Genomic DNA, 142,470 nt, shown 5'->3' with positions numbered 1-142,470 from the left:
TTTGTGATTTCTGTTTTTCAGTCAAAGAGATATTTGGACATTTTCTATGTACTAAATGCTATGCTCTGTGCTGGGTAAAAAGGTAGGAAAATAGATACAGTCTTTGGTTGGAAGCTTGTCTGTGCTGCCTTTATGTGAATTTTCTGATTCCCCTTTAATATCACCAGACCTGGCACTTCACACAACACAGATTCCTGTTCGATTTTAGTTCAAGTGTCTACTACCCTGAGACCTAAAGAGTGGGCTGGTGACATTCACTTTGTGGGAGATAGTGAAACTTCCAGTTTTGTGGGCTGCTTCAGTTCAGGTGTGTAGTCTAGATGAGGGCTGTAGGTGGGTTTTGTTCAGAATTTCTCTTTGATGCTTAAGGATAAACCTCTTGGAGGATCACGATAGGGTCTTGCTCTCTCTTTCTTTCCCTAACTCAGTGTTGGGTTGTAAGTATTTTGCAGAGACTTGATTAATACAGCTAAGGTGGTACTGTTCTCATTTGACTCTGCCTTTTTGAAGTAAAGATTAGGTAAGTGTATGTTGTGGCTATGTCTTTTTTAAATATATTTTTATTGATTTCAGAGAAGAAGGTAGGAGAGAGGTAGAAACATCAATGATGAAAAACAATCATTGATTGGCCGCTTCCTGCATGCCCCCCACTGGGGATCCAGCCCACAACCCAGGCATATACCCTTGACCAGAATGGAACCCTGGACCCTTTGGTCTGCAGGCCGATGTTCTATCCACTGAGCCAAACCAGCTAGGGCTGTGGCTATGTCTTTTTCACAGGAGCTGGGGAGATCCCAGCAAACTTTTTCTTTATCCCTTTTTGTAAGTACTGTGTCTCAACCTGTTGAGATACTTTTTAGTCATCCATGTGATTGAACCTGATATAAAGCTTTTATTTTTATTCTTTATTGATTTCAGAGAGGAAAGGAGAGGGTGAGAGAGAGATAGAAACATCAAAGATGAGAGAGAATCATTGATCAGCTACCTTCTACATCAGCCATGGGCAAACTACGGCCCGTGGGCCGGATTCGGCCCGTTTGAAATGAATAAAACTAAAAAAAAAAAAAGACCGTACCCTTTTATGTAATGATGTTTACTTTGAATTTATATTAGTTCACACAAACACTCCGTCCATGCTTTTGTTCCGGCCCTCCAGTCCAGTTTAAGAACCCATTGTGGCCCTCGAGTCAAAAAGTTTGCCCACCCCTGATCTACATGGTCCCTATTGGGGATTGAGTCCACAACCCTGGGCATGTGCCCTGACTGGGAATGGAACCGTGACCTCCTGATTCATAGGTCGAAGCTCAACCATTGAGCCACACCAGCTGGGCTAAAGCTTTTTACTTGGGATGCTCTTAGCTGTAGTACCTTGAGAATAGTACCAGCTTATCAAACTAAAAAGGGATATAGAATATGTAGTCCAGAATCAAGCTGGATTTGATTGTAGGAGTTTGGCTGTTAGTTCCTGCTACAGAAATACCAAATGATATTTCCGACTACTAGGAAACAAATACAGGAATTCTGGGCATACTATGGGAATGCCTACTGGCAGAAACTCTGGCTGGCTGAAATACAGGACTCTTGGCCTGTCTCAAGGCGGACGGACCAGGATAACCACACTGAGATGGCACTTAGTTATGGAGGCTTCATGTTTCTGTACTGTCCATGAGAGAACTGGGGGTGGTGGAGGTTGGAATGGTAGTGAGAGAAAAGAGAAAGCAGCTAGGACCAAGGTTGGTGGCTTTGTATTGGGCCCTGCAAGGACTTTTCTTAGGTTCCTTCATGTATGACACAGAGTAACCATAATAAGTGACACCTACTGTAACAAGATGTCTTGGATTGCATTAAATATTCATATGTTGGATTGACTCCTGTAAGGTGTGATGCCTACAGTAGGGCTTTAGCAAAGAGGTTAATGAAATTTTTTTAAAATATGAAAATAGGAACAAACAATGTTCAGGGCCCCTTCTCATTCCCACCTCCCAAAAGGTTATATTGGTTGGCTTCACATCCCCAATTCTAGAAGCAACTGAAACATGCAGATATGGTTAAAATATGGTATTCAAAATAAACTGGCAGCAAATACTTTTTTCCTGCCAGTGAGCTGAGATACCTTAGTCTTTGCTATGGAATCCTGATTTCCATGGCTTTATCTCGGGGTTTTACCTTGTTTAGATTGGTTATTATCATTGCTGATACACATTGAGTTGTGTGGCACAGCAGTAAGGGATAAAGAGCACAGGACTCAGGAGGAAGAGGAGGCTTTGGTTCCACATACCGTTCTGGCTTAAGCTGTGTGACTTTGGGCAAGTCATTTGCCTTTTCTATTTCATTTTTTCTTTATCAGTAAGGTGAAGCTGGAGAACTGCATGACCTTCTCTCTATACATCTGTCTGTGCCTCTGTATTTGACTTGTTATAAGGTTGTGGCATCTTCTTGTACATTTAGAAGTAGGGCGTCTTGAGACCATCATTTTTACTCTGGGCTTAAGGAACTCATGGCTGTTTTCTCCTGAGAATTTATAGAAACAAGCTCTGAACAGCTAGCTTGGTGCAATCAATGGTGGTCTGGGGTCCTTTATAGAAAAAACCCTACCAGACTTTGCCTTGACACTTAACCTAATTGTCATTAGTACCTGACTGTTGGTTTTTAAATAGTAATTGAAAAATTAGGCAGACTTCATTAAAGGAAGACTTGAAAAATAGTTGCTTCAAAATCTCCCAAGAGGGGATTTTGGGGGTATGTTAGGGGTGGGGAATGGATATTCATAAATTCAACATTAACACTGCTTACTTTAGGGGGATAGGAAGGTGGGGATAGGTGGTAATTAAGCTCCAGACTTTCTGGTGTTTGGGCAGGTCTAGGTCTGGTTTGGGCAGTTGGTTGTAATCTGAGTGCCTGAACTTGCCCTGTAAATTTTGCTGAGAGAGGAGCAAAAGTTCCTTAAATTGGAACAGGAAAAGCTAAGAGTCTCAGGGTCAATTTCATAGGTGTATTGCCTTTTTTCATGCCCCTGGTTTTTGAAATTATGTTGGTAATTTTTGCAAGTGGTCCTGGAAATGCTGTTCTTTCTCTTATTTAGCACATCTAAGCACATCTGAATTTCCTTTCTTTTTTCTTCTCCTCCTCCTGGCTTAGAAGTTTTGAAGTGTAATTTAGGCATATTAGAAGTGTGCTAGAAGGAAGTTTCCCTTTATAAAAGAGGGGAAAAAGTAGCAGGAAAGGTGTTTGATAATTCTCTGCTTGATGCAGCAGCTTCTTCCCCTCTGGAGGAGCCAAATGTTTCAGAGCTTTGTGTAAATACTTGCTGAGCTGTCAATATGTACCCAGGAGGTTTCTATAGTAAGGTGTAAACGACTCTATAGAATGTTTGACAGGCAAATTAATAAACAGTTTTCAAGCAAAGATAATGCTAGTCTCTTCTCATGTGGTGGAATAAAATAACATTGGAGAGAAAGACGAGAATAGGAAAGAGGGTAGGTGGTGCTGGGGGTTGAGGAGAGCATGGAGATGAGGAGAGATGATCTAAAAGAGATCTGAAATTAAGCCTAGCTGGCATGGCTCAATGGTTGAGTGTTGACTTAAGAACCAGGAGGTCACCCAGAAGGTCACCGTTCAATTCCCGATCAGGATCAGGGTACACACCCGGGTTGCTGATTTGATCCCTTCAGCATGCAGGAGGCAGCTGATCAATGACTCTCTTGTCATTGATGTTTCTATCCACCTTTCCATTCCTCTCTGAAATCAATTAAAAATCTATTTTAAAAAATAAAAGAGATTTGAAATTAAAAAGATGCAGCCCTGGAAGAGAAGCCTCCATAACCCTGGCTCCATGCCCAGTTTCATGGCATGTGGAGCTCTGCTCAAAAACAATTGCAATTTCAGAGTGAAAACAAATAGAGTTTGGAAGGAAGGTCCTAAGTTTCAATAGTGAAGTAAGTGTGTTCCAAAACCTTGGTTTATGAGACTTTGAGTTTTAAAGTTTTGTTCTTTCAGAAAGGTTTTGTAGTTTGGTGAGATGTTTTTAGGGTTGGGTTTGCATTTTTGAAATACCAGAAAATAGAAAAAAGATATTGTAACTTCAGCGTTATCTTCAGCCTCTGTTCTGCTGTGGCTGTCAGGATTATAAGCCCATTCCAAGGGCTGGGTTTATTTATATAGTTTTTACTGGACTCCTGTGTATCACTTATATGTATATTAAAATTAATGCCCCCGGGTTTCTGGGTCAGTGCAAAGTCCAAATGTTTGAGGACTCACTAAGTCCTTCCAGAAGGGTTATGTGGGTAGATTGAGTTTGTTTTTTTGTTTTTGTTTTCAAATTGCCATTTCAGGATTAAAAACATTTCTGGGCCCTAGCCTGTTTGGCTCGCTGGATGGAGCATCAACCTGCGGACTAAAGGGTCCCAGGTTCGATTCTGGTCAAGGGCAGGTTGTGGGCTCGATCCCCATTGGGGAGAGTGCAGGAGGCAGCCAATCAATGACTCTCTCATCATTGAGGTTTCTATCTCTCTCCCCCTCTTCCTTCCTCTCTGAAATTAATAAAATATATTTTTTTAAAAATTTCTGGGTTCCTTCAGTCAAACACTTTTTATGGAGGTATTTTAAAAGTATAGTATCTAAGTTGCCTGCCTGTGGTATACTCAGCTTTGGTAGTCTTTTTTTTTTTTTTTTTTTAAATATATTTTTATGGAGAAGGAGAGAAAGATAGAAACATCAGTGATGAGAGAGAATCATTGATTGGCTGCCTCCTGCACGCCCCCTAGTGAGCCTACAACCAGGGCATGTGCCCTTCCTTGATCAGAATCGAACTCGGCACCCTTCAGTCCACAGTCTGACGCTCTATCCACTGAACCAAAGTGGCTAGGGCTGGTAGTGTTTTTTAAATATATTTTTATTGATTTCAAGAGAGGAAAGGAGAGGGAGAGAGAGATGAAAACATTGATGATGAGAGAGAATCATTGATTGGCTGCCTCCTGCATGCCCCCTACTGGGGATCAAGCCTGCAACCTCGGCATGTGCCCTGACCTGAAATGGGAAATCAAACCATGACCTCCCGATTCATAGGTCTACGCTCAACCACTGAGCCATGCCAGCCAGACAGCTTTGGTAGTCTTGTGAGATGACCAGATATACCTCTCAAAGTTTCTTTTTAAACTAATCCCCTGACTCTTGACACCAGTTTTCTTCACATGAAGTGTTTTCTAACCACGGTCCTGGAAGTACCTTTTTTACCTACTGTAGTAGTAGGGAATACTAGTATGAACGCAATTATGGCCCTGTTAATAATTTTTAGGTTCTGCTAATTTACTAAAAGCTATCAGCTTGTTTAAAAACAGCGGTTCTCAACCTGCGGGTCGTGACCCCTTTGGGGGTCGAATGACCCTTTCACAGGGGTCACCTAAGACCATCAGAAAACATATATAATTACATATTGTTTTTGTGATTAATCACTATGCTTTAATTATGTTCAATTTGTAACAATGAAATTGGGGGTCACCACAACATGAGGAACTGTATTAAAGGGTCATGGCATTAGGAAGGTTGAGAACCACTGTTTAAAAACAAAATGCAAAAACTTGGGTTGAGACTGACATTCGTTACCCTGGCCTTTCCCAGTGTGTTGGTGGTGAGGATATTAGAATGTCAGACTTATTGTTAAGAGCGTGATTTCTAACTCAGGGAGATAAGGAGATTTAAATGGGAAATTGCTCTATGAGAACAATGCAATTAGATGCTAAGGAAGAACTTAAAAGATAGAAGCAATCTCTGCTTTGGAGGAGTTTAGTTTTCTTGGGGAAGCATGCTTATGTGCACACACCTGGAAAACTTGCAAAGTAAGGCTCTATAAATGGATATACCTGGTAGAACAAACTAAGTCTGTTGGCTGAAGGAATTCAAAAATAAGGAGCAATCAGAGTTAGACATATTACCTTGGGACAGTTTTTCAGAGACAATGATTTGCAAAGCTAAATGTTTAAGATGGGGGAAGTTACATTAATTTGCTTTTTCATAACACTACTCTGAGTTCCAAGGGCTCTATAAAATCCAAATTTCACATCCACCCACAGATGGTAGTTGTCTTATTCCAGTGACTTTTGAGAATTTGGACTCTATAAAATTCCATGAAAGAGTGTGGTTCCAGGGTCTTAGTGGTTCCTGTGGTTATGTGCAGCCTTTAGTACAAACTGCCAAGTTCTTGGCCAGTTCAGTAATTTGGCCAGTTCAGTTGTAGTAATTTTGGCTTTGGAAGGTCATGTCACCTTCAGAGTTGTGTGCCCTGGACAAGTCTGCATTGACTAGTTCAATTTTTGTTGGAGAGCCAGGGTTTTTTTATTTTTTTGGCAGAGTTAATTGACCTTTCTTAAAATGATCCTTGAAGTACCTGTTCAGACTGCTACTAATTTTGAAGGGCTGGGAGCTGAGTTTGAACTGAGTTGCTTAGGTTAAGCCTTACATTGAGAGTTGATGGGTAGGTAAGCCTGCACAAATGCAGTTTGCCCATCTGTTCACAGAAGTGGCCTTTTAAATGTTTTTTTATTAAGTTGGCTATGGCCAAGAAGCTCATAAATGCTGCAAATACATGCTTATTCCTTATAGGAGCCTCTGAAATGTAGTGGTTTTGGTTTCTCCTTACTTGCTAATCCATGTATGATTGGACCATACATGGCTTCTGGCACTTCTCAAGGGTTGTAAGTGGATGCTTAACAGCTGAGGATGAATGGAGTGTCCCGTGCCAGCTACAGTGCTTCCACCTGGATGAGAAGGATGGGTTACTCTGTTCCAGAAAAGAAATAGGAGGACGTGAATACAGATTTTAGTTTAGAAATATTTCTTCTAACTTCTGCCTTATCATTCAGGCATTTTGCAGAAACGAGTTTCCAGTAACTCAGAATTGGGCACTATGATTCATCTGCCATAGACAGGGTGTGTAGGGGCTTGAGATAAATTTTTTTTTTTTAATGTATCTTTATTGATTTCAGAGAGGAATGGAGAGGGAAAGAGAGATGGAAACATCAATGATGAGAGAGAATCACCGATGGCTGCCTCCTGCATGTCCCCTAATGGGGAACAAGCCCACAACCCAGGCATGTGCCCTTGACCGGAATCGAACCGCAGGCTGACGCTCTATCCAGCCAGGGCGAGATAAACTTCTTCGTCAATCCCAGGTTTTAGAGGAATCCAGGTTAGAGTGAATGTTGACTTAGTGGCCTTGACTATTCTCTGCAGTTGTTCCCCAACCCCCCATTTAAATGGATAGAATTAGTTTTTATTTAATGTGAAGGGACATCTGAGTGAACTTTTATTTGTTTTTGTTAGTCGTTTGTGCATACTAGAAGATGGTCTTGGGACAGATTGAGTCTTTATTTCCCAGTGGCTTCTGCCTTTTCTAAGGGTGTACTGCACTGGGAAGAAGTCTGATGCCAAGAATTCATTCCAACATGCTGCAGAGTAGGAAATTTGATCCCTAAAATGTTGACTTAGTGTTGGTTATGGTACATATTAGAAATCACTCAGTAATCCAGGACAGATTTTTGTCGCCCTCCAGGAAGTTAATGTTGATATGAAATATTAAAGGGCTTTGGGCACTGGGGCTATGTGCTCTGCAGGCCAAGAGTGCTGCTTGAATTGCCACCCATATGAAGAGGAAATGTGCCATGTGCTTTTTTCCCCTCTTGCATTTGGGCTTCCTTATAGCTTCATTCCTTCTGGGTCCCCGAGGCTTCAGTGTTAGATACTAGACTTCCTCCTCCCTTGGCACTGGTACATTCATGATTTTCTGTGGCTCATCACCAGCAGCCAAAATTTTTGTATGCTTTTCCCTCTTAAACTTGTTAGCTTTCAGCTTGCTTATTTATAGACAGCTCTGTTAGAAGGAACTCCCCCCTCAAGATCTGGCCACCAGCATAATGGTGGCAGCAGAGTTTAGGGATTGATGTGATACCCGTTATTTAAAAACCCATTTACTCTGTGCTTGGTGTTTTTTATTTTGCCTCTTGTTTTCCTTGAGGTCTTAACTTGCTTGCCAGGCCTGAGTGCATCTGGGTCCAGCTGTTTACTCTGAACTGACTTGTGCCTGGTGTACTTTGACTTTTAAGAAAAGTGAATTCAGGTGGAGAATTAAAGGCTATGTCATGCTGGGTGTTTCCTTTTAGAGTAAGCAGATATGTCTTTGGGCTCTTCTTGCCCAGTGATTTCCCCTCTCGGGTAGACCTTAGTATGGCTTGCTGTTGTCAATAGAGAGCAAGTCATTTGAGCAGAAATACTGGGATTGTTACTGTTTGTCTTCTCTGGCAAATACGGTAGATGGCTTTCTCTCTTCCCCTTTGGACAATACCAGTTCTGCTCCTAAGGTGGTAGAGTTCATGAGTTGGTCCAATATTAGCTTAGGAGTGTGAATCTCTCTCTCTCTCTCTTTTAAACACACACACACACACACACACACACACACAGACACACACTCTATCTATCTATCTATATTATTATTTATTTCAGAGAGGAAGGGAGAAGGAGGGATAGAAACATCAGTGATGAGAGAGAATCATTGATTGGCTGCCTCCTGCAGGCAGGCCCCATTCTGGGGTTCTGGCCTGTAACCTGGGCACTCTGACTGGGAATTGAATTGTGAACTCCTGGTTCATAGGTCAATGTTCAACCATTGAGCCACACCAGCCAGACTCTCTATCTTTTTTAAAATATTTTTTTTAAAAATTGATTTTGATGCCCTAGCCGGCTTGGCTCAGTGGATAAAGCATCAGCCTGCGGACGGAAGGGTCCTGGGTTCGATTCCGGCCATGGGCACATGTCCGGGTTGCGGGCTCAATCCCCAGTGGGAGGCAAGCAGGAGGCAGCCAATCAATGATTCTCTCTCATCATTGATGTTTCTATCTCTCTTTCTCCCCTTCTCTCTGAAATCAATAAAGAAATATATTTTTAAAAAAATTGATTTTGAGAGAGAGAAAGGGAGAGTAACATCGATGTGAGAGGGAAATATCAATCTTCTGCCCCCTGCATGTCCCCTACTGGGGATTGAGCCCACAACCCAGGCATGTGCCCTGGCCAGGAATCAAACCAGCAGCCTTTCAGTGCACAGGATGACACTCAAACTACTGAACCACTCGGCCAGGGCAGGAGTGTGAAACTCTTGATAATTCAGATTTGGATAAACCCGTCTTTCACTTTCAGACTTGTAACTTTTTATCTTTTAGGAGTCTGGGCTGCCAAAGATAACTATACTGTAAAGGACTTTGTGAACAATTCTTATTGTAGTTCATCCACAACTTTGTCCTAGGTCAGGGATAGATCAAGAAATTTGCCCTTGCCGAAACCGGTTTGGCTCAGTGGATGGAGCGTCGGCCTGCAGACTGAGGGGTCCCGGGTTCGATTCTGGTCAAGGGCATGTACCTTGGTTGTGGGCACATCCCCAGTGGGAGATGTGCAGGAGGCGGCTGATCGATGTCTCTCTCTCATTGATGTTTCTAAGTATCTCTCTCGCTTCCTCTCTGTAAAAAATCAATAAAATATATTTTTAAAAAAAAAGAAAAAGAAATTTGCCCTGGGGCAAGTAGCTAGCTAGTAAAAGGTAGAGTTTGGATTCGAATCAGGTTGGTCTGATTTTTTTCAGAACTGTACACTATAGACTACTAAAATTGTTTCTCCAAAATGAAATATTTGAGCACTAAGGCATATTGGCACATTAGTTTTGCAATACCCTGGAATTCTTAAATGTGGTGAAAGACTGAAAAGCCTTTAGTTTTACAACTTGACATTAAGCCTAGATTTCTGTCCTGCATGCCCCTTTCATTTAGGATTTTATTTAGGTTTCTGATGAATGGCCATGTGATTCCAATGGTAAGAATTGGGAGGGATGTTGGAGAGTGTGGTTAGGGATGAGATTCAGGTTCAAAATAGAGTCCTTCACTTTGCTCTAAGTGAGAGTAACTTGCATTATGAAAACATTTGCAGGATGATTTTACTTTCTGTAACTTGGAGCACTCACTGGGGAGGCAGAGATTATTGTCTTAATTTTTCACTTGGGGAAAGTGAATACATAAAGGTTAAGTGCCTGTACATACAAAGTTTCATAGCACAGTCAGCTCTAAAACCAAGGTTTAAAGTTCCCTTAGGTTGTGTGACTTTAGGCAAGTCACTTTTCTGAATCTGTATCCTCAGTTAAATAGTGAGAAACAATTATCTACCTTGTAGGCTGTAGTAAATATCAAACGAGATATGTGAAAGTACTATTATCAGATAAAATTAAAACGGCCCAGCTGGTATGGCTTAATCATTGAGCATCAATCTGTGAACCAGGAGGTCACAGTTCGGTTCCGGGTTGCAGGCTCAATCCATAATAGGGAGCATGCAGGAGGCAGTGGATCAAGGATTCTCTGTAATCATTGGTGTTTCTATTTCTCTCTCCCTCTTCCCTTCCTCTCTGACATCAATAAAAATATATATTTTCAAATATAGTGTAAAAAAAATAACTTTCTAAAAAAAAAAAAAAAATCAAACATGACTCATGTTTGGTAGAGGCCCCTGCTTGAGAGTGGGATAGAATTGAGCAGTTAAAGACATTGTTGGTCTTCACTAAATTAAAAGCTCTCCTGTAGTTCATTATATTAATGCTTAAAAAAAACTTTTATTAAGCACCTGTTATAGTTTGAGAGCTAGCCTAGTATAGGGGTTCTCAGTGTAGTCCCTAATCATCAGCATCACCTGGGCCCTGTTTAGAAATGCAAATACTCAGTCAGACTTACCAAATCCAGAACTGTTGAAAACTCTGGCCAGTGTTTTATCTATCTATCTAAAGGAACATTTATTTTTATTTTTTAAAACCTCATCCAAGGACATGCTTAGAGAGAGTAAGGGGGAAAGAGAAACATCGATGTGAGAGAGAAACATCAACTGGTCAGGCAATGTGTATCCTAACCGGGGACTGAATGGGCAACCTTTCAGTGCACAGGATAACACTCAAACAACTGAGCCACTCTGGCTGGGCACTAGTGTGTTTTAACAAGCCACCTAAACAATTGTGATGCATGCTCAAGTTTGTGACTACTAGGTTTATACATTTGTGTTAATAACTAGGCTACACAGAGTATATCCAAATTACCTCAGGGGCTTCTTTGAAATTATATCATAGGCTAATGTTTCATATGTACCTTCCCCTTCCATGATGTCAAAGTATTATTGAATGGAGGAAAGGTTAAAAGTGCTTGAAGTTGGAAGAGAAAGAAAATACTTTTTTTTTTAAAGTGTATTTTTATTGATTTCAGAGAAGAAGGGAGAGAGAGAGAGAGAGAGAGAGAGAAACATCAATGATGAGTCATTGATCAGCTGCCTCATGCATGCTCCACATTGGGGATCGAGCCTGTAACCTGGGCATGTGCCCTTGACTGGAATTGAGCCTGGGACCCTTCAGTCCATAGGCTGACATTCTATCCACTGAGCCAAACCAGTTAGGGCAAGAAAATACTTTTGAGATGGATCTTCTACTATGCAATAATGACCAACTAATGACAAAACGTGTCTGTTTATTGGACTTGGGGACTCCCTGCCTTCCATTTTATCTTTTTCTCTTAGCTCTTTGGTGATAGCATGAAGATAATCTGGATCTGTGTTCCTGGTTGTTTGATGAAGATGGAGATCATTTTAGGGTGATTACTTAGGGTATTCTCCATGTATGATCAGTTGCCTAAGAAAGTGATTCTTGAAAAATGCTATTCAAAGGCCAGTATTGTAGCATTAATTAGATGCTACAATAACCCTTCTGCTTGTGATAATGGCTAACTGATCTGAGAACAGGGCCTTTGGGGATTTGGGAATCTCTCAGTAGGCCTCTCTCACCCCTCAATCTCTAGTGGTCACCCTGAGTTTTGCTGTGATTCCTTTCTTTGAGTCCATTGTGAAAGCCTAGCAAATAAATCCTCTAAGTTAGCGGTTCTCAACCTGTGGGTTGTGACCCCTTTGGCGGTTGACGACCCTTTCACAGGGGTCGCCTAAGACCATCCTGCATATCAGATATTTACATTACAATTCATAACAGTAGCAACATTACAGTTATGAAGTAGCAATGAAAATAATTTTATGGTTGGGTCACAACATGAGGAACTGTATTTAAAGGGCCAGAAGGTTGAGAACCATTGCTCTAAGTAGATTCCTGATAAGTCATCCCATCTCTGAAGTGGATGAGGTGTCTCTGAGGAGTGAACATTTGAGCCATGACCTGTCTCCAGTTTGTGACTTAAATAAGGATTGTGCTTGGCACAGAAATGGAAGTTACAGAAATGGTGAGACAATAAGCATTAACAATATAAAGATCAAGAGGAGAACCAGTGTTCCAGTTCACCTGAGTTTTCTGAAAACCCGATGTGGTTTCTGTATCCTTCCCATTAAAAACATATTTCCTTGTACCAGACCTCTTTTCCCTCCTGCCTGAGAAGTGAAGCTGTGATCACTCTGTCCTAGCTATGAGGAAGATAGAGGCTTCTAGGAGACAGTATGCTGACAGTTTGATTGTGATTTGGTACTTGTATGTACAGGCAATTTATACCACTATAGATCAGCATCATTCAGTGAAGATTCCTGGTTCTGCTGACCTCTGTTGGACTGGCCTGGCTAACCAGAGGCAGAAAGAAGTGCCTTTGTCTAATTCAGTATTAAACAGAAGTTTCCTAATGATCTCTACTTTTCTCTTTTCCCACTTTATTGTCTTTGGTCTGAAGACCGTTTCTTAGTCCCCCCTTAATTTGTTTTGAGGGTTCTGTTGGCTCAGGACAGATTTGTAACATTCTTGTTTTTCTAATCTGTGATTTGAATCCTTTGCTTTCCTAGTGTAGCTTTGAATTGACATCTTTAAAACCCCTACATAAAACTTCAAGTGACCAATATGTGGTCTCATTATGGTATTTTGGGTTAAAATAAAATGAGATTGAGATAGCTGGGTTCACCCACCCAGACACATTCACCAAAGAGAACTTCTGTGTGTCTTGCATAGGACAAGCTCAAACGAGTATATGAGCCAAAACAGCCGTGGGGGTGGAGTGGGTGGGGGTAGGAGTACATTTTAGCTAGATTTCCATAGGTTAGCATGCCAAGTATCCATCCCAATTTGATTATATTGGCCAGAGATAGCAAATAAAGAGGAGAGACAAAAAAGCTTCAGAAAAGACAGCTGGTAACTTTGGTCTGGTCCCATGTGTTTCTGGTATAATGATGAAGCCAGGGTCTCCTATACACACTTGTGTGGACAGTGGTACAGAGAAGGTTGGTACCAATGTAGTTTGGGAGCTTTAAAAAGAACTGGAAAATTTTATAGGACTCTAGCTTTTCAGGGTATTGTTAACCTTAAAAAAGCCTGAGGATATAAGGGTACCTATAATCTTAATAAGGTTGGCTGTGCCCTGGGCCATTCTTTAACTTATGTAATAGTGCCTGTTATAGTTCAGAGTCAACATTGGGGGATCAGGTGAAAGATTGGCATTTTTGGAAAGTGGTCCAAGGCAGCCCTAGGAATTAATGAAATAAACACAGTGGCAGCATTGCTGCTTCTCAGTGTTTTTATCAAAAGATAGGACGAATGATTGGATTGATGCAATCAATCAAAGCATGATAAATGGAATACCTAACTGCATATAAATCAAGTTCCTACAGCTCAATGATGTGTCATAGATACTTTTTAATATAGAAGAAAAACTCTGTTATATGTAGAACTGCACTTAAGAGAAATTTAGGACCTTTTATATAACCACTGCAAGACCAGTCCAAGTTTGGAGTTATAGATAAAATAAAAGGAATGGGGAAATGAGAGCTTTTTAAAGAGAAAGCAAATGAGGCTTAAAAGTTTTGTGGCTTTATGAGCAGTGTTTGCCTAGCCTTTTTTTGTTTTTGTGCTGTGTCTACAAAGCAGTTTAATAGGGAAGAGAGAGAAGAATATTTTAGAAACTAGATTAGAAGAATTAGGTATGATTTAGAAGTATTGTCTTTATTGAAAAGTTGGTATTGCACTCTGCTGGGTGAAACTCTGTAAGGTTACATGGACCCTTGCCTCTACATGTATTCCTTAAGGCAGAAAATGTCTTTAAAAATTGTCCTCCTCATTTGGGCTTGTGGTCTATTTGCAGTAAGGTCCTCTCCCTAGTTGAAGCACCCAAGGATGGTTTGTAGGAGGAAGTAGCTTTTTCTGATGTCAACTCATACCACTTCATGTAGTAACAAGGTCTATACATTATTTTTTTAATGAGCATGTACTACTAGATGCAGTATACAAACCTTTCTTTCTTGCATACCATCAAGATTTCCTAGACTTAGGTCAATTCTCAATTGCCTAATCCTGTTGCTCAAATGTCTGATTTAAAGTATACCATACTTGGAACTTGTTAATGTCAGAAGTCTTACAGCAGAACTTTTTAAAAATATATATATTTTATTGATTTTTTTACAGAGAGGAAGGGAGAGGGATAGAGAGTTAAAAACATCGATGAGAGAGAAACATCGATCAGCTGCCTCCTGCATACCCCCTACTGGGGATGTGCCTGCAACCAAGGTACATGCCCTTGACCTGAATCGAACCTGGGACCCTTTAGTCCCCAGGCCGACACTCTATCCAGTGAGCCAAACTGGCTAGGGCTACAGCAGAACTCTTTAAAAAAAACCTGTGGGTACCTATCAACTATATGCCAGTTGCTGGTAGTAATGCAACAAATACGTATTGAATTTCTATAATAAATCAGGCAGGCACTGTGTTGTGAACACTGTAGGCTTCATAATTCCTGTCTCCAATAGAGTACTTTCTAGTGGAGAGAAATGTAAGCAAATAAACACAAATAACTATAATTGTAATAAATGCACTGGAGAAGTATCACCTTCAATAAATTATCTTCCACCCTGGACGGGTAGCTCACTCCTGTGCGCCAAGGTTGTGGGTTTGATCCCTGGTCAGGGCACATACATGTAAGAAGCAGCCAATGAATACATCAATAAGTGGAACAACAAATCAATGTTTTTTTCTCTCTCTCTCTGAAAAAATTCTATAAAAAATAAATTATCTTCTAATTTTTTTAAGTAAATTTTTATTTATGATTACTTTGGTTAGTGGGTGGCTTTGTACTGCTAGACTCTTAGGATGGGTACTGGTCATTTATTTCCTTTAACTGCTCCAAGGTAGACTCTTAGGATGGGTACTGGTCATTTATTTCCTTTAACTGCTCCAAGGTAAAATGTTATGGGAAATTCTCCATCTGAGACTGGTCTTGAGTCCATTAAGTTGGGGGAGAGATAAGCTAGATAGCATCCATTGTTTCTTAGCAAGGTTCTTCTTTGTGTGGCAGTGCATTGCAGGACATTTGACATCCTGCTCCCCAGGTAATAAATGCTAGTAACACCACAATGTGTGTATGATAACCAAAAGAGGCACCTTTCTTATTTCTGAACACTTCCTGAGGGGTTAGTATTGCCTTGGTTGAAAACTATTGGGATTTACTGCCAGAATTCTTAGAAGGAACTATCGAACAAATTCCTTTGGGAGAACAGACTGAAAAGTAGGTAGAGCTTGAGAATTGGGTTGGTCAACCCTTTTGGTATCTAACTTGTGTGTTCTTGTTTTTTAAGTAGGCGTTTTGAAACTGCTTTCAATCCCATTCTGCTTTTTCTCCTATTGAGGGTGGAGAGAGGGAAGTAATGTCTATTATAAATTGATACTGTAAAAAGCATTTTGCATACTTATCATTTGAACTGACTCATATCTTACTTAGACTATTTTTAAATTCCCATTTTACAGATGTTCTGGTGCCAAGGGATGAAGTGACTTGCTCAGAGTTGCCGAAGCTTGTGCTTTCTCTCTTAAAGAGCATAACTTTAACTTACTTGATTGGTAATCAACCTCTTATTGACCCCTCTTGAGTTTCTGATTTTGAGTATATGGGACTGGACTTTAACTGTTATGGTTTCTGAGTTTTATTGCTAGAAATTTGGGACTTGTGTAGGATAATAATAGCTAACATTTGGGGTGCTGGAAGATAAAGTAGTCAAACACACACTGACACATACCTACCTCTTGAGGCTTATATATTCTAGACTAGGATATTGACATTAAACAAGATAAATGAGTAAACCATATAGTATGCTAGTGATAGATGCTCAGGGACCAGGCATAAGAAGTGTGCAGGACCGAAATTTTAAATGGGTTCACCAGGGAAGGCCAAATTGAAGTGCTTGATACGAAAGGGTGAGCTGTATTAAAAACTGGGAAAAGAAAGTATTCCAGGTGGGAGGATCAGTGAATACAAAAGTTCTGAAGCCAGAGCATGTCCAGCTGGATTGAGGAAACAGTGTTTTGTTTTGTTTTACTGTATGAAAACATTTCATTCAACCCTGACGGTACTACAGCTATTATCTTTTCTATTGATGTGGAAACCGAGGGACAGAGAAGTTGAAGGCATTGCTAGGGCAGAGCTCTTAACCACTGCCTAGGGACTGGGCATGTAGTCCTGGCCATTTTTTCAGGACTTGTAAGGTCTCTAGAATTACACCATCTCTTCCATAGTCCCTTTTCCTTTTCTACTTTTAAGGTAGGAAAGTTTGTTGTACACACAATTTTCTACTTTCCTGGAGCTTATATTCTAGTCTAGAAGACAGATAGTGAACAAGGTAAGTAAATACTGCATATAATATGTCAGTGATATGTTCTCAGGTGAACAAGATTGTCAGGTACTAGGTATAGGAATTTGGGAAAGCTTGGCTTTGACTGAGAATGCTGTTTATTTGGGAATCTGAGGTGCATTCCTGGTTTTTCTCTTGGCCATGCACTACCCTCTTCAGACATATCATTGTTTGGCTAAGGAAACTGAATGTTCATCTGTGTTCTAGAATCACTCTGTGCTGGAGATGTGAGGAGCTTTGGAGGGAAGGCCATGTAGCCCAAATGTTCTCAGACTGAACATGAGAATTGCCTGAGTAAATTCCTTGCCCCATTCTAGAGTTGTTGATTCAGAATTGGTAGGGCAGGGTTCAATTATATAGCTGGGAAAGTTAAGGTAAAACCTGGTTAGTTCCTCCTGTGGAGGTGGGGGTGGGGGGTGGTCAGAGAACTGGGATTGGAATTCAGATGTTCTCTCAGTCTAGTACTCTTTCCACCATGATGTACTTCTGCCTATTGTTGAGATTAAAAAGTTGTACAGAAGAAGACGTTTAATTATATCAAATGGTATTTCAGTTCCTGTTTGATTATCTTTCTTGGGGCCTTACTATTTTTATAACCCTGGATTTAAGAAGTACCTAAAGGAATTTTTTTCTCTAGTTGTGTGATTTCCTTAGAGGCTGTTGTAATTTGTTGGAAATTGGGAGATATTTGTTAGCTAAGTTTGGTCTTTAAAAAAGTTATCTTTATTTTTGAAAGAGCATTTTCACTGTTGAAAGGTGGCTAATGAAAGTGTTCTGGTTGAGGAGAAGGACTCTATCATTTGTTGGGGAATGCATTAGTTTGGTACTCTAACTGTTTTATTTGAAGGGTTCTCTTTGGAAGGGGGGGGCGGGGCAACTAGCCACCTGGTTGTGGTTTTTCTCACATGCCTCTTTTGGGTGGACAGCTGTGAGGTAGTTATTACAGTTGGCTCTCATAATCTGAGTTTTGCTAGGTGATTCAATTACTCTTCCCCCTTTGGTTTCTCTTTTCTACCCTTGGTGAGTTTTCTCAGATCTTCTGATCTGTAAGGATGGAGCACAGTGACTTAAATATCTCTGAGCCTGGGAGAGAGCCAGGCTTCTTGTCTTGTTCTCTATTACTTTAGAGGCAGAGTCGGGGTTGAAAGGTCCTGAGTCTGATGTCTGGTTACATACAGCCCCTCCTAAGGTGTTTGGTCAGTTTGGCTGGTGCTTTGGGTGATGTCTTTGAAATTGGCTCTTACTTAGTCTATAAAGGGAAGAATGTGCTCTAACCTTGTAGAATCATTTTTGTAAGCAGAATGGGATAGCTAGAACTTTTCATTAACTTTGAAGTTTTTAATTATAGTCAACTTGGACACTTATGAAGCTTTATTATTTTTATTTATTTATAAAAAATATTTTTTAAAAAAAATATATTTTATTGATTTTTCACAGAGAGGAAGGGAGAGAGACAGAGTTAGAAACATCGATGAGAGAGAAACATCGATCAGCTGCCTCTTGCACATCCCCCACCGGGAATGTGCCCGCAACCCTGGCACATGCCCTTGACCGGAATCGAACCCGGGACCTCTCAGTCCGCAGGCTGATGCTCTATCCACTGAGCCAAACCGGTTTCGGCTATAAAAAATATTTTTATTGATTTCAGAGAGGAAGGGAGAGGGAGAGAGAGATGGAAACATCAATGATGAGAGAGAATCGTGGATCGGCTGCCTCCTACACGTCCCCTACTGGGGATCAAGCCTGCAACCCAGGCATGTGCCCTTGACCGGAATCAAACCTGGGACCCCTCAGTCCACAGGCCGACGCTCCATCCACGGAGCCAAACTGGCTAGGGCAGAAGCTTTTTTATTTTTAAAAATATTTTAGAGAGAGAGGAAGGGAGGGAGAGGGAGGGAGGGAGAGAGAGAGAGAGAGAGAGAGAGAGAGAGAGAGAGAGAGAGAGAGAAAGAGAGAAAGAGAGAGAGAGAGAAACATCGATGTGGTTGATTGGCTGCCTCCTGCAGGACCCCAACTAGGGATCAAGCCTACAACCTGGGCATATGCCAGAATCAAACAGCAACCTTTTGGTGCGTGGGACATCACCTAACCATCTGAGCCACACTGGCCAGGGCTGAAAGAATTTCTAAAAAATCTGTCTCTTTGATCTGGTAGTTGCAAACTAGTTGGTGATATCTCCCTCACCATAAGCAGATGACCAGTTTATTTAGACAGGGAATGTCTAGCCTGCGATCACTATAAGGCCCAAGAAATCATTTGGCCGAAACCGGTTTGGCTCAGTGGATAGAGCGTCAGCCTGCGGACTGAAAGGTCCCAGGTTCGATTCCGGTCAAGGGCATGTACCTGGGTTGCGGGCACATCCCCAGTAGGAGATGTGCAGGAGGCAGCTGATCGATGTTTCTCTCTCATCGATGTTTCTAACTCTCTATCTCTCTCCCTTTCTCTCTGTAAAAAATCAATAAAATATATTTAAAAAAAAAAAAAAGAAATCATTTGGTCTGATCCTGTCAAGGTAACCACAGGCAGGACTCGGAAGTCAATAAATCTAGGAGCTTTTTTCATAGTAACATAAATGTATATTAAGTGAATGGTGTTATAAATATCCAGATGGTCCTTGGCAGAATAAAGGTTTCCCAACTAGAATGAAATAATTGTTTTTTATCTCTTGTGAAGGAGAAAACTTGAGGGGGGGGGGTGGTGATTCTCCTGTTATGAATAAGAATCATAGTCTGAGTGGGTTTGATTTCTTGGGTCTGGTGTTGATGAGAGATTTTTATTTTAATAATCAATTTAATTTCAGGAAATCTTTAATGATATCTCTAGTGAGTCCAAAATAGAAGGTTAAGAATCTCTTATTGTTCTAGGTGGGGAAACATGTCAGCTTAAATGCAAAGCAAAAGGAAGGGAGTCTCCTTATTTTAGGAAGCTGGGTCTGGGGCTAGACTCGCTAGAACTAAACAAGCGGTTTATTCTCAATTGTGGTAGGAGTCCTAGATCAGTCTTCAGAGCCATTAAATACTGGAGGAATGAAAAAAGACAGGATGAGGAGACATTGACTACAGATTTTGGGGGAGTGGGGGGACACTGAGAATGATTTACACTGGTCAGCTCATGTGTTCAGGTATAAAGAGTGGTTCTTTATGGAATTCTCTTCTGTCCATCCTAAGATCTGAGTAGAGCCACGTGGAACTGGCACGTTAGTTGGGTGAGGCCTTAACTTTTACATTTGTCCCTGCCTGGAATGCACCTCCACATGGGAGGGTCCAGTAAGGGCACTGAATCAGCAGCTGCTGCCTGTCCCTGTCATCACAGGAAGCTGAGGCCGAGCGTCTTTGTATGGGAGCTCCCCAGCCAGACAATAGTTTGTGCTGGCAGGGCCATGTGGCGAGTCACGTGACCCGGGGCTGTTTTCTGCCGGGGTCCTCACCCATCTGTTCTCTCGGCTCTTTCTGGGTTATCAGGCGCCAGTCCAAGTCCTCCCAGGCAGCCAGCTTCATGGCCAGAGATTACGAGCACTAACCTTCCTGGCAGGGGCGGTGTGGCTTCGCGTTTATGCAGATTAGCCATGTGTTTCTCACTTCAAGGCTTCCACAGGAAAAGCCTTTTCCTGTGTTTGGCTCTCAGTGGGCGGTTCCCAGCTTACTGTACTGGGACTCGGCAAGCTGCAGGCCTGCAAGAGAGGGATCACAGTACACTGGCCCCCTCCCATTCCACCTCCAGTGCTACGTCACCACAACACAACCGCTCGTGCTCTCATACTGTTGGTGTCATTCATTCGGTGCCAAGATTGCTTTAAAAAATTCCCTTGGCCCCAGTTCAAACAGGAGTACAGCTGGGATGTGTTAGATTTTAGGCAGTCTGCCCTCAATTTGAGATGAGTTATAAATAGCAGTGCCGACTTCCTTAACTACCGCTCTCTGAGGTAAAATGCAGGTTAATTACTGTGGGAATCAATTAGGGGGTTCTTTCGATTAAAGAGCCAGGGATGCTTTTTAAAATTGTTATTATTAAAAGTCATACAACAAATCTAGCCAGGAATAAATTGAAAGCACAAGGAGTAAGAAGTAATATATAATTGTCCCAAATCCAAGATTAGGGCTCTTGGTTTATACTGGCCCCAACTAATTGGCATTTAGGGAGACAGAACAAATGGTAGTCAAGACTTCTTTCTGATGGACACCTTTTGGCAACCCCAGCCCATTCCTCTCTCCAGTATTCTTGCCAGTCCAAATCTGGCTCCATAGGGTTACTGCTGTTCACTTCCTTTCTGCGTCTTTGGATTGGAACTTAGGTCTGGAGCTTTCCTTAGTTGGACGTTTATTTCAAGAAAATTAAGAAGTTTCTCTTTTCCTAATGCACTGCCACTTGGTGTGGTGCATTTTGGTGGTTTCTGCTACTGTCTTCTTGGCTCTCTTCTCAGTCATTCAGGGTCAGAGGTTGGAAAATTTGAAGTCTAGTCTGTTACATCTCACCAACTCCTGTGGGTCATTATGGCTTTCCTTGGGGCAATAAGAAGTAAGGGATTCCATTAGCCCACTGGTCTGGAGGGGTTGTAATTCCATTTACTTGGAACTGGGGAACTCTCTACGCAAGTGGTTAGTCTGCAAGCTGTTTGTTCTGAATATATTCAGAGGGACCAGCCTGCTAAGCATCCTTGCTTTTGATGCCCCTAAACTGCATCTTTTGATGCATTTTATTTGGCAGGCAGTTTGTAACACAGCCAGTGATCTGGAAAGAGATAAGTGGTAGATGGAGATGGGCGGGGGGGTTCTTATGGCTCTTTTCCCCCCTTTTATTTTTTATGAATGCAGTGGGGTATATAGCAGGGAGCCTGACTTCGCTGACCTAGGGGGCAGCATTTTCTTCTCAATTATGTGTCTTTATGGCAGAGCTTTTGCTTTTGAAGTGTAATCACAGTAATCTACTCCTGTGGTTTCCCATTGAAAGGATTTCCTCTCTGTCTTTCCCAGAGAGCAATCTCTTGCTCTTTGCAGCCAGGGTTTGGTGTTTCCCTTCCATTGCCTTTTCCTTGGTGCCTGCGGACTGCTGATACTGGCTTTTCTAGCTTGCATGTAGTAGGGATTTTTCTGGTCTGAAATTGCTACTATGGGATAAATGATTAGTGAAGATGTAAGCCCCCATCTCTGTTTTGAGAGATTGAAAGATGGCATTTCATCTATAACTACAAATCACAACTCTTTCACAGTAGTTTTAAATATCAGAAGTGTGAGTTAGGTCCCTGCCCACCTCCCCTTCTGATATGAGCAGATGTTTAACTTTGACTTGAGAACAGAGTTATCTGATGGTTAGAGCTGGATATATTTTAGTTTGCTAAGCGGCATATTCTTTTATTTTATTTTATTTTATTTTGAGAGAGAGAGAGAGAGAGAGAGAGAGAGAGAGATCAATTTGTTATTCTACTTATTTATGCATTCATTGGTTGATTCTTGTATGTGCCCTGACTGGGGATCATCCTTGGCTTATCAGGACAAAGCACAAATCAATTGATCTACCCAGCCAGGACGCTAAGCTGCATATTCTGTTGATTATAACACTTTGGTGAAGGTAGGGGGTCAGAAATCTGATGTCCAAGAAAGGGAAATGTCTAAATTTTATTTTTAGAATAAGAATTTTTTTGATTTGTATTTATTTTTAGTCTGCAAAGATTTCTTAAAAATGATGAAAGAATCCTTAAACCTTTTATTAACGAAATCCCAGGTAAGTAGCTGTCCTCCATAGGGGAGTACAGTGCCCTGTGAGAGAAGAAAAGGTAACTTGCCTTTAGCCTTTTGTTTTCAAGCAGGATACTGGGGAGTGCCTGTATAGTTTGAGACCTTTCTGGTATATGATGGCACATAAGATTCTTCTCAAAAGTGTGCTTGTTCTCCCTTGGCTGTTTATTCCCTCCTCACCTATTTCAGTGCTATTCACTTTTTTTGTACCCTCAAAGTCATATCCTGGTTTAGGGAGTGCCCCTGGCCCTATGGATAGATGGTTTGATCTGGGCTTTCTCACCATAGTATCACCTACCCACTTCTTGCAGTGGGGCAGCCTGGCATTGAAGTTACTGAGCCCTAGCTCTGCAGGTGGGGTCTTTGAAAAGAAAATGTCTGATTTCTGGCTTTCTAGAACTTAGTCTTGAGAGATTCAGTCAGTTAGCTGGACAACTAAAAGATAAACCTTACAATTCTAACTGAATCTACAATAGGAGATTGAGAAATGTGAGAGATCAGAGTGTGTTGAAGAAGTAGGAAGGACCTTCCTGTTGAAGGGTTGGGTTTCTGCTAGTGGAAGCCATCATGGAAAGGAGTGCAGGGCAAGAGGGTACCATTGCATAGAGCTGGGCATGCTCCATTATGTGGGGGACTTTGGTGTGAGACTAAAAAAAATGTGTAGAATTGGGGCATGCTGTGGTGGGCTTTAGAGTCACACAGAAGTGCACTGTTTACCATCATAATTTTTAATCTTTATTCGAGGATGTGGCTTCTTTATTTTTTTTAATTGATTTAAGAGAGGAAAACATTGTTATGAAAAACACCAATTGTTTAATCAGTGCCTCCTGTACACACTCTGACCAGGGATTGAACCCGAAACCTAGGTATGTGCCCTGACTGGGAATCGAACCTGCAACCTTTTTGGTGTACTGGACAATGCTCCAACTAACTGAGCTACTAGCCAGGATAATTAAATGAAAGACTGATGTGTTCAAGGTCAGACAGTGATAGAGTTAGAATCTGAACTCATGTCTATGGATTTATTACACTCTTTGCTCTTACCATGCGATACTGAACAGGATGTAGATAGGAAGAATGGAGCTGTTGTGAATCAAGGAGAGATAAAAATGATTTGTGAGCATTGCTCTAGGTCCAGTATGATAGCCACTAGCTACATATATGATTATTTGAATGTAATTAAAAGTAAATAAAATTAGTTCCTCAGTCGCACTAGCTATATTTTAAGTACTTAATAGTCACACATCCCAGAAAAATTTATTGAGTAGTGTTTCTCTAATTCACTAGTTCTCAGCTAGTATACACTCATCCAAGGATCTTTAGGGGTGGGGTGGGGGGAGCCCAAGCCCTTTTGACCCACTAAATTGGAATCTCTATGGAGAGGCCCAGGCATTTGTAAAAATTCCCCCATCTGTAGCTCTGGTTAATAGCTACTGCTCTAGAAGCTCCATAGTAACCATGATAATGACTGCCCCTCAAGTGTTGTGGGGAGACCTGGACTGGCAGAGATACCCGGAGTGGGCTTGTCTCTGTTCAGTAAATATAGTCTTCCCTGGGGCCACAAGGACAGCAGCTGCAGTGAGGGATGAGAAGAGGATCTCCTTGGTATGTGTGTATGATGTGGCTGTGTAAGCCCCTGAGCTCTCTACAGGAGAGAATGATGATGTTTTGGCTCCAGGTGTACCGATGAAGACCACATGCTGTTCATTACTTTACTAGTCCAGTTGTAGTTAAGTTTGAACTTCCTAAAGAATCCAAAAAAAACATGTGTAGCTCCAAAATTATGATAGGGAACATTATTAGAGCTTCTGATACAGAGGCAGGACTTGGCAAAATTGTTTTAGTTATATTGGAAACAACACTTTAATATTGACATGTAGTAGTGATTTGGGACATGGTTTTACTATGATTGTAGTTTAGATGAGGCTACATCATCACTGTTACCTTTTTAGCTGAGATTTCAGCTGCAGCTTAAGAGAGAGCTTCACTTTTTTCCTCTTGGTATTTAGAATAGTCCCTGTGGCTTTTTGTCTTATCTATTTTCCTCATGACAGCTTGACTTAAACACTTAGATGTACTCTGTCCCCACCCCCAAAGACATGTACAGAGAACCAATTGTTTAAATGCCCCTTTTCTTTTTTTATGTGTATGTGTTAATTCCTACCAAGGATATTCTTTCCATTGATTTTTTGAGATAGTGCAGGAGAGGGAGAAGGAGGGGGGGGGGGGAGAAAGAGAGAGAGAGAGAGAGAGAGAGAGAGAGAGAGAGAGAGAGAAGAGAGAAGAGAGAGAACATGGATGTGAGAGGGCCACATCAATTGGTTGCCTCCCGCACTTACCCCAACAGGGGCCGGGAATCAAACCTGCAATCCAGGTACGTGCCCTTGACCTGTAATTGAGCCTGCAACCCTGCATTGCTAGGGCCAACACTCTAATCACTGAACAACGTCGACCAGAGTTGCCCCCCTTATTTTGGAGGGGTTTTCGTTGTTGTTATTTTTAAGGTCTTACCTTAAATTGTAATTTATTAATTATAGAATAACAGAACTAGAAGGGACCCTACATATAATCTAGACCTGTGGTTCTTTTTCTTTTTTAAAATTTTTTTTTTTATTGATTATTAGAGAGAAAGAGAGGAAGGGGGAGAGAGAGAAACATGATGTGAGAGCAAAACATTGATTGGCTGTCTCCTGCACACCCCTAACTGGGAATCGAACCCGAAACCTTTATTTGTACGGGACTGACGCCCAACCAACTGAGCCACATCAACCAGGGCTAGACCTGTGGTTAAAGTGTGGTCCCTCAACCAGCAGCATCAGGATCACCTGGGAACTGTTAACAAATGCATATCCTAAGCCTGACATGAAACTACATAATTAGAGGCTCTGGGGGTGGGTTCCAGCAGTGTGTGGTTTATTAAGCCGCCCAGGTAATATCTATATTCCTCACTCCAAATTTAAGATTTAATTTTCTGTTCTTTTTAAATATATTTTTATTGATTTCAGGGAGGAAGGGAGAGGGAGAAAGAAACATCAATGGTGAGAGAAACTATTGATTGGCTGCCTTCTGTACGCCCCACACTGGGGATCAAGCCTGAAACCCAGGTGCCTGGACTGGGAATCGAACCGTGACCTCCTGGTTCATAGGTCAATACTCAACCACTAAGCCACATCGGCTGGTCAAGATTTAATTTTCAAGTTTTATGTCAGGCCCAAGCTTACTCTCCAACCTGGGTGTATCTGTTTGTAAGATGCTTAGGGAAACTTTACAAACTTCCCCCTCCACACCACCAGTAAATATAGGTAGGCCTCTCTGGCAGGGGAAAGTATTCTGGGGCTCTGTCCTCTATAGCTCCAAAAGGATAAAATTACGTCAGTAAGTGAATGAGCTGATTGAAACTGTTGCCCCACAATGGGCTGAGAGAAAACTATGTTTGTAGCCAGACACCTGTGACTTGAACTTTGAGCTTTCATTATTGGTACTTTGCTATACCTTCATGTCTTGTTCTCTGAAGAGAGAAGAAAAGTTCTACTCTCCCTATACCCTCAAACTCTTGAAGATTAAAGGAGATGAACTTTTCAGATAAGATGCACAAGGCTGTAAATTCAAAGTAACAGTTCCCTCAACAACTGTAACCTAACCATGTTACTCATTTGGAAGAAAGCATAAATTTAAGTGTGCCATAGTACAAACAGGTCACAGATATGCAAGGAAAAAAGATATCAGTGTTTAAAAGAACAGAAATGTGTAGATGCTTGTGTATTCGAATTCCCAACCACAGTGTTGAAGCATCAGTTTTGGTGTTGAACAAGATCATGGCAGAATATAGCAGCACTATTGGCTCTCAGTTGCAGGGCTTTTGTTCTGGTTGTTTCAACATAGAGTACATATATTCATTGCTCCACACTTGGTCAGTCCCTTGGATCTCAAGTAATACCACCTTTACAAAGCAGTAGTATATAGCTTACAAGATGCTGTCACAGACTGGGGTATTTTCATTTCATATATGATAATTCAAGGTTCTGAGAAAGGTTAAATGACTTGCCCAAGGGTTACTGGATCTGTACCATTATTTTTTCATAACTATTTTTCTATGTGGAATGCAGACCTATTTGTTTGGTTTGTGTTCATATTGGCCAGAGGCCATGAAAGCTTCAGGTTAATGAAATGTTCTTTATTTTGTAGCCATCCAGTCCGATGGATCAGATGGGCAAGATGAGACCTCAGCCATATGGTGGAACTAACCCATACTCACAACAACAGGGACCTCCGTCAGGACCGCAGCAAGGACATGGGTACCCAGGGCAGCCATATGGGACCCAAACCCCACAGCGGTACCCGATGACCATGCAGGGCCGGGCGCAGAATACCATGGGCGGCCTCTCTTATGCACAGCAGGTAGATGGTGACTCCTATTACCTTAACCCTTAATCTGTCCAGGACCTGGTCTTGAGCTATAGAATCAGAACACGTCTTCGGCCTTCCAGCTGGAACCACCATCTTCCATTAATTAGCCAAAATGAGTAACACAAAGGGAAAGAGGAGAGGCACCTGCTATATGTTCTCTAGGCTTTTTAGAAAACACGGAGTTCTTCCTTTGGCCACATACATGCAAATCTACTAGAAAGGTGATATTGTAGACATCAAGGGAATGCCCCACAAATGTTACCATAGCAAAACTAGAGGAGTCTACAGTGTCACCCAGCATGTAGTGGACGTTGTAACAAACAAATTAAGGGCAAGATTCTTGCCAAGAGGATTAATGTACATATTGAGCATATTAAACACTGTAAGAACTGAGATAGCTTTTTGAACCGTGTGAAAGAACATGATCAGAAAAAAGAAGGAAGCCAAAGAGAAAGGTATTTGGGTTCAACTGAAACTTCAGCCTGCTTCACTTTATGAGAACCAATGGAAAAGAGCCTGAGCTGCTAAAACCCATTCATTCCCTATGAATTCATGGCATGATAAGTGTAAAAAGACAAACAAAAAACATACAAATCCTGTACTGTTTTAAAAAAAGAACATGTCTTTGACTTCCAAACCCCCCTTGTAAGCATAGGCCAATTGGCTGTTAGTTACAGTGTGCTACTTACAAGGCCATGGTTTTAAGGCACCATTCCATGTGTGCTGGAGGGAAAACTGCTCCCTAGCTAGCCACAGGCTGTACATATCTGTCTTCTTCTTTGACCTTCTGAATGAGGTTTCGGGAAGAAAGAAAGGCAGTCGCTGAGCCACCTATCCACTGCTACCAAGAAAAACCACTCGTAATGTGTCCTGTCTGGTTCACAATGATGAATTAGTTTAGAAGGGCCTGGAGGTAGACGGAAAAGGGAAGAGTGAACAATAAGGATGCTAACAGGGCTTTATAAATATAAAGATTCCCTCATCTTTTGTCTGGTCACCCACATCATTTTTTAAAAATATATTTTTTATTTCAGAGAGGGAGAGAGAGATAGAAACATCAATGATAAGAATCATTGATTGGCTGCCTCCTGCACACTCCCTACTGGGGATCAAGGCCGAAACCTGAGCATGTGCCCTTGACCGGAATCGAACTCTGGACCTTTTCAGCCCACAGGCCGATGAATGCTGCTCTATCCACTGAGCCAAACAAGCTAGGGCTGCATCATTATCTTTTTATAGTCACTTTGTTTTGACAGCTTTTTCTATCATTTACATTTGAGTGATACTCATAATGAAAATGGTGAGGGACAGAATCTAAAACCTAACTTTACTCCTTAAACTTTAAAGCAAAGTATAAAAAATAGGGTACAGTCACTTTTGTTTTAATGAGAAAATGGAGGAGAGATGGGATAGATATCGTTGGTGTGTTTTTTGTGTGTGTGTGTTTTGGTAGGGGGTTAGTGCTTGCCCATTTACCAAATGTATTCCTAGTGTATAGAATTAGAGCCTGGTACAAGTAAGCAGGTAGGCTCTCAAATATTTTTTGAATGAACGTTAAATGAAATAGAGAACCAGAGTAACATAGTGATTTGCACACTGGATTATTAAATCCTAGGTTTTCAGTCGGCTGAGCCAGGCTGCTGTTGACTATTCATTGTGGCTAAAATACGGATTCCTAGTGCTTATAAAAAGTCTAGGCCAGCTGTGGGCAAACTACAGCCCGCGGGCCGGATCCGGCTCGTTTGAAATGAATAAACCTAAAAAAAAAAAAAAAAAAAGACCGTACCCTTTTATGAAATGATGTTTACTTTGAATTTATATTAGTTCACACAAACACTCCATCCATGCTTTTGTTCTGGCCCTCCGGTCCAGCTTAAGAACCCATTGTGGCCCTCGAGTCAAAAAGTTTGCCCACCCCTGGTCTAGGCCATGATAAAAAGAGTAGGCCCATGGTGAAAACAGCTGCTCTTGAACTCTTGTAAATGTCCCAAATATTAAATTAGTGTAAATTTCCTGTGGATGAATGCGGTCCACTTGTAAATAAACCAACTGGTAATCCAGCTTGGCCATCCTTCCTGACTCATTAAACAGGGATGGTAGACAAACTCTGGGCCATTTAAGCTAAGTGTGAGGCTTGGCTTGCTGCTTTCTATACCCATTCATAGGGCGTATCTCACTTCTCCTTTTCTTTTTAATCCTCTCCCAAGGACATGCTTTTATTGATTTGAGAGAGAAAACCATTGATGTGAAAGTGAAACATCGATTGGTTGCCTCCTGCATGTGCCTTGACAGTGATTGAACACACAATCTGGATATGTGCCTTGAATAGGGATCAAACCCGAAACCTTTCAGTGTACTGAAAAACACTCCAATCAACTGAGCCACACCGGCCAGGGCTACCTTACCTTTCTTCATCCAGAAGAGTCAGTGCTAAAAAATGTGTCCTTTCCTTTCCGACAGATTCCTCCTTATGGACAACAAGGCCCCGGTGGATATGGTCAACAGGGCCAGACTCCATATTATAACCAGCAAAGTCCTCACCCCCAGCAGCAGCAGCAGCCACCCTACTCCCAGCAACCACCATCCCAGACACCTCATGCCCAGCCTTCATATCAGCAGCAGCCACAGTCTCAGCCACCACAGCTCCAGTCCTCTCAGCCTCCGTATTCCCAGCAGCCATCCCAGCCTCCACATCAGCAGTCTCCAAGTCCATATCCCTCCCAACAGTCTACAACCCAGCAGCAGCCCCCCTACTCACAGCCACAGGCACAGTCTCCCTACCAGCAGCAGCAACCTCAGCAGCCAGCATCCTCGACACTCTCCCAGCAGGCTGCATACCCTCAACCCCAGTCTCAGCAGTCACAGCAAACTGCCTATTCCCAGCAGCGCTTCCCTCCACCACAGGTAAGATGCCCCTTCCTCTTTCTCTTCTTTACATGTAACCACCGGTAGCTTGGGGATTGATATCATGAGAACTTTGCCATACAGATTGGTTCTCTAAAGTGCACTTAAAAGCCAATTAAATTCTGGATAAACATGCTAACTGGATTGATTGAACTAATAAAGGCATAACCTACTTAACTGCATAAAAACCTTTACCTCTCATTGATGAAAAAAATAGGGCAATCGAAAGTTGCATAGAAAGATAAGTTGAAGATAATGGGACTGATTTTTTGGTCTTCTTTTAAAACAATAACTTTGGGATGCTGTACTGTACATTCATTCTAACTGCTATTCCATTCTGCTATTGCTCAAAATATTTTTAGACTCCTTCATATGAAATTTCCATCAAAGCTGACAGCACACTGTAGAATATTCTCAGTGGTGGTAAATCCTTTTATTTTTTTGAGGATGGATTTGATTTTGGGAAGTAGCTAAAATTTATTTGTAGCCATGTCTGTGAACAAGATAGGTGATGAAGCTGTCTTGGGTTTTATTCTTTAAAGAGCAGAAAGAGGAGAAATGATTGTGTGATGATAGGTACGTTAAAAATGTTGTGCATTGGTGGCATTGTTGGAAAACTATCGCATCCCACGGTGATGACTTTGAAGGAAGTAGTAGTCATTTTAATGCAGAGGTTCATGAGTTTTTTCTTGTCATTTTTAAATTAATTAGTCTCGTTCCTTGATAAATACAACATGTAGTTAGCTAGACTTTAGAATTTAATCCCAAGGAACAGCTCTCTCTGTGAGTGGCGATAAATGATGAACAGTGCCATCAAACAGTCTTATATCCACTGTTGACATTTTACCTGAGAGACACATGTTCTATTTTCTGCCTTTGGATGACATTGTGTGCATTGGGTAGTCTCCCCCACCCAATTTCCCCTGTGTGAGAGTCCCATAGTCCTTTCATCATAAAGCAAGCTTGTTTGGTTTGTCAGTGCCAGGCTATAACACAGCTTTTGTTTTTCTTGTTTTAGGAGTTATCTCAAGATTCATTTGGGTCTCAGGCATCCTCAACCCCCTCAATGACCTCCAGTAAGGGAGGGCAAGAAGATATGAACTTGAGTCTTCAGTCAAGACCCTCAAGCTTGCCTGTGAGTATGCCTGCCACCCTCTAAAAGATGACGGGGGACAGAGAGGAAAGCAATGAAAACTGGTTTCTGGTTGGATGTTTTGGTGGTATTAAGCTAAATGAACAATGAGCTATTTCTTGATTACAGGTTCAAAATTCTGTATAGGGATTTATGGACTGACCTTGTAGATTGTCTTTTTTTACTATCTGCCCAGGGAATAGGTTTATGATCTCTGTTTAGAGATTTCTGTTTTTACATTTTGGCCTCTTAGGCATGGGCCATATGAGAAACAGAGCAAGATGGAGATGTTGGAAGCACTATCTGCTCTCCATCAAAGTTCAGAGAAGTTTCAATGGATGTTTTGTGCGTGTGTGTAGTTTCTTTTACCTTACTTTTGAGGTCTTAATTTTTAGGTTTTTGTCTTAGCATTTAGCTAAGAGGTAGGATTTGGGATGCATTTAGCATAAGTTGTCACACTGAACATGAGCAGAGTAAAAGCAGTTTTTCTGGTTTGTGTTTTGTGTGAATAGGTGTTTTTGTCTAGTAGGATGCTTGGTGCCCAAATGCTTGATTAGTGTTTATGGAATGGACTGGCTGTATCCTGAGAAAGGCAGTATAGTCTGCTGATTAAGAGTTCAGGCTTTAGAACCAGAGTTCCTGGGTCTGCATTTTTACTCTGCCACTAACTCTTTACCCTTGGGCAAGTCACTTAACCTGTCCATGCCTTCATTTTCACATCTGTAAAGTGAATCTAAAAATATCCACTTCATAGGAGGTGGTCATTAACATTAGAGAGATTAATATAGAGAGAGTGTTGGTACATTTTAGGCATCCATAAATGTTATTGTCATCATCTCAGAGGGCATGGTGGGGGGACTGTGCTTTTTACCTGAAAGGCAGTTTGCACCAACCGTTGAATAGTAGGCTGGTTCTGGAAACACTTGTGCAAGTTGCTTAGGTTCTGAAAATTGATCTCAGGAATGAAATGGGCTACTCTAAAATCTAGTAAGACGGTAGGTAGCAAACCCTCCATTACAATTCTGTTTCAGTTAGGAAATGGAAATTTAGCCACACATGCCCAGACAGAATCTTTTGAAATGTTGATTCAACTTAGAATTGAAGCCTATCTCTTCAGTTAGTCTGACTTGGGGGAAAAAATGGTTTCTGGATCTTTGAGGAATAGGTAGGAGGCAGGAACTCTCTTTATTATTAAGCCTTCCCTGGTTTCCCCTGAAGATCTCTGAGCCATAACCTTAGTAGGATGAGGTCTGTGGAATCCCTCAGCACCTGTCATTCTGGCTTCTCAGGCCAAGATGAAGAGCCACTGTCAGATGGGACTTCTAAGACTTTCTGAACTGAGGATTTGGGGGAAGAAGTATCTGAATAAGGCAATCCCTCTTTGTTCCTTTCTCATTCATGTCTGTTGCAATTCTTTTCTGCATCCTGAACTTTATTTGGAATATGCTTTTCAGCCTGATTTAGTCAGTCATGTGTAACCACTCCCTCACCATCTATGGTCTGTGGCTAAATCTGGGTGTGAGGTACTATTATAGCAAGAATCCAAATTGGTGGATTTCTGCCAGTGTTGTAAAGTTGTTCCTTACCCCATCAAAAAGTTTCTGCTTGCTTCTAGTGATCTTTTAACAGAACTGTAGTTGGTACTTTTTTAGTCTTGAGAAGCCTAGCATATAATTACATTGCATGTCTTCTAAGGGTTGAGAACCCTGTACTATTGATATTGAGACCAAGAGCTTTTGATTTGACCTACTGAAGTGAAGGTGCTGGCAGCTTCTTGGGCCCAAGAGAGAGTTGTTCCTGGGCAGCCAATCACAAGGAGCATTCCCAAATCCAGGCGTCTACTATAGATTAATCCAAATGGGTCAATTGCTCTGTGGTAGAAACTCCATGTGGGAGGTGAGCTGGCTGGGTTATTGGCATCTTGTTTGTTGACTTGCTTTTTATCCCTCTGCTACTTGAAGCAAGAAACAAAAGAAGGTTTTTCTTTAAAATTTTGGTTTGATGCCAGATTTGCCTTACCAGGCTGGGAAACAGTCACATCTGAAGAAAGGAGAAGTCGGGATTCCCTACAAAGGGCCCTCTCCTTTCTTAAGCAGCTGTGTTAAGGGATTCTGAAGGTTTACCAGTTTCAGGCAGCCCCTCCACTTTCCACATCACCCTCTTCATTCACCTTACTACTTAGCCCTAAAGGCAATATGATTGTGACCCTAGAGCAGTGGTCGGCAAACTCATTAGTCAACAGAGCCAAATATCAACAGTACAACGATTGAAATTTCTTTTGAGAGCCAAATTTTTTAAACTTAAACTATATAGGTAGGTACAGTGTTATTAACTTAATTAGGGTACTCCTAAGCTGGCCTTTGCTAAAAACGTCCTCAATCTGATTGAGGTACATTCGCTGAGGTCAGCCCCTTCCAACTCTCTCAACCACACTCGTCTCGTATACTTGTTTCGTCTATCTCCTTTCGTTCATCCTCTCTATATGTCCAAACCATCTCAACATACCTTTCTCAATCCTCGACACTACATCTTCTTTCACTCCACAACGTTCCCTGTACGTGCACCCGCACGTGGTATTTTGTGGAAGAGCCACACTCAAGGGGCCAAAGAGCCGCATGTGGCTCGCGAGCCACGGTTTGCCGACCACTGCCCTAGAGTTAAACACACTCAGTATGGTTTCTGATCCTGATTATTACAAAAATTAGATTTTGAGTTTTTGTTCAGCTATTAATGCAAACCATTTAGCCGCTATTCTTCTGATTATGTTATCCCTCTATTTAAAATCTCTCAATTATTTTTTATTAATCATAGAATAAAATCCCAAATCCTTAATATTACCTAGGCTGTTTGTCGTGTGTCCACCCCCCATCCCTCACTCCCCTGGCTGTCCCAGTTTCCGATTCAGTAAGCCTGGTGAGTGGCCTGAGAATTCGCATTTCTGACATTCTTCGATGGTGCTAATGCTGCTTGTCCAGGGATGGCACTTTGAGAAGCTTTACTTCGTCTTTTTTTTTTTTTTTACCTTGCTCTCAGCTTTCTCTCCATTTTTATAAGGCCCTATGCTTATTTCTGCTTCCAGACCTTTTTTTTTTTTTTTGCCTAATACACTTCTTCTAACTCCTCCAGTTCATATTTCAGACTACATCTTCAAGACCATTTCCTCAGAAAGCTTCTTCCTGAGCTTAGATTAAATAACTCCTATGATGCCCTCACTAAAAAAACAGTTTTAATTTTTTTTAAACCTGAAATATTTAAGACATAAGAAAGTGTTAAGAGTAAGTCAGTGCCTGAGTACTCATCTATAGAAACTAAAACTTGTTGACATAGGTAAAAGCACCTTATATGCCCTCTGGAATCACTTCCACATCCTTCTACACAGAGAAGCACCATCTTGTATATGAAGTTGCTTTGCTCCATGATGCCAAGGGTATTTTGCTGATACATCTACTTACTTGGGTCTTTCTCACCAGATCAATGGTTCTCAACCTGTGGGTCGCAACCCCTTTGGAGGTCGAACGACCCTTTCACAGGGGTCGCCTAAGACCATCGGAAAACACATATTGAATATATAATTACATATTGTTTTTGTGATTAATCACTATGCTTTAATTATGTTCAATTTGTAACAATGAAAATACATCCTGCATATCAGGTATTTACATTACGATTCATAACAAGTAGCAAAATTACAGTTATGAAGTAGCAACGAAAATAATTTTATGGTTGGGGGGTCACCACAACACGAGGAACTGTATTAAAGGGTTGCGGCATTAGGAAGGTTGAGAACCACTGCACTAGATGGTAAGCTCCTGAAAGGCAGGAACTGTATTATTGACCTCTGTGCCCCCAACACCTATCGTGTGACTCCCAAGACTGGTGGTTCTCTGTCTTGGCTGCATGTTTGAATTACCTGGGGAGTGAGTGATTTTTGAAATCACTGGCCAGGGTTCACAGAGTTCTGATTTGTCTGGCTTGGGCTAGGGCTTGGGCTTTGGTATGGTTAGAAGCTGTATTGGGTGATTCTGATTTGTAGCCCTGATAGAGAGCTACTAGTTTAAACTGTCAGGTTTCTTTGCTGTAATATACTCTTAGCACCCATGCTTCTTGTCAGTGCTTATCTCAATATTAATTTCAATAACTTAATGCAAACTCAGTCAGGGCCTGACTTGCTGTGTCTAGCTCATTGTCATCATAGTACCTGGCATATAGTAGGCTCCAACTCATTGAACGAAGGAACCTGAGCAGTATCCATTACGTTGCTCATCCAGAAAATGTGTGTCTGACAGGGGACATCTTGACCATATTATCAGATTGTTGTTTTCACTGCTAAGGCAAGGCAGGTATCACAGACTGCTATGCAACGGCCCAAACTCTATTTTGGAGAATTAATTTATTTGTGATTCCTGGCAGTGGCTTAGGAAGAATTTGGGGTTACGGTTTGTCATTTATCTTGTAAAATAGCTACCACTTCACCTTATGTTAAAGGGATGGATGAGCAAATATTCAGGTGTTTCATTAAGTCTTTAATTTTCTTTATTTTGGGGAAAACCTTTAAGGGACTCTGAAAATTGGTAACTGACTTTTGATTATAGTCATTTCTTTAGAATGACTTGCATCTTTAAAAGCTTCTATTTTAGTGATTCATCCAAGTGTATGTGGCTTCCCTAGAATAATGACTGCTTCCCAAATTTTTCTTACTGAGGCACATTTGTAAATTTACATTTTAGTCTTGTAAGTTTACTTGGGATAGGGTTTCTATTTAGTGATGGAAAGTGGATATAGGATTGAAAGCCCTGAAGGTTAAGCTAGATTAGTGCTTCTCAAACTTTGGCATGCAGTAAGAATCACTTGGGGATAAATTATAACACAGATTACTGACCTCTACTAGAAAGATTCTGACTCAGAAGATGTGGTGTGGGACTCAGGTGTTTGCATTTCTAGCAAGCTCCAGGTAGTGCTGACGTTGCCCGTGCCATAGCTGAACCATGAGCTTAGGTAGTCCTTTCAAAGGGGAAGAAAAAAATTACTAGACTAGGAAGCCAGTCTAGAAATAATGGTGACTTACAGTATAGTTTTACTCATGATGATCTAGAGCAGTGGTTCTCAACCTTCCTAATGCCGTGACCCTTTAATACAGTTCCTCATGTGGTGACCCCCAACCATAAAATTATTTTTGTTGCTACTTCATAACTGTAATTTTGCTACTGTTATGAATCGTAATGTAAATATCTGATATGCAGGATGTATTTAGGCGACCCCTGTGAAAGGGTCGTTCGACCCCCCTCTCCCCCTGCCAAAGGGGTCTCGACCCACAGGTTGAGAACGGCTGATCTGGAGGTAAGACTGTCAGTAGTGGTAGACAATAGTGGTAGACAGGAGACTTGGGAGAGAAAGGCTGCCTGCAGCTGTGGCCTCTGTGCGGTTTATCCGTGGGTTAAGACAGCCCTTGCACTGCTAGACCTCCACTCGAGCCCCATCCCTATATCCCTTCCGTAAACTGGTCATCAGATCCTAGTTTACCTCAGAAATGGTTTTTCCTCACTGTTCTTCCCCACTGCCTTTTTTTAGGCCTCCGTTATCCCTCTCCTGGTACTTGCCTCCTGATGGTCCATTTTCTTTTCCTTCCAAGTCAGTCCTCAACCTAATTACCAGAATGATCACCTTAAAAAATCAAACCTGGCAAGTAACATTATTGCTTTAAAACCTCTGACTACGCGTTGCCTATAGGTTTAAGCCAAAATGTGACATACAAGTTCCTTTGTAATCTGGAGGATGAGGATTTTTTTTTTTTTAAATTTTTAAGTAGGTAAGTTTCCCGTCCTTGGAGTAAAACCTGGTGTACTGTGGGTGTTATATTGAAGGCAGGTAAGCAGTAGACATGGGTTGAACTTCAATGACTTCTGAGGTAAACTGAACTCTTTTTTTTTTTAAATATATTTTATTGATTTTTTACAGAGAGGAAGGGAGAGAGACAGAGAGCCAGAAACATCGATGAGAGAGAAACATCGATCAGCTGCCTCCTGCACATCTCCCACTGGGGATATGCCCGCAACCCAGGCACACGCCTCCGACCGGAATTGAACCCGGGACCCTTCAGTCTGCAGGCCGACGCTCTATCCACTGAGCCAAACCGGCTTCGGCTAAACTCTTAAATCTGTACTTATGAATGTGACATGGTTGTTACCCTTAAGAATCCTCCTCTGAATATAGTAGGCATTTAATAAATTTTGAATTAGCCTTTTGAAAAAATAAAATAAAAAGAATCCTCCTCTATTTCATTAGTGATATAGATAAAGAATATGTGCCTGAATGTTTTAGTGAGTGCTGTCAGAGTTTGGTGAAGTCAGTGATCCATGTATGTCTAAATAGTTGAGGGAAGACATCAATGGCAGAAGTTTAGAATGAAGGAGATAATGGATGTACTTAGGTGGTTGGAAAGGAAAAGTACAGCCTGCCCAGAGGCCTAGTGGGGGTGGGGTGCAGTATAGATGACATTTGGGAGGCTGGTCAGAATCAGGCTTCTTGAGGTGGGGCATTACAGACAAGAAAGCTAGATCACAGGGGTTGGGGCCCTGCTGGGCTAATAAGTATGGCATTTGGTTCTGATCTTACAGGCCTGGTGATATGTAATTAGGGCAATAACATGATAGAACTAATGTTTTACAAAATGATCCATTGGTGTATAGTTTAAAAGGGGAAGAGTCTGGAAAGGGGATAAATTGAAATATTTCTGGCAAGAAGTGTGGAGTTCTATGTGTGTGTCTCTTCCCCCTCTTCTCTCTCTCTCTCTCTCTCTCTCTCTCTCTCTCTCTCTCTCTATTTGCATAGCTACCTAGTCCCAGTTATGAGATGTAGCAGGAAAGAATCTATAGAACTGAGAATAAGTAGATTCTTGTGGGTGAAAAATGTAATTAGCTTGATTGACTAGGGGAGATGAGGCGGGGAGAAAGAGAAATCTCATTGACAAGAATAGAAAGGTTAATAGGAAAGCCCATTTTTTAGGGTAAGTTTTCTATAGTGAGATGTGTTAAAAACAAATGCTTAGTGACTGTTTGGAGATAAGAGACTGAAACTTGATAAAAGCTGAGTCTGAATAGAGTTGAGAGTTGTCTGTGTCGTGGTTAATAGTTAAACCATGGAATGAAGTAGGCCTTCCAGGCCATGAAATCTGAAGAGAGGAGCCAGATAGAGGCCTAGACAATGTCTGTGGTCATTGTGTAGAAACACCCAACATATAGCTGGAGAGATTGGAGGGAGGACCAGGATTGTGTCATATTTCTGGAAGCCACGGGAGGGAGGAAGATGATTCCCACCAAATTTATATTTCAAGGAGTATAAAGTTGGATTTGTCATAAAGAGGTTATTGGGATCCATTTTAGGTAGGAGAGCACCTGGTTTCTGAGGACTGGAGGAAAGGAAAGGAGCAAGGGAAAGGTGTCAAGGTAAAGAGCACTCTTGAAAGTCATTGAAGGAGAAGTCATTTCAAATGCCTCAGCTTCATCTCAAGACCATGGGTATAAGGCAGGGTGAAGATTGGCAGAATATTAGGAGAGTGTAAATGCGTACATCTTTTGGGAGTCATGAGAGAAAGGAACAAGGGCACTCACTAAGTGATTGAAAAAATCCTAGAGGCTGCTGTTGAATATCTAAATCGTACTTGTTTCCTGTGGTCAGGCAGGTGTGGAGGTTATTGATGGTAGAAAACAGGATTAGGACTTTTAATGCCTGTTAAATTTATATTCTTTTATCATTTTGGTTTCCAAGTCCTTTAAATTCCACTTAACGTAACAACTATTACCATTCATATTTTACTACTGTGATGCTCTCAGGCTCTGAGAGTTTGGGTTACAGAGAAAGAGGAAATGTAGGAAACTATGTTGTTCCTGTAGAATCTGAATCTTAGAGGGCAGGAGTAAGGCCAGGAAAGGAGCTACAGCTTATACCAATCCTCCTAGAAGGGCAGGAATTGAAATGTACTGAATAATCACTCCTGTTTTACATCATAAGAAACTAAGGGTCAGGCCTAGGGCTTAAATCCAGCTCTCTCTATATTTCAGATGAAATACTTTCTGTAGCATCCTACCCAGCAGAGGAAAGACACGGACAATCGGAATTCTCTCTCATTTAGCCAAAAGCTTCAACCTCTTTGCCATTTAACCTTTACTAGACTTGTCCTAACCTAAAATAAAGAGCGTAAATGGATTTCCATCACACTTTTGTCTTCCCAGGCCTTGTGATGGAGGCACAGATGAGTTGTAAAAAGGGCAGCTGAGGGACAGGAAGGGATAAGAAAAGGAAGATGGGCAAATCCATAGGGCAGGCCTGCTGGAGGAACTAGGCAACTAGGGAATCACCTCAAACAGTGGAAAGCTGAGTAGAGTTTGGTTCTTTGGCTTCCCTGTGTTGGATGGGGCAAACCCTGTTCTGTGCCTTTCTTCTTAGAACACAGTGTCCTGCTTAATGCTAACTAATTGGTTATATCCTCATTACTAAAAACTGTGGTTCATTAGCTAGCAGCATAGACATCACCTGTAAATGCAGATCCTTGGGCCTCGCCCAAGCTTTATAGAACCCCAATACTGTTAACAAAATCCCTAGGCGATTTATTTGTCTAATAGTTTAGAAGCAAGGAGTTATATTCTGAGAGCTGAGAGTAAAGTTTTCAAATATGGGGACTTCGGAATAAAGTTTGCTGTATCTGGTAAAATTTAAAAAGTCTCAGTCTGGTGGGTGAGAGTGGGAGACCACAACTAATGGTTTTGTGGGTGCTTTAGGGGCCCTTGCACCCCATGTCTATAGTCCAGACCCTATTGTTTGACCATTCACAGCTCCCAGCATACCTCTACAGCCTCATCTCTGGCTACTCAGGTATACGTTAAGCTCCTTACAACTCTGGGTCCTTCCATCCTTCCTGCCATTTTCCTTTTGTTTAAGATGTCGTGTGCACCCCCACCCCCCACTTCTCTTTTGTTAATGCTCAGCAAACCTAGCTAAAATACCCTTTCTTGGGAATTCTTCCCCATTTTCTTTAAGCATTTTCTTCATGTTCACAAAGATTATGTTGATACCTCTGCTTAAATACTTAGGTCTATATCTGACCTCCTGAATCAGGCAGATACTCAGTAATAAACCTTTGTTGTTGTTTTAATATATTTTTATTGATTTCAGAGAGGAAGAAAGAGGGAGAGAAAGATAGAAACATGAATGAGGGGAGAGAATCATTGATGGCTGTCTCCTGCACGCCCCCTACTGGGGATTGAGCCCGCAACCCAGGCATGTGCCCTTAACCAGAATCAAACCCGGGACCCTTCAGTCCACAGGCTGATGCTCTATCCACTGAGCCAAATCAGCTAGAGCTGTTGTTGTTTTTTAAAATATATTTTTATTGATTTTAGAGAGGAAGGGAGAGTGAGAGAGAGATAGAAACATCAATGATGAGAGAGAATCATTGATTGGCTGCCTTCTGCATGCCCCCCCCCACCCCCCACAGGTATGTAACTCATAACCTGGGTTTGTGCCCTGACGGGGAATCAATCTGTGACTTCCTGGTTCATAGGTTGATGTTCAACCACTGAACCACACCAGCCGGGCAATCTTTGTTGAATAGCCCCTAGATTCTTGCTGCCTACCTGAGCTTGAGAGCCAGTTTTTTGTCATCTGGGTTTATTGAAGGGGGTTGGGGGAGGGGGGGGTGAAGGAAGTCTTCTAAAAGCTTAGAAAATTGGAATGTTTGAAGGATTTTAATTTTATACTGTTTGTGTTCCCTTTTGTCACTTATCATGGTAAAAGAAGGCAGGGCCAATGGTTTTTGGCAGCTTATTTTCAAAGGGGTAGCAGAAATGCCACTAGTAATTTTGGTACCCAGAAGAGCTAGGCTGTCCTGTTTTCTTAATATCTGACTGTGTATCTGTGCTTATTCCCCTTGAATTATAGCCCAGGTACTCTCACAAAGTCTGAAAAAGGAAATCCCTACCCACCCTGTCATATCTGCCCAGAATGTTCAGAGCAGCATGTACCGTATGCAAGTAGCCATCCCATCTCTAGAAAGCTAGTTCTCTGGCAGGGCTAGCCAGTCCGATTCTCTATCTTAATTACGCTGCTCCAGCCCCGATACTGCCTGGTGCCTGCTTGAACCTGTGGTGCTTGCCACAGATTTCTATATGCTCGTTCCTGGGCCCATTTCCTGTTTCTATTCTAGTCACTGGTGGCTCAGCTCAGCTTCCTGCTTGTGTGTCTCACATAGATTCCTCTTGCTGGAACCCTTTGTTTTCCCTTTGTTGTTTTAGAACAACTTCAGTCTGAATACTAACTGCATCTTACCTCTACTATGATGGCTTCTGGGGTCAGTTATCTACTGAGGACTGGTAGGAAGTTACACAGACAACCCATCCCCCACCACGCATACCACTTGGATTTGACATTGTTTTTTAGTTTGTCCCAGCCCTGCTATAGGGAGCTGGTGGTTGCCAAAAATTTATGTAAGACGATAAACTCGGATCTTGTGTAGGCCAACCTTGTCTTTACTCATTAGGGCTCTTAGGAAGCTGTGCCCTGATTCTTTTGCACCTGGAACTAATAAACATATTTCCTGCTGCTGAGGAAGACACTTGGTACCCTTTCTAGCCCAAGCCTCCCTGAAGAGCCCAGAGAATACTTACTTTGGGTTGGGCAGGTAATACCATCTCAGCAGAGCAAAAGCATTATAGAGAATATAGGGATGAAAAGGAAAGCATGTGCTGACTCAATCTTCATCTTATGTGAGCAATTCAATCCTCCCAGTGCGTAGACTAGAGGGATAAGGTGCAGGGAGGTTGTATAAAGAAAGAAGTGAAGGTGAATGTCCTGGACAAACGTATTTTAAAGTTCTAAGACTCCTCCATCTTGCCTATTTTCCCCAAAAGATGCTAGCTTAGCAGAAAATATGTTTGTGGATAATTCTGCTCTCTCTGCAACTTCTCAAATTATCATTTGGTAATTCTGTGTCACATACAGTGGTTTCTACCCTGAACCCTAGGCCAGGGTATGTTTAATAGGCATTTAATACTGGGAGTTGGTCTTACAAAATTGTTAGAAAGGAGCAACCTCTAGGCTTGTCCTTCAGGAACAGAACCTAGACCTAGGTTTGACCCATGAAGGGAACTCCTGCTTGTGAGCCATTATCAGATTGATTGCTCTAAATCTGCTATCCGGGGATCAGTAAACTGGAATCAAGAAGTAGCAGCAGTTGCTGCCACCAGAACCAACACCCAGTTACCTGGAAGATGAAATGGAAATGCTCCAGCAGAAACAAGTGAAGGAGACAGAAACATAATCTCTGCCATACTTTAATCGAATCTTGAATCTGCTTCTAATTAGTAGCGCCTGAATTGTCAGAAACTCATCTGCAAGGATTCTGGGATATGTAGTTTTCAGCTTTTTAAACCTCTACAATTATGAAAAGAGTAGAACGAGGGCAGCATCAGTTAGTCCACAGAATATTTACCACACTAATGCAAACACCACCACTCCTCCTTACCCCCCACTTTACATATGAGGGAGGGGTAAAGGACTTGCCCAAGGCCAATTCAGTAAATGAGAATATTGGGTACCCTGACTTTCATTCCAGTGCTGTCACTATTAGGACCAACTCCCTAAAGGATCAGCAAAAAGCTCCGTTAAGACAAGGAAGAATGCTATATTCAGAAATCAGACTTTGTCTTACATATTCTCTTCTCTTTGGAGAGAGGGAAAGGAGATATGGAGAGATGTGAGGTTGAGATTTCTTGGCAAAAGTAGTGATACTATAGTTTCTGGATTTGGGTCTACTCTCCAGGAAGATGTAGGAAGCATTTACTCTGGAAGGAAGAAACCCCCAAAACTAGAATTTCCTGAAATTCCTGAGTCAACATATGGATTAACTCAGTTGCCTTGGTGACAGTGGCTTTCTTTCACCCATCCCCCTTTCCTTCCTATTGGTGCTGTCTACAAAGCTGCCATTGTTCTTCTCCAAAAAGACCAACCGAAATCAGAAAGCCAGTCTAACAGATGTGTGAATGCTAAGCTGTTTCTTATCCTGGGGTTGGGTGCAGGAGGGGGGCGAGAGGAGGATCTTGAGCTTTTTGAACAAGATATAAACCAAGACACCCCTCCCCCCGCCCCCTATAAATACTATCCTTACAGAAACCACTAGGGCTCTCTACACCAGAATAAGAATTTGTTCCTCTAAACTTGGTCGAGATGGGAGGACCCTTAGGCGTGGAACTATGTTAACATACCTGATAAATCAAGCATAGAATTAACTATTATCTTTTTCCCATGTTTCTAAAGTATTTGGTGCTCTGTCTAAAAGCTGTGCTGACGCTGGTATGTGATCTAGTGTTGTCCGTTTTGGAGGCCAGTGCTTGATCTTTTGCTTTATTCACTTCCGTGGCCTGAACCTATTCCATCCTCCCCACCTGGTGTTGGCATGGAATTGGCTTGTATTATGACATAATCACTGATTGCCATGCGGCAGAACTCACCTCCAAGCTGCTAGTTCACTTCCTTCCCATTTGACCTTTCCCAAGGAAGCTATAAGAAGCCATGCCTTGTTGAAGGTGGGAACTAGGGGTTGAAGGCTCAAGCTGAGAATCAGCAAACCTGTCCCTTAAGGCCAGCTTTGATGTGGGAGGAATATTACATATTGTCTACTGAGATAAGTGAAGGCAATTTCCTGACATTTGGGGGAAGGTAAGAGAAACCAAGTTCCAAATAAAAGGGATCAGTGTTCAGATGAACTGTTATCAAGAATATTCATATCCCCTTGCCCCTCCATTTTCTACTTTTAGAATTTGACTGTGTCTCTCCCTATGTTCAGTATTGTTCTCTTTTTGGTTTAAGGTCATTGGCTATCTTTTCTGATTTAAGATCTATTCCTCACTCTCAGGTCTGTTTGTTCCACTCCCTCTTCCCAAATATTTAGATTTTTATCTAGACCAGTAGGCATATGGTAAAAAAGACCACTGGCAAATATAAATTTAGGGCTTTATTTTTTTTATTAATCCTCACCCGAGGATATTTTTCCATTGGTATTTTTAGAGAGAGTGGAAGAGAGGGGGAAAGAGAGAGAGAAACATTGTGAGAGAGTCACATCGATTGGTTGCCTCCCACATGTGCCCCGATTGGGACCAGGGATCAAGCCTGCAACCCAGGTCTGTGGCCTTGACTGGAATTGAACCTGGGACCCTTCAGTCTGCAGGCCAATGCTCTATCCACTGAGCCAAACTGGCTAGGGCTATTTTTTAATTTTTAAGTTTTTAATTTATTGATTTAAAGAGAAACATCAATTTGTTGTTCCACTTACTTAGGTACTCATTGGCTGGTTCTTGTATGCACCCTGACTGGGAATCGAGCCTGAAACCTTGGCGTATCAGGACAATACTCTAACCCAGTGGTCGGCAAACCACGGCTCCCGAGCCACATGCAGCTCTTTGGCCCCTTGGGTGTGACTCTTCCACAAAATACCACGTGCGTGTGCACACATACAGTGCGATTGAAACTTCGTGGCCCATGCGCAGAAGTCGGTTTTTGGCCTGAGCGAGTCTATTTTGAAGAAGTGGCATTAGAAGAAGTGGGGGGTTGTCCGTCGGGCTGAGGGATATGAAGCGCGGGGGAGGTGCCAAATATCAACAGTACTTAAACTATATAGGTAAGCTAATAACAATGTACCTACCTTTATAGTTTAAGTTTAAAAAATTTGGCTCTCAAAAGAAATTTCAATCGTTGTACTGTTGATATTTGGCTCTGTTGACTAATGAGTTTGCCGACCACTGCTCTAACCAACTGAGCTACTGGGTCAGGGCTAAAAATTAGGGCTTTAAATACCAAACCAAGGAGGCCATGCAGCCCCCTAGACCAGTGATGGCAAACCTTTTGAGCTCGGCGTGTCAGCCTTTTGAAAAACCCTAACTTAAGTCTGGTGCCGTGTCACATATAGAAATTTTTTGATATTTGCAACCATAGTAAAACAAAGATGTATATTTTTGATATTTATTTTATATATTTAAATGCCATTTTACAAAGAAAAATCAACCAAAAAAATGAGTTCATGTGTCACCTCTGACACACGTGTCATAGGTTTGCCATCACTGCCCTAGACCTTGATCTTAGCTATGTTGAGCACAGTGCCAACTTTGTCTTCCTCAAGTTGTACACATTTTTACATCTTTGCTTGCTTCTGGTTGCTATAATTTTGAGGGGCAGCCAGGTGAGGTGAAAGCATAAGGCAATGCCCCCTCCCCATTATACTTGTCATATCTAGAATTCTGCCTTTTTTTTTTTTTTTTCTGTGTTCATTTTTTTCTCCTCTTTTTCCTGCCCTCCTTGCTCAAGTTCTAGGATTCAAGCTGATGGTGGAACAAGGTTGATGTGGTTGGCCTTCCTAAAGGGAAATGCTTGGTTTGGAGAAAGTAGGAAGTTCTTTACCTTCTCTAGCTTTACCATGCTCATTTCCTGCTATGATTAGAACAGTCCAATTCCATTAATATGCACTGTTCTTGACTACTATAACTCAGGCCTGCTCTGACCCAGTTTTATTTTTTTCATATCTGGAATGAAGAGTCTGTTAGCTAGTGACCCTTGAAACACTACATTTTTGGCCAAATTTCTTGTGCAAATGAGAAGCCTTTGCAGAATGAGGAGTGTGTGTTGGAAGGCTGGTCAGGTTGGTGACATGATATTATGTAGGCCTGGTGGGGACTGCCAAATTGGAAAGCAAGGTTTCAACTGGTTAGTGCCCTGTGGAAGTTCTAGGATTTTTTTTTTAAGTTGGGAACCTGGATTATTTATTTCTTTCTTGATTTTTAGAGAAAGAAACATTGATTTATGGTTCCACTTATTTATGCATTCATTGGTTCACTCTTACATGTGCCTTGATTGGGGGTCGAACCCACAACCTTGTCGTATTGGGATGACACCAACCAACTGAGCTACCTGGCTAGGACTTGACTTTTTTAATGCAAAATCTTGGAATTATTAAAAGGGTCTTGTAGGACTGTTGGGCAAGGGGTTAAAGTGTTCTCTGGGGCTTGTGGATCTATCCCTGCAGCTTCTTGCGGACTACCCATGTAGCTTTGGCTCCTTTGGAGCTGGTGCTTAGAATTTCTCTGGTGGGGGCACCAGCTGTGGATAGCACCATCTATCCATGGCCAATTCTCATTGTGTTTGGTGTTTGTTTTATTGGTTTGGGGAGGGGGAAGTGCAGGGGAGATGTTGAGCAGAAAGAAGCACTCAATGTGATTAAACCTGTAGCAGAGCAGATCTGTGGTAGCAGAATATCGACCCCTGGAAAATCAATGGCTGCTGCAGTGGCCAAACTGTTGTTTGCAGGGGCTCCCACCACAGGAATGCAGGCAGCACAACAGTCTTTCTTCTTCCCTTTTTACACCTCAGCAACACCCTCAGCCTCCAAGAGTCAGACCCACCTCTAAGATTTTGCTGGGGTGGATTAGAACAGTAGGTTCTTGTATTTTTGTACTTAGATTGAAATTGTTCCAGTGACACAGCTCTGCCTCCTAACAGCCTCCTTTCCATATGGTTCTTCCCTGCACTGCAATTTTATCAAGAGCGCTTACCCAAGTGGCCAAGGCCCATTCAGGGTTGTATTTTACAGTTTTAGACAGCATTTGGTTCCCTTGATGCCACCCAAGAGGGCCTTCCTGAATATGGAGGTCCACAGTTAAGGTATAGGGTTAAGGTGGGGGAAGGATGATTAAAGGAAAAGAGAGGACTAATTGAAATTGGGTCCAAAGAAGATGCTTTTGAGTAGCTTATAGGTTCAGCAACATTTATCAGGCTTTTTGTCTTTTGTGTGCCTGACATTTTTCTGGTCAATAACAGGAGAATAGCCCTGGCTGGTTTGGCTCAGCGGATAGAGCGTCAGCTTGCAGACCAAAGGGTCCCAGGTTTGATTTGGTCAAGGGCACATGCCTGGGTTGCGAGCTCGGTCCAACATGCAGGAGGCAGCCAATCAATGATTCCCTCTCACCATTGATGTTTATATCTCTCTCTTCCTCTCTGAAATCACTAAAAATATATTTTAAAAAATAATAATAGCAGGAGAATATAGCCTGGTCCTGCTTTGGTGCCACAGGCTAGTGGGAGAAAGGGCAAATTCAGCATAGTACTCTTAGTCCTGTTACACGAGGTATAGAGGAACCTTGAAGGGACTCTGGGTCCTGCCTGTGGGGTTAGGGGCAAGGGAAATTGTACTATGACTATGGAGGCTTTGTCCCCTACAAAGCTATTCTCGTCTTTGAAGTTTCCAAGGCAAAAAAAGATTTTATTTTTTATTATATTTTATCTTTATTGTTGAAAGTATTACAGATGCCCCCTTTTTTTTTTTTAAATATATTTTATTGATTTTTTACAGAGAGGAAGGGAGAGAGATAGAGAGTTAGAAACATCGATGAGAGAAACATCGATCAGCTGCCTCCTGCACATCTCCTACTGGGGATGTGCCCGCAACCCAGGTACATGCCCTTGACCGGAATCGAACCTGGGACCTTTCAGTCCGCAGGCCGACGCTCTATCCACTGAGCCAAACCGGTTCCGGCAGATGCCCCCTTTTTGCTCCCATTAACTCCCCTCCATCCCGCCCCCACCCACCACAAAAAAACAACGATTTAGTCTATAGTTGCTGTACCTAATGTGCGAGTTCAAGCAATTGTTTTTCCCACTAATTTCTCCTCTGGGTGGGTAATGGGTCACCCTACCATGTTAGAGGAGAGTTCTGTTGCCCATTGTTGGAGCATGGCTATGGGCAGGGGATTAAAGCGTGTTTGGCTTTTGCCCCCACAGAGGAGCTTTCCCATCTTGTAGTTTGGGGAATAGGGTCCCTAAAAAAGCCCAGTTGTCCTCCAGTTTGGAAGGGTGGCTACAGGGCTGGGTGAGGAGGAAAGGGTAAGGTTTTGAAATTGCCTGAGATGAGGCCACCCGGAGGCCAGATATGTTTGACTTTTCTCTTTGGGTCACACCCTTGTGCTTGACAATTTTCAGTATGAAAACCAGTAGATGCCTACCTTCATGGGACTTAATTTCTTGCTTGTCTCCTTAGATTCTAAGTCATTCTCTCCTCTCTTTCCCCCTGGTACATTAAGTACCCTTCTAAAGACCCAGAGGTGAAAAAAAGTATTATACTCTTTAGGTAAAAAAGGTAGGTTTAACTTAAGAGACTTGAGGTGAAGCAGCTGATTTGAAGTAAACCATGAAAGAAGGTTTAGAAAGCAAGAGTGGTTTATAGGAAGAGTAGCTAAGAAAGAGGGGAACATCATAGCACTGTTTTAGTCTTTCCTTCTACAGAAGATCTAAGTGAGGCGGGCTAATCATTCAGCATGTTGGAGAAGAGTTGTTGCCTGACCTTGTTTGGAACATGGAGGCTTTGATAGTGGCCAGCTTCTACCTTACGATGGAGAGTGCAGGCTTTGGAATCAGGAATATGGGTTTGAACCCCAGTTCTTATGTTTAATAGTTCTCTGTTCTTGGGCATGTCATTTAACTTCTGAGCTTCCTGCTTCTTTGTTAAAATAGATTTGATACCTATATCAGAAGATGATTGTGAGAACAAAATGTGAGTTCATCACATATACCTTAGGGTTGAACACACGACAGTCACAGATTTATGTCAGTTCTGTCTCCCTTTGAGAGGGAAACACAAAGAGACTTGCTTTATTCCTCTTTTCAGTATTCTTTGAATTCGGAGATTTGGTCTCCCAGAGCTTTATTTATGCATTCTGATGTGTATATAAAGGGGATTTTCTCCTAGAAGTGGGCCCCTAAAAAAAAACATTCTGAAGACAAGAAGAGTCTGACCCTTTATCTATTGTGCCATCCTCACCAGGCAGCTGGAAGGTACCAGGAAGAAATGATCCATCATCCCCAGAACAATAACTAATTGTAGAAAAAGAGAAGAGGGAGTTTGGTGAGGAGTTTTGGAAACTTGGGGTAAGGGGTTAGGAAATAGAATTCTCTGAGCCTTTCCTGGAACTGTTTCTGTTCCAAACACTGAATGTAGTTGAGGCAGGAGATGGTGCTTAATCTTAAGCTAAAAGGGATGGTGTCAGCCTGTCACCCTTTGCATCTTTTCTTCCCCCTTCCCTACCACCTGCTTAGCCCTGACGTGGGAGTACTGCCACTAGCAAGAGGCAGCCTTTTCTGTGTCTTGATTTGTTCTTAGCATTTCAGCCAGCACCAGCCAATCTGCTTTCTAGGCAGGGATAGCAGTTAATCTGTTGGACTAAGACCACTCATTGGAACAACAGGGCAGCAGTTCTATACTCTGGAACTCCTACCAGTCTCGGGTGAGTCAGATATTCCTTCCTTCCATTTAGCAAAGACTGAGGCGGGGAAACAACAGAGAGGTAGCATCTTCTCCTCCTTACTCTTGACAATATGTTGCTTAAGCAAGGCTTTATGGAAAAACCAGTCTTCCAAAAACTTATGTGCCTTAAGTAATTCCTATGTAGTTAAGTGTGTTTTGTTTTAAAGTTTGTCAAAGCTGTTGCCTCCTTTCCTACCACCTGCCTTTCTTCAAGGGTTAGATTTCCCAGCCTTTTCTATGTTCTTCAGGATTTCCTCCCATTCTCCAGCATGGGAGCAGCCTCCTGTCAGGCTAGGAAAATAATTGACAAATTACTAGTACAGATTTGCTCACTTCAAGCTATGCATTTGGACTTTTTTCATTCAAGGATTGTCATTTACATGAGTATGGTTGAGTTGCAAGGTTCCCATCACACAAACCCGCACAAACTTACTATAAGTATGTGTGTAGGATTTACCTGGCTCTCTTGGTGGATGGTTTCCCTGCCAGTAGTTAGCACAGCTTGGCAAAAGCTCTTCACAACTGAAAGAATACAAGAACCTCATGTAGTGGTTAACAAAAGCTCCATTTCTCAAAGATTCAGCCACATTTATGATAGAAATCTGAATCTGATTATTGTCACGACCCTGTTAGTTTTGCCTGTTGACATTATTTAATTTGCCCAGCAAAGAACTGATATCCTCATGAGACTCTGTTAAACCCCCCTCATCTAACCCTGAGATGGTATCTTCCTGCTTGATTATATTCTTCATCGGGCAGCCAATTCATGTTAGAACTTGCAGCCCTTCCTATGAGAGTACTAGCAAACCCCCACCCCCAGTCCCCCACCCCCCCACGCACACACACTGAGGTATGGACTGTGTAATTTTGGGCATGGTTTTGTTGTGGTGTGAAGAGAAGGTGTTAGCTGCTGAGTTCTGTTTGTCAGCAGAGCCTAACAAACCCATGCTGGCACTCGCTGGGACTGGGCAACCAATCACAGCTGGAACAGTTATCGTCATGGAGTCCCTATGGGCTTTCTCTATCAGGTCACATCCCAAAATAACATTGGGCAGTGTTTCAAGTGAAGAAACGAAGGCTTTCAGGGCTGTAGCCAGCCTGGAGTGTGATATTCTGTGTGAAATAGTTGGACCTGCTCCAGTGTTTTTGATCTGCATGGTAGATGAGCAATAAAATTCATGAAACACTTTGGAAACACATGAGAAAATTCTCCCTGGCCCTGCTGCTTCCTTGGAACTGGCAGGGCACTGAGTGGGCTGATCTCACCTCCCATCTCTTAGCAGGATTGTTCTTGGAGGAGACAAAATCCAGGAAAACCTCTTTCCATTTAAGAGGCAGTGCTGTAATTCTTACAGCGGTCCTCCTAGAACAGTGATGGCGAACCTATGACACCTCTGACACGCGAACTCATTTTTTTGGTTGACTTTTCTTTGTTAAATGGCATTTAAATATATAAAATAAATATCAAAAATATGTCTTGGTTTTACTGTGGTTGTAAATATCTTAAAAGTTCTATATGTGACACGGCACCAGAGTTAAGTTAGGGTTTTTCAAAATGCTGACACGCCGAGCTCAAAAGGTTCGCCATCACTGTCCTAGAAGGTACTTGTTAGGTGAGCCCTTTTGGGAAGACTAAGAATCTGAGTCCTGCCGAAACCAGTTTGGCTCAGTGGATAGAGCGTCGGCCTGCGGACTGAAGGGTCCCAGGTTCGATTCCGGTCAAGAGCATGTGCCTGGGTTGCGGGCACCTCCCCAGTGGGAGATGTGCAGGAGGCAGCTGATCGATGTTTCTCTCTCATCAATGTTTCTAACTCTCTATCTCTCTCCCTTCCTCTCTGTGGAAAATTAATAAAATATATTAAAAAAAAAAAAAAAAAGAATCTGAGTCCTGAAATTCTAAAGGCAGCTCCCACTATGGAGAATTGGGACTGGGATTGATTGAACTTTGTCTGTGAAAAGTATGTTGTGGAAAGCCAGACGAGTTAAGCACATTGAGGTCTGACTCAACAGCCATATATCCGGCTTTTGTGGAACAAAAGACTTGAAAAACTGGCTTTTTGTAGGGTAGAAAGCAGAGGTGTGTCCTGTGCAGTAAAAGGACATGGAGTTCAGAGCAGTATCTGTTCATGTAGATAAAGGTGGGGGAGACCTCTTTTCTTTTTAAATTGTTTTATTGCTTAAAGTATTACAAAGAGTATTACATATGTCTCCTTTTTTTCCCCGCCTTTGACAATCCCCTGGCCTCCCCTACCCCCCAGTGTCTTATGTCCATTGGTTATGCTTCTGTGCATGCATACAAGTCCTTCGGTTGATCTCTTACCTCACCCCCACCCCCCAAGGGGGGAGGCTTCTTTTGGAGTCTGCCCTTACAACTCCCTCTCATTTCCCAATAAAAACACTTGTGATTAGCCACCAGGACTGAAGGGTATGTCTTATGACTTACTAGCGGCCCGTTGCACAAAATTTGTGCACCTGGGGGGGGGTGGGGGGGGTGTCCCCTCAGCCCAACCTGCGCCCTCTTGTAGTCTAGGAGCCCTCAGGGGATATCCGACTGACGGCTTAGGCCCGCTCCCCCCAGGGATATCCTTAGTGCTGCTGCGGAGGCAGGAGAGGCTCCCACCACCACTGCTACACTTGCCAGCCATGAGCCTGGCTTCTGGCTGAGTGGTGCTCCCCTGTGGGAGTGCACTGCCCACCAGGGGGCAGCTCCTGCATTGAGCATCTGCCCCCTGGTAGTCAGTGCGCATCATAGCGACCAGTCATTCCGCTGTTCGGTTGATTTGCATATTAGCCTTTTATTATATAGGATGCTTGCTTGTGTGTTGTCATATCTCTCATTCCAAGGTATTGCATATTTCATATGATCCTGACCATATTGTGCCAGTGGTGTTTCATGCATAAGCCCCATGGGTGTCACAAACTCAGATTTATCCAGTCCCCTCATTATATAATTGAGGGAAACCAAAGCCTGGTTTTGTTGCCAGCTTACCCAAGGTCACAACTGATAAGTACTAAGAGTTGGGCCTTAGTCTCCTAACTCAAGGGTGTGGTACTTTTTCCTCAGTCCATATAATACCAGCTTAATGGAGAGCTCTGGGGTTCAGCAGACCTGGAATCAAAACCTAATTTCTGCCATTTACTTGCTGGATGGCTTGGGCATGTAACCCAATCTTTCTGAGCATCAGCTTCCTCATCTTCATCATGTTAGTGGTAGAAGTATCTATTTCTAAGAATTAACTCCATAAGGTGCCTGGCATGTTGTAGATGCTCAAATGGTAGTTATTATTTATATAATGTAAATGGTCTTCCCTTCTTGTGCTGTATTTTGGTTCTTAATTTATTTTTTTAATCACCTACTCTCATGCTGACCAGTTGCCATCTAATGAAAATGACAGTTTGAGAGACGGGCTTCAAATCAACCAAATCTGAGAAATAGGAATATTAATGCTGCTGCTTTCCACACTATTGTTTATGCCTAGGTACCCCAGACCATGTGGGGCTGCTGTTGACAGTGGTTTATTTAGCACTTTTTCTCCAAGGATCTCAGAGCACTTTACCAAAACTGGCAGATCTCCTCAAAGTGCCTTTGTGAAGGAAGCCACCATCTTGTCACCACACGTGTCTCCAGGGTCCTGAGAACCCAGCCTCGGGGGCTGCCAGTATTTCCTTCAAGCGACTGGGATTCCCTCAGCTGGACTGGGACATTCACTTGTGGAGAGCCTGGGTTTGCACAGAAGTGTGGCTGAAGGAGCATCCGCAAGCCCTGCCCTAACTCTGTAGTAGTGGTTGGTGGGTTGTGGTTGGGTTTTTTCTTTCCCCTCCTCTGATCCTCAGGTCTCCAAGAATACACACCAAATTGAACAGGGTTCCTCTGTAGAAGGCAGCAGAAAGAGAGCAAAGGGGGACTTTGGCTTTACCTATACTCTCTGAACTACTTTTAGCATGAGAACGTTCATGTTTTACTTAAAAGACACCTAATTTTTTAAAGCCATTTGAACAGAGCCAAGTTCTTGTCTTATGGATGGACCTTTGATTCCTATTGTGTTCCCAAATACACTGATTTCTTTTTCATGTTAGCAAGTAACTTTTATTAGCAAAAGCTGGTTGTTTGATAAGGAATAGAGACAGTAGGAAGGAATACTGAAGGAACTTACTGGTCCCTAAAACAGAGCATTGGGCTGTGGTTTCTGTTACAGACCAGAGATTACCAAGTGGCTTTTGAGGCCTTTCCTGGCATACATGGTTGGCTTCTCTCATCATCTTGCTGTCTCTCTGAGTTTACTCTCCTTAGCTCAGATAGCTTAGCCCTCAATATGGAAATGGAATCTTCCTCTCTCGGGGTGAACCCAGGGCTCTTCATAGTTCAGGTACTTTAGTCCTTTGAGGGGAAGAGGCTCTTTGATGTTACCCGGAAGAAGTGCTGCTTTTTTTTTAACATTGATTTCAGAGAGGAAGGGAGAGGGAAAGAGAGATAGAAACATCAATGATGAGAGAGAATCATTGATTGGCTGCCTCTTGCCTGCCCCCTACTAGGGATCGAGCCCACAACCTGGGCCTGTGCCCTTGACAGGAATCAAACCTGGGACCCTTCAGTCCACAGGCCGGCAATCTATCCACTGAGCCAAACAGGCTAGGGCTGGAGAAGGACTTCTTGAATTCCTTTCCATGCTGGGACTAATTCTAATTGCATTTTTAAAGCATGCTATGGTGTACTAGTTCTACTTCTTTTTTAAAAAATATATTTTATTGATTTTTCACAGAGTGGGAGGGAGAGGGATAGAGAGTTAGAAACATCGATGAGAGAGAAACATCGAACAGCTGCCTCCTGCACACCCCCTACTGGGGATGTGCCCGCAACCAAGGTACATGCCCTTGACCGGAATCGAACCTGGGACCCTTCAGTCCACAGGCCGACGCTCTATTCACTGAGCCAAACCAGTTAGGGCTAGTTCTACTTCTTACAGGAAAGTTAGGATTTTCTGACTTCTCAGCTAACACTGAAAGCTGGACATAGACACAACTACACACCCACCTACCTACCTACCTACCTACCTACCTGCCTTGCCTTCCGGGCAAGCTTTGTTTCCATAGAACTCAGCAGAAATGCTTCCAGCCTAGTAAAGTAACCAACCTGGATACTTGGAAGAGAGCCTAAAGGTGCCCTCTGACCTCCAATATTATTCTGAGAGTCATCTTGAACTGATATTTCCACGGTGAGCTTGTTGTGGGAATAGGAATAAACTCAAATCAGGCCTCTTCAGGTGTGTCTCTTTAAGATAACTCTTTAACTCAGACCTGACCCCTTATCCAAAGCTCTCATCCTTTCTTCAAGGTACAATTAGTTTCTAGTCTGAAGTTAATGTGTGGTGGTGAGCTAGAGAATGAACATGGGGCAGGGAGTAGTAGAGTTGAGGGTGCATTTCCTGGGGTGAATTTTTTTCATATTGAGCTCCTTATTGCTAATTTTGAAGTTTATCTAACCAAAGTTGAACTCTACTGATTATTTCAAGACAAGCAAAGCCCCCAAGTAAATACCAACTCTTCATTTTACAACTTAAAACTAGGAAGAAAACTGAATTTGTTCAGTCGATAAACATATGTTAGGAATATAGTCCCAGACCTTTTTGTTCCTGTGCAGTATATCCCCTTTTTCACCCCCTACCCCTTATACTAGTATATTAAAATATGGTAACTTGGAGAAAGTGAGTCCTTAGTAAATTCTATATAATAAAAGGCTAATATGCAAATCAGTTGAACTCAGAGCGACCTGCTGCTATGATGCACGCTTACCACCAGGGGGCAGGCGCTCAATGCAGGAGCTGCCCCCTGGTGGTCAGTGCACTCCCACAAGGGGAGCGCTGCTTAGCCAGAAGCCGGGCTCACGGCTGGTGAGTGCAGCTGCAGGGCAGGAGAGGGGCAGCGCATGTCCAACTATCGGCTTAGGCCCACTCCCCATGGGCTCCTGGACTGCGAGAGGGTGCAGGCTGGGCTGAGGGAACACCACCCCCATCCACCACCCACCCCCACCTCCCCCTTCCCGTGCAGGAATTTCATGCACCAGGCCTCTAGTACAGGTTATAATAATCTGAGGGGTGGGGATCTGTGATTACTGCCCAAACTTGTTAACGTTCTCTTGTGGCTCCTGGTACTCTCCTGGCAGTGTTTTATAAAGCTTCCTCAATGGAAAAGAATTAAAGGCTCACTGAAATTGCTGCACTCTTAAAACTGTGGAAGTTGAGGCTGGAAAAGAAGAGAAAAGTACTAGATCTGCTTCTGATGGATAGGCCAGAGGTCAGCAAACTACAGATTGTAGGCCATTTACTTGTTTTTATAAATAATCAAATGGATGTGGCTGTTTCAATAAAACTTTATTATCTGTGACTGCTCTTTTGTACTACGATGGCAGAGTTGAGTAATTATACTTGAAGAAGACTATCTGGTTCACAGTCTAAAATATTTTTCTATCTGGCCCTTAATAGTTTGCCATACGTAAGCTATAGTAACACAACAACATAATGTGTGGTGTGCTTGTCCTTGGTTGTTTAAGGGAAATGTTAATCATGAAGTAGAATTGTTGAAAGAAGAGTCTTTCTGCCTAATATTGCTAATTGAGAATTGTGGTATGTTTCAGGATCTGTCTGGTTCAATAGATGATCTCCCCATGGGGACAGAAGGAGCTCTGAGCCCTGGAGTGAGCACATCAGGGATTTCCAGCAGCCAAGGAGAGCAGAGTAATCCAGCTCAGTCTCCTTTTTCTCCTCATACCTCCCCTCACCTGCCTGGCATCCGAGGCCCATCCCCGTCCCCTGTTGGCTCTCCCGCCAGTGTTGCTCAATCTCGCTCAGGACCACTCTCGCCTGCTGCAGTGCCAGGTACCCTCAAGTGCTGGGTTTGAGGGAGAGGGGAACAGGGACTGGCTTACACCAATATCAGGGAGCCCCAGCCTTCACTGGCAGAGAAAGAATCTCTGGTCATGTCTCCAAAGTTTCTCTTCAGCATTTGAAGAAGGGAGATGGGAGCCCCTTTGTTGTAGCTCTCTGTGTATGTGATACTGGGAGGTGCTCAATCTTCTCAGGAGCCATTTCCAGGTCTGAATTGATCTCCTAGCTAGAATTCCAGGCTTAGCCATGATTGGCTTACTTTCTCGAGCAGGCAACCAGATGCCACCTCGACCACCCAGTGGCCAGTCGGACAGCATCATGCATCCTTCCATGAACCAATCAAGCATTGCCCAAGATCGAGGTAATGGGCTTGGGAGTGGAGGTGTGGGCGTGGGGGAGAGACTAAGGCTGAAACTGTTTTTAAATATATTTTTATTGATTTCAGAGAGGAAGGGAGAAGGAGAAAGAGATAGAAACATCAATGATGAGAATCATTGATTGGCTGCCTCTTGCACGCTCCCTACTGGAGATGGAGCCCGCAACCCGGGCATGTGCCCTTGACCGGAATCGAACCTGGGACCCTTCAGTCCACAGGCCGACGCTCTGTCCACTGAGCCAAACTGGCTAGGGCATAAGGATGAAACTTAACACATTGCGGACCAGTAGTTTTATTGCTAGCTTTTACCCAGTGGCCAGATAGGTTTCTATTGAACAAGTACAAAAAACGCTTTACATAAATGTTAAAGGCACGCTTTAAAATTAAATACCCATTGCATTTTGAAGTTATTTATTACATGTTCTTACAAGCTAATATCTTTTTAAAGTATGATACTTTGTAAAACACTGTGTAATATGAAGCGAGAATTCTTGTGATCCGTCCACAATGTGTTAATTATCCTGTGCAAAATAGCTTTTGGAGAACTGTATGGCTATGAAGTATAGGACACTTGCAACAATAATTGTGAGGTTAAGAGTAGGCTAGCCATGCAGTTACTCCAGAACTGTGTTCTCCCACCACCATTTTTTGTTTCTCAGTGTTTGTGTTTTGATGTGTTCCCCATTACATACATTGTGCCCAATTTGGTCAGCAAATGCTAAAACTCAGCATCGAATCTTTACTCTTTAAATCCTGCGCCATTTTAGTTTTTCTGTAATTGCTATTTGTCTTTTCAACCCCCCATTTAGTAGAAAGAGTTGGTGTAATCTGGTTAATGGCTGTCATTTTGGAGGACACCTAAAATGGCACACAGTTATATAGCAAATAAGGTAGATATGTCATTCAATTAGTTGCTAAATAAAACGGAGATGGTGAAGTCCTAGGATAAGGGAAAGCATTTCTTCCCATTATACAGAGGTAATAACTAATATATATGGGCACTACCCACAAATAGGTTACATGCAGAGGAACCCCCAGATGCCCCAGTACAGTTCCCCCCAGCCCGGCTCGGCCTTATCTCCGCGTCAGCCTTCTGGAGGACAGATGCACACAGGCATGGGCTCCTACCAGCAGAACTCCATGGGGAGCTATGGTCCTCAGGGGAGTCAGTATGGCCCACAAGGTGAGTATACTACCCAGTTAGGAGTACATAGAGATGAGACGAGAAAACAGTTCCTTGTCTGATATGCTTCTGTCTGGGTGTAAAGAGTAGAACTGTTGTTGCCCTTAATTCACCAAAGCCAGGCCCTAAAGTAGGGCAGGACTGTCATCATGGGAAAATCCTTGAATGGGGATAAGGTGTTTAGCTCAAGACTGAGTACAAACACTCAATAAATGGTAATTATCCATTATTATACTTGTTTTTAGTATATTAGTCCTAATAGAATGGATCTTTCTTCAAAATTAGCCGTAGACAGACAAAAGATGAATGTCTTTCATACTGCATGGGAAAGAAGGTAAGAATGTAGAAAGGAAACAATTCCTGGGTAGCAGCAAAGCCAGCCTTGCCTGCCAGTCCATCTTGCTCTGTGCTATCTTTAAGATGAGGGGACAACTGAGGCCCATCTTTATATGTTTCTACCCTCCCCTTAATCTTTTTTTTAATGAGGTAAAATTGGGCTCTTTCTAAACCAAATCTCAAATGATTCCTATTATTTTTCATCTTTGGAATTTTAGAGTTTGAGCATTAGTGAGTTGCTAATGAATCACTAATCAAGTCTCTGTGTCTTCTTTCCTTCTTCTTCTCCCAGGAGGCTACCCCAGGCAACCAAACTATAATGCCTTGCCCAATGCTAACTACCCCAGTGCAGGCATGGCTGGAAACATGAACCCTATGGGTGCTGGAGGTCAGATGCATGGGCAGCCTGGTATCCCGCCTTATGGCACACTCCCTCCAGGGAGAATGAGTCATGCCTCCATGGGCAACCGGCCTTATGGCCCTAACATGGCCAATATGCCACCTCAGGTTGGGTCAGGGATGTGTCCCCCACCAGGGGGCATGAACCGGAAAACACAAGAAACTGCTGTCGCCATGCATGTTGCTGCCAACTCTATCCAAAACAGGTAAGGCCTGGGAAGTGAAGAGGGCATTAGCGTAAGGATATAAATTGTAGAATCATTCAGGTCATTGAGATACTTCTGGACCCAAATCATGTCATTATGGTAAATACGCATTTTATTAAGAGCTCTTTAAAAACTAGCCTTTCTTATAGTAAAAACACAACAAAAGTTCTGATTGTTAAATATCATAAATTGGTATCAAATTTCACATGACCAGATATCATATGTAAAGAACTTTATAAAGCACAGGTTATTTTGATTCATAAAAATTAAGTCTTCAGAGTTTCTTCATTTCTTCTGTCAATGTAGTTTCTTAGTTTCCAAAATAATACATATGACTTGAATCTGTGGTATGAGAAATAAAGGATGGTAGGGTTGTGATTTGTCATTTTTCCTACTGTTCTGTGTGGTCCTGTGCAGTTGACTCTAGTGCTAAAGTGCAGAGGCTCATGTGATTTGGTTTAATGACTTGGATATTCATCTCTTCTTCCTTGGCCATGGGCTTCAGTGAATATGATTCCTCTTTGTTTTTTGTTGTTGTTTTTAATATATTTTTATTGGTTTCAGGGAGAGGGAGATAGAAACATCAATGATGACAGAGAATCATTGATCAGCTGCCTCCTGCACACCCCCTATTGAGGATTGAACCCACAACCTGGGCATGTGCCCTGACCAGGAACCAAACCATGACCTCCTGGTTCATAGGTCAACACTCAACCACTGAACCACACCGGCCTGGCTAATTCCTCTATTTTGAAGGCACTGTCCTTATACTCCATTATTGGTGCCTATAGTTCTTAAAGTGATTAGTCTTATTAGGATGTTAATGAGCCAAGGTAGAATAGGGTGATTGACTGTAACTGTGAAGAGGTGGGTTTAGTTAGTACTTGAGAATGATGAAAGCACTAAGTGTGTAGTGGGCCCATCAAAAAAGAATGCCACGCCTTCCCCGCTTCCGCCAAGTGCTTCTGCTGAGGGCTCCAGTTTGGTTGAGGTTGAATGTGACAAAGAGGGTAAAATTGAGCAATACAGGCCTTTTGGCATAGAGAGGGCTCTCTAAATGGAAACACTCTTGACTTTGAAGGTGCCTTAGAAGCTGGTAGTACTTAAGAGACAGGGTAGGACTTCATCCTTCAAGGAGTTCCCTTTAAATTGAGCTATGGTTTCCCATTTGGGGCTTGAGCCCTTTTAGAAGCTTTTGTGGGAAGTGGAAGATAAAAATATCTAGGTCAGGTAGTGCATGATTGTGGTTTGGGGGACCCATACACTTTTTCTTTGTTAGCCTAACTAGATGATCTTGACTCATACAACCCTATGTAGCACAAGTCCAAATCTGACAGATTAGTGTCCCTAACTCTGGTCTTTCTCGTGCTCTTTCTCTCTCGCTCTTTCTCTCTCTCTTCTCATCTTCTTTCTCAGGCCACCAGGCTACCCCAATATGAATCAAGGGGGTATAATGGGAACTGGACCTCCCTATGGACAAGGGATTAATAGTATGGCTGGCATGATCAACCCTCAGGGACCTCCATATCCAATGGGTGGAACCATGGCCAACAATTCAGCAGGTAAGTCCTAGTCATTGTTCAGCCCAGGAATTTCTTCCAGAGTGATCTTCATGTCACAAACCTATTGAAGAATATTTTTCTTTTTTATAGGGATGGCAGCCAGCCCAGAGATGATGGGCCTTGGAGATGTCAAGTTAACTCCAGCCACCAAAATGAACAACAAGGCTGATGGGACACCCAAGACAGAATCCAAGTCTAAAGTAATGATTTATATCTTGACTCTTCTCAACTTTCTGTCCATCCTTTCCAGTGATAGGAAGAGGGTGATTAGACTTTAGCCTATTATGACACCAAATAGATAGTCTCAGATAAGGTTGTTTCCCCTTCTTATAAGGGTCCCAGGATAATAGCTCAGTAAATTAGGTTTGAGTTAGTCTATAATGATCTCACAGCTGTTATAGAGGAAATGCCAGATCTGCAGGGTAGATTCTCTGTGAAACTGTGCCCAGTCTTTGTGCATTGTTAGATGGTATATAACGTGGGCAACAAGTTGCTCTTGTCTTCCTGTACAGTACTAAGAGCAGCAGGAATGGTTGGTGTCCTGTATTCTATAAAATGGGAAATGAGGCAGGTGGGGTTTGGTCCTTGGCCTCCCTGTAGGCTGGTACTGAGTGTGCTGGCTGTTGGGTCATGTGGCAACCTGGGGACCTGTTCAGTGTTTGAGTCAATTAAAACATTTCTGACCTTTGTCATACCGCATTTTTCCTATTTTATAAAGTAGGGGAAATATCATAGCAGACACCTTCTATGGACTTTCACCTCTGGCTTCCAGACCCTATTAGCCATCCTGTCTTAGACAGGATGCCATCCAAAGCCTTTCAAGCAGTTGAGAGTCCCTTTCTTGAGAGTAGGTAAAGTTTATTTTTCATTTTAGTCCATCCCATTGTCTCAAGATCATTATTTGAGTTTCTTGAGTTCTCTGAAACAGTCTATAAAAGTGTGTCTAGCCCAGGGGTGGGCAAACTTTTTGACTCAAGGGCCACAATGGGTTCTTAAACTGGACCGGAGGGCCGGAACAAAAGCATGGATGGAGTGTTTGTGTGAACTAATACAAATTCAAAGTAAACATCATTACATAAAAGGGTACGGTCTTTTTTTTCCCAATAGTTTTATTCATTTCAAACAGGCCGGATCCGGCCCGCAGGCTGTAGTTTGCCCACGGCTGGTCTAGCCCCTGCCAGGGGCTCAGTTAGTTGGATCATCATCCTGTACACCAAAATGGTTGTGGGTTCGATCCCCAGTCAGGGTGCATACAGGAGGCAGCTGATCAATGTTTCTCTCTCTCTCTCTCTCCCTCTCCCTCCGCTTCCTACCCTCCCCCTCCCCCCTTTCTCCTCTCCCTTCCTCTCTCTCTGTGAAAATCAATAAAAACATCCTTGGGTGAGGATTTATTTAAAAAGAGTGTGGCCCTAGCCGGTTTGGCTCAGTGGATAGAGCGTCGGCCTGCAGACTCAAGGGTCCCAGGTTCGATTCCGGTCAAGGGCATGTACCTTGGTTGCGGGCACATCCCCAGTAGGGAATGTGCAGGAGGCAGCTGATCGATGTTTCTCTCTCATCGATGTTTCTAACTATCCCTCTCCCTTCCTCTTTGTAAAAAAATCAATAAAATATATAAAAAATAAAATAAAAAGAGTGTGTACAGGCCCTGAGTAAGTAGTGTGGGTAGTGGTAGTGATATTGATGTCAGCTGGACAAGGATTTGACACTCAGCCCTTCTACTTAAAAGCTATGAGATCGTAGACATGGCCTCCTTGTGCCTGCTTTTTTACCTTTTAAGAGAAAGATAATTTACAATGCCTAATATGTAAAGGCATCTAGCACAGCACCTAAAGCAGTGGTTCTCAACCTTCTGGCCCTTGAAATACAGTTCCCCATGTGACCCAACCATAAAATTATTTTCATTGCTACTTCATAACTGTAATGTCGCTACTGTTATGAATCGTAATGTAAATATCTGATATGCAGGATGGTCTTAGGTGACCCCTGTGAAAGGGTTGTTCAACCGCCAAAAGGGTCGCGACCCACAGGTTGAGAACTGCTGACCTAAAGGGTAATATATATAGTCAGTATTTTCCTTCCTTTACAGGAAGAAGGTCTACCTATCTATCTTTTGGCCTTTCCGCCTTACAAAAGCAGGGCAGGTGATAGTAACCATCCCAGAATAAGAAGCTTTATCAGTGCCCTAATTAAGGAACTTCTAAGACCCTTAGCATAGTCTTTGAATCTAACAAGTTCCTAAGAATCTTGACCTGCCCCTTCCAGAAATCCAGTTCTTCTACTACAACCAATGAGAAGATCACCAAGTTGTATGAGCTGGGTGGTGAGCCTGAGAGGAAGATGTGGGTGGACCGTTATCTGGCCTTCACGGAGGAGAAGGCCATGGGCATGACAAATCTGCCTGCTGTGGGTAGGAAACCTCTGGACCTCTATCGCCTGTATGTGTCTGTGAAGGAGATTGGTGGATTGACTCAGGTGAGTGCCTACGGCTTGGCTTCCCCTGTATTTTCAACAAGCCTCTCTCAAGATACTCAGTGGTTTTACCTGGCTTTACCTTCTCCTGCTCTCTGAGTCACATACTGACAGACCTGGGAGCAAGGGCTTCTAGAAAATAAGGCTTCCAAAAGGCTGAGACTTCCCTGGGTAGGATGAAGTGTTAGCATTACATTTACTATATGTCTGGGGTCCCACTGGGTTACAAAGATGGGGAAAGTCTGTGGGCAATTCTGATTCCATGGGAGGCAGTCTGGCATAGTAGACAATAGCAAGATTCAGAGAGATAGGCCTGGTTTTGAAACCTGTCTTAACCACTTATATGTGACCTCAATAAAGGTTCATAACCACTCAGCCCTAACATTTCTTATTTACAAAATAGTGACAGTGTACCCTGCTAGTCTGTCTAAAGCTAGAAGTAATAAAGCTTCCAGCAAGATTTCTGCCACATAAATTGGTCTGCAAGATGGTACAGGGGTAGCCAGAGTAGTTGCCGACCCTTTTCAGGAAACTTTGCAGTAAAGATGAGATTTCAGGAGCTATTTAATAGAAATTGTTTGTGAAGGGGGAAGTAGGTGGGAAATTGTGTTTAATTAGTTACTCTGCATGGGTGACTGAAGAGAATGAATTCATCTCTGCTACAAACATCTGAACTGAATACCACCCTGAGCCTTGCCTCTGCCCTGATACCTTACAGCCAGCTTTGTTTTACTCTCAGCCCAAGAGGCAAACAGGTGAGGCAATGCTGACAGCACACTGTGGCTTGCAAACTTTTCCTACAGTGTGTGTTCTGTAGTCATCAGACCAGGAGCCTGCTGTTGGTCCTGAGTTTGTGGCTGAGCTCAGGGGAGTTGTGGCTGGGAGGGATGTATTCCAAACCTTCTAAATCAGAAGAGGAAAACAGCTGTCACCAGCAGAAAAGAAAGTGATTGGAATGAAGCCAACCAACAGTCAGTTATGAATTCCTTCTCCCTTCAGGCTTAATTTCCCTCCCCCACAAAGGAAAACAAAACAAAACAAGACACGTGTGCACCGCCACATAAGTGGCGTGGGAAGCAAAGCCACAGAGGCTTCTGAAGTGACCCTGAGCTTATTCCTGCCGTTCTCCTTGGTGCTAGTTCTCACACACAGGCCTCTCCTGCCTGTAAAGAAAGGAGGGAGTTTGGGGTTAGGTTTGGCATACTTTCAATTGTGTGGGCGTCTGAATTTAAGATGAGTTAGTACAGAGAGAATCCCAAAGCCTAGGCCTGTGTTAGTTTACAAAAGGATGCCAACCTTTTAGATGCTATGTTGTAATTGAACTCTAAAGACAGTGCAGAGGAGAAACAGTGCTGTTAGAAGTTAGTTTGTGAAGGCTCCAGAAAGGCAAAAGATAAGTTCTGAGCTTTTCTGCAACATTTGTAAGTAGGGTTTAGGTAGAGGGAGGAGCCATTCCAGTTGACTGGCCCAGGTGGCCTGGAGATGGGAAGTCTGGGATGTATGCTACCAACACCATCTCCAACCTTCAAAGCTCAGCTCAGCTCAGTTGTTACCTTCTCTAGGAAGTTTCCTGGTCACCTTCCCTCCATCTAGATCAGTGATGGCGAACCTTTTGAGCTCGGCATGTCAGCATTTTGAAAAACCCTAACTTAACTCTGGTGCCGTGTCACATATAGAACTTTTTTGATATTTGCAACCATAGTAAAACAAAGATTTATATTTTTGATATTTATTTTATATATTTAAATGCCATTTAACAAAGAAAAGTCAACCAAAAAAATGAGTTCGTGTGTCACCTCTGACACGCGTGTCATAGGTTCGCCATCACTGATCTAGATGGTTCTTCTCTTTGCTTCCTTATCACTCTTCTCTCTGGTATCATTAGTACCAGGTCAACAGGTATCACAACATACTGAATTTCCTTTGTGGATTGGGACTGGAAAGCCAGTGTTCCCCACCCTTGAGAGGCAAATAAGCATCTATGATAATAAAAGCAGAATATGCTAATTAGACTGGACGTCCTTCTGGACAAAGCCGGGGCTGTGAGGGAAGCCTGGGTCCCGGGTGCCTGCCTGCGGCCGGAGGGAAGCCCAGGTGCCGGGTGCTTGAGGGAATCCACTGCCGGCAGCCAGGGGAGGGAAGGCCTACTCTTGCATGAATTTTGTGCATCGGGTCTCTAGTAGAATACATGAAGAAGGAGACCTGCCTGGCTAGAGCAGAAAGGGTAACTAAAGGGATTGGAAATGGTGTGTCCTAAAGCTGAGGAAAGGAGGCAGGACTAGGCTGGCTTCTGGGAAGGCACAAAAGACGTTACAGGGTCCCCAGCATCTGGGTAATCAGGACAGTGACTGGTGAGGGAAAGGGGCTTGTAGTTACACGTCACTGAGATGCAGGGGAGTAGAGAGGCACAAGAATGTCATTTACAAGGAGCCTCACACTGAAAAAAAAAACCAAATTTGAAAAGCCCCAGTTTGACAAAGTAAGTCAAGCAGGGTGATGTTGATTACTACACATCCCCATTTTATAAAATGTTCATTTTTATTGGTACATTTAAAATAGGATTCGGATTTGATGGTGATTGCACATACTTTTTCAGCAGTACACGTGTACAGACCATACCTTTTTAATTCTGTTCTCTAATAGTGATGTGAAATTTGCCCTGATAGTTGCAGTGACCTGTGGGATAGAGCCTACTGAGAGTAGAGGAAAGCCAGCACGAATTTAATGTTTATTGTGGATTGTCCACCAAGTGGGGTTAATAACTTTTGTGGTTAACTGAGAATTGTGATTCTACAAAAGATGGGTACCTAGTAGTCTGATGGGGGTTGGGACTTGTGGGCAGGAAGATGTACCCTGGCTTTTCTGGTTGCTTGTGCAGGTCAACAAGAACAAAAAATGGCGGGAACTTGCGACCAACCTCAATGTCGGCACCTCAAGCAGTGCTGCCAGCTCCTTGAAAAAGCAGTACATCCAGTGTCTCTATGCTTTTGAGTGTAAGATTGAACGTGGAGAAGACCCTCCCCCAGACATCTTTGCAGCTGCGGATTCCAAGAAGTCCCAGCCCAAGATCCAGCCTCCCTCTCCAGGTAGGGGTTGGGTGAGCTCCACCAAGGCTCACCCTTCAAAGGTAGTATTCAAGTGTCCAGTCTCCTTGTTCACCAGCACCTGCCACCAGGGTGTATGCTCTGCTCTGCCCTGCCCTATCACACAGGACGTAATAGGTTGGCAGACTAAAGAACAGGCTGTGGCGACTCCCTTGGGAAGTAGTCTGCAGCAACCCTTAAGTTTTAATTTTCATTGTGTACCTGGCATCTTGCCAAGTGTTTGTAAACTAGAGAGTGGGAGGGGTATTAGAGGAGTGGGAAACTGACAATAGCAGTGAGGCAAGACCATCTGGGAGCTTTGGCCCATTGATGTCAGTGCCTTAGAATACAGCTCAGACTGGAGCCCTGAATTCCCCGAAGAGCTGAGATGGTAATGAATGGGAAGGAAATGGTGGAGAGAGGATATGAATGGACCTCTGATGGGAGTGCCTCTGCCAGTGCTCCTTTCTGAGAGGAGTCTGGGCCCTGGGCAAGCATGGGAAAGCCAGGACTCCTAGAAGATTGCTGTAAACACATGTGCTCTGGTGTTGACCTCCGAGGGTGTAATGAGTGCCTGAGATGACTCATCAGCTGGAGAGGCCCAAGCAGTGGGATATCTGCTTCTGGGAATGGTAACTAATAGAAACATTAATTACTGGTGATTCTGTGCTCTTCAGCTTAGAGGAACATTTGAACCTGAGTGATGACACTGCTAGATGCTTCAGAATAGGAGCTCCTAGGCTCCTAATGTGCACTGCTGGTTTGGGTCTCCCCTACCCACGATTCCAGGGGCTTTGGGAGCTTATCCGCCAGCATTACATGGTGCGACCCGGTCCTTGGAGGGAAGTAGAGTAGGGAAGCTGGCAGAGACTCAAGGAGTCAACAGCATGGTGATGGCTTCATCACACCACTCCTATTCTCCAAATGTGAAACAGCAAGTACCATGATAGAGCCCTCAAATTCCCTGACCTGGTCTTGAGATTCCCTGTGGAGAAAGGTGATTTAGGCTTTAAAGACCCTAACTTTAGCCTTATAACAGTGTTTTCTGAAGAGATCCCCGGGTGTATATTTCTGAAAGAGAGAAACACTTTCCTGCTCACCCTTCATCTCTGTTCACAGCTGGATCAGGGTCTATGCAGGGGCCACAGACACCTCAGTCAACCAGCAGTTCCATGGCAGAAGGGGGAGACCTGAAGCCACCAACTCCAGCATCTACACCACATAGTCAGATCCCTCCCTTGCCAGGCATGAGGTAAGGCCACAAGCAGAGCAGGTGGTTTGGGGAACCCTAGGCAGAAGTCCATGAGCTCCTATGCAGCCTGGTGACTCTGCTGTCCAGCCAGTGACTCTCATGTGCCCTGTGTTATCAGAAGAATTGCTTTATTTGGGATTTAATTGACTTTTCTTATTCTGGAGCAGGAGCAATTCAGTCGGGATCCAGGATGCTTTTCCTGATGGAAGTGACCCCACATTCCAGAAACGGAATTCCATGACTCCAAACCCTGGGTACCAGCCCAGTATGAATACCTCTGACATGATGGGTCGCATGTCCTATGAGCCAAATAAGGATCCTTATGGCAGCATGAGGAAAGGTGACCAGTTGCTGTTGGCCTTGTACTTTTGAGGACAGAGCCAGGGAAGTGGGATGATAGCTTGAGAGTAGTTCAGGGTTCTGGTCGAGCCACCCTCTGAGATAAGGCATTTTTAAACCTAACTATCCCTCTTTATCCCCGCCTCCTTGTCTTCCTCTCCCTGGTCTCATCATCTTATCCCTTAACAAGTGTGTGTTCTTTGCTGAATAAGGCCTCTTTAGATCTCTGTTTTAAACCTGTCAGGGAAACAAAAGGATCAACCTTGAGCTCTGAAGAGGGCATAGGTCTTTGGGGCAAGCAAAGTGTAGACTGCTAGGCTTGCTCACCTACCAGTTTGCTCACTGCCTGCCTTTCTACACCCAGCTCCAGGGAGCGATCCCTTCATGTCCTCAGGGCAGGGCCCCAACGGCGGGATGGGGGACCCCTACAGCCGAGCTGCCGGCCCTGGGCTGGCAAATGTGGCAATGGGACCACGACAGCACTATCCTTATGGAGGTCCTTATGACAGAGTGAGGTAAGCATGACCCCCACTCCTGTCTCACCCCAGAACCCCACGGCTATAGTGGGCTCCACATGCTTCTTTGCTTTTGTTTAGGACGGAGCCTGGAATAGGACCTGATGGAAACATGGGGAGCACTGGAGCCCCACAGCCGAATCTCATGCCTTCCAACCCAGACTCGGGGATGTATTCTCCTAGCCGCTACCCCCAACAGCAGCAGCAACAGCAGCAACGGTGAGTGAAGCCTGCTCTCAGTGCCCCTGTGCCTCTGGCTTTGCCATTTCCTACACTGATCCTGTTTGTCTCTCTCCTGCAGACATGATTCCTATGGCAATCAGTTCTCCACGCAAGGCACCCCTTCCGGCAGCCCCTTCCCCAGCCAGCAGACCACAATGTATCAGCAGCAGCAGCAGGTGAGGAGGGTGGACTGACACACAGAGAGCCAGTTAGAAGACTGAGGTGGAAAGTCTAAGCAGCTCCCTAGATACTTTGGTGGTCTTCTCCCACCCAAATAGCCAGCTCTGCCTAAAGAGCCAAGTCCACAATCTCTTCTCTATTTGGAGTCCAGTCCAATTTCTAGTTCTTCAATGGGGCTAGAAACAGGCCTTATTTTGACTTTTGAACTTTTCTTTGTTTTTCTGCTTACAGTAAGGGAGAGCCGGAAGGGAATAGAAAATGACTTTTGCTTTCAGAGATAATTTATAAACATTATTCCTTTGTTCTCTTGGAGTCTGTGTCTTCTCGAGGGGCGGAAGCAAGTCCAGTGTCTAGTATCGCCAGCCATCTTGGCAGCTGTGGTTCTTGAGTCCCTGAGTGCAAAGTATTAACTTCCCCTCTGATTGTTCCTGTTTTAGAATTACAAGCGGCCAATAGATAGCACGTACGGCCCTACTGCCAAGCGGCACGAAGGGGAGATGTACAGTGTGCCATACAGCACTGGGCAGGGGCAGCCCCAGCAGCAGCAATTGCCGCCAGCCCAGCCCCAGCCCGCCAGCCAACAACAAGCTGCCCAGCCTTCCCCTCAGCAAGATGTGTACAACCAGTATGGCAATGCATATCCTACCACTGCCACCGCTGCTACTGAGCGCCGGCCAGCAAGTGGCCCCCAGAACCAGTTTCCATTCCAGTTTGGCCGAGACCGTGTCTCAGCACCCCCTGGCTCCAGTGCCCAGCAGAACATGCCACCACAGATGATGGGTGGCCCCATACAGGCATCTGCTGAGGTTGCTCAGCAAAGCACCATGTGGCAAGGGCGTAATGACATGACCTACAATTACACCAACAGGCAGAGCACGGGCTCTGCCCCACAGGGCCCTGCCTATCATGGTGTGAACCGAACAGATGAAATGCTGCATACAGATCAGAGGGCCAACCATGAAGGCTCATGGCCTTCCCATGGCACACGCCAGCCTCCATATGGTCCCTCTGCTCCCGTGCCCGCCATGACAAGGCCCCCTCCTTCCAACTACCAGCCCCCACCAAGCATGCAGAATCACATTCCTCAGGTATCCAGCCCTGCTCCCCTGCCCCGGCCAATGGAGAACCGCACCTCTCCTAGCAAGTCTCCATTCCTGCACTCTGGGATGAAGATGCAAAAGGCAGGCCCCCCCGTACCTGCCTCTCACATAGCACCTGCCCCTGTGCAGCCCCCCATGATTCGGCGGGACATCACCTTCCCACCTGGCTCTGTTGAAGCCACACAGCCTGTTTTGAAGCAGAGGAGGCGACTCACCATGAAAGACATCGGTAAGGAAAGCTCTCTGGGTTGTGTTATCTGCCCCTTTCCATGTTATCCATTGTTCTCTCTCTCTCCTGATATTCTGGATGAGGTTAAATCTGGTTGTGTTGACTAAAACAGAACCAAAGAAATTTGAGTAAGGAAGAAATCAGCCGACTTCGGGCTTTTACTTGAAGGAATTGCTATGCAGTGATGTCCTAAGAGGGCCTAGAAGCCATGAGGAGCAGATGTGTGTCATCTTTCAGATAGGAACTGCCTACATTTGCTACCTTCATAGTAGCCTGACTGATGGGCCAGCACTGGGATTGACCACCTCCAGCCAACCTAGGCTTCGTGGATGGATGACATAGTGGTTTTGTTTCAGGAACTCCAGAGGCATGGCGGGTAATGATGTCTCTCAAGTCTGGGCTGCTGGCAGAGAGCACATGGGCATTAGACACCATTAACATCCTGCTGTATGATGACAACAGCATCATGACCTTCAACCTCAGTCAGGTGAGTACAGGTGCCTGGGGAAGGTCGGTCTGGGAGGGCCTAGGCCAGTGATGGCGAACCTATGACAGGCGTGTCAGAGGTGACACACGAACTCATTTTTTTGGTTGATTTTTCTTTGTTAAATGGCATTTAAATGTATAAAATAAATATCAAAAATATAAATTTTTGTTTTACTACAGTTGCAAATATCAAAAGATTTCTATATGTGACACGGCACCAGAGTTAAGTGTTTTTCAAAATGCTGACAAACCAAGCTCAAAAAGTTTGCCATTACTAGCCTAGGCCCTAGGATCTTATTTAAGCCGATGATGCTAAGTGACACAGGGAATTAAGCTATCCCCAGCCAATATGGTCACCTCTATCTTGCTCCCTCTCTGATATCTTCCATGCCAATACATTGCCACTGGCCACTGACTCAGAATACTGAGAACAATAATAATTTGTATGAGGTATCAGGATTGAAAGAGAATTTGAGAGAAACTCTTTGGTATCGGTAAGAAATGCAGATTCTGTTGTCAGCGAGGACACCCATGTTTTCTAGACTACCAGGAAGAACCTGTGGTCTTCATCAATGAGCAGAATAGTTTCTTTTCCCTTTTTCAGTTTCATCCACTCTGAATAGAAGAGATCTTTGTTGATCCCGTTTTCCTAATGTGTAAAATGGGAAGTGCTGGGGGCCAGGGAGCAGTGAAGGTTAATGATGTTCTTGCAGAGGTGATTCTCCAGGCCCTCTCTCAACAGGACATGAATCTTGAGTTTTCCCAGTAACTCTTTCTTTTGATCATTCTTAGTACCTACCAACCAACACATCTATCAAGGAGCTGACTAAGGGGGAATTGTTATTAATAGTTACTGTTCCAAAAAAATAATAGTTACTGTTTCTTGTGTCACCACTTTGTGCCAGGTTTTTCATATTTTCTTTCATGTCATACAACAGTCTTCTGAGGCAGATGTCGCCACTTAGAGATGAGTACATAGGCTCAAAGTCTTATCTTTGCCTAGGTTCACACTGCTGTTAACCAAGTCTTTCTGATTCTAAAACCTGACTTTATGTCTTGCATAATTTTGCCTCCCATGAGAAAGTAAAAGAATATTGATTGAGCAATTTCCATATTCCAGGCATTTGATATATTCCATTTAGACCTCAGAACAATCCTGTAAAGTTTAGAAATTTCTGGAAAGATGGAAAAACTACAGTTTAGAAAGTTAAGTCACCGAGCTAGTTCCTGGAAAAGCCAGAATTCAGACCTAGATCTTTCTAATTCTAAAGTCCTTATTTTTTCCATTCTGTTAAACCGTTCGACCAGAAATTGATCTGAGTGGAAATTAGTCTTTTCTTCTAGAGATAAATGGCCTGCCGATACAGGATCCAAGCTGGAATTTGGGTCCCCCTAGTACCAGCTTGCAGCAATGTTTGGTGAACCAAAGCCTCATCCTACTCGTTATGTTGCATGATCTATGTAGTACTGCATTCCCTCTCTCTGCTCATGTTGTGAAGGTCATCCCACCATGCCTAGATTTGGGCTCCACTTTTCTCTCAATTTATTTCCTGCTCTTTCTCTTTTAGCTCCCAGGGTTGCTAGAGCTCCTTGTGGAATATTTCCGGCGTTGCCTGATTGAGGTCTTCGGCATTTTAAAGGAATATGAGGTGGGTGACCCAGGGCAGAGAACACTGCTGGACCCTGGGAGATGCAGCAAGGTGTCTAGTCCAGCCCCTGTGGAGGGGGAGGATGAGGAAGACCTTCCAGGTCCTAACCTAGAAGAGAAAGAAGAAGAAGAAGTAGTTGAAAATGATGAGGAGATGGCCTTTTCAAACAAAGACAAGGTAGCCTCAGAGAATAGTGAGGAGAAACTTATTAGTAAGTTTGACAAGCTTCCAGTAAAGATCGTGCAGAAGAATGACCCGTTTGTGGTGGACTGCTCAGATAAGCTTGGGCGTGTGCAGGAGTTTGACAGTGGCCTGCTGCACTGGCGGATTGGTGGGGGGGACACCACTGAGCATATCCAGACCCACTTTGAGAGCAAGACAGAGCTGCTGCCGACCCGGCCTCATGTGCCCTGCCTACCAGTCACCCGGAAGCATGTCACAGCAGCAGAGGGTACATCAGGGACAACAGAACAGAAGGGCCCCCCACCTGATGGCCCTCCAGAAAAACGGATCACAGCCACTATGGATGATATGTTGTCCACCCGATCTAGCACGTTGACTGAGGAGGGAGCTAAAAATGCAGAGGCTCCCAAGGAGAGCAGCAAGTTTCCATTTGGCATCAGCCCAGCACAGAGCCACCGGAACATCAAGATCCTAGAGGACGAACCCCACAGTAAAGATGAGACCCCACTGTGTACCCTTCTGGACTGGCAGGATTCCCTTGCCAAGCGCTGCGTCTGTGTCTCCAATACCATCCGAAGCCTGTCATTTGTGCCAGGTAACGACTTTGAGATGTCCAAACACCCAGGGCTGCTGCTGATCCTGGGCAAGCTGATCCTTCTACACCATAAGCATCCAGAACGGAAGCAGGCACCACTAACTTATGAGAAGGAGGAGGAGCAGGACCAAGGGGTGAGCTGCAACAAAGTGGAGTGGTGGTGGGACTGCTTGGAGATGCTCCGGGAAAACACCTTGGTCACACTAGCCAACATCTCGGGGCAGTTGGACCTCTCCCCGTACCCTGAGAGCATTTGTCTGCCTGTCCTGGATGGACTCCTACACTGGGCAGTCTGCCCCTCAGCTGAAGCCCAGGACCCCTTCTCCACCCTGGGCCCCAATGCCGTCCTCTCTCCCCAGAGACTGGTCTTGGAAACCCTCAGCAAACTCAGCATCCAGGACAACAATGTGGACCTGATCCTGGCCACGCCCCCCTTCAGCCGCCTGGAGAAGTTGTATAGCACCATGGTGCGCTTCCTCAGTGACCGAAAGAACCCAGTGTGCCGGGAGATGGCCGTGGTACTGCTGGCCAACCTGGCGCAGGGAGACAGCCTGGCAGCCCGTGCCATCGCCGTGCAGAAGGGCAGCATCGGCAACCTCCTGGGCTTCCTGGAGGACAGCCTTGCTGCCACGCAGTTCCAGCAGAGCCAGGCGAGCCTGCTCCACATGCAGAACCCCCCCTTTGAGCCAACTAGTGTGGACATGATGCGGCGGGCTGCCCGTGCGCTGCTGGCCCTGGCCAAGGTGGACGAGAACCACTCAGAGTTCACGCTGTATGAGTCACGGCTGTTGGACATCTCGGTCTCACCATTGATGAACTCATTGGTTTCACAAGTCATTTGTGATGTACTGTTTTTGATTGGCCAGTCATGACAGCCGTGGGACACCTCCCTCCCTGTGTGCGTGTGCGTGTGTGGAGAACTTAGAAACTGACTGTTGCCCTTTATTTATGCAAAACCACCTCAGAATCCAGTTTACCCTGTGCTGTCCAGCTTCTCCCTTGGGAAAAAAGTCTCCTATTTCTCTTTCTTCCCAGTTCCCCTCACCTTTCTACCTTTCTGTTCCTTGTCCTCACTCCCTCAGGACCCTACCCTATTTGAAAAGACAAAGCTCTGCCTACATAGAAGACTTTTTTATTTTAACCAAAGTTACTGTTGTTTACAGTGAGTTTGGGGAAAAAAAATAAAATAAAAATGGCTTTCCCGGTCCTTGCATCAACGGGATGCCACATTTCATAACTGTTTTTAATGGTTAAAAAAAAAAGGAAAAAAAATACAAAAAAAACCCTCTGAAGGACAAAAAAGGTGACTGCTGAACTGTGTGTGGTTTATTGTTGTACATTCACAATCTTGCAGAAGCCAAGAAGTTCGAAGTTGTGGACAGACCCTGTTCACTGGAGAGGCCTGTGCAGTAGAGTGTAGACCCTTTCATGTACTGTACTGTACACCTGATACTGTAAACATACTGTAATAATAATGTCTCACATGGAAAAAGAGAAAAAACCGCTGGGTCAGCAGCAAGCTGTAGTTTTTAAAAATGTTTTTAGTTAAACGTTGAGGAGAAAAAAAAAAAAAGGCTTTTCCCCCAAAGTATCATGTGTGAACCTACAACACCCTGACCTCTTTCTCTCCTCCTTGATTGTATGAATAACCCTGAGATCACCTCTTAGAACTGGTTTTAACCTTTAGCTGCAGCCACTGTGCTGCCACGTGTGTATATATATGACGTTGTACATTGCACATACCCTTGGGTCCCCACAGTTTGGTCCCCCTCCCAGCTACCCCTTTATAGTATGACGAGTTAACAAGTTGGTGACCTGCACAAAGCGAGACACAGCTATTTAATCTCTTGCCAGACATCGCCCCTCCTGGCGCGATGCTGTACAGGTCTCTGTAAAAAGTCCTTGCTGTCTCAGCAGCCAATCAACTTATAGTTTATTTTTTTTCTGGGTTTTTGTTCTGTTTTGTTTTCTTTCTAATCGAGGTGTGAAAAAGTTCTAGGTTCAGTCAAAGTTCCTGATGAAGAAACACAATTGAGATTTTTTCAGTGATAAAATCTGCATATTTGTATTTCAAACAATGTAGCTAAAACTTGATGTAAATTCCTCCTTTTTTCCTTTTTTGGCTTAATGAATATCATTTATTCAGTATGAAATCTTTATACTATATGTTCCACGTGTTAAGAATAAATGTACATTAAATCTTGGTAAGACGTTTGTGAGGCTTTTTGTTGTTTTCAAACTGTTTAAAAGTTTGACCCTTTGGGGGTGTGGTTCCTGATCTTGCAAATTCTCCCTTGTTGTGCGCTCTCTAAAAGGTAGCATCCTGGGCCCTGTCATTTCTGCATCGTATTTTACTTTACTTTCCATGGTGTAAGTTTAAATTTAAGAAAGCTGGGATTTCACCTGCAAGAGGAAGTTTTAGGCATTAAAAGCATGGTAGCTTCTTGAAATAAAGTGAGTTTAAATAGCCAAAGAAACTGGTGGCCTGGCCGGTGTGGCTCAGTGCTTGAGCATTGACCCAGGAACCAAGAGGTCACTGGTTCGATTCCTAGTCAGGGCACTTTAAAAAGAAAAAACGAGTCCTCCAAAGAAATTGATGATACTCTAGAACAGCGATTTTCAACCTTTCTCATCTCATGACACAAACTAATACTAAAATTCTGCAGCACACCAAAAAACATACATTTTATGCTGATCAAAAATAGGTATACTTCTTTTGTGTGTTAATCCTTTCCTGTGGATATTTTTTCCATTGACTTTTAGAGGGGGAGAGAGAGAGACATCATTGTGAGGGGGACACATCAATTGGTTGCCTTCCACACATGGACCTGAGCTGGGAATGAACCTGCAACCCAGATACGTGCTCTTGACCAGGAATGAAGCCCTCAACCCTTTGGTGCCCAGGCCAATGCTCTGCCACTGAGCCATATTAGCCAGGGCAAAAAATAGGTAAACTTTTGATTCACACCTAGTGATTATTCTGTTTGCTGTTGTCATTTTTATTTAACAATCTAAGGGAAAAGGAAGTCAGTACCCTGTATTGTGTGTTTTAAAAATTCTTGGCACACCGCCCTAACCGGTTTGGCTCAGCTGATGCCTGTGGACTCAAAGGTCCCAGGTTCGATTCCAGTCGAGGGCATGTACCTCGGTTGCGGGCACATCCCCAGTGGGGAGTGTGCAGGAGGTAGCTGATCGATGTTTCTCTCATCGATGTTTCTGGCTCTCTATCCCTCTCCCTTCCTCTCTGTAGAAAACCAATAAAATATATTTTTTTTAAAAAATTCTTGGCACACCAGTGTTCCATGGCACACCAGTTGAAAATCTGCTCTAGAAAGAAACTTTTGGAAATAGTTGCTTAAGGAAATGATCTCTATTTTTCTTAGAAATTGTTAACAATAAGACAACCATTTATCTGGAAGCAGCCTCCAACTTAACCATTAATTTCTCCAGACTGGCACTCTCCCCTGATTCCAGATGAGAACATTCAGCTCCTTTCTTGGTGTCTCTGAAAGTTTAGTTTGAACATACCCTAACTAAAATGCCACCTTCCCCTAGAAATCTGCCTTTCCCATAGTTTTCCTCAGAAAATGGCAACTCCATCACTTGGCCAAAAAAATACTTTTAATTTCCACTGCCAGTCTGTTAGCACTCTTCAAAAAACGATCCTCAGTCCAGTCACTAACGCTGTAGTTTAAGACATTATCATACTTCTTGAAGATTCTTGAAATACCCTCCAGCCCTGGCTGGTTTGGCTCAGTGGATAGAGCATCGGCCTGTGGACTAAAGTAAAGGGTCCCATGTTTGATTCTGGTCAAGGGCACATGCCCGGGCTGTGGGCTTGGTCCCCAGTAGGGGGCATGCAGGAGGCAGCCGATCAGTGATTCTCATCATTGATGTTTCTATCTCCCTCTCCCTCTCCAAAATCAATAAAAATATATTTTTAAAAAAGAAAGAAATAATCCTCCAAACTGTCCTTTCTGCTTCTGCTTGGCCTGGTAGAACCTATTCTCAATATGTCAACCAGAATCTTCCTTTTAAAGCCAAGTCAGATCAAAATCCTTTAATGCTTCTCACTCTAAGTAAAAGTCCAGATCGTTATAATGACCTACCAGGCCCTCAGTTGTCTAGCATGCTGTCACCTCTCTGGTTTCCTCTCTTCCCATTGCTCACTGTACTATACCGGGCTGTTTCCACCTTGGGGCCTTTGCACTTAACTGTTCCCTCTGTCCAGAATACTGGCACCAGATAACTGCATGGTTCAAGTCCTCATCTCCTTCAAGTCTCTGTTCAAATACATCAGTGAATCTTTCCCTGGCCACCTTGTTTAAAATAGCCATCTGCTCCCCTGTCTTACTTTCCTTCTCTGCCTAAATTTTCTTTGTAGTACTTGTAGTTACCATCTGGCCTATTGTACATTGTACTTATCTGTAGCCTTACACTAGAACATCAGCTCTCTGAGGACAGGGGGGTTTCTTCTATTCACTGCTATATCCCTGTCCTATATCCCTAGCACAGTCTGGCACAAAGTTAATGAAATGTAGATGTTGGCCAGATGCAGTTACTTTTACAGGCTAATGTTACAATATATAGCTTCTCTGTTCATCTACTTCCTTAGGGAAACAGTGGAAAAACCAAAAGCAACTACAGAGAAATACTATTATTGTGGACACTTAGAAGTGGAATTTGAAAAAACAGGTTTCTCTTACCTATTTGGGTACCAGGCATAGTACATCAAATAATCCTACAACAGTCCCATGCCTGTGAGGTCAGGGTTCTGGCTCACATTTCATAGTTGAGGAAAGTGGCTTGTATGAGCTCACACCAGCCAAGGTCTCTCTGACTCTAAGGTCCATAGTCTTCCTAATTCACCAGACACTGCCTTCTTCCTGGGTTGAAGGACAACCAGAGCTCTCGGCAGGTAAGATTTCCTTTTTGTTGTAGCATGAGGTAAAATGGTCCCAAGAATTTCAAACAAGTGTTTATCAAACTAAATATGGTTGTTAATATTTGGGTCAGGGACAAGAATGAATAATTATTTCTCTATTGAGAGAAGAAATAGAGATAATTAGCGAACCTTCATCAACCAAGATACCTTCCTAGGACTCTTCTGGAAAAAAACTAAATGGGGAGCTTTTCATATCTATATTCTGATGAACAATATTGCTAATGGCTATTTTTGCTCTGGGCCTCTTGAACTCCACTTTCTAGTGTAGAAAGTGCATTTCTGGGCTGTGTGTGGAGCATTGCCTAGGAGTTTGGTTTCCTGGGTTCCTTTCATCTGCTCTCCTGCAATGCAGGGGGAGCCGAGCCTAGTCTCCAGTTTCTGACTGGAGTTAGCACAGGCCAAGAGCTGCTAGCCACTGAGCTGTGAGTAATTTGCTTTTGAGAAGTAAATAGAACCTTGCCTGTAGAGAGCCCAGGGGTGTGGCCAGTAGTTCTTTTCCCAGGCTCCTCCCTCCCCACCCCCCAAATGACCTTAACCTTCTTTCATAGCTGGAGAGCATCCAAGTCTGGCCTAAACAATACTCTGAACCTCATTGGCTCTTTTGCTTTGCAGCCAGTGCCACCCCTAAGTGGCTAAGGCCCTTCCCACTAGGCCTCTCAGCGGGGTCAAGGTTTTCTAACTACGGAAAGGCAAACAACAAAGAAAGAGTGAAAAAATAACCTAGTGTCCATGGCCTTTAAAGGATCAGTGTTTGGGTTCTGCAATTGGGAGGAGGGCCGGACCTTTGTCCTGGAGTGGATGGGCATCTCCAAGAGATACAGCAGAAACCCAAAATGTATGCTTTGGGCCACCCCAGGTTTCAGGATGGATGCAAATGTCACCTAGCATTCTTGGAAACTGCCAATTAATGCCTTTTAATCCACAGTGAAAGGAAGTAGCATAAAGTTCTGGTAAGGTACAGCTGCTTGTCATCAGTCATTAGCACTGCCTACTAACAGCTGGCAATGACAGGTATCAGAGGCGAATGTCTCAGAACAAAGCTTCTCCAATATTCAAATAGGACTGGGGTCATGGAAAGTTTAGTGTCTGGAAACTGAGCTAATACACAGCACCGTTTCTCTGCCCAGCCTGAGGCCAAGGTGATCTCCAGATGTGGCCAGAGGAAGGCACAGAGAAATGAGTTGTCAGGTTGCTTCAGGGAGGGGAATGGTCCAGAGAACTTCCTCCACACTTTCAGCAGAAAAATCACTTCTTTCATTCAGGAGGGTCTAACAGCCCATCCTTCCTGAGCACTTTATGCCACGCATATGAAATCCATGCGGTAGATATTATTCCCATGAGGACAAGAACTGTCTGCCTTACTCACTGTTCACCCTCTCAGAGTAGGCACTCCCAATTTGTTGAATAAATCAAACAAGTAAGAGTGGAATTTAGTGGAGGAAAGAGTAGTTAGGAGTTGGTGTGCCCTATGTGGTATTCTTGGTATATCCCATACAGACTTCGTGGAGTGGAAAGAAAGAAGAGAGGAAAGAGGTAAACCTGAGAAAAATGTAAATAGTATAGAATGTTAGAAAAAAAACAACCACCTGGGAAGCTAGAGACCGAAATTTAAGTCTCACCTCTGCCACTAGCTGTGTAACCAGGCTAGTCACTTCCCCCGAGTCTTTGTTCCTGCATCCATAAACTATAGGTATCAGGTTAAACAAATTGATTTGTCCACCATATCTTTATTGAGTACATACAATGTGCAAAGAAAGTACTGTTCTAAGTGCTGGTAATACTTTGAACAAGGCCCCCACTCTCACAAAGCTTACTTTCCATAACAGGAAAACAGATGGTGAGTAAAATTCATGGACAGGACCATCAGGTGGTGATAAGTACTATGAAGAATACAGAACACACCCTAGCTGGTTTGGCTCAGTGGTTAGAGTGCCAGCCTGCAGACTAAAGGGTTGTGGGTTTGATTCCCAGCAAGAGCACATACCTCGGTTGCGGGCTCTTGGGGTGCATGTGGGAGGCAATTAATTGATGTGTCTCTCTCACATCTCTCTCCCTCCCTCTCTAAAAATCAATGGGAAAAAAATATCCTCAGGTGAGGATTAACAAACAAAACAAGAAAACAGAACAGGGTGATGGGCTAGTACAGGGTGGTGATTGTGGCTGGATCATCAGGGAAGGCCTCTGTGAGGAGGTGACATTCAGCTGACATCTGAATGCAGTGGGTTTGCCAAAGGGTAGTCTGGCAGGGAAGGGTTTCAGGCAGGGGAAACGGCATGAGCAGAGCCAGGCAAGTTCAAAAAACAAATGTCACTTCCATCCTAGATTCCAGAAGCAGTGATGTATTGTTTAGGTCAGGGGTGTGTATTATGAAGTTGTTTCTTGGTGGTGTAGGATCTCTGCTTCTTCATGGAAGTGGCTGGGTGGTGGTGTCCTTCTGGAGCCCTGGGATCCACCTCTGTCTCCCTGGCTCCCACAGTGCCGCTCGCTCAGCTGGCTCAGTGCAGATGCAGGCTCCATTTTAGCTGCTGACTCTGAAAGCAGACTAGATAGAGCTGCCTCTTCCACTACGTACTCACAGCCTTGGAGGCTGAGAGCCCCCTCCCATCCCACCTCGTCTTCTATTCTGACAAGCCAGGGCTTTGAGAGCACGAGATTCCGCTTCCTCGTTTTCCTGTCGGAGCAGGAGCCAGAAAATGAAACAGGAAACAGAGCGGAAGAGGAGGGGGGTGGGTAGCAGAGAAGGAAAAGGAGGAGAAATTGCAGGGAAGTAGAAGATCTGGACAAAGTTCTACCTCTAAAGGGTGACAGATGAGTTTTTAGAACATTCTGACTTGTCACAAGAGACTCCTGCCCTTTCTTAAAAAAACAACAACATATTTTCATTGATTTCAGAGGAGGGCGAGGGAGAGAGAGAGAGACAGAAACATCAACGATGGGAGAGAATGCTGAAGGGCTGCCTCCTGCACACCCCGCCCTGGGGATAGGGCCTGCGACCCGGACACGTGCCCTGACCGGGAATCAAACCTTGACCATCTGGTTCATAGGTTGACCATCAGCCACTGAGCCACACCGGTCAGGCCAAAGATTTTATTTTTATTTTTTTCACTTCTCTCCTTGCTCTTATGAACATCACTTGAATCATTCATGGCCCCAGGGGATCCAGAGAGGTTGCGTGACAGGCCTGGGGTCCCAGGGCCACTTCAAAGCAGAGCTGAGGCCGGGCTCCTTGACCTGGGAACCTGTCTTCCACCCAAGACTCCGACCTCCAGCTCTTCGCGTCCTTCTCCGCTGGGAGGAGGTGGACACCCTGAAGTGCCCTGACCGAGCCCAGCTGTGACCTCCTGGTTCATAGGTCGATGCTCACCACGGAGCCACCCAGGCCAGGGCAACCACGCTCCTTCTTACACGTAGATTTTTGAGGGAGTTGGGTGTGGGCAGAGGGAAGCTTGGAATGCATTTCCTTTCCCCACGTGAATTCACAGAGCAAGGACAGCTCGCTTCTGTTGTCTTTGCGAGCAGCGTGCTGCTCGGAGGCCCACAGGCTTGTAGAGTCCCCAGCTGCCCGTCCACCTCCGGGCCGAGAACCCGCGTCTGTCGCTGAGGAGCCTGGGGTGGGGAAAAGTCTTCTCCACTCCGCTTCCCACCCGTCCTCTAACCAACAACTACAGCGGGTTTATGTTTTATCCACCTTCGCACAACGAATGCCGAAAGGGCAGTGTAGGTCTCCGGGCCTGGAGTGACCCATGAAGAATCAGAAGAGGCCGGCCTGGGCTGGTCGGCCTGGGACGCAGCCCTGCCTTTGTTCCGCCCGCGGAGCGGCTGTTGCTGCAGATAAACCCCGCGGCCCCGAGGGCAGATAACGGAAACCGCAGGCCCGGGCTCCTGAGGAACGGGGCGGCGACCCGCGGGGAAGGATTTATTATCGCTTCCTTTACGCGGGGTGCAAAGTTGTTCCAACAGTTTCCGTTCCGGGGACCAACCGGCCGCTCCTCCCCAACAGACGGTTGTGTCGAGTCGGCTCTTTTCCTTCTCCTTTTTCGGGCCACTTCCTACGAGGGAAGCGGCTCGAAGGAGGAAGGGGAAGGGCGGCCTGGGGGGTTCTCGGAAGCGCCCTGCTCCGTCCTCCCTGGCCGCCCGCCCGTGGGGCTGAGGGCTGGCCGGACAGAAGGCCCCCGGGAGCTGGACGAGTTGAAAGTCAAGGGGATCCCCCACTCTCTTCACACCCAAGACGCAGGGTGCCGCTCAGGCCACAGACACCCCAAGAAAGCGTGTCTTCCTATTCGGAGAACATCTCCTGGGCGCCGGGCCCCGTGCTGAGCTGGCGCCCCAGACAGCAGGGAAAGTGCGGCTGAGGGCAGCGCGACTCCGAGAGCCTTGCGCACACCGGGGACTCGATGTCGGCGGGATGGAACCGGGGCAAGAACCCCAACTCTGAGACAGCTGCCCGGGGACCAAGTGCAGGCGGGGGAGGGGGCCGAGGGCAGGGTAGTGCGGGGGGGAAGTCTCCAGGGGTCATGAGGGCGGGAAGGTGCCAGGCGGCGGGCGCAGTGCGGAGGGGCTCCGCCGACCCCGCCCCGCAGGCCCGGAGTCATCATGGCCGCCGCGGAGGGGGCGGAGCAGCTCCGAGCCGGGCGGGGCCGCGGCCGGTGGAGCCAGTGCGCAGGCGCGGCCGTTCGGGTCCCCGGATGGAGGAGCTGAGGTTCGGACCCCGTCTGGGAGGTCGAGACGGGCAGATGCTGGGGACTCGGCGCCAGCGTGGGAGCCCGAACGTTCTTGGGGGAGGGAAGTTGTCAAACGGAGGCGGAGGGAAATGAGCGGGGGCCGCCGAGAAACGGAAGCCCCGCCCCCCCCGCCATCGCGGCCTCGGGGTGCCGCCTCTTCCTCTCCCGTCTCCCGTCCTCCCCTGCCTTCCGGCCCTGCGGTCGGGCCTGGCCCCGCCGACCCCCTCGAAACTATCCCCGGGCCCTTTGGGGAGAGGAGATGCCCGGTGCCAGCTCGGGGCTGTGCCTGAAAGAAGCGGCCTAGACGCGGCTCGCGCCGGCCAGCGGGGCCTCTGGCCTTGAGGACCCTTGTTTCAGCGATTTCCCCACCCACAGGGGATGACAGTCTCCCCAGAGTCCAGGGCTCCCGTTCAGGCTTCCCTGCATTCTCAGGCCCTCCCTGCCCTCAGCACACCCGTCGTCGGACAAGACCGGGCTGGGGTAGGGAGACCTGGGTTGTAATCCTGTGTTAGAAAGAGTGCATCCCCTTTGGCCGGTGTGATGAGGCCTGCTAGGAAGAGCATGAGGTTTCAGAATTTAAAAATGGACGAGAGAAAATGACGTTCTCTTCAAATACAGACTTGAGTGTGCCGCTTGACCCCAGTGAGCCTCAGTTTCCACATCTATAAAAATGGCGATGGTAATTATACTGGCCTCACAGGGTTTAATGAGATCTCTGATGCAAAAACTAGGGAGATTTTTTATTACTCACCTCGGGGGCCTATTTATCTCATGGGAAAATGGAGTACAACTAGTATAGCTTTGTCTCCTGACAGTTCAGAGAGAGTGATTTGGCAAAGGGGTTGTTGGGAATGAGGATGGCAATTAGCTGAGAGGGAGGACTCACTGGCTTTATTTTGTTTTTACTTGGTTTACCTGTAAATTAGGGCTACAAGTCTCCTGTGGTCGCTGGGGCTAGAGCTTGACTCTGGAGAGAGGAAGGAAGAATGGCAGCCTGGTGAAGAGGCAGAGGTGGGTTAAGTGCTTTTCTGTTCCTGACTTCTCTTCTGCATGTGGGTGGGAACTGAAGAAGGGCAGAAAGGGAAGGGTAGAGAACCAGTGACCCGGTGAGGTTTGGTGGTGCCTGTTTCTATGATTCCTCTTGATTCAGCGAGTCAAATGTTGGAAATGTTGGATAGATTCACAAACTGCCTCTTTGGGGTTTTCCAAAGCTTGGCTTTGAACTGAATTTTGATGAGCAAACCGGTGTGCTGTTGGTGGCCCCTCCCTTCCTCTTGGCTTCCTGGTGATGGAGTAAGCAGCAGGCGCCCCCTTGTGCTGAGGATAGGTACTGTTGCTATTGGCCAATCTTGCTTCCTTTATTGAGAAATTTTATTTTTCTACTAGAGGCCCAGTGCACGAAATTTGTGCACCGGAGGGAGGGTCCCCTCAGTCCGGGAGCCCTCAGGGGATGTCTGACTGACGGGGAGCAGGCCTGAGCTGGCAGTCGGATGTCCTTACTGTTGCAGTGGAGGCGGGAGAGGCTCGCTCGCCATCCGTGAGCCCGGCTCAGGGCTTCTGGCTGAGCGGTGCTCCCCCTGTGGGAGCACACTGACACCAGGGTGCAGCTCCTGCATTGAGCGTCTTCCCCCTGGTGGTTACTGAGCATCATAGCAGCCAGTCGTTCTGCCGTTTGGTCGATTTGCATATTACCCTTTTATTATATAGGACTAGAGACCTGGTGCACAGATTCATGCACTGGTGGGGTCCCTCAGCCTGGCCTGCGCCCTCTCACAATCTGGGAGCCCTCAGGGGATGTCAGACTGCCATTTTTGGCCTGATCCCCACAGGCCAGGCCAAGGGACCCTACCAGTGGACAAATCTGTGCACCGGGCTTCTTTTATGCATATGAGATCTTTGGTTAATCTCTTCCTGCCCTCTCCCCTACCCCCTTTCCTCTGAGATTCATCAGTCTGTTCCATGTTTCCATGCCTATGCATTGAGCGTCTGCCCCCTTGTGGTCAGTGTGCATCATAGCTACTGGTCCAACAGTCACTTAGGCTTTTAGATATATAGATGGCTTCTTGTGACTTTGTAGTCTTGCTCTTAACAGGAGTATGGTGAGAGGAACACTTTGAGCAGTGATTTTATACCCAGAGCCAATGAACTGGTAATGACATATCCTGTTCTTACCACTTACACTCAGTCAGAACACAGGCTTAAAATAGTCTGTTTGTACGCTAGGCCCTGGGGATATAGTTGTGAACCCTTAAGGAAGACAAAGCCCCTGCCCTCCCAAGCAGCTTACTTAAGCAATAGCACTAAGACCACATGTCAGAGTACAATGAGAGCACATAGTTTAGTGAAGGTCAGACAAGAATTTCAGACAAGTGATACCTAAAGGCTTGGTAGGTATTAGCCAGATCAGAGAGGAAAGAAAAATATTCCAGCCCTCCCTGTTAATTTCTCAATTTTAATTTTTTTTTTTCTTTAGGGATAGAACCCTGACATACATCAGGAACTCAGTGGATGTTTGTGGGGTGGAACTGGGGCAAGAACACCAAACCAGGGAGTTGTATCTGATGTTCTTGCCCTTCTTTCTGATTTCCCAGACTGGTTTTGTAAGAGCCATTGCTACTTCTTTTAGCCCAAGAGACTGTGTGGTGTGTTGTTTTTTGGTTTTTGTTTTTTTAATAATAAAAAGCCTTGAAGTGCATTCCTGGCCTCAGAATGGCTTTGCAGTTGTTTATGTTACTGCCATTACGACAAAGAAATGCGAAATACATTTTCTCCGTCTCTAGCAGTCACCTCTGTCTTTCCCCTGAGTTTGCTTTAGCAGTGTAAGCTGGCCTAAGTCCTGCCGAGTGGTGGTTTTCTTTTCCTTCTCCACTTAGTTTAACAGACCAGCTGAGCACACATCAGAGAGCTAAGCTGAAGTGTGTAGTCATTATGGTCTTTCCAGTTCAGTTCTATGCCCCATTTTTGGGGCTCTGGTTTGGGACCTAGTTTATTATTCTGGGCAAGAGGAAAGGGGCACACACCAAATAACACCAACCACAATATAGATGTAGCAGTACCTCTTCACGCTGTGGTCCATTTCACCGTCATGACCGCTTTGTGAGATGGGCGAAATAATCTGATCTCATTGTATACATAAAGAGGTTCAGAAGGACTAAATGAGAACGTGTGAGTGACAGAGCCAGGGCCTGAACTTAGGTCTTTAGTTCCTGCCTACTGGAGGGCGGGGGGAGGGGGCACGCAACAAGCTTTCTAAAGATTTGCTGAGAGCCCTAGCCTGTTTTGTTTGGCTCAGTGGTTAAAAGTGTCGGCCCCAGGGACCTCAGGGTCCCCGATTCGATTCCCATCAAAGGCCGGGAATGAGTGCGAGGCAACCAATCGATGTGTCTCTTTCACATCTGTGTTTCTCCATCTCTTCCCCTCCTCCATTCTCTCTTAAAAAAAAAAAAAAATCAATGGAAAACATATCCTTGGGTGAGGATTAACAAAAAAAAAAAAGATTTGCTGTGAATTTAGCTTTTCGATTTCATGCCTATATGTGTGGAATTTTCTCAACAAGAATATAGTGCTTCAGAGTGACACCAAATGACATCTGCCTTCAAGATGCTTTTCCCTCATTTGGGAAGTTAAGTGGTTAAATTTGCCTAGTAATGCTGAAGGGGGAGTCTCCTGTGGAGAATGCTTTCAGGAATTTACTTTCAGCCCATGTGTGACATTTCCTTCTTGGGTTTTGGAGTTTAGAAACCTGAGGGAGTTCCGTCCTGGCAGCAACACCCCTGAATTCCTGTGGTGAGAGGATGTGGCCCCTGGACCCATCCCGGAAAGAGGTGCTGAGGTTTGCGGTCAGCTGCCGGGTCCTGACTCTGGTGCTACAGGTCAGTCTCTGATCTTTTGTGCTGAACATGCCGTTGCCACATGACTGGGCTAGACACTAAGAATAGTCCTCACCTTCTTTCCACCTCCGAGGTGTGCCCCGCCCCCCCCCCCCCCCCTCCGCCAGGTGGTTGGAACCATAGACACTTAGGCTTCATAGCTGGAAAATGGGCAAGACTCTTAGGAATGGTCTTTAATCCCTTGTTTTACACATGAACAGCAGAGGCCCAGAAGGTTTAAAGAACTTCCCTAAAGTCACCACGCTGCTGTCAAAAAAGAAGGAATTCTTTTTTAAATAGTCATGTTCTTTTTATTTATTTATTTATTTATTTGGTTTTTTACAGAGAGGAAGGGAGATGGATAGAGAGTTAGAAACATCGATGAGAGAGACACATCGATCAGCTACCTCCTGCACACTCCCCACTGGGGATGTGCCCGCAACCAAGGTACATGCCCTTGACCGGAATCAAACCCGGGACCCTTCAGTCTGCAGGCCGACGCTCTATCCACTGAGCCAAACTGGTCAGGGCAAGAAGGAATTCTTACCATTTGCAACAGCATGGATGGAACTGCAGAGCATTATGCTAAGTGAAATAAGCTAGTCAGTGAAAGAAAAATACCTCATGATTTCACTCATTTGTGGAATATAAAGAACATTATAAACTGATGAACAAAAATAGATACAGAGGCAAAGAAGCATCGAACAGACTGTCAAACTACAGCGGGAAGGCTGGGGAGGGTTGGGGGTGGGGGTAAGAGAGCAACCAAAGGACTTGTATGCCTGCATATAAGCATAACCAATGGACGCAAGACACTGGACGGGGGGCGGGAAGGGCATGTGCTGGGTGGTAGGGGAGGCTGGGGAAAGGTCAATGGGGAAAAAAGGAGACATATGTACTACTATTTGTAATACTTTAAACAATAAGATTTTTAAAAAGGCCCTAACCGGTTTGGCTCAGTGGATAGAGCGTCAGCCTGCGGACTGAAGGGTCCCAGGTTCGATTCCGGTCAAGGGCATGTACCTTGGTTGCGGGCACATCCCCAGTGGGGGGCGTGCAGGAAGCAGCTGATCGATGTTTCTCTCTCATTGATGTTTCTGGCTCTCTATCCCTCTCCCTTCCTCTCCATAAAAAATCAATAAAATATATTTAAAAAAAAAAAAAAAAAAAAAAGTGCCGAAACCAGTTTGGCTCAGTGGATAGAGCGTCGGCCTGCGGACGGAAGGGTCCCAGGTTCGATTCCGGTCAAGGGCATGTACCTGGGTTGCGGGCACATCCCCAATGGGGGATGTGCAGGAGGCAGCTGATTGATGTTTCTCTCTCATCGATGTTTCTGACTCTCTCTCTCTCTCCGTTCCTCTCTGTAAAAAATCAATAAAATATATTAAAAAAAAAAAAAAAAGATTTTTAAAAAGAAAAGAGAAGGGCCAGAATCAGAACCCAGGTTTCCTAACTCCTGAGCCAGCGGTCTTTCCAACAGGCCATGATGTTCTGTAACCAGAGATGACATCAGGGTGTGACAACTCAAAGCATTAGCCTGGATCCCCTTCGCAGGAGACTGAGCACTGTGTCAATCGGCTGAATGGGAAAGAGGTGGCAATGTCCTGAGACCATCTGTGTGTATTTGTTTAGACAGTAGTGCAGTGGTTCTTAACCTTGGCTGCACATTAGAATCACCTGGGAATCTTTTTAAAATCCTGATTTCTGGGCCTCATCCTCCGGAAATTCTGTTTCTTTGTTATGGGGTAGGGCCACAACATTAGTAACAAAGAAACAGAATTTCTGGAGGATGAGGCCCAGGAATCAGGATTTTAAAAAGATTCCCAGGTGCCGAAACCGGTTTGGCTCAGTGGATAGAGCATCGGCCTGCGGACTGAAAGGTCCCAGGTTCGATTCCGGTCAAGGGCATGTACCTGGGTTGCGGGCACATCCCCAGTAGGAGATGTGCAGGAGGCAGCTGATGGATGTTTCTCTCTCATCGATGTTTCTAACTCTCTATCTCTCTCCCTTCCTCTCTGTAAAAAATCAATAAAATATATTAAAAAAAAAAAAAAGATTCCCAGGTGATTCTAATGTGCAGCCAAGATTGAGAACCACTGCAGTGTCTCCTGCTCTTCTCCCAGGTGTCTCCCCTTGCTGCCTCACCCACACACAGCCCTCAGAATCCATTCACTATTGCAAAACTCCCTTTCTCCTCCAAGGCTGTCCTTATACATATTTTAATTAAACCTCATGTATGTATGAGTTAAATGCAGTGCCTAGCACAATGCCCAATGTTTAGTAGGTTCTTAGTACGTGTTGGTAAATGTAGTCAACATTCTAGGTATGTTGTTTTATTAGCATAATTATGTGTTTCTTTTATCATAAGCTTTATTCTCTCTGAGGCTCATAGCTGGTTCCTTTGTGGAAATCCCCTTTTCTCTTTTCTCCCTTACTATAGGAGGCATAGCAGGCTCTGCTGGCTCCCAAGTTTAGTTAAAAGTGTCTTCAACATGGAGACTAAGGCTGTTTTCACTATTTGAAGTGGCCTGATTACCAAAGAAACTGACCAAAAAGAGAAAGAGCCTTAAAAATGGGGTTGTAGCCCTGATCGGTTTGGCTCAGTGGATAGAGCGTCGGCCTGCGGACTCAAGGGTCCTGGGTTCGATTCCGGTCAAAGGCATGTACCTTGGTTGCGGGCACATCCCCAATGGGGAGTGTGCAGGAGGCGGCTGGTCATTGTTTCTCTCTCATCGATGTTTCTAACTCTCTATCCCTCTACCTTCCTCTCTGTAAAAAATCAATAAAATATATTAAAAAAAAAAAATGGGGTTGTACTGTGGTGCCAGGCTGGAGAAACTAACTCAGTGATAGCTTGGAACCAGTATCAGCTGAGTGATTGGCAGAGCCAAGGTAGCAGTACTGTGAATCGGCATCTGGGATAGGAAACCAGTACAGCTGGGTTCTAATTCAGTTGATTTGGAAACAGGATGTTTTGTAGACTGTTCACTCAATCACCAAAAGTTTATTAAGTACCTACTCTGTTCCACGAACTGTGCTAGGTGGTAAGTATAAAAGTAATGGTGTCTTGCCTAACTGGTTTGGCTCAGTGGATAGAGCATCGGCCTGTGGACTCAAGGGTCCCAGGTTCGATTCCGGTCAAGGGCATGTACCTTGGTTGCGGGCACATCCCCAGTGGGGAGTGTGCAGGAGGCAGCTGATGGATGTTTCTCTCTCATCGATGTTTCTAACTCTCTATCCCACTCCCTTTCTCTCTGTAAAAAATCAATAAAAAAAAAAAAAAATATATATATATATATATATATATATATATATATATATATATATATATAAAAGTAATGGTGTCTTTTCCCTTAAGTAACTCACAATTTAATCTGGCAAAAAGATATTTAACAATATGCTATTTTGTTATTTCTCCCACTGCCAACCCTTCTAGTTTTAAAGGTAATGCCATCAGAATATCTTGCCAGTTACTCTTCATTGTTGCTGTCACTGTGGTGTGTTTTTTTAAAATATATTTTTATTGATTTCACAGAGGAAGGGAGAGGGAGAGATAGAAACATCAATAATGAGAGAGAATCATTGATCGGCTCCCTCCTGCACACTCCCCGCTGGGGATTGAGCCCACAACCCAGGCATGTGCCATTGACTGAATTGAAACTGGGACCTTTCAGTTTGCAGGCCGTGGCTCTATCCACTGAGCCAAACCAGCTATAGCTGTCATCTGTGTTAATGACAGCTCATTCCTCCTCATTCCTTGAAAGTTTTAGCTTCTGATTCAGTTACTCTTTCCAGCACAACTGTTGATTTCTTGGTGGTTTGAATATTAATAAGGCTGATACACCTGACCATTATCTCCTATCATTTCAGCTCACTTTCTCTAGTATCCCAGCTCTAATGATTCTTTTAACCCCTCAGGATTTATAATCCATTGATCCTACCACTTTCCGCTGACTCTCACCAACCTCAAGCCTTCAGCTCCACTTTTTACCTAGCTTGGATTCCATCTCCATCATGCATACACACACAGCTCACTTACTCCCTTCTCCCTATGTCCAACCTTGGTTAAATTCAGTTCTCTGTCATTCCATGCTTGCATCTGCCCAGAGTAAAACACACAACTGTAGTAACTAGTTTCCTTTTATTCAATATCATTAATCCAATTGCGTCTTTAATACTACCTGGCAATGTTAATGTATTTCTCTCGTCCATGCACCCCACCCCACCTCCATTTTTGGCACATTCGAATCACTGGGGAGAGTTTTAAAAAAACTCAATGCCCAGGCTATAACCCATACCAGTTAAATCATTAACTCTGGAGAAGGAACCCAGGCATTGGTATTTCTAAAACTACCTGGGTGATTCCCTGTTTTGAGAACTGAGATTATAGATGACATATTTTGCATGTGTTAGTCTTTAATCAAGTCTGTAATGTCTTTTCCCCAAATTGCTTTCCTGAGTAAAAAATAGAAGCAACCAGAAGAGACTTTTTTTTTTTTAATATATTTTTGTTGATTTCAGAGAGGAAGGGAGAGGAAGAGAAAGATAGAAACACCAATGATGAGAGAGAATCATGGATCGGCTGCCTCCTGCATGCCCCCTACTGGGGATCGAGCCCGCAACCCTGGCATGTGCCCTTGACTGGAATCGAACCCAGGACCCTGCAGTCCACAGGCTGATGCTCTACCCACTGAGTCAAACCAGCTAGGGCCAGAAGCGACTTTCTGCATGCTCACACCACATCCATCAGCATACCTACATCTTCACCTCTGTGCCTTCACTGTGGAAGGTTGGGTGAGCTGTCTGTCCTCCTCTCCAAGGCTGGCTCTCCACCTGTGCAGCAGATTCCATCCCCTGTCGCCTGCTCCAGCGGTTCTCCATTCTCTTTCTTGTGTACTCGTTTCCTTTCCACGGATTTATTCCCACTGGGAAACACTTATCTCCCACCTTAAATATATATATATTTTTATTGATTTCAGAGAGGAAGGGAGAGGGAAAGATAGAAACATCAATGATGAGAGAGAATCATTGATCAGCTGCCTCCTGCATGCCCCCTGCTGGGAATTGAACCCACAACCTGGACATGTGACCTGACTGGGAATTGAACTGTGACCTCAACCACAGAGCCACACCAGCTGGGCTATCTCCCACCTTAAAAAAAAGATTTATCTTGCCCTGACCGGTTTGGCTCAGTGGATAGAGCGTCGGCCTGCGGACTGAAGGGTCCCGGGTTCGATTCTGGTCAAGGGCATGTACCTGGGTTGCGGGCACATCCCCAGTGGGGAGTGTGCAGGAGGCAGCTGATCGGATGTTTCTCTCTCATCGATGTTCCTCTCTATCCCTCTCCCTTCCTCTCTGTAAAAAATCAATAAAATATATTTAAAAAAAAAAAAAAGATTTATCTTTACCCAAATTGTCATTCTCCTATTACCCATTTCTCTGCTTGCCTTTACAGCAAACCTCCTCCAAATAATTGTCTTATGCACTATCTCCCTCTTCCCTTCGCTGTTGAACCCAGTCTAGGCAATCTTCTCTTTCCTCCACCCACTGAAACAGCGCTTCTCAAAGTCACCAGTGACCTTCACATTGCTAGATCTAGTGATCAGTTTTCAGTCCCCATCTTACTTGACTTATTGGTAGCACTTAACAGAACTGATCACTCCCTTGCTTCACTTGGATCTAAGACACCATACTCTCCTGTTTTTCCCCTACCTCACTGACTGTTTCTTCTTTTTTTGTGTGATTTTGAAAGCACATTTATTAAAGCTGGGGACAGTTAAACAAGGAAGGGCTTAGAATAGAAGAAGCACTAAGTGCCCATCAGCAGATGAATGGATTAGAAAACTGTGGTACATCTACACAATGGAATACTATGCTGCTCTAAAAAGGAAGGAACTCTTACCATTTGCAACGTCATGGATGGAACTGGAGAGCATTATGCTAAGTGAAATAAGCCAGTCAATGAAGGAAAAATACCACATGATCTCAGTCATTCATGGATAATAGAGACCATTATAAACTTTTGAACAATAATAGATACAGAGGCAGAGCTGCCTCAAACAGATTGTCAAACTGCAGCGGGAAGGCCGGGGAGGGTTGGGGGGCAGGAGGTAGGGGGGTAAGAGATCAACTAAAGGACTTGTATGCATGCATATAAGCATAACCAATGGACATAAGACACTGGGGGATAGGGGAGGCTAGGGGACTGTCTAGGGCGGGGGGATAAAATGGACACATATGTAATACCCTTGTAATACTTTAAGCAATAAAAAAAAAAGTAAAAGTAAAAAATAAATAAATAAATAAATTTAAAAAAAGAATAGAAGAAGCAACTTTTCTATCCTAGGCAGGGCTGCTTAGCTCTCTAGACATGTTATAGAAAAGAAATGAGTCTAGCGGAACTGCTTTGGCTCACTGAGAAATCAGAGAAAAGGGGACACTGGAAACAATGAGGGTTAGCCCAGGACGAGCTGCCCGCTGCCCATTGCTCCCCTGGTTGCAAGTCTCCTGGGGTCCCCTAGAGTTTAGGAGATCCATGCCTGAAAGGGAAGAAGGGAAAGGAAAAGCTGCAGGGGTGCTCTCGGGAGGAGGAGTGTGCCTGACTGTTCTTTATCTTCACTGCTGGATCCTCACCCCCTTTCAAGTCACTAAATGTTGATGGGAACAGGGCCCAGTCTGCGGAGCTCTATCTGTATGTCCTAGTGCTCGCATTCAGTCCCATACCTTTAAATACTGCCCATTACTTATGCCTCCCAAATTTATATCTGTAGCCCTGATCATTCTTCTGACCTTCAGACTTATATATCTCACTGCCTCATTGACCTCTGCACTGGAATGTCCAACTCAAATTTAAACAGTCCAAAACTGACTGATTCCCCCCTAACAAATCTGTTCTTAATTTTATTAAATAGTAATTATTTTCTTCTAGTTGTTCAACCAAACTCCTGGTTCTTCTTCATCCCCACAGGCTCTCTTCAATGCCTTCATCCCAGATCACCATGCAGAAGCCTTCTCTCCTCCTCGCCTTGCCACCTCGGGCCCTGTGGACCAACTCGTGGAAGGTCTTCTGGGTGGCCTGTCTCACTGGGATGCTGAACACTTTCTGTTCATTGCTGAGCATGGCTACCTGTATGAGCACAACTTTGCCTTCTTCCCTGGTTTCCCCCTGGCCCTGTTGGTGGGGACTGAATTGCTGAGACCCCTGCAGGGGTTACTGAGCCTACGGAGTTGCCTATTAATCTCAGTCGCATTGCTCAATTCCTTGTTCTCTATCCTGGCTGCAGTTGCACTTCACGACCTGGGCTGTCTGGTTTTGCACTGTCCCCGCCAGGCCTTTTACGGAGCACTGCTTTTCTGCCTCAGCCCTGCCAATGTCTTCCTGGCTGCTGGTTACTCAGAAGCTTTGTTTGCCCTCCTGACATTCACCGCCATGGGGCAGCTGGAAAGGGGCCGAAGCTGGACTAGTGGACTCCTCTTTGCCCTTGCTACGGGCGTACGCTCCAACGGGCTGGTCAGCATTGGCTTCCTTGTACATTCTCAGTGCCAAGGCTTTTTCTCTTCTCTCCTGGTGCTGAATCCTCTGAGACAGCTCTTGAAGCTGATGGGCTCTGTGTCCCTGTCTGTGCTCACACTTGGTCTTCCCTTTGCCCTCTTTCAGTATTATGCCTACACCCAGTTCTGTCTGCCAGGCTCAGCCCGCTCCATCCCTAAGCCCTTGGTGCAGTTAGCTGTGGACAAGGGCTACCGGATTGCAGAGGGAAATGAACCACCTTGGTGCTCCTGGGAACTTCCGCTAATATACAGCTATATCCAGGATGTCTACTGGAATGTTGGCTTTTTGAGATACTATGAGCTTAAGCAGGTGCCCAATTTTCTGCTGGCTGCACCAGTGGCTATACTGGTTACCTGGGGAACGTGGACATATGTGACCACCCACCCGTGGCTCTGCCTTACACTTGGGATGCGAAGGAACAAGAGCGATGAGACTCTAGAGAAGCCTGATCCTGGATTCCTCAGTCCTCGGGTGTTTGTGTACCTGGTTCACGCTGCAGCGCTGCTGCTGTTTGGCAGTTTGTGCATGCACGTTCAGGTGAGGTGGAGTCCTGGCTGGGAAAAGGATGTGAATACAGACAGAATCTCTGGGCCAGGAATGGGGAAGACGACTAACTCCTCCCATTTGAGTGAACTGTGCCCAGTTTGTTTATTCAACAACTATGTGAGGGCTTTATTTGTGCTAGACCCTGGGTCAGACCGCAGAAGATGGAACATGAGTAAGATAAGATTGCTGCCCTAATGCGTCTCATGGTAGAAATGAGAGACAGACATTGAACAGGTAAAATTATAGGACAGTGGGATGGGAGAGAATTTGCTGTTTTGAGATAAAGTATTGTTGGAAGCACAGAGGAACAAAATAGCTGACTGAAGGAGGGTGTCATATTTAGGCCAGTCATAAAGAATACGAAGAAATTCCATTTAAGAAGCAAAGGAAGGGTGTGTGCAAATATATGAAAATTGTAAGAGGACCTGATTTGACTGAGATAGAGGAATGGACACAGAGAATACCTCTGGGACCTTCCCCTAATACACAGTGATACCCAGAATGTCAACTTGATAGTTGGCTCTCTGAGGTACTCAGCGGGTGTTCAGTTTTCAGAGGAGACATCTTGTGCAATGTTTGGGGTGGTGGTGTAATATAAAGGGATGGAAAGGTTTGATCATTAATTCCATCTTTTGTTGTTGTTGTTAATCCTCACTCAAGGATATTTTTCCATTGATCTTTAGAGAGAGTGGAAGGGAGAGGGAGAGACAGAGAAACATCGATGTGAGAGAGACACATTGCTTGGTTGCCTCGAGCATGGACCCCCACCAGGGCCGGGGAACCTGCAACCAAGGTACGTGCCCTTGACTGGAATCGAACCCAGGACGCTTCAGTCTGTGGGCTGACACTCCATCTACTGAGCCAAAATGGCTAAGGCAATTTCATCTTTTTTGTTTCTGGCTGTGGCTCCAGTTTCATCTTAACTCTGAGGAGGTCTTTTTGTCTCCATACTGTCTCTCCTTAGCAGTTTCAGGCACACATGGGCTGTTTGTAAAGTTCTCTGAGCTGTGTGAATAAGAGGCATAGGGGAAACAGAAAATAGCATTCTGTGTTTGTAGCTGGATTCGCTAGTAGAGGGAATGCCAGCAAAGGTTAGCATTTCCAGGTAGGTGAGGGAGGCCATTTGGCTCTGAACTCCCCTAGAAGGGAGAATGTTAAACCATAGTATCGTCTGCTCCCTTTCCCTCTGTTTTGTATCCCCCTGGGATGAGGGAACCACCTTACATTCCCAAAGCCCCACATCACAACCTAGAGTTTAGAGTCCAAGCCCTAGGGTATAATTGGACCCCGCAAAGGGTTTTTTTTATTGATTAACTCATTATTGTGGTAATTAGTCTAGCTATTTTTATTTGTAACATTGAGGTCACTGGCTGATATCATGCACAGCTTTATAAGGCATATCCTAAGCTATACTAAATTTTATGTCCAGCGTAATACATTTCCAGTCATGGGATTATAGTTCACCCAGCAGCAGGCAAGCCCCAGGCTGGTCCAATTTGAGGCAGTGACATTCCAATAAATGTGTGGGTTTCCCCCTATTATGATTTCCAGGTTCTCACCAGGTTTTTGGGTTCCTCCACTCCTATTGTGTACTGGTTTCCAGCTTACTTGCTTCAGCATCAAGAGCCACTGCTGAGATCTCTAGAGACTGTGCCTTGGAAGCCTCTTGCAGAAGACTCCCCACCAGGACAAAAGGTCCCCAGAAACTCTATCATGGGACTTTTGTACAACTGGAAAACCTGTTCTCGAGTCACACGATGCATTCTAGGCTACTTCCTGACTTACTGGCTCCTGGGACTACTCCTGCATTGCAACTTCCTGCCTTGGACATGACCTGGAGTCTCAGGGGACAGACTTGAAGCCAACTTAACCAGGAATCTGAAAGTACAAATATATAAAAACACTGCCTGCACTGCCTTGGGATCCTTGCTCTGTCCATTAGAACCTCTCTCTCTATTTGAAGGTTGGTTAGGAGTGGGAACGGTATGAGCCACTGGAGATCCCCTATGGTCCTGGCTATGGAAAATTTTATAATAGTAACTATTTTTACAGAAAGTGAAAAAATCATATTCCAGTTCTGAAGTATACCTGGATCTGTCTCTTCAACCAAGCACAGCAGAGATCGTTTTAAACTTACCACTGACCCACATGTAATTTTGTTGTTGTTAATCCTCACCCGAGGATATTTTCCATATATATATATTATTGATTTCAGAGAGGAAGGGAGAGGGAGAAAGAGATAGAAACATCAATGATGAGAGAGAACCATTGATTGGCTGCCTCCTGCACACCCTGTACTGGGGATCGAGCCCAGGACCCTTCAGTCTCCAGGCTGATGTTCTGTCCACTGAACCAAAATGGCTAGGGTTCCATTGATTTTTATAGAGTGGAAGGCAGGGGAAGAGAGAGAGAAGGATCCATGTGAGAGAAACACATTGATCAGTTTCCTGCATATGCCCCAACTGGGGCCAGGGATCAAACCTGCAACCCAGGTGTTCGAACCTGCTACCCTTTGGTGTCGAGGGGCGGGGGGCAGGGGAGGGGAGGGCAATGCTATAACCATTTAGCAAACTGGCCAGAACCCACATGTAAATTTAAATGTAAATTTCATCAGCCCTGGCTGGGTAGCTCAGTTAGGAACATCACCCCAATGCACCAAGGTTACAGGTTCAATCCCCAGTCAGAGCACATGCAAGAATCAATGAGCCCTAACTGGTTTGGCTCCGTGGATAGAGCGTTGGCCCGTGCACTGAAGGGTCCCAGGTTCAATTCTGGTCAAGGGCATGTACCTTGGTTGCAGACTCAATCCCCAGTAGGGGGTGTGCAGCAGGAGGCAGCTGCTTGATGTTTCTCTCATCCATGTTTCTATCTCTTCCTCTGTAAAAATCAATAAAAAATTTTTTAAAAAATCAACGAGTGCATAGATAGGTGGAATAACAAATCGGTGTTTCTCTTTCTCAAAATAAATGTAAATTTCATCAAAGGCTCTAGCTGATAGGCTGTTAATAGTCCACACATGATGGCAGAGGCCTGAACAGTGTCATGGCAATAGTAAGTAAAGTAGAACCTTCTTTTCTAATTGGGGCATTGTTTCTCATGATTTTTTTTCATTTATTTATATGAAAAGTCTTACAAAGATAATGCAAATTAAACAACTTTTGGTTAAAGGAGCAATCAGTTACCTTTTTAAAAAAAATACAAATTTTTTTGGGGAAAAGTCATAGTAAGAAGAGCATTGCACAAGGAAGCAGCAGACCTCTCAATAAAACCCACTTATCAGCTATGTGACCTTGGGAGAGTTTTCAGAGCCTTAGCATCTCTTAAAACTAGAGGAAATGATATTATCCCATAGGGGAAGTTGGGGGTGGGAGGGTGGTATATAATCTCTTTTTTTTTTTTTTAAATATATTTTATTGATTTTTTTACAGAGAGGAAGGGAGAGAGATAGAGAGTTAGAAACATCGATGAGAGAGAAACATCAATCAGCTGCCTCCTGCACATTTCCTACTGGGGATGTGCCCGCAACCCAGGTACATGCCCTTGACCGGAATCGAACCTGGGACCTTTCAGTCCGCAGGCCGACGCTCTATCCACTGAGCCAGACCGGTTTCGGCAATATAATCTCTTGTACGTCCCTTTCTGTAAGATCTTAAGAGCTGCCTTAAACAATGGAATCATCCCAGTCTAAACACTTATATAGAGGCTCAAAAATGATTTTAAGAGAAAATAGCTCTGCTTTCAGCACTTAGAAGAAACTCCCTCTCCTTGGGAACAACTCTAAGGAGTAACTTCAGTGACCTTTTCTTGGAATGAGGGAAAGCAGTGGTACCTGGCAGATAGGCGCCTTGTCCTGCATACGTAAACCAGTGCCAGGCAATAAGTGGTCAAAGTGGTGACTGGTTTGCCTGCCGTGCCCAAGTGCCTGTGCTTGCTTGATTGGTAGACATGGGTCAGAGGAGCCAGCAAGGCAGCCTGAACTGATAATTTGTAGGTAAGTCCAGGGTTGAATGAAATGGCATCTGACTGGTCCCGTTTGGTTATGAGCCCGTCACTTTAATGGAAGTAAGACCATTGACCCCTGTGGAGCAATTTTTGCCCGTTCTCTGAGCTAAAGAAGAGGCTCTGCATCATCACCGTTCCCCATTTGAGTGAAAAATTCCAACAAGCAGAAACTTCAAAATAAATGCTTAATCATAAGCAGCTCTGGAGAGCCCTGAGAATTGGAATTTTGACACGCTCCCTTTGACCATGACAGAAAGCTAAACTTGCCAGCTGAAGGGAAGCTCCTGGCTGAGCCCCAGCACCCTCTGTTGGAGCTTCTAGTCAGCCTGGCCAATAAGCATTTCCCATCCATTACCCCAGCTTCAGCACAGCTGAGAGAACTTGGTCCAGAGTCAAATGCTTCTGAAAATGTACACACAGATTGGGGCAGCCCTCTGCCTTCTGCCAAGACACCCGAGTGCCCTTCTTGGCAAAAGATCATCCCTGCCCGCGTGTCCTTCCAGTTGGCAGAAATTGTTTCCTCCATCAACAGCTGCAAATCCAGGGACTTCCACTCCATGCAGGAAGATCTGAGGTCCTGTTTCAGTTCACTGCAGAGGCAGGAGCACTCTGCTCTCATGCATTCTCCTCTTTGCCTCTTCTTGGGGGATAATCAGGACTGATTGGTCCCCTACTGGGAGAGGTGACTCAGGCTCCACAGGGTGGGGAGTGATTTCACTGCTCTGGCAGTCTCAGCTTAACCTTTACACTAGATCTCATCACCCCCAGAACCAAGTGATTCCAAGGATCAGAGACCTTATAAATGGGAATCCCATCTTCTCAATTAAACCACTCTGGTATTCAGCAAAGACCAACATGGTTACAGTTGATCATCGAGGACCCCAGCCAGGTGGACAAACCTGTGTGACCTGGAGACAGCAGTGTTCTCTTTGACCTTGGAGGGATGGAGTTGCTCTTCTCTAAGGATCTAAGGAATGGGCTGATTTTATGGCCAGCAGCTGTCCTTTTACCATCCTAATAACAGTCTTTTAATAGTCTGGGAGAGGGACATGAAGGGCCCAGGGCAGGAAGCTTCCTGTTTACCCTGAGGTCTAACAATGCTGCAGCTGGGTTGGGCGTCTACGATTTCAGAGAAAAGTAATTTCCTCCTGAGACCTTGCTAAAACAGAAGCCAGAGCTTCTTGTACCTAGAAATCGGTGCTTTTTTGTTCTTTAATGAAGGTGGGAGGAGAGGGAATGTTTGACATGTCTTCACCAGTCCCCTAAGGCGGGTGGGGCGGGGGGAAGAGACTACTTTTCTTGAACAGATTCTCTCATCTTCATCTAAAAATGTAATGTGTGCAGGCTCAAGGGATTGGAAGTTGATCAATTCTTTCAGCAATTGTTTATTCCAATTTTAGGGGAATAAAGATGACTTGCTATACCTCCCATTCTCATATTACTGCCTCATAGAGTTGCTAGCAGATACATAGAAACATTAATCAAGATAGAAACTGGCCGAAACCGGTTTGGCTCAGCGGATAGAGCGTCGGCCTGCGGACTGAAGGGTCCCGGGTTCGATTCCGGTCAGGGGCATGTACCTGGGTTGCGGGCACATCCCCAGTAGGGGATGTGCAGGAGGCAGCTGATCGATGTTTCTCTCTCATCGATGTTTCTGGCTCTCTATCTCTCTCCCTTCCTCTCTGTAAAAAATCAATAAAATATATTTAAAAAAAAAAAAAAAAAAAAGATAGAAACTGGTTGCCCTAGCTGGTTTGGCTCAGTGGATAGAGCATGGGCCTGCGGACTGAAAGATCCCGGGTTCGTTTCAGCCAAGGGCACTTGCCTGGGTTGTGGGCTCCATCCCCAGTGGGGGGCGTGCAGGAGGCAGCCAATCAGTGATTCTCTCATCATTGATGTTTCTATCTCTCTCTTCCTCGCCCTTCCTCTCCGAAGTCAATAAAAATATGTGTGTTTTTTTTTTAAAGAAACTGATCAATTCTGGGGAATGAAGGGATACTTACACGTCTCACTCTGTATCTCTGTACTTGAACTTTTTATGATGAGGATGAATTAAAGCTTTGCTCCCATGCTTAGGAAGAGGTAAGCGAGGTACAGAGTAAGTACTTTGTAAATTCACATAAGGAGGAGATCCCTTCCAGCTGGGAATACCTGAGAAGGCTTCCTAGAGAAATGGCCTTCGAGCTGGACTTTGAAAGTTAAGGGCAGAGAGTAAGCATATGTGGAATCTAATCAACAAAATAAATTGATGAATAGAAAAAAAAGGGAGAGCAGAGAGTGAGTATAGGAAGCAGGAAATGGAATAATACAGGAAGAGCTTACCAGTTTGAGTGGAACTGAGGTCTTGTCATTTTTGAGATCTAGGCCTTTAAATCAGGCCCAAGCCCAGCTTTACTATGTACGAGTAGTGTAAACAGAGCCAAATACTGAGTCTCTAACACTCAGTTTGTTCATCTGTAAAATGTGGGTAACACTAGCTCATAGATGTGAATGACATCTGTCTCATAGGCTTGTTGTGGGAATTAAGTAAAAAGTGTTCAGAACAGTAATGACAAGGGAATAGCTGCATTTGGATGTGTTAAGTTTACAATGTCATCAGCACATTCATACTAGTATGCCAGGAAATGTGGAACTGGAGACAAGGAGAGGGGACAGGGAGCCATCCAACCAGACATGATCATTACAGCAGCCCTGAGATTGGATTTGATTGTCAAAGGAAAAATGTAGATGCCCAGCCAGTGTGGCTCAGTGGTTGAGCATCGAACTATGAATCAGGAGGTTGCAGTTCGATTCCCGGTCAGGGCACATGCCCAGGTTGTGGGCTTGATCCCCGGTGGTGGTGCGCGCAGGAGGCAGCCAATCAATGATTCTATCAATGATGTTTCTATCTCTCTCCCTCTCCCTCTATAAGACCTTGGACAAATGATTCAACTTCTCTAACCCTATTTTCTCATTTCTAAAATAGGGGTGATAGCATCTATCACACACAGTAGTTATGAGGATTAAATGAGACACTAGATAAAGCATTAGCATGGTGCCTGACACATAGAACTTCATGAAAATAAAAAACTTCATGAATGGTAGCTGACATTACTATCATTATCATCATAAAGGACTAGAAACAAATGGTTTCAGAGGAAGAGAGAGTTTCAAGAAGAAAGAAATGATTACCAGGTTCCTGTACTGTTAAGATTAAGGAAAGGATGAGAAAAGTAGACTAACTGCTGTAACTAACAACTCCCAAAACTTAGTGTTTTTTTAAAATGTATTTTTATTGATTTCAGAGAGGGAGAGATAGAAGCATCAATGATGAGAGAGAATCATCGATCAGCTGCCTCCTGTATGCCCCCTACTGGGAATCAAGCCTGAAATCCAGGCATGTGCCCTTGACCAGAATCAAACTTGGGACCCTTCAGTCCGCAGGCCGACGCTCTATCCACTGAACCAAACCAGCTAGGATGCTGTCTTAAATATAAAAGTTTCTTTCTTATTTTATCCTCACTGGAGGATATGCTTTTAGTGATTTTTAAGAGAGAGGGAGAGAGGGAGAGTGAAACATCAACCAGTTGCTTCCTTCACTGGCCCCAACTAGGGATCCAACCCATAACCTAGGGATGTGTCCTGATTGGGAATTAAATCTGTAATCTTTTGGTGTGTGGGATGACGCTCCAACAGAGCCATCAGCCAGAGCAAAAGTTTCTTTCTTTGTGTGTGTGTGTTTAATTTAAAAGTTTCTTTCTTGTTTACACTATAGCAGTGGTTGGCAAACTCATTAGTCAACAGAGCCAAATATCAACAGTACAACGATTGAAATTTCTTTTGAGAGCCAAATTTTTAAAACTTAAACTATATAGGTAGGTTCATTGTTATTAACTTAATTAGGGTGCTCCTAAGGCTTAGGAAGAGCCACACCCAAGGGGCCAAATAGCCGCATGTGGCTTGTGAGCCGCGGTTTGCCATCCTCTGCACTATAGTATAATGCAGGTTTGGGGAGGGAGGCTTGTTCTACTCAGTAACTTGGGACCCAGGCTTCTTCCATTTTGTGACTCTGCCCTCTGAGAGAGAAAGAGATTTTAAAGACTTGGTTCATGATTGTGGAGCCTGACAAGTCTAAAATCTGCAAGGTAGGCCAGCAACTAGAGACCCATGAAAGAGTTGATGTTAGGAAAAAGAAAAGAAAAAAAGAGTTGATGTTGCAATTTGAGTCCAAAAGCAATCCGCCGGTAGAATTCCCTCTCTCTCAGGGGAAGTCTGTCTTTTTTCTATTAAAGCTTTCAACTGATTGATTGAGGTCCACCCACTTTATGGAAGACGATCTGCTTTACTCAAAGTCTACTGTTGTAAATGTCAATCTCATCTAAAAAAAAAAATCCCTTCACAAAAACATCCTATATAATAAAAGGCTAATATGGAAATCGACCGAATAGCAGAATGACCAGTTGCTATGATGTGCACTGACCACCAGGGGGAAGAAGCTCAATGCAGGAGCTGCCCCCTGGTGGTCAGTGTGCTCCCACAAGGGGAGCACCGCTCAGCCAGAAGCTGGGCTCACAGCTGGTGAGTGCAGCCGCGGTGGCAGGAGCTTCTTCCGCCTCCATGGCAGCACTAAGGATGTCAATCAGACATCCCCCAAGGGCTCCTGGACTGTGAAAGGGCGCAGGCCAGGTTGAGGGGACCCCCCCCCCGAGTGCACAAATTTCATGCACCAGTCCTCTAGTCTAGAATAATATTTGACCAAATATCTGCATACGGCAGCTAGCCAAGTTGACATACACAATTAACACAACAGGTTTCTGCTCTATTTGCTTGTAGTCATATTCATGTGAGACTAACCACACTCAAGTTCTTTCCTAGATATAATTCAACCTAATATATTTATTTGCTTCTTCACCCCCTTGCCTGACTCTCAATGTAATGATGGCTACATTAAAGCTGTGTGAAATAAGCGGGAAGGCCATGCTCTTCACCAGGTAATTGCTTTAGAGGTGATCACATCTTTCAATTTCTGTAGTTCAAGACATTTTCTATTTTTTTAAAAAGGATTTTTTATTGATTTTTTAGAGAGAGAAGAAGGGATGGGGAGAGAGAGAGAAACATCAATGTGAGAGGGAAACTGATTGTCTGCATGCCCCCTTCCAGGAATTGAGCCTGAAACCCGGGTATGTGCCCTGATTGGGAACCGAACAGGTAACCTTTTGGTGCATGGGACGACACCCAACCAACTGAGCCACATCAGCCAGGGCTAAGACCTTTTTTCAATCTTATATTATTGGTTATCCAGAATCAGTTAGCTTTTCCCATCCTGAAAGGCCCATCACCTCTAGACTTTCTCTACAGGGTGGAGCAAAAGTAGGTTTACAGTTATTCATATGGAAAATAATACAATAATTAATAAACAATAATAATACAAGGATAAACTGTGGATCCATGTACTTACAACTGTAAACCTACTTTTGCCCCACACTGTATTCCCCTTCCATGTTTGCTTGAATTCCAGCTAATTATCACCTAAGTCCACCTCTTCTTTCATATACTTCATAAAGGAACCTGTGCTAGTTATTCAGCTATTGTCTTTCAGCTCCAAACCCACCGTCCTACTTTCTGCTATGAGTTACTGGAGCTGGGATTCTGCAAATCACATTTCTGCTTTGTCAGCTGGCTCTGCCAATGATGGCCACGAGAGGGAGATAGTGAGGCGGGAGGCGGAAGAAAGGACTCCTGTTTGCTTCCTGTCCTGTGAAGTAACCCTAGCAATGCTCCTTCACCCTGGCCGTGGCAGTTCCTTCCTGTAGCGGGCGCTGATTCCACTTTGCAGATTTCCTCCCAACAATTGCAGAACAAGCTTCATAGTGTCGCACTCAGAGACACCAGCATCAACCGGGTAGCACCCCTTTCCTCAGAGGTGTCGGTCCCTCTTCCAAGTTCAGAGACACCAGCGTCAGACTTGGAAGTCTGACTTTCAGCTCTGTAGAGCCCCTTTTCTAAGTGTCTAAGTTTTAGTAATTCCAAACTCTTTCCTTTGCTCTCCTAGTTCTAGAAATCATAGATGCTTCTAGAGTTTTCTTTTTACCCTTTCAGTTATCTAGTTAACAACTCTATTTAGTTAACCATTCTAATCACTCTTTAATAGTAAATTTTCTCTGTCCAGTGAATGGTGTGATTACTGTCTCATTGGCTGGACCCTGACTGCTATAAAAATTGGGCTCTTGCCCTGGCGGATTTGGCTCAGTGGATAGAGCATCAGCCTGCGGACAGAAGGGTCCCAGGTTTGATTCTGGCCAAGGGCACATGCCTGGGTTGCAGGAGGCAGCCGATCAGTGATCCTCTCTCATCATTAATGTTTCTATCCCTCTATCCCTCTCCCTTCCTCTCTGAAATCAATACAAATGTAAAAAAATAATAAATGCATCACTAGGGACATTTAAGGTAGACGTTTTAATATATTTTATTGAGTTTTTACAGAGAGGAAGAGAGAGGGATAGAGAGTTAGAAACATCGATGAGAGAGAAACATCGATCAGCTGTCTCCTGCACACTCCCCACTGGAGATGTGCCCGCAACCAAGGTACATGCCCTTGACGGGAATCGAACCTGGGACCCTTGAGTCCGCAGGCCGATGCTCTATCCACTGAGCCAAACCGGTTAGGGTAAAGGTGGAAGTTTTAGGAGAGTGATGTAGACAGGCCAAATTATAAGAGGTTAAGGAATGAATAGGTGACCAGGAAGTGGTAGTTGCTCTTTAATGTGACTCTAATGAGAGAGAAAAAGATAAACCTGAAGCTAGAGTAAGGAGGTAGCCAAACATGGGAAGCTGTTTCTGTCATTGTTTTTTAAAATATGTTTTTATTGATTTTATTGAAAGAGGAAGGGAGAGGGAGAGAGAGATAGAAACATCTATGCATTAACATCGATTGGCTGTCTCCTGCATGTCTTCTGCTGGGAATCCAGCCCCGGAGCATGTGCCCTGACCAGAAATCAAACTGGTGACCTCTTGGTGCATGGGTTAACGCTCAACCACTGAGACACACCAGCCAGGCTGTTGTTGGTTTTTTAGTTTTGCTTTTTAATTGATAGAAGAGAACTGAGTATGTGTTTGCAGTCTCAATGAACAGGAAGAGATAAGACATGAGTGGAGGGTTGGCCACAGGCAGAGGGAGGTCCACATATTTAAGGTAAGAGGAAAGGATAGATTCAAATAGAAATGATGAGGTAGAGAGGAGGGAAGCTGAAAATCAAGTTGGTTTGTACAAAGTGACAAGGAACAAGAAAAGATGTAGAGTTTAAAGAGAACCCACTTGAGGTGGGACAGCAAGAATGTATACTGGAACCAGTATGTCCAGTTTTGTAACTTTGTTCCGTAGCCAACAAGTGAGAGGGGAGGAAGCCCACTATTTGGTTCACTCCAAGGTAGGGTTCATCAAACTGAGAATCTTTGGAACCAAGGGCATCCCTGGGTGGCCTTGGGCATGTGTACCAATTAGTGTTCCTTGAGGTTATTGTTGTTGCCTTTCTACCCCTTCCCATCGTGTAATTTGACTTCCTTTCTTACTCTTTCCTACCCTAGTTCCAGCCCTCATCCTATACTTTTCCTTAGGTTTTCCAATAACCCCAGTCTGGTGGACAGACCCTAAGATGACCCCCAGTGATCCCTGCCTCCTCATAGTCACACCTCTGTGTAATCCTCTCCTCGTGTGTTAAAGTGAGACCTGTGACTTTCTTCTAACCGAAAGAATATAGCAAAAGTGATGGGATGTTGCCCCCGTTACATATATAGTTGAATCTTGAACAATGCAGGGGTTGAGGGTACCGACCCCCGTGCAGCCAAAAATCCATGTTTAACTTTTAACTCTCTCGGTTCCATGGGGAAGTGGTTCCAGGACCCAGGCAGATACCAAAATCCGAAGATGCTCAAGTCCCCTATAGAAATGGTTCACAGCCCTATCCGGTTTGGCTCACTGGATAGAGCCAAATTGAACCTGGGAAAGGTCCCAGGTTCAATTCCGGTCAAGGGCATGTACCTTGGTTGCAGGCACATCCCCAGTAGGAGCCGCGCAGGAGGCAGCTGATCAATGTTTCTCTCTCATCAATGTTTCTAACTCTCTATCCCTCTCCCTTCCTCTCTGTAAAAAATCAATAAAATATGTTTAAAAAAGAAAAAGAAAAACGAAACGGTGCACATCAATCATCAATGCATATAGTCAGTCCTCCCATCATAGACTCCCAATTGTAGAAGAAAAAAAATACAGGTACTTATTGAAAAAAAAAACTGTGTATAAACAGACCAAGGTAGTTCAAACCCATGGTGTTCAAGGATCAACTGTATAATAAACTGTATAATAGAATACGTTGCATTATATAAAACTCTGTTGCTGAAACCGGTTTGGCTCAGTGGATAGAGCATCGGCCTGCGGACTTAAAGGTCCCAGGTTCGATTCCGGTCAAGGGCATGTACCTGGGTTGCAGGCATATCCCCAGTGGGAGATGTGCAGGAGGCAGCTGATCGATGTTTCTCTCTCATCGATGTTTCTAACTCTCTATCTCTCTCCCTTCCTCTCTGTAAAAAATCAATAAAATATATTAAAAAAAATAAAATAAAATAAAACTCTGTCTTGGCACCTAGAGCTAAGACTTTCCTTGTGGGCTTGATGAAGTAAGCAAGCGCCATGCTGGAGAGGCCCACATGCAAGGAACTGTGTAACCTCCAGCAACTGCAGACGGCTGAGGGGCGCCTCCAATTGACAGCCAGCAAAAATCACAGGCCCTCAGTCATACATTTGCAAGGAAATCAGTTTTGCCAACAACCTGAATGGGCTTGCGAGTGGATTCTTCCCCAGTTGAGTCTCCAGGGGAGAATGCAGCCTGGCTGACACCGTACCTCGATTGTAACCTTCTGGGACTCTAAGGACTCAGCTAAGCTGTGCGGAAGCTCCTGACCTAGAACCTGTGAGATGTGTTGTTGTAAGCTGCTAAATTTGTGGTCATTTGTTACACACCAATCGAAAATGAATATACCCAGAATTCCTGAAAGACACCGGGCCCTGAAGCATGAATCTTCCTCTTGTGTTAAAGTGGGATCTGTGACATGAGGTGACACTTGGAAACCCTGGGTCTGGGGCCAGATCACAGAGCTGGGTAAGGAAGGCCAGAGCATGTGCCACACACAACTCGTGGGCACTTTGAACTGCAAGACAGTGGTTAGCAGGCCCCGGGCTTTCAAATAAGATTGTTCCCCACTCCCACCCCCGCTTGCCCCGCAAAATGCCTTTGCAGTCAGTCCTCAAGCCTGGCCCTGGGATTACAGCTGAGAAGTCCACCACCGAACCTCGGCGCTCGGCACGGCGCGCGGCACCCAGGGGCCGCCCAACAAATGGTTTGCTCGAAAAGGAACGGAAAGCCCTCGAGTGCGCATCTGCTGCCCAGTCATTGTGCAGAAGGGGCCGGCCGGCTCGGGGCGGAGAGGCTGGCGGGCGCCGGCAGCGGGGCAGGACCGGGTGCGGGCCCAAGCGTCATCCCCGGCCCAGGCGGAGGGGGCGCTGCGGCGGGAGGCCGCGCCGGCGGGGGCGGGAGGGGTGGGGCCGCCCCCGGCGAGTGAGCGAGCGCCGCGCGCCGCCGCCAGCTCCGCTGCTCGCCCGGGTCCCGGTGCGGCGCGGCCGGCCCGCGGGGCGCGGAGGCGAGGCCCGCGGCGGCCGCATGAAGGACTGTGAGTACCAGCAGATCAGCCCCGGGGCCGCCCCGCCGCCTGCCTCCCCAGGGGCGCGCCGCCCCGGCCCCGCCGCGCCCCCGGGTCCGGGCCCCGGGCCCCCACCGCCCGCCGCTGCACCGCGCTGGGGCAGCAGCGGCAGCGGCAGCATCGGCCACCGCCCGCGGCGCAAGTGGGAGGTGTTCCCGGGCCGCAACCGCTTCTACTGCGGGGGCCGCCTCATGCTGGCCGGCCACGGCGGGGTCTTCGCGCTCACGCTGCTGCTCATCCTCACCACCACCGTCCTCTTCTTCGTCTTCGAGTGAGTTCGGCGGCGCCCCCATCCCCGTCCCCTCCGGTCTCCTCCGACCCCTGCACACCCTCCCCCCCACCCCCCTTCGCCAGCCTTTGATGGGCATTCCACCCCTCCGGTCCCCGCTGGGCACCCGTCCTCTCTCACTCCACCCTTCGCAGCACCTGCAGGCACCTTCGGATCCCTGCCTCTGGGCCTGCATCCTCCCTGTGCCTTAGAGTCTGCCTTCAGGCCCCTCCTCCTTGCCTCTTATCCTTCCTCCCTGGTCCCCATCCGCCCTCCTAGCCACCCCATTCTCTGTGGTCCCTTCCTAGCACCCCCATCCTTCCCTGGCACCCTGCCTTTGCCAGCCTCTGCCAGGAACCGCCCTCCCATGTCCCTTGGCCCCAGACCTCCCTGCCTCTGCCTCCACCCGCCCCCCCCCCCCCTTGGACAGATCTCCTCTCTCCTCACCTATCCTCAGGATTGGCCTTGCCCCCCCCCCGCCCGCCCCCCCCCAGCCCCCCAGGTTCTCTCTGACCCCTTGAGGCATCCTTTCTCATATCCCTTCCAGATAACGTCTGAGTTTTTCCATGGCCGTTGCTATATGCTCCCCACCACAGGTTTCCTAGGTCTTCCCATTACCTTCAGGGTCCTTCTAGGCCCCCTTGGTCATCTCTCTACCCTCAGACCCTCTCTCCTTGCTTCTCCCCGTTGCCTGGGTCCTCGGGCAATCCTCCCTCAAACATGTTTGGGCCTCTCAGACCTCCCTTTCCCTCCCCAGCACTTTCCTTAGCTTCTTCAGAGCTGCTTTTCCTTCCTGAGCCTCCTCCTGTTTCCCCCAGAATCTCCCAAGCCCCTCGCCCTCCTAACCTCCTGGCCTTCTCTCCCTGTCAACATTTGGAGCATCCCTCTGGCCTGTTCCATGGCAGGAACAGCTGCCGTGCCTGTATTTTTCAGGAGAACCCAGAGTACTTTTGTGTGACAGGTCATGTTTGCTCCTGTGAGCTTTAACGTCTTCATGTCCCCAGGTTTGGCCCACGTGGTAACTCCAGTTTATGGATGAGGAGGGGACGCCTGTCATTTTACTAGGGTCACATATTTGTATCAGAAGTTTTCCACCTTGCCCTTGGTCTCTAGCTTCAGCTACCTGCTGCATGGTTCCTTGCACGCACACATGTACACACCCACTTCAAGCTGTATGAGCTCTGCTTCCCCTCCTGGCTCTCCCCATCGTTTGTGGTCTTACTTCATTTTACAGTGTAGTTAAGAATGCCACCTCTGGAGCCAACAGACCTGGTTCAAATTCCGGATCCACCACACACTAACTGTGGGACTTCGGGGCAGTCACTTCACCTCTCAGAGCCTCAGTTTCCTCATCTATAAAATGGGGTTTATAACAGTACCCACTCCCTCAGGCTGTCATGAGGGTGATATGAGGGTGGCATGAAGTCACTCATGTAGCTTTTAGCCTATAACAAGAACTTAGTGCTTGCTGCTGCTCTTACTGTTGTCTTGGTCAAAAACTCTTCCCTGGGGCCTGGGGCCATGAGGACTGAGGCTGCCACAGAGACACTAGCCCCAGGTCACCTTTCGGGCTGCCAGATCATGTATCTGCAATCTTGGCTTTCCCCTTGAAACAAGGTGAGGACTTCCTGCCGCTGAGCTTAGCTTCTCCCTTTCACCCTTCCCTTCTGAGTCAGGGTGGATACAAAGTTCTGGGACAGTTTAGCAAGCAGAAGCTCTGGGGAGCCCCCATGGCCCCCTGCATGGCCCCTGGCTGAGTTTCAGATCCATGTCGTCGGGCCTGCCCACGGGGATGTTCCGAAAGTTCCTTTTCCAGTGTCCTGCCGGGGTCTTCCCACCAGGGCTGCAGCGAGGGCAGGAGGAAGCGGTGCTTGCCGTGGTTGGCCCCGTGACCTGCAGTGTGGGATTTGGTCAGTTCAGAAGCAGGACTTTCTCTGGGCATTTGAATGGGTGTCTTCACTGGTGACAGAGTTGTCCCCAGAGTGGGAGGAAGCGAGGAGCTTGTGAAACATGGCGTCTATTTCTGCTCCTCCCCACGGGGTAGTGGAGTCGGCAGGGGGCTGGGGTTTGGGCCAAGAGCTCACCTCAGTCTGGACTGGGGTGGAAACTCAGTAGGGAGCTGGCATGACGGGAATGCTGTTGGTGAGGGTGTGGAGGGTGAGAGGTGCTCATGCTCGCCTATTGCTCTGGGGAAAGGCAGAGGTGGCTCTCTAGGGCCTTCCTGCTGAGAATGGTTTTGCTTTGTTGTTTGGTTTGGTGGATTATTGCACAGGCCTCCAAGCAGGGCTCCCAGCTTCTGCCCTGCTTCCCACCCCAGATGCTGTATCTTTAATTGTCAGTCCTCCCTGGCTGTCTAGATTAGGGCCAGAGCCCTGAGAAAGGACTTTCTCCCTGTACCCATCTCCTCCCGCAACCCCTGTGTATTTCCCTCCAGGCACATCGGCCTCCTTGCACACTCCTGCCCCAGGTCTGTGCATTTTGTATTCTCCTCACTATTGTACTCTTAGTGCCTAGAACAGGGCCTGGTGTGTAGTGGCCACTCAATACAACAAATATTTGTTGAGTATGAATGGACAGAGCATTTGCTGGGAGCCCCTAGAGACTCAGTCCTGTTACTGACTGGGTGACCTTGGATATGGCTGTGGGTTTCGGAGTCCCCTTTTATAAAATCTGGGGGCTGGGACTTGCTGTTTTTGAGGGCTCTATAACTCTCAGACCTCAAGTCTTCTCTGTCCTCCAAGAAGTCTGGTTGGACACGAACTGGTGGAGTTGTCATGTGGGTGGCATGGAGGGCTCAGCTCTGAGGTTCGGACCTGGGGAGCACTGAGATGTTTGGAGCAGAATGTGTCCCACTAGAGTCCTTGGCCTTGGCAGTCTCTGCTCCTCAAGGGCTGGGCCTCTCTGGAGGCCAGAACCTCACATGATGGAGGCTCCAGAAATAGCATGTAGGTGCCCACAGGTTTGCTTACTGCGGTTATGCCAGCTCCTGGAATCTTGGCTGATTTGGGCCTCCCAGTGGCCAGTCATCTCCCAAATAGCAGCTCCTCACTCACTGGCTCAGGGAGGGAAGGCAGCAGAGGACAGTGGTAAAATCAGACCTGTGCACAGGGTGTCCTCCAAGCCAGCTGGGGTCAGGGGCCTGACAGAACGAACTTGGGACACCAGTCTTTAGGTAACAGTATTAGTAGCTGGACCATGCTGTTCTCCCGACCCCCTTCACTTGGCTAATCCTACTGATTCTTTGTTTTTATTTTTTAAATATATTTTTATTCATTTCAGAGAAGAAAGAAGAAAGAGAGAAACATCATTGATGAGAAAGTCATTAATCGGCTGCCTCCTGTATACCCCCTATTGGGGATCGAGCCGCAACCCGTGCATGTGCCCTGACTGGGAATCAGACCGTGACCTCCTCATTCATAGGCCTATGGTCAACCACTGAGCTACACCAGCCAGGCTGTTTTTCCTTTTTAATATGCTTTTTATTGGTTTAAGAGAGAGAGAAGGGAGAGGGAGAGAGAGAAACATCGACTGGCTGCCCCCAGCAGTGCACGCCCCCTACTGGGGGTCGAGCCCGCAAACCTGGGCACATGCCCTGACCCATAACCAAGCCAGTGACCTCGCAGTGCATAGGACGATGCTCGGTTTTGAGCCACACCACCAGGGCTAATCCTACTCATTCTTCAGGTTTTAGCTTAGGCGTCTCCGTCAGCCAGTCTGTTTTCCTGACTGTTCTACTGCCTTTCCCTTCCCCATTATAGTATGCAGGGCCATGTGGCAATTCTCTGTTTACATGTCTGTTCTCCTCACTAGACCATAAGCCTCATTGAGGGAACAGGGGACTCTTGCCTTATTCACTGCCAAGTACTCCTGCTTCTTATTGAAGGTGTTGTCTGGCACGTAGAAGGCCTCTGTAAATATTTGTGGAGTGAGTGACTGACTGACTGAATGAATGAGTGAACATTGTCATGGATGGTTCATCTCAAGTGACATTCCAGTTAATTGGGAGTAGCTGCCTGAAGCTCTGGGTTTAGAAGGATTCTGATGCTGCAGCTAAGTGTACAGTGCTGGGATCTACTGATCACATCTGCCATGGCTCAGGGCGAAAGTGTGGGATTAATTAGTGATGCCAGGCATTCATGGGGAAGTGGCTGCTGCCTCTGGGAGAGGCTCTATTCGAGAATGCGGGGGTGTTTGCTGGGATGGCAGTACCTGCCTAGCATTGTAGCCCTGTGCCCCAGGGGGTCTGTGGGGTAACTACTCATCTTTTTCTCCCTCTCTTTTTTCTAGCTGTCCCTTCTTGGCCCGCCAACTGACCCTTGCCATCCCCATCATCGCTGCTATCCTCTTCTTCTTCGTCATGAGCTGCCTGCTACAGACGAGTTTCACGGACCCTGGGATCCTGCCCCGGGCCACCGTCTGTGAAGCAGCTGCCCTGGAGAAACAGATCGGTGAGGCTCCTACTTCAGCTGAAGCTGTGTCCCCCAGGTCCACATTCCCCGATTTGATAGGAGGCTTGGTTTTCTCTCCCCACACTATGCTGGGAGCTGGGGGTCAATAGTGAGGAAGGCAAGTGGGAGAGAATGGAGGAGACAGATGATAAATAAGGGAGCAATAAACAAGAAGTGCTAGCAAGTGAAAGCTGTCATGGCAGCCAGCATAGTACCGAGAGCTTCCTGGGTACCAGGCACTGTTTCCACCTCTTCATATGCGTGATCTTATTTAATCACCCAATAATCCTCTGAGGTAAGTACTGTTGTTACTCTCCTTTTACTAATTAAATGGAGTCTCAAAGAGGTTAAGTAAATGGTCCAAGATCACACAGTAAGTGGGAGAGCTGCGATGAGACCCCAGGCAGTCTGGCCAGCGCCCCTGCTCTTCAACATTTAAATACACTTATCCATTTACTCATCAAACACTTATTGAGTCCCTACTATGTGCCAGCTACTCTTCTAGATGCTGGTAATACAGCAGTAAACAAATCTGACAATAATCTCTGCCTCTTGGAGCTGACATTCCAGCGGAAAGAATTAAACAGCAATGAAAGAAAGATCTAGGATGTGAGACAGACAAGAGGAAACCAGGGAGGCGGGATGAGAGTTGGGGGAGAGTGTGTGATTTTAAACAGGGTGGTCGGGGAAGGCTTTGTGAATGAGATGACATCTGACTCACAAAAAGAAACAAAAACCTGCAGAGATGAGGGTTTGAGTTGTGAGGATCTGAGGGGAGAGCACAGTAGGTTGGGGAGTGGGCTAATATAGATTAGATGGTCAGGGGAGGCCTCTAGGAGGAGGTGGCACTTGAGATGAGCCCTGAATGGTGCAATGGAGCCAGTAATATGTGGTTTGGAAACAATAAAAACAAAACCCTGGAGTTGCAGATAAATTGGTGTGTTTGAGGAACGGCAGGAAGGCCAGTATGGCAGAAGGACCTGTGCTCCCAGGCACCTCACATGGCCCTTGACTCCTCCCAGTGTGGGTCCCCCTGGTGGCTGGGCAGCAGGGGGTGCAGGGAGGGGGGCAGGGCCTTAATCTCAGCTTGCTCCACCCCAGCTCCTTTCTGCTGAGAAGTGATGTCAGTACTTGTACACCTCACAGGTTTCCGGTTCCTGGTTGGCTCCTTCCCCTAACAGGGTGGCTTTCAGACAAGCTTTTAATCACCCAGTTGGCCCTGAAAAGACCTTGTGGCCTATAAATGCAGAGGCTGCTGCACCCATCACAGGAAGTCATTCCACTAATTTTCTGCAGCAGCTCGGGAGGGTGGTAGGAGGGGAGAGGATGTTCTCTCGCTCTCTGTCTGCTCCTTGTGTCTTCCTCCGCCCAGGCCCGTCCTCAGTCACGCCCTTGGTTGCTGTCTTCCTCTGCCTGCATCAGCTTCCTTCCCTCTTACATGTCTGAGCCACTCGGCCTGGTTTCTGCTCTGTCAGAACCCCACGGTCTGACCTGAGCCAGTCCACCCGGCAGTGGGGGGGCTCAGCTGCAGCCCCATTTCTCCTCCCTCCTGGTCGGGCTAATCAGGAGGCAGGATTATTATCCAACGCAACCTGAGCTCAGAGGCCTGGCTGCCTGGAGTCCTCTGCTTCCTGTGAGCTGTCAGGGTAATGCTGACGACAGTAATCCCCCATGTTTGGGGAGAGCTTGACTGTGTGCTGAGGGCTTCCTGTCCATTATCCCCACAAATCCTCACAGCAGCCGGCCGTGCCCATGCAGAGATTGAGTGTGTGCCTTGACTCCCAAACCCCTTATCCTAACGTCTCAGCTCAAGTGTCCTGTACTCTGGGAAGCCTTTGTGACCCCAGTTGGGCCACACCTCCCATGACACATTCCCAAAACACCTTTCCCTGCCGTCTTGGCCCTGTGCTGCTTGATGATCACTATGGAATTGTCAGGCAGGCCCAATAGCCTTTCCCAGCGACTCTCTTCTTCACCTGTCAGCCACCTGGACAGCTGAGTGACTTGGGCTCAATGTATGAGCCTCCTTGCTGTCCCCACGTGACGGTGGAGAGACAGTGGAACTTCTCCCAATTAGGCGTTACGGGTTTGACCATTTATGTGTTGATTCTCTATCAGTGATGGTGAACCTTTTGAGCTCGGCGTGTCAGCATTTTGAAAACCCTAACTTAACTCTGGTGCCGTGTCACATAGAGAATTTTTTTTTTATATTTGCAACCATAGTAAAACAAAGATTTATATTTTTGATATTTATTTTATATATTTAAATGCCATTTAACAAAGAAAAATCAACCAAAAAAATGAATTCGTGTGTCACCTCTGACACGCGTGTCATAGGTTCGCCATCACTGTTCTATATGCTGACTACTAACTGTGTGTGTTTTGGGGCAGGGGTGGGGGGCGGCGGGCAAAGGTAGGCCTGCCTGCCTGCCACTGGTGAGACCAGGCTTTGGAAGAGCATCAAGGAAACCAGGAGTACCTTCTGTCCAGAGGATATGGGGAGGCCTCATAGAGGGGTGCATTGAGCCAAACTGTAAAGTTTGGGTGGAGTTCAAGCACAGGAAGATGTGTGAGGGGAGCCCTCCAGGCTGGAACAGAAGGAGGAGAGGACAGAAGGAAGGACTCTGATCAGGACATGTTGTCTGGAACACAGGGGGTACTTCAGAAAATTTGGGAAATTCTCATTGGAGGATGGGGTGGCGGCAAGTCTAGTGGGGCCCACATGTCAGGGTTTGAGACTTTCCTTTGAGAACAGTTGCCAAGCCTAGAAAGTGGCATCTTTGAGGGCTCTGAATTCTCAAACTTGAACAGGAGGCTTCCAATCAGGTTGAAACATTTTCTTGAAAAGGACTAAGGTCACTGAGCATTTTGTGTGTTTTTTTGTTTGTTTGTTTTTCTATTTCAGAGAGGAAGGGAGAGAGAGAGAGAAATATCAATGATGAGAGAAAATCATTGATTGGCTCCGCCTGCATGCCCCTTACTGGGGACGAGCCCACAACCCGAGCATGTGCCCTTGACCAGAATGGAACCTGGGACCCTTCAGTCAGGCGGCCGACACTCTATCCACTGAGCCAAACCAGCGAGGGCTCACTGAGCGTTTTTGAAAAGGTTGGGGGCTGGTTCTGGGTGGTGGTGCTGTTCATATAAACGTGACCTGATTACTAGGCCTGGGTCCATGCAGGCTGTGGGTGTCTTACTTTGGCCCTTAGACCAGCAGCCCCAGCCCAACAGAATCTGGCCCAGGGCTCCCAACCTTCGCCATCACTGTCTGAGGTTGGATGACCAGGGCCTCCCAGTTTTCCCAGGACTGTCCCTGTCCCTCGTTTAGCACTGAAAGTCTCCTGTCTTGGGAAACCCCTCAGCTGCAGGCACACCGGGACCTTGGTCACCCTGGTCTGAGATTCTGACTTGTCAGCTGGCAGGCCATGCAGTGGGATCACCCTGCAGGGCCACACAGAGCTCAGGTGATTGGGCAGTTGGGCAAAGAGTAGGAGGTTGCAACATTGGCCCATAACCTCCTGCTATGATGGGAGACGATAGAAACATCTAAATTCCATGGACAGACACTCATCTAGAATCACAACTCACAGGACAGACATGAAGGCCTCTTCCTCTGCCAGCACATAGCAGGTCACAAACCCCATGCTGTCCCCAGGATGTCTCCTCTCAGGTCCTTCCACAGTCCCAGGACCGACTCCATCCTGATTGGCTCTGCTGACCAGGCCTGGACACCTGGCCTCTCCCTTTGGTCATGGTTGTCTCTCCAAGACTCACATTTGGCCCTGGCCCTCCCAGGCTCAGAATTTGGGTGACTTCCTAGCGCCCTCAGCAGCATTTCCTGAAGTTCAGTCTCTGGAGTACAACCTTTGTGACTTTTGCCTTTTCTGCATCGTTCCTTGTACCTTCATTTCTTAGTGTTTTCCTTCAAATGGCTTGCTTTTAAATGTAGTTTACAAGGAAACTTTATATCACCTCTGTAAGCAGAAAGCCAGTTGTTCTGCATAGAAGATAATCATAAAACCAAAACATAATGTAACGGAATTTTTGGTGGTTGTAGTGCCTGCTGAGAGCAGTCGCTTTGAGGCCTATGAGGATCACAGGTGTTAGGTATTAAAAGTGGAGACTTTGCCGAAACCGGTTTGGCTCAGTGGATAGAGCCTCGGCCTGCGGACTGAAAGGTCCCAGGTTCGATTCCGGTCAAGGGCATGTACCTGGGTTGTGGGAACATCCCCAGTGGGAGATGTGCAGGAGGCAGCTGATCGATGTTTCTCTCTCATCGATGTTTCTAACTCTCTCTATCTCTCTCCCTTCCTCTCTGTAAAAAATCAATAAAATATATTTTTAAAAAAAGTGGAGACTTTGCCTTGATGGGATGAAAGGCTTGAAGGAGAACTGAAAAGGGAATAATGTTGCCTTCTTCTTTGTGACATCTCGGAGCCTGTGGAGGCCTGATGGGAGCAGGGCTTCTGTAACAACACATATGTCTGGAAGGCTGTGGTCCAAGGCCACTTTTATTGGCTCTAAGCAGGGTCTCCAGAATCAGAGGGAGCACACAGCTCTTCTTAAAATTAAAGGTGCTGCCCTAGCCGGTTTGGTTCAGCAGATAGAGCATTGGCCTGCAGACTGAAGGGTCCCAGGTCCCATCCCAGTCAAGGGCACATGCCAGGTGTGGGCTCGGTTCCTAGTAGGGGACGTGCAGGAGGCAGCCAAACAATGATTCTCTGTTATCATTGATGTTTCTATCTCTCCCTCTCCCTTCCTCTCTGAAATCAATAAAAATATATTTTAAAAAATTTAAAGGTGCTTATGCTCAACATGAAACTGAAGTCTATCTAGGCAAGAGATGTGCTTATGTGCACAAAGCAAAGAACAAAACAGTGACTCCTGGTGGCAAAAGGAGCAAAACCAGAGTAATCTGGGGAAAGGAAACTTGTGCTCACGGAAACAGTGGCATGGTTCGTGCTAAATTCCAAAGCAACCTTCCCACTAAGGCCATTGGACACAGAATCCATGTAATACTCTACCCCTCAAGAATTTAAACTTATTGAAAAGTAAAGAAAAAAAATTGATTTGTGTTTTTTTTTTAAAAAAAAAGAAAAGAAAGAAAAGGGAGTAGCCCGGCCAAGGTGGCTCAGTGGTTGAACATCAACTTACAAACCAGGAGGTCACGGTTCAATTCTCGGTCAGGGCACATGCCCAGGTCTAAAAAATTAAAATAAATAAATAAAAGGGGAATTAACTTTCTCATCACATGATTCAAGGTTGCTTAGTGTCATGGCCAGTAAACAATCTTCCACTTTCCTGAAAACTCGCCTGTCCGCAGAGGTGCACTTGCCTGCAGGATCAAGGCAAGCGCCAGCCCCCTCTTCCTCCCATCTCCTGCCGCTCTCCTGTGCCCCCAGCCACGAGGTGCAGTTAATGCCTCGAGCCTTTGTTCACTGCCATGCCCTCCTTCTCTGGCAAGCCCGAGGAATCCAACTTAATTGCCGCTTCATGCTTCGTCTTTTGTTGCTTTCTTGAATGCTGCTTCCTGCCCCCCACCACACATTCCCCGTTGTATTCTCACAGTATTGAATCTAGACATCAGTAATACCATGAATTGATTAGCTATGGGTTAGACTTTTCCATATGTCATCTCTAATTTGCATCATCATCTTACAAGGTTAATACTGTTACCCAGTGAGGAGACTGAGGCTCAAAGAGGTTGAGCAACTTCCTCAAAGTCACAAGCTAACAAGTGGCCAGGGTAGGTTTCCAAATGAGATCAGGCTGGGCCCAGAGTCACCACGCTTGACTCACAGAGCCTCTTACACTGACTCTGTAATTATCCACTTTGGCTTATGCTGCCCTCAGGTTGAGCTCTTCCTGCATTCCCAGGTTACCACTAAGCCTGTATGTGGTAGGGGCTCCATAAACCTCTGGAATGAACAGAAATGGTCAGGTGGGTCAGGTGTGACCCAGCACTCACAGCCTGCGCACTGTGACTGACCTTGAGCTGAACCAGAAGTTGGGGAGACCGCAACCTTACAGCTGTTTCCTCCATAGGTGGGAACAACAGGGGCAACAGGGCCCTGCAGAGCGGGTAGAAATCCCCGCTTTCCCTCACTAAAGCCTCTGAGAAGGTCATGACCAGCCCCTGGGGGCTTCCAGGCCAGCCACTGGGCTTCATTCACAGGCCCAACCATTTAGGTTCTAACTGCAGGACACCTGCCTGCTCTTCTCTGTGGGTTGTGGTTGGGGTGTATCAGGCCCTTTCCCTTGGTCAGGAGAAAGATGTCTGGAGACCCACTTGTTTCTCATGGCCATTCAATGGGAAGAAGTCTTCCCCCCCCATTGCCACTTCCCCAGGGGCTTGGTGTCCCACTAGGAAGGCAGCAGGAAGGCCTCACTTCAGGAGGGTGCCTTTTGACTTCTTGGAGAAGAACCTAAAGTAGAAAGAGCCCTGGAGTGGATCTTAGATTCCCTTTAGGTAGGGATAGCATCTCTTTTAGCAGTCCCTTCCTTGCTTTTTTAAAAAAATATATTTTTGCCCTCGCCGGCTTGGCTCAGTGGATAAAGAGTCGGCCTGCGGACTCAAGGGTCTCAGGTTCGATTCCAGCCAAGGGCACAAACCTGGGTTGTGGGCTCGATCCCTGGTGGGGAGGTGTGCAGGAGGCAGCCGATCAATGGTTCTCTCATCATTGATGTTTCTATCTCTCTCTCCTCCCTTTCTCTCTGAAATCAATAAAGAAATATATTTAAAAAAAAATATATATATATATATATATATATATATTTCAGAGAGGAAGGGAGAGAGAGATAGAAACATCAATGATGAGAGAGAATCATTGATCGGCTGCCTCCCGCTTGCCCACATAGAGGATCAAGTCCGCAATCCGGGCATGTGCCCTGACTAGGAATCGAACCGTGACCTCCTGGTTCATAGGTCGATGCTCAACTACTGAGCCGCACCGGCCAGGCTGTCTTCATTTCTTCAATAAATATTTTCTGAATTGGTGGCCAAAGAAAACATATTTGGCTCATCTCTATGTACTTACTCCTTCTCCCCTCACCTGTCACCTCAGGCCTTGTACAGTAGCTTGGCATAGTAGATATTAATGTTTGTAAGAATGAACAAATGAATGCCTCGGAAGACAGATTCTTATTTCAGCCCCATCTTATACTGTTGGAGTGAAGTCAGTTTTCCCATCTATAAAATGTGGGCACATATCTCCTTACCCAGCCCAGAGCATTTTTTGTGCATCAGGTAAGACAGGGAATGTCAGTACACTTTGAAAATTGTTTTCCTCTATTGAAACTTGAGCCTTGTAGTAAGAATGGCAAATGGACGTTCTCTGAGCACTAACAAGCTACCATTGGTAGTGGCTGCTGGGAGGAGTGGGTTGAGGAGAATTCTGAGGCCAAATCCAGGGTGGTGACTGGCCAGGACTGTTTGGCTTGAGAAAAAGTAGTGGAACCACTGCTTGCCTCCTCCCCACCCCGTCACCCCCACATGGGGTTCAGCCTCTGTAGGAGCATCCCCACAGAGCCCCCTTTGATCCAACTTATTTAGGGTCCTGCAGTTGGTGACTTTCATTCAGCATCTGGGTGGCCTCCTTGCTCCAGCGTGACATGTCTCTCCTTTGCCTCTGGCTCTTGGCAGCCTAAGGAAGTTGGGTGTGCAGAGCTTTACTTTCTCTGAGTTCTAGAGAGGAGGAATCCTGGCCCTGAGGCCAGAATATACTGTTAGGAGTTCCCTCCCTGCCTTGGAGGAGAGGCTTGGGCTCTTCCCTGCTCTGGGGAGGGCTGTGGGAACCCTGCAAGGACACCCGTACTTTTAGTCCTGAAGAGGGTCTGTGGCCGTCCTTCACTCATGATGGGCTGTGTTCTGAAGTTTTTTTGTAAATCAGTTGTTTGGAATATAGTGTTACATAGAAAAAGCAATAATGCTCATATTTCTTTTTTAAATTCTCTTTTGTATTTTTGTTTGGTTTTCTTTTTGTGCTTTTTATATAATATTTATTTTTTAAAAGATTTATATATTTTTTAAAATATATTTTTATTGATTTCAGAAAGGAAGGGAGAAGGAGAGAGATAGAAACATCAATGATGAGAATCACTGATCAGCTGCCTCCTGCACGCCCCCTACTGGGGATCAAGCCTGCTACCCCAGCATATGCTCTACTGGGAATTGAACAGTGACCTCCTAGTTCAGTGATGGCGAACCTATGACACACGTGTCAGAGGTGACACACGAACTCATTTTTTTGGTTGATTTTTCTTTGTTAAATGGCATTTAAATATATAAAATAAATATCAAAAATATAAATCTTTGTTTTACTATGGTTGCAAATATCAAAAAAGTTCTATATGTGACACGGCACCAGAGTTAAGTTAGGGTTTTTCAAAATGCTAACACACCGAGCTCAAAAGGTTCGCCATCACTGTCCTAGTTCATAGGCCCACACTCAACCAGTGAGCCATGCCAGCAGGGCTATTTTTTATTTTTTTAGAGAGGAAGGGAGAGAGAGAGAGAGAGAAACATTGATGTGAGAGCGATACATCTGTCAGCTGCCTCCTACATGCCCTGTACTGCAACCTGGGCGTGTGCCCTGACTGGGAATCAAACCAGCAACCTTTTAGTGCATGGGACATTGCCCAACTGAGCCACATCTGCCACGGCTCTTTTTTTAAAAATTGATATTAGAGAGAGAGAGGAAGAAAGAGAGAAGAGAAACATTGATTTGTTGTTCTACTTATTTATTCATTCACTGTTTGATTCTTGTATGTGCCCTAATCAAGGATCGAACTCACAATCTTGGCGTATCAGGATGACCCTCTGACCAGGGTTGCTAATATTTCTTAAGCTCTTGCCAGGTGCTAGACACTTGACTAAACCCACTTAATGAATTCTCACCTAATACTCCTAACAACACTAAAGAACAGGTGGAGTTCATTATGTCCCATTTTCATATGCAGGCACAGAAAAGTTAAGCAACTTGACCCACATCACACAGCTAGTAAGTGGTTGAGTCTCAGAGAGGTGAAGGGAATTCCTTACGTAGCAAGTGGTTAGCAAAACCAGGGTTTGAACTCAGGGTTTCAGACTCCAGAGCCTGCCCCTTGCTGCCCCTTTTGCAAACAGCTTCTAATAGGTACCACAGGTGCCAGTTCCTTTATGTGTACTAGTCTGGTCCTTACAACGCTTCAAGGTAGTTGTTCTTATTTGTCTGCTTTTACAGATGCCCAATAGGCTCACAAAGGTTGAGTAACTTCCCTAAAGACACCAGCTCATAAATGGAAGGGTCAAAATTTGAACTTCAGGCCTGAGTTCAAAGCATATTTTCTTTCCTCTTTGCCTGCTGTCTCACAGCTCCTAGGCCTGGGCCTGCCTGTTTATTCCACTCTCCCAGCTCTCGAGGGGTGTGCAGTCTATTTGGAAAGACAGTGTGCACACACAACAGTCCTGCCACACCTCAACACAGTGGAGAGCAGGATTAGGTGCTGTGGGCAGGGCATGAGAGCCCTGAGGCCGAAGTGGTCTAAGAAGCTGTTAGAGATTAGACAGGCCTCCAGCAAATCCTGGTGAGCAGCGAGGAGGGAGGACCTGGGGCTGGGACTTGGTAGGAATAAGGGCAGGAAGACCTAAGCCCAGTGACTCGTGTGGGAAAAGATGTGGGAGAGAAGCCGGGAACAGAGGTTGGGCCCGATTGTGAAGGACCCTTATATCATGACAAGAAGTTCTTCTGTCTTGTTTTTTAGGGGAGGCGAATGAAGGGTTTTGAGCTGAGAGGTGACTCAAAGGGGCTATTTAGAGGAATGTGCCAGTTATATACAACCAGGAGGTCACAGTTCAATTCGGTCAGGGTACATGCCCGAGTTGCAGGCTCGATCCCCAGTGTGGGACGTGCAGGAGGCAGCCAATCAATGATTCTCTCTCATCATTGATGTTTTAGCTCTCTCTCCCTCTCCCTTCCTCTCTGAAATCAATAAAAATTATTTTTTTAAAAAGAGACTCCAGACTGGGTTCCCCTGTCCCTGCCTGTGTGACCTTGAGCAAATCCCCTAACCTCTCTGGGCCTCTTTCTTATTTGTAAACTTAATGGGTTAGAACAGAGGCAGTGAGCAAAGGGACATTTATCCATTATCTGCTATGTGCTGGGGCTGTGTATTCTGTTCTTTGAGGTTCCTGCCAGCTCTTAGATTGTGCCACCGGCAGAAATAAGGAACCAGGCAGAGATAAATAACACTCATTATGACACTTTAAATTTTACACACAAAAAAACCTCAACCCCAAGCTTTGGAAACTGTTTCACATCCTGGTTCTGCCACTTACTAGCTGTGTGACATTGGACAAGTAACTTAAGCTCACTTTAAAGTCTCCGAAACCTGATGATAATGATAACCTAACTTCTTGGGATGTTATCAGGGTTAAAGAAGATAACTGTATGCAGAATGCTCAGCATACAGTAGACCCTCAGTGAAGTGTTCTCTTTCCCTTGCCTTTTCCCTTTATTTTTTTTTGAAATATATTTTTATTGATTTCAGAGAGGAAGGGCGAAAGAGATAGAAACATCAATGATGAGAGAGAATCATTGATCGGCTGCCTCCTGCACATCCCCTACTGGGGAATCGAGCCCGCAACCTGGGCATGTGCCCTTGACTGGAATCGAACCCGGGACCCTTCAGTCCGCAGGCAAAGGTTCTATCCACTGAGCCAAACTAGCTAGGGTGTCTTTTCCCTTCTTTCTCTCAGTTATTCTATGAGCCAGTAATAACAGGCACACTTCTTAAGCATTTACTTTGTGCTACTTCACATATTTAACTCATTTAATCCTCACAATAACCTGATGAGGAGGGTACCATTATCCCCATTTCAGTGATTGAGGAAACAGAAGCACAGAGAGGTAAAATGATTTGCTCTGCCACACAGGTAGCCAATGGTATCATCAGGAGAAACCCTGCTAGTAAGAGGGGGAGCCAGGATTCATGCTTCAGTCTACCTATTATTCCCATTTTACAAATGAGAAAACTGAGTCTCAGAGAAGTTTGACTTCAACCTCACACACAACCAGTCAGTGGCAAAACCAGGTTTCAGAGTGTATCCATTGGCCTCAATCCCCCTGCCCTTTACCACGCTGCTGGGTTTTAAGAAAGAAATGGATGCTCAGATACTTAGTTCCATGTCAAGCACACTGAGGTGATGGTGAAACAGCCTTCTGGTAACTGGAAGTGAGAGATGTCTGTTTGCTTCACTGATGCCTGCCGTGTGCTTAGAATAGTGCCTGCACATGGTCCATACTCAGTGAAGAATCACTGGAGGCGAGTCATCAAATGGGAGATATCTGGGGAGTCGATCCAGTGGAAGTGGTGGCTGAGTGCTGGGGATCGCAGGCAGCCCCATGTGGCTAGGAAATCTGTCCAGGAAGGAGCCACTGCTCTGGGGACTTGGTCCTCTGTGGCCTGGGTACCAAGAGGCTCAGTGGGTAGAGCTGTGGGCTTTGCATTGGCAGACCTGGTTTCGGATTCCTGTTTTGCCAGCATTCCAGCTTCATGACCTCAGACGAGACCTTGGTCTTTTCTTTTTCTTAGCTTTTTACTAAAGTGTAACAGGCCTAGCAAAAGTGTACAAATCGTAAGTGGCTATATGCTAATATAGAATGTTGTCAGCATATAAAGAAACAGTGTATGAGCAGTGTCTCGGGAGTCCCCTTTCCCCCCTTCTGATCACTGTCACCCCTCCAAGGGTAACCACGATCTGACTTCTAGCACCATAGATTACTTTTACCTGTTTTTGAACATTTTGTGTTCTTACATGTGTGATTTCTTCATTTTACACAATGTTGATGAGATTCGTTTGTATTGCTGTGTGTAGTTGTGGATCAGTCATTCTCATTGCTGTATTAGAACTCCATTGTGTGGCTATACTATATTTTTTAATCTGTTCTATTGATGGACATTTGGGTAGGTCCAGCTTTTGACTATTAGGAGAATTGTCGTGAACATTCTGTGTATGTCTTTTGGCTCACATCACATCATGCACATTTCTGTTGGGAAGACACCTAGGAGTGGGATTGCTGGGGTGCCTATGTTGAACTTTCATAGTTAGTACCAGTTTTCCAAAGTGCTCAGACGAGATTTCTAGTTGCTTTACATTTTTGCCAACACTGGATTTAAGTTGTTTTTTTTTTAGCCAATCTGGTGCATGTGTAGTGGTAGCATATTGTGGTTTTAATTTGCATTTCCCTGATGACTAAGGAGTATGAGGACCCTTTCATGTGCTTATTAGTCATTTGGACAGCTTCTTTTATTAAATGCCTGTTTGAATCTTTTGTCCACTTTGAATTCAGTTGTCTGACTTTTTCTTACTGATTTTATAAGACTTCTTTATATATTCTGCATATAAATCCTTTGTCTTTTGTCAGATATTGTAAATATCATCTTCTACTCTGAAGGTCACCTCTTCATTATTTAAATGATATCTTTAGACGAACAGAACTTCTTGTGATATATGCAGTTTAGCAACTTGCTCTTTTATGATTAGCCCTTTTGTATCTTTTAAAATTTTTTTATTGATTTTTAGAGAGGGAGAGAGAAACATCGATTTGTTGTTTCACTTACTTATGCATTCATTGGTTGATTCTTGTATGTGCCCTGACTGGGGATTGACCTTGCAACCTTAGCATATTGGGATGACACTCTAACCAACTGAATTACCCAGCCAGGCAAGCCCCTTTGTGTCTTGTTTAAAAAATATTTATCTACTTCACAGTCATGAAGTCCATGAAGTCGTTCTCCCATTTTTTAAAAAATATATTTTTATTGATTTTAGAGAAGAAGGGAGAGGGAGAGAGATAGAAACATAATGATGAGAGAGAATCATTCATCAGCTGCCTCCTGCACGCCCCCCACTAGGAATCAAGCCCGCAACCTGGGCATGTGCCCTGACTGGGAATCAAACCATGATTTCCTGGTTCATAGGTCGGCACTCAACCACTGAGCTACACAGGCTGTATCTTCAAAATTTAAGGGCAGCCTCCAACATAAACGTGATTCCATGACCACATCTAGGAAAATTAATAGTTCCCAAATTTCTAATCTATAGTCATTTTCTGCCAACTGTCTTTTGTTGCTGTGTTTTATTTTGTTTTTCAAAACAGGATCCAAGTTAGGATCATGCATTGCTTAAGTCTCCTAAATTTTTTTTTTTTTATATTTTATTGATTTTTTTACAGAGAGGAATAGAGAGAAACATCGATCAGCTGCCTTCTGCACACCCCCTTTTCGGGTTGTGCCTCCAACCAAGGTACATGCCCTTGACCGGAATCGAACCTGGGACCCTTCAGTCTGCAGGCGACGCTCTATCCACTGAGCCAAACCGGTTAGGGCTCCTAAATCTTCTTTAACTTAGAGCCATCCCCCCTCTCTTTTTGTAAGTGACTGACTTTTGTTGGCGATCAGGCCAGTGGTCTTGTAGGTGCCCCACATTTCTGGATCTGTTTCTCGTAGCATTGTTTACTTTTCCCCTCCACGTCCTGAACCTCCTGAATTTGGAAACTGGATCTAGGCTTGAATAGATGCAGATAAACCTCACCACGCCTTTCCAGGGCCTTCTCTGATAGCCTTTCTCAGAGTTGTGTAAGGGCCTCCATGTGTGAGCAGGTTGTAAAGTTTTAACATTTCCCAGTCCTAGTAAGTGGTAGCAGTTCTTAGTATTTGTCCCCACCTTAGGCTGGCACTTTAACGTTTTTCCCTGGAAAGTTTCCCCAAGGCTTCTCTCGTCCCAGCCAGGAAGCAGTGGCTTCTCCCCGGTGGGGGCTCCTGGATCCAGGCTTGGACATCCCCCATCTTTCTCTCCCACCCTCAGACAACACAGGCAGTTCCACCTACCGGCCACCCCCTCGGACCCAGGAGGTGATGATCAATGGGCAGATGGTGAAGTTGAAGTATTGTTTCACCTGCAAGATGTTTCGACCACCCCGGACCTCACACTGCAGTGTCTGCGACAACTGTGTGGGTAAGTGAGGGACCACAGGGAGGGATGTGGGGAACCCTGAGAGAATTGAAGACTGGAGGAAAGGGAGTCATTCGTGTGGGACTGAAGGGGGGTGGCGTGTTGGAAAGATCCAGGGCTGGGCAGGAAGTCTGGGTCATTCAGATTTGCTCTGACTAAGAAGGAACCCGAGAATGACCAGTGGGCTCTCAGTGTGACCACTGGTGTCTTGGCCTCAGCCCAGGATCAGTGGATTCCTTCCCCACAGCTCGGAAGTGGGGCAGACACAGAGAGGCCCTGAACTCTTCTTTTAGGCCTCAGCCTGGTCCTCAGAGGTTCAAGGTCCCAGAACCAGAGACTTGGACCAATAACATTCTAGATGCATTTGGGCCAGAAAGGAAATGATTTACCACCCAGTGCCCGGGACCAGCTATACTGAAATACTTTGATCTGACTCTCAGGGTTTTGGAGGGACAAGAGTCTGGGAACAGAGGGGTTTAAGCTGGTGAGGTGGAGAGGAGGTAGCCAGGATTGGAAGCTGAGCTGCTGACTCACAACTGCAGTGGTTGCTGGGGAACCAGAGACTGTGTTGTCCCTTCTCCCTGCTTTCCAGAGGCTGGGCAGCTCTGATGGGGACCAAGGGTGTGCCCCTGGGAGGTATCGTAAGGTAAATGCTATGCAAGAGGGCCCGGTGAGCTGTGCCACTGTGACTGTGCACAGCCCCCGGGGCAGTGAGCTCATCAAGCTGGCTCAGCATTCCCTGAGCAAGAGAATAGTGGGGAACACCCCATGACGGCAGGCAGTGAAGTGGGTGACTCAGTGGGCGTCATTCATCCAAGAGAATCAGCCCCACCCACCCCCTGCAAAGGGTGCTGGCCTTGGTGTGAGGCCTGCAATGGGCTGGTGACCCATATTCCCACAGGGGACTTTCCCCTACCCCCGGGGACGTGGTGCTGGTGTGAGATCAGCCCTCTGACCAGGCCTCTGGTGCCAGCTCTCCACTTGTTACCTAGCGGTCTAGCCCCTCCCTGGGCCTCTAGCTCTAGCTTGAGGGACAAGGGTCATTATTTTTGGTGTGTGGCAGGGGTCGTAGGCTGGGCAACAAGTACTTTTTGTGGATCTTCCTTGTACCAGACACAGCTGGGCCCTGGGATGCAGCTCATTATGAGGCCAACACAGGCCCCCCTTATGGAGCTTCTAATTGAGCAGGGGACACTGGCCAGTCCACTAATTGTAAATAAATATGTGAACACCATGGACAAAGTGCTGCAAAAGATAAGTGCCAGAGCAACAGAGCAGGTAACAGGGACCTTTACCTTGCCTGGGGTCAGAGGACACTTTCTTAAGGAAGTGGCTTTGCAGCCAAGACATGAAAGAGGAATTTCCCTTCACCAGGAAAGATGGGGAAGAATGTGTGAGCCGTAGCAACCAGTTCCCACAGGACCAGAAGCAGGGAGTGTCTGAGAGCTGCTGGTGCGGAGAGTGAGGGGGTGGGAAAGCCAGCTAAGGTGTGAGGCCTCTGAACACCTGTGCTGGTTGGTTGCCAGCCAGGCCTGCACTAACCCCTCTCCCCCGGCCCTTTTCCAGAACGGTTTGACCATCACTGCCCCTGGGTGGGCAACTGTGTGGGGAGACGGAACTACCGCTTCTTCTATGCGTTTATTCTCTCCCTCTCATTCCTGACGGCCTTCATCTTCGCCTGCGTGGTCACCCACCTGACGCTCCGTGAGTTGGCGGTGGCAATAGGAGCGGGGACAGCAGAGGGCGGGCCAGCCAGCTCAGCCAGGCTGAGGAGCTGTGGTCACCGTCCCTCTGAGCCGTGTTCTCTCCTGTTTCTTCCAGGTTCTCAGGGAAGCAACTTCCTCTCCACTCTGAAGGAGACACCAGCAAGATATCCTTTGCCTTTGTCTGCTAGTGGGCAGCCTGGTGGGAACTGAGGCCCCGTCACTGGGATGGGTTCCCACACCTCATCCTATAAACAGAGGGCAATGATGTAGAGCAGGTGTTTGTCCTCTAGAATCCAATATGCACCCAGGCTTGAGCTGATCTTAAATGGGCTCTTGTGGGACGGGGTGGCCGAGAACTCTCAGGAGCCACAGTCCCTGTCTTCCCCTAAGGCACCAAGCTCCCTGGACCACATCCACAGCTCTTGGCGCTTGGAACCCTCAGTTCCCACTACTGCCCATCACCCTGGGTTCATCTTGCTCTTGAGGGGAGCTCTTCAACCCTTCTTGAGGCCCAGGAGGTAATCCTGCTAAGAGGTGGTGACTGGGCCATAGGAAGGTTACACACTTATTTCCTTTCTGGGGAAGGAGAGGGGAGAAAGGCTGGGCGTGGCAAGATCCCAGGCGCAGGGGAGGCTCCCAGCCCCGATCCTGGTTGTGGGTCCTTGACTGCCTGTTCACTGTGCTGGAGTTGGTGATCTGCTTCTTCTCCATCTGGTCCATCCTGGGCCTCTCAGGGTTTCACACTTACCTCGTCGCCTCCAACCTGACAACGAACGAAGATGTGAGTAAGGCTGGACCTTGGCAAGAGGCGGGGCTGAAGGAGCTGGAGTGGCAGCAGTGCCTCCCTGACTCTCAGCCGCTGGGGAAACGAGGGTGGAGATGATAGGCAGCCAGCTCCTTCAGTGCTCATGGCTTGGCCCTGAGACCCAGCACAGCTTCTGAGGCCCCCACATGTGTTGGCGCTTGGTGCAGGCTCCCAGGGCCCCCAAGATGCTTTCTCCCTCACCCCAGAAAAGCAGCACTCGCACTGTAACAGTCGCCCAATGGCAGCACATTGTTGTCTCCAGAGTTCTTTCCGTTCCCATCATCTCTTCCGGTCCTTTCGCCAACTCTGAGGGATGCCTCTTCTCCATCTGATGGCGGAGTGACTTGCCCCAAGATTACGCAGCTGGGAAGGGATAGAGTCAGGATTTCACCCAGGCGCCACGGCCATGCCCACTGTCCCCCCGCTGCAGTTGTAGGCAGCAGAGATGTGACTTCTGAGGTGGCTTCCTTATTTACGGGAACAGCCAGGACAGGACCCTGAGGTTCCATTAATCCTCCCTACCTGCTTCCTTACAGACCCTCACCAACAAGCATTGTTTGAGCACTCACGGTGTGCCTAGCCCTGGGCCAGGGACCTTACCTCCCCTTCCCGTTCTCCCAAACAATAAAAAAGCAAACAAGAGCGTCCATTCCAGGGTCACTATCTGATACTAAGGGGCCCGTCGACTAACAGAAAATACCTTCTGTGACCTCAGCTTCTTATTTAGTGAAACAAAACTTAACACGCATGATAGGGTATCATGTGCTGGGCGATTGGTACAGAGCAGACTCTCCTAAGGGGGTTTCCTGGGTGCTGGTTCTGTAGGATATTACTAGGGGTTAAGTAAAGAGGACTGATATAGCCAAATAAATTTGGAAATCTCTGGGTTAAAGTTAAGCAGGTGTCCTTCACTGCGAAACTCCTCAGTGCCTTTGATAGCAGGCTTCACAGAGCTAGAGCTGGACAAGATTTCGTCTGATGCTCCAACAGTGCTGTCAGAAAGTTGGTATCAGAGAGTTCCCTATTTTTCAGATGAAGATTCAGAGGAGTAGTGATCTGTCCGGGGTTACGCAGCGAGTCAGTGGCAGGGAAGGCAGCCCGACCCCTGTGCCCTTGTCCCTCCACCTTAGGAGGCTGGCCAGAGAAGGGAGGATGCACCCAAAAAGTTTCTTTGGAGGCTTCTCTGTGGCTCTCCTTTGTCTTCTGTCCTGTTTGGGGCCTCCTCCTCTCTGCTAGGTGCCCCCCACCATCCAGCAGTCCCCCACATTCTCTCTGAATGGCCCCTGTTAAAGACATGTCCTCTCCAGAAGTCTAGTTGGAACTGGTTTCAGAATTTGCCAGTTTTCCCATGCCTCTAGACTCCCCCCACCCTCCCCCCCCCACCTTAGAAAAGTGAAGCAAAGGGAGTTAGGTATCTGACCCAGACCTCCTTCTACTTGCAGATCAAAGGCTCGTGGTCCAGCAAGAGAGGTGGCGAGGCCTCTGTCAACCCCTACAGCCATAAAAGTGTTATCACCAACTGCTGTGCTGTGCTCTGCGGCCCCCTACCTCCCAGGTGAGACGGGGTGACCTTGTGAGTCCACATCTCTCAAAGAGGTTCTGGAATCAGCAGACCTCTCCCCACATTACCCTCCTCTGTCCCCATCCCCTGCTGAATGCTCTCAGGGCATTTGTCACATAAAGGAGTTCTATGGAGAGTTGTAATTTTAAGTCATGTGCTCATTGTAGATAAAAAATAAGTACAAAATATGAAAAAAGAAGAGTGTTAGGTCTCACGTGTAATCTTACTCCCCAGGGATAACCACAATTAATGTTTTGGCCACACTTGAGCAACGCTGCCCTTCTGGTGCTGCTGGTGCTGCTGGCCAAACTGGGGGGACGACCTCCATTCTCCCTCCTAGAAGGAGAGAGCCCTGGTGGTTCAGCCCTGCTAGGAAGCACCCCATCCATCCTGACAGCAGAGGGCGCCAGATGGGAGCTAAATGGCAGTGGACACTGGGAATAAAACTTCCCACACTGTCCCCTTCTCCTCCCACCAATTCTGCCAGAAAAGGGACAGTAGGAGTCGCACTATCTCCAAATGCCCTTTCATCCTTACTGTTCCCCTCGCCTGCAGCCTGGCTTCTTGGCAGCCACACAGAAAGGTGAGCTAGTTTGAATTAACAGTAAATAAATTCTGTGGCCAAAAGCCAGGTGCCCAGAGTGTGGAGAGAGGGCCCTTCTGCAAGGGAGGAGTCTTGAGCTCCCAGCGGGAAGACAGCTCCCTTTTCCTCAGATTTTCTAGGACTTCCCTTGGCGGGGCCATTTATTTCCTACCCTGCGTGCTGTCCCCACAGTGTTCCATGGCTGTACCCTCTGCTCCCCAAACCGAGGTTCCCACGGCCTTACGCATGAGATCCCCCCAGCTGATCAGTGGCAGGAGTGACAGGATAGAGAGGCCAGGGCCGGGTGCCCAGAGGACCACACCAAGTCTCTGCCATCCAGCCCCAGCCTGGAGTCCTGGTGTCAGACAGAGCCCTCACATGTCCACCTTGTGTTTTTGAAGCCTGATTGACCGGAGGGGATTTGTGCAGCCTGACACCCTGTTGCCCTCACCCATCAGAAGCGACGAGCCAGCCTGTGGAGCCAAGGCCGATGCCAACATGGTAGGAGGCCACCCCTGAACCTGGCTCAGTACTTGCCACCTGCTGGCCTGTTTGCCCTTCCGCACTCACCTGCCGCACTCCACACCTGCCGAGACCCTCCCCATTCCACCCAAGGGAAGCAGAGCCACCAAAGACTCAAGGCTTTTCGTATTTATTTCCCACCCTGCGTGCTGTCCCCACACCGTTCCATGGCTGTACCCTCTGCTCCCCAAACCCAGGTTCCCACGGCCTTAGGAGTGAGATTCCCCCCAGCTGATCAGTCGCAGGAGTGACAGGATAGAGAGGCCAGGGCCAGGTTCCCAGGGGACCACGCCAAGACTCTGTGCCAGGGCGAGCCCTGTGTGAGTGAGGGTGCGGACTGAGTGTAATGCCTCCCAGTTGGGGAAGCTGCTGAGCCCTGCTGAGCTGGGCTTCTGGGGTGAAACAAGACCCAGGAGCAGTGGCTTGGACAGCGGGCTATGGGACAGGATGTTTCCATGGGCTACTTTGGTTTGCGAGCTCCTTCATTCTTTTTGTGATGATCATTGTTTTTCTTTGGTTTTTTATTTTTTTATATGGAGTTGGCCAATAGAGTAGAGCTGGGTTCTAGGTAGAGAAGGCAGAGTTGGAGGTGGATGGGGGCGGAGGGGTGGGGTAGCCTGTGTCAGAGGAAGCCAAACCAGCCGGCCAGGCACCCAAGACCTCAGCTCCAGCATGATTCCTGGGAAGCACACTAGGAAGTGGGGCCTTGCCATTTCTCTGCCCATAGAGGGTTCTCTATGGGATCCCAGCCTGGCCCCCCCATCTCCTTCCCAAGTCAGGTCTGGGATGGGTAGGTAATACTCATGCTGGCAATACTTGAAACGGGTTTATTAATGCTGGGTATTTTGCACAATTTTATAGACCTCTTTTCTACATTTTTTAAATGGAAGAAGAATTCTTAAAAAGTCAGCCATTTTGCTGTCTGTGTAGTGCCAGGTTATCAGAAGGCAAATGGATTTTAATAAGTTTATTACAAGAGACCTTTTGACTGTGAGTGTGTGTGTGTGTGTGTGCGCGCGCGTGTGTGTGTGCTTGCCCTTGTACAAATGTGGCTGGCTCCCACTTCCCCACATCCCCTGGGCTGCCCTCCTCCTCACCATCCCCCTCCAGTGTCAGCCAGCAACAGCAGTACCGGCCTGAGCCATGGGGACAAGGAATGTGCGCAGTGGTTACAAGAGACCCCTGGGCTCCTTCTGTGGCTCAGCCCACATCCTCCTGCCTTTCCCTCCTCCAGGGACTTCCGACAGCCAGTGGCTGGGGACTCAGCCACCCCCAACCCCACCCCTGCCACCCAGCCCCCAGGTCAGGCTTCCAGCTGGGATCTGCCTAGACAGGCTGAGGCTGGGTGTGGTGCATGGGGTAATGGCTGTGAGGAGCGGCTGCCACCCTAGAAGCCACACCCCCTCCTCCAAGCCCCGAGTATGGGACCCAGTGCCAAGGGCTAGAGAACAGGGAATCTCTGCCAACTGGAGGCCTCTGTCCAGAGAAAAAGGAAGGAAGGAAGGAAGGAGCAAGGTGGGCCAAGGCGAATGAAGATTGGCCTAAATCTAGGCCAGAAACTCAGAGAATGTCCCTCCTCTGCTGGGAACTATAGTTTCTTGTCAAAATAGATAGGAAATTGTTCCTCTCTCCCCCTCCTTGGCCCTCCAAATGGGCCGAAGTCCTTGGAAAATGACATAGGAAGTCCCCTTATCTTGCCCTTCCTTGCTCCAGAGGCCAGTAGGTCACAGGCAGTTGAGAAGTGGCAGCCCCAGAAGGTCTCCTCTGGGAAAACAGCTTCCCTTCACCCAGCCTTAGTGCCCCGCGCCAGGCTGCAGTGGCACTGGGAGGGGGGCAGGACGCTGGGTAGAGGAGGTTGACTCCCATCTGACTTTTATTTAAGCTAGTGTTCTTTGTTCTTGCTTGTAATAAAACTTTTGTTTTTAAGAGTTGATTTGCTTTGGTTTGGTTTTTGTTTGCTCTTCTTTGCTGAGGCCCCAAATGGCAGCCATCTATTCTTTCAGTCAAACTTGGTCTTTCCTGGGGATACAGAGAGAAGGCAGGCAGCCCACCGACCTGGCTAAAGTTCTCCTCTCCCGGCTGGAGTCTGTCTGCTGGAGGCAGAACAGAGAGGACTGCGACTAGGCATAGGCATGTAAGAAGAGGCCACAGCCCCCTCCACCTTCTCCTGCCACAGGGGCTTGGAGGCCCCCAAGTTCCTTGCTCTCTTTCTACTCTGACCCCAGTGACTGCTCAGCTAAGAAAATGTTTATGAGACAGTAGATTCCAGTTTGAGAGCCGGAGCCTTCCTGGCCCTCACCTCCGTCTGGGCAGCAGAGCCCAGCCAGACACCTCATAACACTGGCCCACCTCTCCGGTATCTCCTCCAGGAGGACACCTGTCAGGATTTTGCCATCTCCTGCACAGCCTGAGGGGAGCTAACAGTCCTCTTTGCAGAGGGTTAGCTGGTAAGACCATCTCTCCCCTGTCAGCCAGCACTGCCCGCTCCCCTCACACACCATCTCATCCTCATCGCATGCCTCGCAACCCCATGGAGCTCATTCATCTGTCTGGTGTGTGGTGTGGTGTGTATGCTGGTGGTGGTAGGGTCCCCAGGGCTCCCCCCAGAGCAGAAGGATGGGGTCAGGGCGAAGAGCCCAGCCCCCCTCCGGATGAGGAAGTAGTTTCCCACACAGCAGCTCTCCGACTGACGCAGGAGGTGAAGGGTGAGGGTGGGGAAAGGATGGGGTACCTGCTCTCAGATGCCTGGGTCTATTCTGGTGGTGCCCTGGTGTGCAGGGGCCTTTGATCACTAACACCGTGTCCTGGCTTTCTGTCCCTGCTGAGCTTTCTCTCACCTGCCCGTCTTCTCTCCTGCTTCGTTGCCTGCTGCCCAAGCCTTGGCCCTCTGTGGGGAAGAGGCCCTCTGTGGGGAAGAGGCAGGCGCTGTGGAGCCCCTCTAGCCTCCTCTTTCCTCCCCATCCCACTAACACTCTCTCTTCTCCTTCTTTGCTGTCTTGCCGGGATCTCCAGTGTGTGCGGGGGCTTAAGGACCTCCTGAGGACCGCTGCTCTCTTCCTCTCCAGGAGTGGCCTGGGGGGAGCCAAGCACCTGGCACCTCCACCTGCCTAACCTGTGGCCCATCTGCCACCATCTGTGCCTACAGGGTCTACCCCCAAGCCTGCCCCACATGTGTGCTCTCTAGGGTCCCTCCATAGGGGCCAGGGGGCTGACCTCTTTGCCCCCATCCCCACTCCATGCTGGCCAGAGTGTAGAAAAGCCATAACGCAGCTGTCAGCACAACGATGTAATACTATGCTGAAACTCACCCTCCCCTCTTCCACCTTACTTCCCCTTCCCCAGATTGGTAAGGTGTCAAGACTCTTTAGGAATCTTGCCTTACCGCCTGCCCCCCAGAATCAGGCATAGCCGTAGTCGAGCTGAGCAGGTTTCTTCAGGAGCTGGCTGTCTGGGGTGTTATGGTTGATGACGCTGCTGAACAAGTTTGGTAACAGTTTTAAGCACAACTGGTTTGACACTGTTCCCACGGCCCCCTCCACCCCCAGCACTTGAGTAGAAAGGTTGCAAGGAAGATGCTTGTACCCTTTGCTCCAGGCACCAAGGGACTGAGCTAGTTCTGGCAGCCCCTTGTTCTTCAGAGGAATTAAAGGAAACTGGCTGGGCCTCCGGAATCTGCTAAGCCCATGGCTGGGGTCTGCTTGTCTGCTATCCTGTACCTTTTTTAAACCAAAATAAAGATTTCCCTCTTCTTGCCATATCTTTGGCTGTCTGGTGCCACTCTTTCTTGGGGTCTGGGGGTGGGGCCTGTGCTGAGTGTGCAGGAGAACCACTGCTTACAGCTGCCAGCTTTGTTCCAGCTGGTCAGTGCTGTTTGGAGATTTTTCAAAGGCACGGCATCCCTGGCTGGGTGGCTCAGTTGGTGGGAGTGCTGTCCCGAATAAGGCCAAAGTTGCAGGTTCCATCCCCAGTTGGGGCACATACAAGAGTCAACCAATGAATGTATGAATGGGTGGAGCACAAATTAATGTTTCTTGCTCTCCCCCTCTCTCTAAAAATAATTTTTTTAAAAAAGGCATAACAAAGCAAGAAGTGACACAGGAAGAATGACCAGCATCCTCTTCACTGTGCCCCTCCAGAACTCCTGGTCTCAGCTCCAGAGACCTTTAAGTCTTAGCCGACCTCTGAACTCTGAGAGGTCCCAGCCTTGGCTGGGACAGAGGGGTTGACTCCAGTCTGGGACTGTCACACCCCTGAACTGAGCTTAGCCCAGGGTAACACTCTTATGGAGCCTTCCCTCTCCCAGATGCCTCCCTACATCAAGATATACAGTATGCTAGGAGCTAAATAATAGTAATAAAAATAACTACAGTGGCCATTCAGCAAGGGCTTGCCAAGTCTGTCTTCTCACCTAAGCCTATGAGGAAAGTGCTGTCAGCCGTTATACAGATGAGGGAACTGAGGCTCAAGGAAGGCATAGGAGTTGCTCAGGGTCTCCCAGCTGATAAAGCAGCAAATTCAGTATTTGAACCTGATCTCTGGCCTGACCTCTAACCCTTCTGCACCGCCCAAAGAATGAACACTGCGCTTCAGGAGAAGGGAATCTCAAGAGGAGAAACCCTAAAATCAGAGAATGTCATTCATAGCCAGCAGGGGGCTTAGAGGAGATCTGTGAGGCCTCCCTGTACCTATGGGAAAACAGGCCCCGAGGAAGGAACCTGCCCAAGGCTTGATAACTGAGCTGGAATGCAGTCCCACACCCTGGACTCATTCCATGTTCTTTCCAAAAATTCCACACCGTCTTCTAGACTGGACTGGTCTAGGAAATGTGGGATACTCTAAATAGCAGTGTCTTGAGGAGGAAAAGTCTCAGGATAGCTGACTCACTTAAAAGTAATCTAATCCCCCCGCCAAAGGCAACTAGTAGAGTGAGCTCTTGGCTGGCTAACTGAACTCTAGTTTATAATTAGGGGGAGATGATGATCGCCTGTTTAGTTTGATCATTCTAAAACTGGAAAAATGTCCTAGGAAGTTCTTCCTGGAATCTTAACAGAGTCCTTCCTGCTGCAACCAGAGCCCTGTTCTCTCTTCTCAGTAGAGATAGACAACTAGCTGCTGCCTTCCTCTCTGTGCTACAACCCTCAAAGCCTGTTTACCAGCTAAGAAGGGCTGGTTGTCTCTGGGACCAGAGGCCTTAAGCATGCTGGTAGGATGGATGTTATATAGAAGGGTGGGAGGTAGGCAGGATGAGGAAAGCCCCTTTGGGCTGCAGCCCCAGCTCCTGTCCTGCTGACTCAGGTGGCTGACTGTGGAACTCAGTGCCCTGCCGGGGCCTGCTGCCTCCTGCCTGCTGCCTCCTGCCTGCCTGGGCTTCTGGACTTGGGAAATGGAAGCCTGGAGGCAAAGGGAGGTGCATCAGACAGGAACTGAGTCAGGATAGACAGGCCAGAGCCAGCAGGAGATGTCAGGCAGCCTGGCTCCGATTCAGCAGGGAAAGGGGGCTTTCCTTTCTCTTGACAGGGTCTGTGCTGAGGGCATGGAGCTTTAGGGTGTGAATCGCCACCAGGTCTCCAGGTTTGAGTGATGGAAAAGAGAATGTTCCCTCTCTAGAGACAGAAATAGCTCCAAAATTGCCAGGTCCCAAGTTTATGCTGTTCTGGGACCTCCAGCTTTCCCTCACGACTTGGAAAGCCTGGACTGAGTCAAAAGAAGGTCCTTGAGGGCCCAGGGTTTGCATAGGCCAGAGGAATGTCCAAGATGGAGAAGGAGGAGGCAGTGTTGAGTGAGCATATCTTGACTATTCATCCATCTTCCTTCCCATGTGGACACCCAGCTGAGCAGGCTCTGGTCTTTGGTTGAGGCCTTGTGAGGGGCCCTTCCTCATTTCATAGGCCCCAGGTCCATGTTCATGCTGTGAGTGTATATTTTTATAATAAATATAAAAATTGTTAGCTGTCCTTGTGTCAGCCATGGGTTGGATTTTTTTCTACGTGATAATAATAGTTATCATCCACTCAAGCAAGTGCTTCCCATCAACTCATTTAATCCTCACAAACCCATTTTATACTTAGGAACATTGAGGCTCACAGAGGTTAAGTCACTTGGCAAAGGCCACAGCAGCTGGTGAGAACGGAACCTGGCTGGTCTGATTCCAAATATTCTGGCTGTTCTATCTCTCAGAAAAATAATACACATTTACGATAGATGATTTGAGTAGAATAGGAAAAGGAAAAAAAGTCAGTTTCACTCCCTAAAGATACCCTCAGTAAGTTGTATTTTAGTGTACTAAAATAGTATTTTCCTTTCCATCATTTTCTGTCTGGATTGAGCAAAGCCTTCAGGATATTAAGCCTAAAATCCCTTCTGCTTCTTTGGAAAACCTATAGCATTAGCCCAGATAGGTCCCTATTTTTCCTTCTAAGAGGCAGATCTCATCTTGGAGCCTCAGAGTTCTGGCCTAGGCCTCCCTGCCTCCAGAAGGGGAGGAGGGGTGTTCAGACACCAAGAACAACCCAGGGAAGGACAGGCCTGTGACATGGTCCTGGCTCCAGGGTTAAGCTGGCTAGATCCCAGTGAGGGGAGCCCCACCCCTGAGCCCCATCTGAGCTATAGCTAGGGGTGGGGCAGATAAGCAGGAACCCACCTTCATGGGCACAGTGCCAACACCTTTAGATGAAAGGAACCCTTCGCTGACACAAGGACAGCTAACAATAATAGTTTCCACCCAGCTAACAGGGACAGAAGGTTGACAACAGAGACCTCTCCATCCATGCCAGAGGTCAGAGGTGGGGCCTTGGTCAAAGGGAAGGGGCAGGAAAACTCTTGAGAGTCGGGCTTTGGGAGGCAGTCCTCAGCTGGGACTACTGCCCCATAAAACAAAATGGCATGTGTCACCTCCTTTTTCTTAGCCTTGTCTCTCTCCCCAGTTGCTAGCGTCCCCCCTGGGGAACCAAACTGGGCAGAGCACCCAGGTGGCCTGCTTCCCAGCCTCTGACAGAGGGTGAGCTGAGTCAGGCAGAAAAGTGGGCCAGCCAGCATCTGGGATCTGGGCCCCCACCCTCCGTGAGCCCCACTCATACAGGATGGCTGGTGACTTGGAGGGGGCAGGTGACCTGGCATGGAGAGCCAGAGGGTAAGTCCTCAAACAAGTGGCAACAGGCCACCAACTTGAAAGGGAAAATTGTGCTGTGATGGGAAAGGTGTCCAACAAACCTACTGAGTGACTAATTACGACGGCTGGGCTGGAGCGTCAGAGGCTGCTCATTAAACACCTCATTAAGTGGCACCCTGAAAGCTGCCACCTGTGCATTCTGGGAGTTCAGAGGGGACAGGATACTCAGGGAGAGTGAGGGTGGGGGATGGAACCATTTCAAGAAGCTTGGATCCCACTCCTAAATACATCCTGGAGCTCACAAGCCAGAGGGCTTGATGGGAGAGAAGTCAAGGAAGTAGGATGCAGGGGACTTAGTGGCTGTGTGACCTTGAGCAAATCTCATCCCTCTCTGAGCCTTAGTATTTTTGTCTCTAAAATGGGGTCGTAGTCATAGTCCTGCCCACCTCACAGACACATCATGGGGATTAGATTGGATACTGGAAGCCAAGGTTGGGTAACTGTAGAGCCCTAGCTACACAGGAGTGCTCTCACCTGAACCAAGGGGGGAACCTCTCTGGCAGGAATAAGAACCCCATCCTCTTGCACTTGGCTCTGTGGGGTCTGCCTAGGCTGATGCAGCCAGGTGGCTGAGCCATCCTTTGCCCCTGGAAGGACACCGTGAAGGAGAATCCGATTTGAGAAACGGGGGAGCTACCTCCTGTGGGCACCCATGTAATGGGAGCCCTGAACAAGAGGGGGCAGCTTGGAGCCTGGCAGGTGCAGCCAACACCCAGATTTCTCCTGCTGACTGCCCGGATGACTCACCCCACACCCCAGCCCTTTTACCTTTAAGGAAGAGCCGGAAAGGGTGTGGGGAGAAGAGGAGAGGCGGTAGGTCCGGAGCCTCGGTCCCGCCCTCTGCCCCTCCCCACCCCACCCCGCTCTGGGCCCGGCCACCCAGCCAAAAGGCAGGTAGGGATCTGGGAAGGCACAGAATCCTGCTGGGTCCCGAGGCAGCCGTTTAGCCTGCCGCCTGCCTGCCTGCCTGCCTGTCTGTCCCCAGAGCTGAGCGATGGAGAGAGCAAGTCTGATCCAGAAGGCCAAGCTGGCAGAGCAGGCCGAACGCTATGAGGACATGGCAGCCTTCATGAAGAGCGCCGTGGAGAAGGGCGATGAGCTGTCCTGCGAAGAGCGAAACCTGCTGTCCGTGGCCTACAAGAACGTGGTGGGTGGCCAGAGGGCTGCCTGGAGGGTCCTGTCCAGTATCGAACAGAAAGGCCAGGAGGAGGGCTCGGAGGAGAAGGGCCCAGAGGTGGGAGAGTACCGGCAGAAGGTGGAGACCGAGCTCCGGGGCGTGTGCGACACCGTGCTGGGCCTGCTGGACTCGCACCTCATCAAGGAGGCCGGCGACGCCGAAAGCCGGGTCTTCTACCTGAAAATGAAGGGCGACTACTACCGCTATCTGGCCGAGGTGGCCGCCGGCGACGACAAGAAGCGCATCATCGACTCTGCCCGGTCAGCCTACCAGGAGGCCATGGACATCAGCAAGAAGGAGATGCCGCCCACCAACCCCATCCGCCTGGGCCTGGCCCTGAACTTTTCCGTTTTCCACTATGAGATCGCAAACAGCCCCGAGGAGGCCATCTCACTGGCCAAGACCACCTTCGACGAGGCCATGGCCGACCTGCACACGCTCAGTGAGGACTCCTACAAAGACAGCACCCTCATCATGCAGCTGCTGCGAGACAACCTGACTCTGTGGACGGCCGACAACGCGGGGGAAGAAGGGGGCGAGGCACCTGAGGAGCCCCAGAGCTGAGCCGCGCTGCTGCCCGCCCCGCCCCGCCCCGCCCGCTCCAGCCCCACCCACGCCCTGCGGAGAGGACTCGACTGGGGTGGGAGGCCCGACCCCTCCCCGAATGCTCTGCCCCAGCTCAGCGGCGCCATGGAGAGGGACCAGCAGAGCGGAGGCCCCCGGAGCCACTGGATCCCACTCTTCCTGCAGCTGTCGGGTTCTCCCAACCACTCACTGGTCACTCCACCCAGCCTGCTCTCTGCGCCCCCTCCAACCCTACCCGGGAACCGGCCGCTTCTGCCTCTTCCCCCCTCTTACTCCCTCCTGCCCCTGCTGCCTCTGGATCTTAGGAACTGAGGAGTGTCCCACCCAGTGGCTGAGAACTGGACCGTATGGCAGAGGCTGGAGATGAGAGTGAGGTGTGTGGGTGTGTGTGTGTGTGTGAGAGAGAGAGAGTGTGAGTGTGTGTGTGGGAGAGAGAGACCAGAATGAGAAGGAAAGCATGTCTGCTGGGTGTGACCATGTTTCCTCTCAATAAAGTTCCCCTGTGACAAATCCCGCTTGTCTTTTCCAGTTATTGGCGGCGGGCTGGGGCTGGGCCTGGGGTATGATTTACAGAAAGCCTGACTTGGCACCTCTGACTGAGGCCCGAACCTCCCATGGGGCTGGCTCAGCGACCCGCCGGCCAGACTTTGGGGCCGGTGACTCCCGGAGAGCGGCCAGGGGACAGGCTCTGCCCGTCGCGCCCCAAGCAAGCCGGCCCGGCCTCGGGAGGGTCGGGTGGCGCAAAGGCGGCTCCTCCGCTCCTCAGCTCTGAGGGGACAGGAAACGGAAGTTTCAGGTCTGAGGTCCGAGGACAGCGCCGCCGGGATACGCTGCAGTGAGCGGCACTGAGCACCGGGTCTGAAAGCGGGGGGAGTCCCCTCAGAGGCGCAGCTCTGAGGCGGGAATTACGATCGGAGGCAGGGGCGTGACGCCGCCAGGAAAAGCCCAGCTCTGAAGAGAGGGGAACGCCCCCCAGCGTGCGCGGACGGGACCCAATGAAACGGGCTGGCGGAGAGGAGGCGCGAGCGGGGGAGCGGAGGCCGGGGGCGGGAGGGAGCGGAGGCCGGTCCCCGGCAGCCCACCCGCCGCCTCAAGTCCCAGAAGCAACACTCCGACTCTGCGGGCGCCTCTCTCGGCCCCGCCCTAAAAGCCGGGCTGGAGGCGGGCCGAAGCCGATAGCGTCCAATCACGGGCGGGAGATGCTCGGATACCGGCCAATGAGAGCGTGAGCGGCGGCCGCGCGCTGCTGCGCGTCTTCCCGACGCCCGCCGGGCCTGGAGGGTTCGGAGACGCCCCGGCTGGGCTGAGGCGCCCCCACCCGCCCGAACGCCAGGGGCGGCGCGTTCGGGTTTCACTCAGACAAGTTGCTACCCGCCGGGCCGGCGAGCTAGGCATCCGCCGAGCGCAGAGCGGCGGGACGGGGCGGCGTGGAGAAGGCAGTCCCTCCCTTTGAGTCATCTGCTTCTCCGACGGCTCCCGGTGGGCAGGACGCCTGGGGAAAGGCCACCGAGGCGTCTCACCACACACCAGAGTCCAGGCAGCCTGAACGGGTGGCCGGGAGACTTGGTTTGTGTCCCCAGACTTGGCGGTGCGACCTTGGGAAAGTCTTTGTCCACCTCCCTGCGCCTCAGTTTCCCCTCAGGGATCAAACGGGCTTGAACTAAAGGCTCTGTAACGAACACTGACGAATCTGAGTTCTGGAGTCAAGCTGCCTTCCTCTTAAGAATTGCTGTGAAGTTTGCGAAAATAAATGCGCTTAAAGTAGTTCATAGTGCATGTTAGCTATTATCAATCCTTCTAGCATCAGAAGTCTAGGATTTACCCAGCATTTCTGTGCCAAAAGCAGAATCACCGCCCTGGCCGGCTTAGCTCAGTGGACA

At 46.3% G+C, this 142,470-nt stretch overlaps 5 protein-coding genes across 9 annotated transcripts; all 5 read left to right on the top strand.

Moving 5' to 3' along the window:
* Positions 1–26,585: 26,585 nt before the first annotated feature.
* On the top strand, positions 26,586–74,614 carry ARID1A (AT-rich interaction domain 1A; the record flags this gene model as incomplete). The annotated part of the gene is made up of 19 exons (XM_081087223.1): positions 26,586–26,786; positions 29,256–29,699; positions 30,718–30,834; positions 55,797–56,037; positions 56,318–56,407; positions 57,438–57,605; positions 58,234–58,546; positions 59,963–60,108; positions 60,199–60,308; positions 62,371–62,580; positions 65,456–65,663; positions 66,780–66,912; positions 67,080–67,252; positions 67,616–67,766; positions 67,848–67,985; positions 68,068–68,164; positions 68,606–69,497; positions 69,854–69,984; positions 71,552–74,614. The coding sequence occupies 19 exons, from the start codon at positions 26,586–26,588 to the stop codon at positions 73,280–73,282; spliced, it is 5,694 nt and encodes a 1,897-aa protein (XP_080943349.1). The 3' UTR covers positions 73,283–74,614.
* Positions 74,615–80,789: 6,175 nt separating this feature from the next.
* On the top strand, positions 80,790–97,214 carry PIGV (phosphatidylinositol glycan anchor biosynthesis class V). Of its 3 annotated transcripts, XM_081087678.1 has the most exons (5): positions 82,361–82,755; positions 83,003–83,087; positions 85,815–85,948; positions 92,913–94,034; positions 95,595–97,214. In XM_081087678.1, the coding sequence occupies exons 3-5, from the start codon at positions 85,871–85,873 to the stop codon at positions 95,874–95,876; spliced, it is 1,482 nt and encodes a 493-aa protein (XP_080943804.1). In that variant the 5' UTR covers positions 82,361–82,755; positions 83,003–83,087; positions 85,815–85,870; the 3' UTR covers positions 95,877–97,214. The 3 variants fall into 3 exon arrangements, with proteins under 3 accessions (XP_080943806.1, XP_080943804.1, XP_080943805.1); XM_081087680.1 differs by lacking the exons at positions 82,361–82,755; positions 85,815–85,948 and adding an exon at positions 80,790–82,054; XM_081087679.1 differs by having other exon boundaries at positions 82,737–83,087.
* Positions 97,215–107,734: 10,520 nt separating this feature from the next.
* On the top strand, positions 107,735–135,417 carry ZDHHC18 (zDHHC palmitoyltransferase 18; the record flags this gene model as incomplete). Of its 3 annotated transcripts, XM_081087273.1 has the most annotated exons (10): positions 107,735–108,045; positions 112,330–112,490; positions 126,337–126,486; positions 128,050–128,187; positions 128,305–128,353; positions 128,868–128,970; positions 130,437–130,549; positions 131,540–131,639; positions 134,030–134,107; positions 134,673–135,417. In XM_081087273.1, the coding sequence occupies 9 exons, from the start codon at positions 107,735–107,737 to the stop codon at positions 134,069–134,071; spliced, it is 1,167 nt and encodes a 388-aa protein (XP_080943399.1). The 3 variants fall into 3 exon arrangements, with proteins under 3 accessions (XP_080943399.1, XP_080943398.1, XP_080943400.1); XM_081087272.1 differs by lacking the exon at positions 134,030–134,107; XM_081087274.1 differs by lacking the exons at positions 134,030–134,107; positions 134,673–135,417 and having other exon boundaries at positions 131,540–131,657.
* LOC308516374 (large ribosomal subunit protein eL33-like) lies at positions 116,971–118,032 on the top strand (the record flags this gene model as incomplete). Its single annotated transcript, XM_081087324.1, has 2 exons — positions 116,971–117,064; positions 117,291–118,032. 2 exons carry the CDS (start codon positions 116,971–116,973, stop codon positions 117,527–117,529), a joined length of 333 nt encoding a protein of 110 aa, XP_080943450.1. The 3' UTR covers positions 117,530–118,032.
* Positions 135,418–139,822: 4,405 nt separating the features above from the next.
* SFN (stratifin) lies at positions 139,823–140,569 on the top strand (the record flags this gene model as incomplete). The annotated part of the gene is made up of 1 exon (XM_081087275.1): positions 139,823–140,569. One exon carries the CDS (start codon positions 139,823–139,825, stop codon positions 140,567–140,569), a length of 747 nt encoding a protein of 248 aa, XP_080943401.1.
* Between the last annotated feature and the right edge of the window lie 1,901 nt (positions 140,570–142,470).

The sequence above is a fragment of the Myotis nattereri genome (assembly GCF_964212035.1).
Source record: "Myotis nattereri genome assembly, chromosome: 3".
In the NCBI taxonomy this organism is placed as follows: domain Eukaryota; kingdom Metazoa; phylum Chordata; class Mammalia; order Chiroptera; family Vespertilionidae; genus Myotis; species Myotis nattereri.
The sequence above is the reverse complement of the archived record's forward strand: the minus strand, read 5'-3'. Positions and strand labels throughout refer to the sequence as shown.

Bases quoted from the DNA above. Each gene is read 5' to 3' on its own strand.
- PIGV (XM_081087680.1), top strand. From the start codon at position 81,750: ATGTCGGCGGGATGGAACCGGGGCAAGAACCCCAACTCTGAGACAGCT. The intron at 82,055-83,002 runs GTTCGGACCCCG...CCTGTAAATTAG, and splicing joins CCCCGGATGGAGGAGCTGAG to GGCTACAAGTCTCCTGTGGT. The intron at 94,035-95,594 runs GTGAGGTGGAGT...TATGATTTCCAG, and splicing joins GTTTGTGCATGCACGTTCAG to GTTCTCACCAGGTTTTTGGG.